The following is a 121,896-nucleotide window of genomic DNA, read 5'->3' on the forward strand; positions in this document are numbered from 1 at the left end:
GTCCAGCTTGCAGATGGCACATTGCAGCATATCTCAGCCTCCATAATTTCGTGAGCCAATTCTCACAATAAATCTTCTCTTATATGTCCATTTATCTCTATATATCCTATTGGTTCTGTTTCTCTGGAGAACCTTGACTAATACACTCCCCTTTCCCCAATTGTTGAGAGAGGCTTTAAAGAAAAAATTCTTTGTTTTAGGCAGGTGCGTTTATTTTCCCAATACATTTACAAATTCAGTGAGGTCAGAGCTGGGTCTTGTAATCCTGAAGCTCCTCTAGCATTTGGGACAATTTCATGACCATCTAGAAGGTGCTTAATAAGCACTTGGAAATGTTATGAGGCAGTGGAAAGAGTGCTGGATTAGGTGTGATGAAAGGTGGGCTCTGGTTTTGGATAGCTGTGTGAGTTTAGAAAAGTTATAAAAAGGAAGGAGTGGACAAGCTGATCTCATAAGGTTTTTCCAGACCTGACAGATGAAGATTGAACAGAGAAACTCACTTCATGTCAATGGAACAGATTTCATCCTGTTTGCTAAGAGGCTTCTAGGTCAGGGGAGAGGTAGAACATGTTGGCCTCTGTTAGATTTGTCAGCTGTTTCAATTACTTTGGAGGTTGGTGGCACCTAACCTTTCCTGACTTTCTAGACCTAGAGCAATGATCTTTGACCTTTTCTGGGGCAAGAGTGTTTTGTGAATCAGATCAAGAATATGGTCCCTCTTCCCCTAAAGCTTTGTGTATGAATATAGGGGTTTCTAGGCTCCATGAAGCTCACCATAAATCTTCTAGAGGTCCATGCATGTAATATTAAATTAAAATCCTCTGGCTAAACTCCAAATCATCAAGTACATGATTTGGCCAAAGATGTTTAAAAGCAGCTCAAGATCCAAAGTTTTGCATCTCCTCTCAGAAACCTTCAGGATCTAGAGTCATCTTCTAGCTCTTGGATACAAGTTGTTCCAAGATCTACAGAGGTCAGGAAATCGTGTCTGTTCCCTAGTTTTTTTTTTTTTTTTTTTTGCGGTACGCGGGCCTCTCACTGTTGTGGCCCTCTCCTGTTGCGGAGCACAGGCTCCGGACGCGCAGGCTCAGCGGCCATGGTTCACGGGCCCAGCTGCTCCGTGACATGTGGGATCGTCCCAGACCGGGGCACGAACCTGTGTCCCCTGCATCGGCAGGTGGACTCTCAACCACTGCGCCACCAGGGAAGCCCACCCTAGTTTTTAATATGTTAAGCTCCAGTGACTTTCAGCTAAACGCCCTAGCAGAGGTCAGAGGGTCTATTATCAATCAATTGGCTTGTTCAGCCCCAAGGGAAGTCCCAGGTTTCCTCTATTCTTTGAGAGATCTGGCTTCTGCTGCTGAACTTGGACAAGCCGCTTCCCCACTGGGGGCCTCAGGATCCTCATCTGGTCCAGTCGCTCTTTAAGTTCTCTTTAAGCTCCAGTGTCCTGTTATCTGTGAGTTCTTGATACCTGTGAGACACCCCTCTAAGAAGTCATGATTCTGGATCCTAACTTTGGTCCACTCCTGCTACTGAGGAGATTCCTGCCCAGAGAAGAATTTCTAGAGCACCCTGCCTGAGAAGCATTTGGCTTCCTGGAGGCCTGCAGGGGGAGGGCAGGAACAGGGTTTTCTTTTGGTTTTCTGTTCTGGGAAGAAACTTACTAAGAGCCATCTCAGAGAGCAGATGTCCACTGGCACGTTTGTATCCAAATGAAACCCTCACCCAAAGGACCAGAAAAAGCAGGCCAGCATCAGGGATTTAGCGATACCCTGAAGAAATAAAAATCTCTTCTCCACTCTCAGGCATTCTCCCACTTCCATGACTCACCTCCTGTCATTCCAGAAAGTCATGCACAGGAATTAATTTATAGGTCCTGTCCAGAGGTCTTTAAGTAAACAGTGGTACCAGTCCTTTCAGCTACCCAGGGGAGCTTGATTTCAGGCCCCAGGGAGGAAGCTAATGACTTGTAGTTACTTTGCTATTGTTTTCCGAAAACAATTTGACTTCCTTTCTGATAGCTTCAGAATTCCTTCTTTACAAATTAAAGCTCTGGAGCCCCGGGAAGGGCTGAGCTCACCAGCTCAGTTGCACAATGCTCCTTGCTCAGCAGCAAGATCTCCTTTCTGTGAAAAGTTCCAGAGGCTCCTGAGAAGATGGTGGGCAGGTATCTCTGGGGATGCAAGACCTGTATGAGAGTGGAAGGGACCTCTGTGTCTCTGCCTCTCTCCTGAGATCTCACCTCCAACCCAGAGCTTGCAATAGTAACAAAGGTGTATGGTGTCCAAAGAACAAATTTGTGAAGATAGTGTTATTATGACCATTTTACAGACAAGGATGTTGCAGCTCAGTAGTTTGCCCAGGATCACACAACAAGTAAGGGACAGGGTTGAGATTCCATCTCCAGCCTTCTGACTCCAACTTACGACCTCAAAGAGGCTGTGCAGTTGCACAGAGGCCAGCTGTCCAGAGCTGGCAGACTTCGGTATATCATCTGAGAACTGAGCCTTCATGTTAGACCAGAATCAACATTTGAAATCCACTGGATGTGGGATTTAAGTGATAGATGCCTGTCCATTCTCCAAAGCTGGGGCTGGGTTTGGTCTGGTGTTGAGGGAGCTATTTCCGAACCTTCCTTCTGCCAGAGAAGCTTGATGGAGGTTCTCAGCAGAGTGGCCAGTCCTTTCTTGCCATGAACTATGATCCTCACTGGCTTTCTCTGGCGGTCTGGACCCATTACAGAGATGTTTTGACTCTTTCTTATTAGGGTGCTTGTGGGGATTTTATTTATTTATTTATTTATTTATTTATTTTTATTTATTTATTTTTCGCTGCGTTTGGTCTTCGTTGCTGCACACGGGTGTTCTCTAGTTGCAGCGAGCGGGGGCTACTCTTTGTTGCAGCGCATGGGCTTCTCATTGCAGTGGCTTCTCTTGCTGCGGAACACGGGCTGTAGGTGCATGGGCTCCAGTAGTTGTGGCACATGGGCTTAGTTGCTCCACGGCATGTGGAATCCTCCCGGATCAGGGCTTGAACCTGTATCCCATGCATTGGCAGGCGGATTCTTAACCGCTGCACCACCAGGGAAGTCCTGGTACTTTTATTTTTGAAGGGAAGTAGACTTTCTCACTTTTTGCTACTGTTGATTACCACTATGCCCCCAACCCCACGACTACCACCACTTAGAAGGAAAGTTGGTAACCTTCTAACCTCTTGTACCTCTTTTGTGCATATTGCTCACTTTTGCATTCATTACACTGCGTTCAGCTTATTGGTGCACTGGGCTGTCTCCCAGCCTTGCGGAACATCAGGCCAGAACTTGCATCTCATTTATCTTTGTATGCTCTGTCCTCACATATAGTAGGTCCTCAGTATACCTTCACTGAATTAATGATTAGTGAATGAATGACTCTACAGAGCGGGTGCTGTTCCTGAGACTCTGGGAGGAGGATGCTGTGAGGGAAGTACAAGTCTGCCTGGAAAAGCAGTTGTCACGTGCTCTCGGGTACAAAGGGAAGGTAATATGTGAATGGCACTTTTGGATGCGCGCAGTGCACAACCTGCATGGCCATATCTGGTGGCCTTGCTTAAAGGCGGCCATAATAGTTATAGCTATTATAATAGTGATCACACCATGTTCCACTGTTAATCTTTTATCTCTTTACAAAGTAGTCTCCCACCTATAATTTAATTTTCATCTTCAGAACAGACACATGATTCATAGTATGCTGTATGTTTGTATGTATCTATCTGTATCTATTTATCTATCGATCTGTCTACCTCTCTCTATGTATTCTATATGTGTGAGAGAGAATATTTATTTAGCACTCACTATATGTCAAACGTGATATACATCTCATTCGATCTTCATAACCAATCTATAAGTTTGATAGTTACTAGCATTATCCTTACTTTAAAAATGAGCCAGATGTGGCTGTCAAGGAGAAAAAAAAATTGTCCTCTGTCCTTTAGGTTCAGTAATTTGGGGGCATGTGAATTAAAATCACGAAAGAGACTAAGAGCAGAAAAAGAGAATTTTTTCATATGCATAGGGGAGCTAACAAAAGTAGTTAGCTCACTAAATGGTTAAAGTTAGAGGCTTATGTATTTAATTTAGGGAAGAGAGGGGTGGAGTAAAGACTTCTACAGGAGGAATAAACAGGTTTCTTTAGAAAAGACAAATAGGTTTTTAGGAGACCAAATGGGAGATAATAAGAAAGTTTGTGATAGGGACTTCCCTGGTGGCTCAGTGGTTAAGACTCTGCGCTCCCAATTCAGGGGGCCCGGGTTCTATCCCTGGTCAGGGAACTAGATCCCACATGCCGCAACTAAGAGTTCGCATACCACAACTAAGGAGCCCACCAGCCGCAACTAAGACCCAGCGCAACCAAATAAATAAATAAATATTAAAAAAAAACAAGAAGAGGTTTAAAAAAAAAAAGAAAGTTTGTGATAATGCTTGTTTATGCAAGTAGAGTGGTCTTTCCATCTTCTTCATGGCCATGAAACTCCCCTGGAGAGGGGATTTATAGTAGCTTCATTTCCCAGAAGTTTCTGCTTCTAGTCAGATAAGGGAAGCTCCAAGAAGGCTTCTTTCTGCCTCTGATGAATCTCAAATGTCTTCAACTTAAAATAATCATATACCAACTCTGAGGTTCCAAATGGGTCCCCACATGGCAAAAGAGGTCCCACAGCTGCTGAATGGAGTCGAGATCTGAACCCAAGCGCTCTAACCACAAGCTTTTTTGCCCCAAGTTCTGTCTATTCTACCTTGAGTACTTAGCTGACTGAATGTGAGACTTACCTTTGGGAAAAACAAAACAAAACAAAACAGGGAATAGTCTTAATCTTCTAAATGCCTCTAATCCTCTTTAATAACTTGACCCCAGGAGCCAGAGCTGAATCTAGACACTAATTTGGGAGGAGATGTAAAACTTTTGCTCTTGAATTAGGTTTTGAATGTTATTGGCTAAATTATTAAGACAGGCTTGGGGTATTGTATCTCTATTTTACATGCAAGGAAATACCTCTACTTTGGAGTGATTTGTCTCAGGGCACTTGTGTTAATGGCATATTTGACGGAACGTTTCTTGACCTTGTATTTTAAGAGACTTGCCAATAGATCACCTAGCACCATATCTTGGACTTGACTGAAAACACCTTTCAAAATAAAGGTGAAGCAAACCCTTTTTAGTCCTTGTGAGGTGGGTAGGTGGGGGTAGACCAAGGATGCATCATTTGTTAGAAGAGAAAGAGGTGTGCTCCGAGTATACACTGCACATTCTAGTCACTGCTTATAATTCAACCAAAATATCATAAGACTCCCAGTCTTCTTGCTTTCAAGGACTTCCATTCAGATCTAGAGGACAAATGCCATTCTAAGATTTCCCAGAGGAAGGTCCCAATTTTTGTCATAGGATGCAATCCTTGGACCTGGGACTCACAGAGCCCCAGTGAGGCTGCATCCAGCTGTTGCCTTCATGTCCTGACTTCAGTGGGAGAGAATCAGGCTTGGCTGATACTGGATTCCCCCTCCTCCTTCTCCTCTTCCCATTTCCATGGAGGCTGCAGGCCCAAGCCCACCACAGAGTTCAATTTGTGAACCCAAAAGATCCCATCTGCTTTAAGCCCAAGAAGAGGTATGGATATGACTTAGACCTTTTCTTTGGGGCTAAAACTAGAGACGTGTGGAGAGTAGATTCATAGGTCAGAGTACCAGGGGCAAGGAAGTCTGTGTTTCTTTTGCTTTCTACTTCTTGGAACAGGGTGTTCTTTCCCATTTTAGCCACTATCCGGAAAGTAAAAGTCTTAAAGGGGACAGCTTATGCCTGTGGTGTCTGAATCTCCACTGGCAGAAAAGTGTGACCTCAGCCCACAAACCAGGGCTCCAATTACCCATTTATGCCCTCCAGTGAGGCCGGGGCGGGGGACTCATCACTCTTGCATGTAGGTGCGGGCAGAACTTATTTGCATGCGTTATCCTGTAGGCACTAAGGGAAGTGGCTCTTTAAACATCTGGACCTCACCGTCTTGGGAAGGAAACTCAAAGAGTCAGAGATTCATTGGATAGAGGAGACACTGAAAGGTTTGTTCATTTGCCCTCTTGTCTATAAGGAGACGCAACGAAGATGCACTTTTCAAAATGCCACCTTTAAAAGACTCGTAGAAAACGTGACTGTGTCTCTTCCCGGAAATCTCAGATGATGCTGGACCACCTTCATAGTCATGGTCAAAGACAATCTCTCCTGCTAGGGCTGGAGCCCATCCTTCTTGTGCCGTCTGCAGGCCTGTTTGCTCCCAGCTGGAGGGCCCCGTGCTCCCCTCTCTGACCAGATAAACGGGTTTCATGAGAATTTCCTTTACAGCCATGGGGAGAAAGTGCCTGGCCTTTAGCATCAGGCAGACATTTTCTCCACCTATTAACTGAATAATCTTGGGCAAGTTGCTAAACTTCTCTGTGTCTGAATTTTCTTTTCTGTAGAATGGAAATAATAACGTAGTATCTAACTTGCAGTGTTGTGAGGTGAGAATGCCTGGTCCATAGAAGGCCTTCAGTAAATGTGCCTTTCCCTTTCCCCTTCATTACAGCACAGCAAAGACATTGCTCTATATGAATCTGTTTTCCAAATGATTTTTCCTTACATAATTTAACAGTTTATTACATCATTATGCATTGAGGACAAATACATATAGATACTGCCATTTATACTAGTTGTTTTGTCTGAATAGCTCTTTTCTGCAACTAGAATGTCAGCTTCTTGTGGACAAGGGATGGTCTTACCTCCCACTTAGTGTAGGCTGGGCCCATAGGAGTGGCCAATGAATTCTTATCCAGGAGACCCTGATGGGTGGTTCAGGTAAGCTTTAGAAGGTCATCTTTCTGTCTTTTCCTCTCCAAGTACAACAATGTGAAGTGTGCCTAGAACAAAGCCTAGCACATGGTGAATGTAGAATGAAGTCCATTTTGCCATCCCACTTCTACAGCTTTCCTTACAGGTATTCTTTGACCAGATTTTGGCTTCCTCTCTAAATCCTCTGAGTTCTCCATATTTTTTGAGTGGAACACAGACCTTGGCACCCCTAAGACCCTTTCTTAAGCTGAACGTGAGAATGACGGGGAGGACATGACAGAACCTCCGTGCCCACCCCTGGCTCTTTGCCTACACCTCCTTTTCCGGGGCATCGGGCGTCCGCTCGTGGCATCCTTCTTAATATGTGGTGATAGCCAGATTCAGCCCCTTTAGACAATCACCTTGGATCTATAGCCCAAATGACAAAAGTTTCCTAACTTTTGTCAGGGGCCTTATGGTGAGGAATAAACCGGAGCTCTGAAGACCTTGCCAAAGCAGCTTAGCTTTGGGCCATCAAATACACTCTGTCCTAGATGCCATCTTGAGCAGAGTACCTGGCTGGAGGGCTGCTCGACTTCGTTGAGCTGGGATGATCTGAGTTCAAGAACTCAGTCTTCTCTCAGCACTTACTTGGACCTCCTGGATCACCTCTAGCAACCCATCCAGTTTCTTCACTGTCTTATTCTCTACCTGCCAAGCAGAGTGGAAGCATTTATTTTCTGTGCCCTGCACTTGCTCCAGGATCTTGGGTGTACCTACATCTCGGCAATTCTTCCCTTCTGGGCACTCAGAGGAAAATGGCATTCTCTCTTCACCTTCAGCCACGCCCTCAGCTGGACCCTCCTTTGACAGCTGATGACCTAGGAGTTAATACTCCACTAAAACTTCCCCGCTCTCAGATGATCCTTCAACTGAGACTTACGGGTTCTTTAACTGGCCATCTCCTGGCTGAAGATAATAAGGTATTCCCAGGAACCCACAGCCTTTTCGAGTGACTGAGATGTAAGGACAAAGCCATAGTGTGGAGAAAATCTCTGCTTTGGAGAGGAATCTGGATATCACCAGGGCTCCCTATGTTTCACATGTTGAATTGCATCCCAGGAGTTTGCACCAGCCATGGGAAGTACAGGCAGGAGGAGGCAGGCATTGCATTGTATTGCATTGTATTGTATTGTATTGTATTGTATTGTATTGTATTGTATTTTGCAGTCACATCCACAACACTTACCATGTACCAGACAGGTGCCTTACACATCTGCATTAGTCCTCATGATGACCTAGGAGGTAGTTATTATTATCCCTAATTTACAGTTGAGGGAACTAAGAGGCATAGAGTTTATGCTAACTTGCCCACTGTTACATAACTGGTAAGTGGTAGAGACAGGATTCAAACCCAGACAGTCTGGTCCCAGCACCTGCTCTGAAGCTACATAGGAAAAGAGGTGGGGAAACTCTGGCTAAGGAATCAAGAATCTTGAGTTTGTTTTCAGCAGGGCTGCTGTCTCCCTAGACACAGGAAATTTGGCCCCATGTTCTTTCCCCTCTTGCTGATCCTAAGCTTATTCACCCATGAAAAATATCACCCACTAAAGAAACAAAGTTTTGCAAACTGTTGGAATATTTGTGAATATATGTGAACGTGATGATGTGGAGCAAAGGAATGGATCTGGGCTCTGGTCTTGCCTCTGCCATGTACTATGTGTGACATTGACGAGTGGCCTTGAGTCTTCGGGCCTCAGTTTTCCTGGCTGTCCCAGATGATCTCTGGGGTTTTCTTCTAGCTCTCACAATCTGTGGGATCTTGGTCATTGGTTTGTCTGATTTCAGTCCACTCGTAGTCACCTCTGTCGTTGACTTTTATCACGGTCCAACTGGGTCCATGGCTAAGCATATAAGTTGAGGAGTTGAGGAAAGTAGTTGAGAATGAGGGGAGCTTGAGGGTAGAGATGCCTCACGGTTTCCAAATTTGCCCACCTGTGACATGTGATTTAATAAGAGACAGCCTTACTTCCGTCAGCTCAGTTCCAGCTGGGAGGCCTGTATGCTTTTGTGGAAAGAGCAAAGAGGTGACTTTTGGCATTGGCTAAAACTTCTAATCCGGACCCTCCCATTTACTAACTGGGTCACCATGATCGTGATTTCTCTGCTCCTCAGTTTCCTCAAATGTGAAATGTAGAACTGTCTACCTTGAGAACTGGACATCGGAATGATTAAGTGAAATAAAAATATTATATCTATATCTATATCCATATCTCTCTCACCCCTAGCCCAGTGCCTGCCACATAGAAAGCACTCTCTTTTCATTAGAGGAGAAGGAGAAAGTCCTGGCCAGTGGAGATGCCCTCTCCCTGCCCTTTAGAGCTTTCAGGTTACCTCTGGTGTCTGTTCTGGGTGTGGGTGCTCATGATTCGTGAGTCTTAGCTCACTCGTGTGGGCATAGTAGAAGTTTCCCAAAAGACCTGCTCTGGGAAAGAGCACTCTTTTTTTCTGACGACAGGAAAAGGATGGGGAAAAGGGATCTCCAGGGTAGTGCCAGCTTTCCCGCTGACGCCCCAGGAAAGTGGCCCGGCAGAGGGTGAGCAGGCAAAGACTAGGGAGGCAGCGCACCACCAGCCGGAGGGAGAGGGGGCCAGCGGGAGGACTGTGGCGACAGTGACAGGGGCAGGGCAGGGGGTGGGGGAGGAGGACTCAGTCTCCTTCTGGGGAGAACGCGGTGAGGAGAGACTGCAAGGAGGTAGACGGGAGAAAACTCTTTAAATGAGCAAAGATTCTAGGAGCACAAGAGAGAGAGGGGAGGGAGGGATCTCGAGGGGGAAGGGGGAGGAGAGAGAAATAGTAGGAAGAAGTGGGCGGAGGGAGGGTGACAGATAGCGATTAAAGAGAGGGTGGGAGAGGAACGACCGACAGGCTGGAGAGCAAGGAAGAGTGGGCAGCGGGGTAGAGGCGGCCAGAGAACCAAGAAGCCAACTGGAATTCCAGACAGGAGGAAAAGAGGAAGGTAAGGGGAAACTTGAATTTTAAGAGATAAAACTACCAGTTGATGGGAGAGAGGCAGAGAGAGAGCCTTGAATCTCCAGCTTTGTTGCTGGATCACAGCAAAACTCTCTCTCTGCACCTGTGGGTTTCCTCCCTGCCCCTCTCAGCAGTCCCTGTGATGGTGAGCTTTGGGTATATTAAAGAGAACAGCTTATGAAGCAGCAGGTAAATCACTTACTCAATTTAGAAGGAGCTGTAGAAATGCAAGCGGAGGGCCTTTGCCGTCCATCTACCTCTCACAGATGCGCTGTGCTCCAGGGGCATCTTACAAGCAGGACACCAGGTCATTTCCAGGCACTTTTGTGAAGATTGGCATTGGCCCTTTAAAAACCCCAGCCATCGCTGTTTTACCATGCTTCCTCTAGGCTTGGAATTCTTTTTGAAATGCTTTCCACAGCATCTAGGAAAGTGTTTTGATTTTTTCCCCCCTAGGGCATGTTGGATGGTTTAAAAATATTCCCTGCTTAGTTTCCTACGGAGTATCATGTCCCCGCTGTCCATTGTGAGCAATCTGGTCACTTGCTGTTGGAGGAAAGAGGCTGGTGAGATCTGGAGAGGAAGCCGGGGAGAGGTGCCCACTGCAAGGTCTCCTTTCCTCCTGGGCGCAGGGCAGGAAGGTTCCTGACAGCCCCTTGATCTCCCTTCCGAGCATGTGGTAAAGGAGCCTGGACTCAGGGCCCAAGAGACCTGGGCTCTGGTGCACTGAGGGGCTGCGTGACCTTGGGCCAGACAGTTCCCCCTTCTGGGCCTCAGTTTCCTCATCAGTAAAATGAAAGGTTTGAAGTAGCAGGATCCCTCTGGTTCCCTTCAGCAGTAACACTGTCCAAGGCTGAGATTCCTTAGCTCAAATTGCACCTCAGAACCACTACAAAAGGGGAGGCTGACACAGGAGTTTACATCCTTACTGTGCCTTTGTTCACTTTTTCCTTCTTCCCCCTTTCTCAGTATCCTGTCATAATGGAGGAGTTCTTGGTTCTGACCCGTCAGCATCTCACTGGGCTGTCTCCTGAGCACAGTTCTGGCACAGCGGGCCCGACTGGCCTAAGAGAAGGAAGGGCAGTGTGGGGAGCGCTGGGCAGGGGGTCGGGAGGCCAGGGAGGAAGCCAGTGACACTGAACAGAGAAGAGACCAAGGCCACCCCCCTCTGCCTGGGGTGGTGGCTTCACGGCTGAGGACACAAGCTGGTCTTTAGAAGCATCCTAGCTTAACTTTCACATCATCAGGCCAAGTGGTCGCCATCTCTTCCACCCACTAACCCTGGAGTCACAGCCCAGCCCAGACCCTGTTCTCGTGGGACAGCTCTCTCCACCCTCCGGCCAGGTTCCCCACGGTGGCATTGCTGTCTGGAGCCTTCTCCCCTCGCTGATCCTCCAAGACTTTTCCTCACTCAGCAGCTGTAGAGCAGCTCCAGTGACCACTGGGCATACGGCAGGCAGTACCGGGACGTGTGTTTCCTGGCTTCCAAACCAGCACCCTCAGGGCATCCCCTCCCCGAGACGCGTGAAGTTCAGAGAGCCACGGCAGTAACACAACTGTGTTGCCCAGCTTGGCCGCTGGCTTGGAACCCCAGAGATGTTCTTGCTGGGCTGTTGAGACTGGTTATTGTTCTTGTCTCCTAACTGCCTCACTCCTGTCCCCCTGCCAGGTACTGGTCTAAAGTCCTAGGCCATTAGAACCGGAAGAGGTCTCCTAGATTGCCAGTCAACTTCTTCTTTGACAAATAAGGAAAACAAGGCCTAGAAAAGGCAAGTGACTTGCTGAAGATGACACAGTGAGTCAGGGCCAGTTGAGTTGGGAGAACATCCCGCTCTGTTCACTCACACCTAGGGCTCTTCTGCCTTCCGTCCTTGGCTGTGTTTTCTGAGCCTCCATTTCTCCCCAAACCTCCCTGCTTCCTGTGTGGAAGCATCTCTGTAATCCTGCTTCCTGGTGGTGACACCACCTGCCCACCTGCTCCTGCTCATCTCCGCCGGCTGGTGGGGGGCACATGCCGTGGAGGGTCCTGGGCTCTCGCAGCCAGCCGGGCTACCGCAGGGTAGCCTGGCCTCTTGGGTCCTGACTGATCCCCGCTCTGGGCCCAGCCAGTTAACACGGGGCAGGGAGCCTGTCTGTGTGGATCGATCAGGACAGGAACTAGAAGACCTGCAGTCCTTAGGGCCAGGGAGACCCAAGGCCCAGGCTCTGCCTTCTGTCTCAGGAAAGAACTCCCCTACCGGGGAGTCCAGCAACTCTCTGTATGAACTGGCTCCACTCTGGGCTCCAGGATTGAACTGACTGAAGGGGAGAGATGCCCACTTTCCCAGGAAAGCTTCAGTTCTCCTAGGAAGGAAGGTGACTTCCTTTCTACAGTCAGAAGCTGCTGGCTCCTGGCAAATGACCGCTTGATGCCACTTCGTGAATCAATTGTTTCTGACATTTTAGCAACTCATGGGGAAGAAGAATTCAGCCTTCAGTAATCCACTCACCTTCATAAGGAAAGGGAGTCAGGAGGTCTCAGAATCAGAGGTATTGAAATAACACAGAGGGATCTTAGAGCTTATCTGATTCAGGGGTAAGGCAGAAGGAAGGGCCTAGGCATTTGGAATCACATTTGGGTTAGAATTTCAGCTGTGTAAACCTTGGGAAAATTATTTAATGTCTCTGATCCTCAGTTTCTTCATCTGTCAAAGAGGTTAATAATAAATAATTTCCTTGTGAGGTTTTATGAAGATTAAATAAAATAATGTATTTTAAATGGCTACCCCATAGTAAGTGCTCAATGAGCAACAGGACAATAGAGTGGAATCCAGGTCACCTGGTGCTCAGTCCAAGTCTCTTTGAATTGAGACTCATTTGATGCAAAGGCCTTTCCACAGTGAAGGCTCACCATGACATGAAATTCTGAGAAGGTACTGCTTGGTTTTTATGACCACAGACTTTTTTTCTGGGTTGACTTTTGCTGACCTCTAAGTTGGGAGTCAGAATATCTGGATTTGCCTCTTGGCTTTGCCACTTTGCCACTAATTTGCCATACCATTGCAATTGGGCGAGTCACAAACTCCCCAGATGTTCTAACTTAGAGCTGGAAAGGCCTTAGCAACCATCCAGCTCAACCACTTAGTTTTACCCATGAGTGAACTCAGGCTCAGGGAGGGGGAATGTCTTGACTAGAGTCACAAAGAAATAGCTGGAACCAGAAAGAGCCTCCCTTCTGAGGCTCTTTTGTCCACAGAGGACTTAGAGAATCTTAATCCAACCTGGCATCTTCATGATTCAGGACTTCAGGAGAGGGCAGGTGTGTTTAGGGGTCAGGATGCCTCTTCTCCTCAGATCACAGAGTAGACAACCTCCTATTTCTCTTTCAAGTAGAACTGAGCCAGCTTCAAACCTACACACGTGGACATGCCTTTGGATTGGTCATCAGATTCCAAAGTGCTGCAGCTCCTCAGAAGGAGGGAATTATATGAAGCACATATTTTATAATATGGACTCATGTGGAGTCCATCTCCAGGCCCCAAAGCTCTAGTTAAAGAAAAGTTCAGGGGCAGGCTCGACCAATTACGAGAACACAAGGGACCTGATTGGAGCGGGACTCTACGCCTCCCTTCCTCTCCACCTGCCTCTCTTCTTTCCACCTAGTGAAATAAATCATTTAGAGTTAAATTAATATCCTTCCCGTTGCCCATGTTTTCCCCATCTCTGATAGTCACCCTCCCCCACTTGGTGGCACATAGGGCGTCCTTGCTGTGTCCCTCTAACCGGCCTGCTGCATGTCAAATGCTGCATCAAGTTGACTAGTTGGGTCATGTTTGAGAGGAGTTTTTACTGGAAACGGCAGAAAAGAAAACAAGGAACTAACATTATTGAGTGTCTACTATGTGCCAATTACTGTTCTAGATGTTTCCACTTACTCACACATTGTTCAATCCCCATGAGTAAACATTCCCCTTTTTTCAGATGTAGAGGAAACTGAGAGGTTATGTTACTTGCCTGAGGTCACACAACTAGAGGGTGATGGAAGCAAGGTTCGATTCCCACTCTTCCTGGGAACCACGAGTCCCACCACCTAACTCTTTCTGTTCCCATTGCTCTTGTTATGATCTGACATCAATGGAACACCAGAGCCTGCTGTTCGGCCAGCCAAGAACCCGGCAGTCGACACTGCCACAGCCAAGAACACTTACTGGCTAAAAAAGGAAATAACTTTCTATATGTGAATTCTGGCCAAATGGTGGCAGATGCTCAAGAGTCTGGGAATCCTGACCACTCTGGGCTGAAGGCCTCCACGTGATCATCAATTCTAGGAACAGCATATGCAAGGGATGGCCAGTCCACAAGCCAGAGGCTAAAAGGAAAAACCTTGGGCCTCTTACGGGAAAAGATCTGCTTGGGGGGTTAAGACGCTGGAGCTCTGGTCACAGGTTTGTCACCAGCTGTCAGTCCTATCAGTCCTAGGGCCTCTTTGCTTTTCTTTCCCTTTAAGAGACACAGAGAGAAAGGCAGGAGCCAGGCAGACCAGGTTCAAGTCCCTGATGCAGCATTTGCTACTTGTGTGACTCTGTACAAGTTACTTAAATTCTGAGTCTCAGTTTTCTCGGCTGTAAAATGGAATAATACTGCTTTCCTAGCAGGGCTGAAGTAATGGTTAGAAAGTAATGTTAATGTCATGTAAGAGTTAGGAAGTATAGTTATAAAATGCTTCACACATGGAAAACACTCAACTTAGTGATATCTGTTATTATGATTACTTAACTTCCCCGGACCCTTGTCTTCATCTTGTATAGAAATAAGGGGTTGAGTTCGCTCGATCCCTAGATCCCTTTTAGCTTTACTTTACTATGAATCAATGACAAGATGTTGGAAATAATAAAGCATTTAATAAATATAATTTTCATTAATAACTGCATAGGTATTAATCAACCCCTTCTGGTAATTAATAAAGACCTCCTGATATTTCATTGTAATTGAATATCTCCATTTGCCAGCCCCTCCCATCCATTCCTTGTAAATATGTCTTCTTCTAACTTTTTAAGAAGAAAATTACTTATCCTCGCATAATTCTCTTTCTCTACTTTGCCTGCTCCCTTCTACATCCTTGGCTTTGAAACAACTGTCGGCCAGCAGGATCTCTGAGTGGACCACTCTGTCCTTGCCATAATCAAATAATTAAATTTAAAGAGGAGTTAATTATCTGCCCTTGGCTGGAGTAGCAGGAAAACTAAAGTGATAGTTAATCTCCTCCATCTGTCTCTTTTTCCCCTCTCTCTCATCTCTAGCTCCCTCTCCCCTCTCTAGTGGTCAAGGTTCAGGGGTGCAGGCCCCCTCTGGACTTCTCATTCTGAGGCCCACACTGCCCAACTCGGTAGCTGTAGGTATATCATACATCTATCTGGTTGAAGTAGCTACCCCAAACCTAAATCAGGAAAAGAGTGAGAATTCTAAATGTAAGAATTACCCTTAACCGTGCACAAATCAACTCTGTATTCTAATAGTTATCTCACACATATCCCTGTGGCAGTTATCTTGTGTAACAGAGGCCAGCCTTTGATGAGTAAGGCTTTTCAAAGAAAGGAACTTAAGGTGAGTTAGATAGAATCTAGTGCAGTTCTTAAGGCAGGGGCATCACTGTCAGAAGAGACAACAGCTGGCTTTGGTGGCAACTTACTAGCAAGTCATCCTCAAATGATTTTGCTCAAAGCACCCTCTCTGAGCCTTGTAAGAAGGGGACGGGGCCAGTCCCTAGTTCCTCCAATTACTGTGAGAATCAAATGAGAATATATATATATCAAGAAACTTGCAGAGTGTCTGGCACATAGAAGGGTCTCAATGAGTGTTAGGTTTTCTTATAATTATTGTTATTATCACCTAGATTCAAATTCTCTTTTTGTGTAACTCTGGGTAAACTAGCAAATGAAGCTGAGAATCTCGAAGGATAATAAAGATTAATGAGGTAGCTGAGGACCAAGACCACTCTCTCATGTAATCCTCCCTACATATCCATCTTAGAGAGAAACTACTGGGGTGAGGGAAGATTAGAAAAATGTACATCAATGAATAAGCTCCAAAAGAGTTCCAAGATGATGGTTATAGTTGGCATCTTCACTTTATAAAGCCACCTTTGGTGTAGCATTGGGGTGCACAAACACTTTCTGAACCGAGCTGCACTGACATGATACCATGTCTAAGGCATCCTTTGAGTGAGGCCCTTTGGGTCCTTTTACAACAGAATTCTCTTCATTGGGAAGCAAGTCAACCCTGCCCTTGCCACATTCCACTGTATGGTGAGAGGAATTAGAGCACGGGCCCAGGGGATTGTTACTATTACTGTGAATAACAATCTTTATTGAGAACCAGAGGTCTGTTAGATACTATCCAGTACATGTGTCATTGTCCAGAATCAGACTCAGCCTCTGCAGAGTGGTCTTAAAATCTAATGTTGACAAACTTGGGTGAGTTTCGCAGTGATGTGGGGGAGGCAGAGAAGGAATAATCCATGGTGACCAAGTCTCTGCTCTAGACATGTTCAGTCCTGCTCAGCCAAGCGGAGGACTCTCTCATGGGCAGAAGGACAGCTCAGTGGCTTTTCTCTCCCTGGTGTCCTGGTCACCATAGTCATTGTGCAGATGTCCCTAGGGCCAGCTTCCCAGGGAGGTGCCTCTAGTGGCATTAGGTGTTTTGAGTGACCTGAATGCTGTCATTCATCCACTGTTGTTTCTAAAAAGTACACGAGGGCTTCCCTGGTGGCACAGTGGTTGAGAGTCCGCCTGCCGATGCAGGGGACATGGGTTCGTGCCCTGGTCTGGGAAGATCCCCCCCAAAATGTACATGAATCAACCTATCAGGTGCAGGGCAAGATATTAAGCAATAAGGGGGAAGAGAGGGTAAGGTGATTCAGGGGGAGGATCCAGTGATGAGCAGTTATGGGGCTTGTCTTCAAGGACTCAGGGTTGAGTTGGAGAGATAATACACAGTCAGCAGAACAAATAATTCTCCTTAGGTGTGTGAAATCCCAATGGTTTTACAATTTAACCCAAGGCCCAGCTGCTGACTTGGGGGGGGCACAGAAATTGTTGTCAAATAGTATATCGTAAGGGCTGTTATATTTGGTTTCAGAGGACAGAACTAGAATCAACAGAAGGAAGAGAATTTTCAAGGCATCCCCATGGTAGCTTCTTGCTCACTTGCAACATGCCTTCTTGAGCAGGAGAGACGGGGGTGCAGTTTCAGCTGTGTGCTGGGTGGCGCACCTGTCACCTGCAGCCTGCCTAGCTTATGCTGCAGCCACTACTAAAGGACTGCAACGAGCGGGGTGACTACCGAGTGCAGTGCCTTATGTCCGCACCCCATTTGGGGGCTTTGTCAGAGGTAATGCAATCTTACTGCTAGACCAAACATTTTTTTTCAATTATTAAGAAAGCATTTATTATGCACCTAACGAGAAAGCCTAATGCAATAAGAATACAAAGCAGAAGACAGGCTTTTGACTTTGAGAAGTCTACTACCCATCTAAGGGAAAAAGCCGTTAAATCCTTGAGGGCAGGAATCATGCCTGATCTGTTTATTAATCTAACAGATATCACTGCGTGCCTAGTATTTGCCAGGCCTGGGACCCGTGAGGTATTATTTCAGTACCCAGCACAGTAGTAGACACATAGTAGGGACTTAGAAAAAATACTTGCGGGTCGGCTGTTAGACAAGAAGCTTTTGGAGAACAAGTGTAAGGCAGCATATAACCCAGTGTGGGAATGTATCCTGCCTGCTGCATGGTAATTTAGCATCTTCAGAGTTCAGGAGACATCAAAGAGGTATGAAAGCAATTTGCAAAGACGTCTCCATTTCCACCTAGATCTGTGGGGTCAGAAGAAGAGGTGCTGGCTATGAGTTCATGTTAATTTGGGTTGCTCTAAATTGGTTGTCTTTAAAAACATTGGCTGCCTAGGGCGGCAACAGTGCCAACATGGAGGAGCACCGGATTGGGAACGTAGACCCTGAATTTTATTTCTAGCCATATAATACATGAAGTAAAGGAACAAAATCATTCATGCTCACTATGCACAAAAACCTTCCTTTGGCCCTTTCCCTCTTCTCCAGGTGTAATGTTACTATTACCAAAGACGGTCCCTAATGACTTCTCCAAAATTTTTGCTTCGTCCCAGGACATGACACATTAAAAGAGGATGTGGAAGGTCTTGGAGTAAAGAACGTTCAGAGTTGGGATGTTCTTGTCCAGGTTCTAGGGACCATCTCTCTTTGCCTTGGGGACTTCAGGACTTGCATCGGTTGCAAAGGGCTGTAGAATTCAATTACCCAGGGCTCTATGGAGGGTCCAGGCCCCACCCTGAACCAGAGTCAACCTGCCTTACATTCCCATAGCCCCCTGTGTCTCCCTAATGTCAACACACATCGTGCTTTATTGCAATTATGTGTTTGTTCTCTCTCCTTAATTAAGGGAAATAAAGGCAGTTAAGCTCAGTAAAGGCAGGGACTCCTTGCTTGTCTTTTTAACTGTTGCATCTTCAGTGCCATCATCATTGCATGATACCTGGTAACTGGTAACCACTCAACAAACTTATTAAATGAATGAACGAAAGGGAAGGACATCGTAGGCAGAGGCAACATGGGGAGCCAAGATAAAGAGGTGAGAAACTGTGGGCCGTGAATACACGTGTGGGGAGTTGTGTAGCTTAAGTACTGAGTATGTGAGGGGAACAGCAGAAATAGAATGGATGAGGCTGTGCTGTGGAGGGTCTCAAGTGCAAGTTAAATCGTTTGGACTTTATAAGCATTAGGAAGCCAGTGAAGGTCACAGATAAAGCAGTGGGGTATACTACCATTTTTATTTGACAGAATTTATTCATGGCATGGGCAGCTGCCTTTGCCCCTCCTAACACACTTCCTGCCAAGAAATGGATAATAATCTACAAAACGTTTTATGTGCTGTACACCCAGAAAACTCAATGAGTGTTTCTTTGGCTGAGTTTGTCGGGGGCCCAAAGGGACCCAGAGGTGTTGGGAAACTGACTTCAGCCGGGGACTTTTCATATTATAAGCTGAGCAGCTGGTACACGATAGCAATGTTAAGTTTCTCTGACCTTGTTTGAGTCATCCAGGATGTTGCAAACGAGAGGTTTTTCACCCTATATACTGCTGCCAGGGCCCACGGGGTCTGCCCTAGCCCACACCTCCCCAGCTGGTTAGTTTCTCATGTTCTCGCCCGATGAGGCATCCTAAGACTGTCTTTCTGATATTCTGCGATGTTCCTTTCTTGTACCTGTGTTTTACTTCTTCCAGGTGGGACTCCTTGGACTACAAGTGAGGCAGTCAGCAGGCAAGCCTCTTGGCAGACTAGACCAAAGCATCACATTCTTTGCCTTGAACTATTTTTATATTTCCTTGGGGACTTGCAAGGAATGAGTGACAGAGTCAGAAGATCAAGGGAAAAATCTTCAGAAGTTGAGGAGAGTTTGGAAAACTTGCCCCAAATCCTGGAAGAATATAACATTTGTTTCTCTCTTTCTTTCTTTTTGATTGCCATTTCTCTTTCCTTCTGGCTTTCTCCCCTTCTTCTCTTCCATCTGTTTCTCTCTTCTTCGTAATGCACATCTCTCTACCTTCCACTTTCTCCTATTCTTGTCCTGCCCCACCACTTTCTTTGCTAGTCATGGCTGCCTTTTATTCAGTTCTTATATTCTGAGCACTGTGCTAAGTGCTTTTTACCTATCGCCTCATAATACTCTATGAGCTAAATAATAGTATATCCATTTCACAGGTGAGGAAGTTGAGACACAGATCCAGTAACTTCCCCAAGCTCAGCAGATATTCACAGGGATTTGAACTCCATTTAGCTAACCCCCAAATTAACTTCCCTTAACGGTTACAGGGTCTCTTTTTCTCCCATTTCCAACTCCCCCTTGTCTTTTCCCTCTTTTTGCTCGTCCTCTCTCCCCTTCTCTCCCTCCCTTCTCTCTGACACTCGCCACATCCTGGCCTTCACATGTGTGCTGATGACCCTGAAGGTGCTGAGCACTGTACACGTGCCCAGAAGGGATCACAGACCATTCAGACTCTTATCTAATCAGCCATTTTCCTTTTGGACTAACGCTCCACAATTTTCCACTTTTGGAGGCGATGGAGGGGGCCCTTCATCATGTGAGGAAAAGGGCAAATGTCTGATCACAAACCAGAGGAAAGGGCTCAAGACTTGGAAGGGTCTTTGATATGGAAGGGAACAGAGATAAGGCCCTTTCCGCTTACTCACGGACTCTCATTCCCAGGGACGCTGTGTACTCCCAGGGTTGGGGAGTGGAGGGCTGGGAGAAGACAGAGCCGGGAGGCTGGTCTCTGTCAAGGTATCAACTCAGAAGCCAAAGCCTGAACCGTGAAATATGGAACCTCGCCCTGTCCTTCCTCATATGCATAAGGATAGGAACCGGGATAGGATAGGAATCAGGGGCACACTGGCAGCAAACATGTGAAGGTTAAAGTTTGAACTTGACAACCTCTAAGGTCCCATCAGAATCCGAGGTTTTAAAGTTCCAAGAAAAGAATATTTACCTTCAATTTCCCCCCCCCCTTTTTTTTTGGTCATTCTGTTGATTAGGACTGGTTGATTAAAGGCTTAAGCCATAAGGACATTTATTGTTCATCAAGTAAGAATTCTGGAGGTAGAAGATTCAAGAGTTGATTCAGAAGCCTCAGGGCACTGGTTGGCATTTCTGAGATTCTCTGGGAAGCTTCAGGCATCTTGACTCACACAAACTGTCCACAGGCAGGAAGTCGTGGGGGTGAAGAGGACTTCAAGTGAGGCTCTATTTACTGGGGGATGGTAAAACATTTTCTAGAGCACTCCTTCCACATCAGACTCTCCCCACACCTCACAGACCAGAACTAACTGCAGTGGAGGCGGAGAAAGTGATAGCTGGCCTTCTCACCCTGCTTATGGGACACAGCAAGGAACAGGGGAACACCAGGTAGAAAACACCAGTGCCTGCCACGCCCTCCTTCATTCACTCAACTAAGATTTACTAAGTACCCACTCTGGGCCGGGTGATGATGGTACAGAGGACAAGAGAATTCCTGTTCTCAAGGAGCTCCTACTGGAAGAACACAGACAGGCAGAGGATCACAAAACAAGATGGCAAGTGCTAGGAGAGGACTGAGTGTCCCCAGGGCCACCACAGAGCTGAAGATGCTCAGCTTGAGGAAGCAGGGAGGGCTGGGAAAGCAATGACTGGGTTAAGTTTTGAAGGGTAAATAGGATTCAGCTAGAGGTGAGGAAGCATGTAGGAGGTGGCTGAGCGGAGAGCATTTGGGAACCTTCCAGGACTTGGCATGCTGGACACGACAAAGGCAACTGAAGGGGATAGGCAGGAAATGAGGCTGAAGAAGCATGCCAGGGCCTGATGAGGGAAGGTTCTGTGTGGGACTTAAAGGTTTGGGGCGTTTATTCTGGATGTGTGGGTGAGCAGGTCTGTGTGTGGGAACCTTCTGTCTGCAGAAAGACAAGCTGAGCTGTACGGCTGGAATGGCTGCACTGCAGTGAAGTGTAGATCAGCACTGCCAGCTGCTAACCAGCTGGGGGAACCTGTGAAACCTTTGAATGTTTTTGTTTCCCACCTCCCGATAGAGTTGGCCCATGCTGGATGGCTCTGATCGTTATTGAAATAGAAATAGAAACAGAAAATGCTTCCTAAGGGGCCAAATTTGCCTCTCCCACCCTCACCTTTTTCTCTTCCACCTAGTTCTGGCCTCTGGAGTCAGAAAAATATATATATATATTTTTTCCACCTGACAGCAGCTCAAACATATGGAACACGTGAATTATGATTTTCAGCATATCACATACCTCATCTCATTTAACCCTCCAAGTCCTCTGGTGTAGCTATTCCCATTTTACAGACAAGGAAACAGACTCAGTGAGGTAAATGTCCAGAGTCACATTTGCAGGCTCCTGTCCTGTGCTCTTTCCACTACTCCAGTGTTTGTCGGGTGAGGTCCTTTCACTGCCTACATCAAAATAACCTAGGCTGCTTGCTGCAAATCCAGATTCCTGGGGGCCATCTCAGACCTCCTGGAGTAGAACCTCTGGAGATAACAGCACAGAATCCACATTATAACACACATCTCAGGTGATTTCTAGATCCACTAAAGCGTGGGAATCATGCTCTAATCTTGCTATCATGACTACTCTGTCTTCTCTTTCATTTTTGCTGCGGGTGGGGGAGAAGGAAGAGAGCTTTTTAGGTGAATCTGACTTCTAAGCTGCGCTCTCTTAAGGGACGCATTGGTATGGGTCAGTGGAATCACAGAGCATGATTGGACCTTCCAGATGTTTGCAGAAAGCATCCCTCTGTTTTTCTCTCTGTCCCATTTGCAGGAGTCTTGGCATCTGTCTTCTGCTGAGCCAAGATGGGTGACTGGAGCTTCCTGGGAGAGTTCCTGGAGGAAGCACACAAGCATTCCACGGTGATCGGTAAGGTCTGGCTCACCGTCCTCTTCATATTCCGCATGCTGGTGCTGGGCACGGCTGCCGAGTCCTCCTGGGGGGACGAGCAGGCTGATTTCCAGTGTGATACGATTCAGCCTGGTTGCGAGAACGTCTGCTATGACCAAGCCTTCCCCATCTCGCACATTCGCTATTGGGTGCTGCAGGTCATCTTCGTCTCCACACCCTCTCTAGTGTACTTGGGCCACGCCGTGCACACGGTGCGCATGCAGGAGAAGCGGAAGCTACGGGAGGGCGCGAGGGCCAAAGAGGTTCGGGGCGCTGCCTCTTACGAGTACCCAGTGGCCGAGAAGACAGAGCTGTCCTGCTGGGAAGAAGCGAATGGAAAGATTCCGCTCCGGGGCAGCCTGCTCAACACTTACGTCTGCAGCATCCTGATCCGCACCACCGTGGAGGTGGCCTTCATCGTGGGCCAGTACCTCCTCTATGGCATCTTCCTGGACACCCTGCACGTCTGCCGCAGGAGTCCCTGCCCCCATCCTGTCAACTGTTATGTGTCCCGGCCCACGGAGAAGAATGTCTTCATTGTCTTTATGCTGGCTGTGGCCGGACTGTCCCTTTTCCTCAGCCTTGCTGAACTCTACCACCTGGGCTGGAAAAAGATCAGACAGCGATTTGTCAAGTCACAGCAGGGCATGGATGAGTGCCAGCTTCCTGGTCCCTCTGCCCGCATAGTCAAGAGCTGCACACCACCCCCTGACTTCAGTCAGTGCCTGGAGAATGGCCCTGGGGGGAAATTCTTCAATCCATTCAGTAACAAGATGGCCTCACAGCAGAACACAGATAACCTGGCCACTGAGCAAGTGCGAGGCCAGGAGCAGATTCCCGGAGAGGGTTTCATTCATATCCGTTATGCCCAGAAGCCTGAGTTACCCAATGAAGGCTCCCCAGGTCACCGCCTCCCCCATGGCTACCAGGGTGACAAGCGCCGTCTCAGCAAGGCCAGCAGCAAGGCCAGGTCAGATGACCTATCAGTGTGACCCACCGGTGTGGCGGAACCAGGACCAGGTGGGAACAAAGGAGGCTCAGAGAGGGAAGGTGTGTCCCTTCTGACCCCATCTCTCTCATTCTCATCACTGCTACTCAGTTTGGGCCCTGGATCTCAATGGCATTGCTCATTTTTTCCAGAAGCTATGACCAGGTCTTTGTGGGTGCAGTAAGAGACATGGCTACCTACCCAGGCTCCTTCACCCTCCACTCAGAATCCTCAGTGAAGCCTTTCATATTACTCAGTGAATGGGATAGAGGAAGGGACGGGGACCATGGCAAATCTGACCTGGGAGGGACAGCCAGGGGGATAGGATGACTCTCTACATACCAGCCACACACCAGATGGATTCTCTAAGCCCCTCTGGTGTCGTTGACCCGATCACCCTTCCTCCTGCAAGGAAGAGCCCAAAGTTCCCGGCCAGCAATGAGCATGAATCAAGGAACTTGCATTATATGTGCTCTTGAACATGTTGTCTCCTTGGACCATACCTTGGGGTGGTGGTCAGGTCGCCATGGGATGCCCTTGGCTGCCCCTCCCTCTACCCAGTCTTACTTAAAAAGAGTCCCTTAGAACTCGACCAGCAGCCTCAACTTTACAAGTGCCTTGGTATGTACCTCTGGCAAATGTCTCACCTTGGTGATGTTGCAGCCTTTCCTTCTGCCAGGGTGTACAACGAGCCCGGGGAGGGGGTTTGAAAAGCTCTCCTAGGGAGTCACTGTGCACACTGACTCCACTGGCATTCCTGCCACCACGTATCAACCTGCAGCTCTTTTACCGTTCAACCTGATGGTAGAAACCATCCCTTCCAGTCCTCCCTTGGCTGTCCATCCAGTGCTCCCCTAAAAACCTTATTGACCAGAATGCCCAAGAAGCCATCATCCTCTCTCACATTCTGACCAGATCACCAGCCATGGAGGCCAGTGGAATTTCCCCAGGTCTTATTAAAACAAAGAGGGCATTGTGCTTCTCAGATTCCCCTTGGGAAAAAAAATAATTCTGCTGTGAAGATAAAAATGAAAAAGGAGAGAAAATACTGGAAAACTATTTTTCCCTCCTGTTTGCTTCCCTTGCTGACTGCCAACTTAGAGTGCCAAGAGGAGGTGTGATGACAACTATGGAGGCCCCCATATCTCTCTTTCCCTGGAGGATTTAGCAGGGGCATGAAAGCAGAAAGGGAATCTCCAGCTCTCTTGGCAGGACCCTTGTTTAAGAGCACAGAGATGCCTGTGTCTCCCCAGTGCTCCTAAAGAGACTGCCAAAAAAGCAGTGGGGACTACAGAAAAGCCCTGCCTTCCCAGGAACTGGCCAGGTTTCTCTCTTCAGTCCATCTGTAATAGGTGGTTGCCATTTTGGATGAAGGTAAAGGATGCTCAGAAGTGGCTGCCGAAACTTATAGGGAGACAGTTACTTTTAAAGATGCATGTGTGTGTTTGTGTGTGTATGTATATGCTGATAAGCTGGGTGAAAGGGAGGGAAGTCCTGAAGTAAGGAAAGCATGCCTTAGAGACACTTGTGTCTTCCTGCCCTTTCCTCCAGATGCCTGGCAGAGGGGCTGAGCCTCACTGTTTTCAGTGTCATTAACCTAAATAGATAAGCATGAGAGGTTGGGACAGAGGAGGCTGAAGCCTCAGAAGGAGGCTTCAGCCTCTGCCCCACCTGCCTATCTCTGGGCCCCTCTGCTGATACTTGGTTGTTATTGGTGGGTGGAGAGAAGGATGAGGGTAGAGGGGTGGAGGAAACTGACTGGGATGCCATTTAGGGAAGAATGACTGGTCATCCCAGCTTCCTGGAGGGGACACCTTTTAATCTATTCTCTGGCACTGGCATTAAGACTCTCTCTCCAAAACAAAGCAAAAAAGACTCTCTTTCCTTCCATCTCTGAAGTGTGTTTGTTTTGTGAAACGAGTGTTCTTGGATTAGAAATTCTGTGAGATCAGTCCTGATGATGGGGCTTTCAGGAAGGAAAAAGGAAATAATATGTGTCGTTTGTCCTAATAAAGTCTGGCCCTACATTTATCTCTCCTTTGTGTCCCTTTCATGTTGTGACTACAAGAGAAGGATGGCAGACTTGGTGGGGGAGGGGAGCACTTGGAGCCAGTCACCAGTCGATCAGTATTGCAAAGAGCTTTGGAATCACACACGCCAGCGTGAAAATCCCAGCTGCTCATTTACAGCTGGACTCCAGCAAGCTACTTAATCTCTGAAGCTTGGTTTTCTCATCTGTGAACTGAACCTAGTAATATCTACCTCATATGTTGTTAAAAGAGATACTATTTATAAAGAGTACAGCAGACTGCCTGGGAAATAACAGTCTGTCATTAAATGGTTATTATTGTTATTATCTTCATTATTTTTGTTGCTATGTTGAATACATAGTATTTGAAAACCTGGGATGTTGAGGGATGGTTACAGAACTTGCCTTTATGGAGCTCACAGTCTACCTAAGATGATCAACTAAACCACATAGAGGAAACAATTAGAATAGAATGAAATAGGAATTCATTGATTATCAATTCTAGGAACTATAAGGCTCCAGGAAGTGATACATATGAAAATACTACATAGAAGAGGACAGGCCTGACCTGAGCCTTAAAGAGTGGCTAAGGTTTTAGAGAAGTGAAGACCTCAAGGATGACACTGTGAAATAGGTCTGGGTATCCCCATTTTACAGACATGGAAGCTGAGTTCCAGGAAGTTTCTCTGACAGTGGGCAGCTTCTTACTGGCTTCGTTGGGTGAAATCTCATCTCTTTGGAAGAGTAAAAATGATTCTTGCTCCAAACAAAGGGTCCAGGGACCACTCAGTCCTTCACCAGCAAATGAGTGCCATTTCCTAGAGAAAGAAACAAAGGCTGGGAAAAAAACAAATGGAAGTATTATCTGAACTACCAAGTGGTCTTGTCTATCAGGGCAGGAAAGCTCTTATAGGGACTTCCCTGGTGGTCCGGTGATTAAGAATCCATTTTGCAATGCGGGGGACTCCAGTTTGATCTCTTGTCAGGGAACTAAGATCCCACTTGCTGCAGGGCAACTAAGCCCACATGCCGCAACTACTGAGCCCACGTGCCACAAGTAGAGAGAAACCCACACACCACAATGAAGACCCAATGCAGCCAATAAATAAAAAAATATTTTTTTAAAAAAAGAAAGCTCTTTTTCTTTTTTAAAAAGAAAAAAGAAAGGTCATAGAACACATCTTGTGACACCGGTGTTGAGATTCAAGGGTGTTCCTAACATCTGGCGTCTATCCAAGGGAAAGGTGCTCAGCCCAAATGTGCCTGAGCAGTCTAACTGGAAAAAGCATCTGGGATCCATTTTTCTTCCTAGAAAAGAAGTAGAGAATCTCATGGTTTTATAAACATAGCTATTAACATTTGACAGTTTGTGTAACACCGAGACTGCAAAAGCCAAGGGACTTATTTTATAGTGAGTAAGATTTCAACCTCATGTATCTACTCTCATTTTATTTCCTTTCCCTCTCTAAATGTTCACCACTAAAGAGGTAAGCTGAGTACTAATCTAATGAACACACTTTGGGTTGTAGGCTCCTACAGGCCCCTTTCCTTAATTTCCTTCCTCCAGTGCCAGATAAGACCAGAATTTCTACCACTAGTGTTTCATTCCTATGGCTGAAGTGTTTAAGTGGTTAATGCTAATAACACTACTATGAAGAATCATATTATGAATGAGTTTTCAGATTTCTTCTTAATAGCAAATTTTGACAGCAGAGGGAAAAACGAAAGAACAAGGGCACCAGGTACTTGGCAGGTGTCTTGAAGGATTGCTTTCATGATGTAGAAATGAAGAAAACAGCAAGACTAAAGAGGGGAGCCAAAGATAAGCAGCCCACTTCCCAGTCCCCGGTAGATCCTGGAAGCGCCTGCATTTAAGTCCATGATTTGGCCCTTACTGTCCATGTATTGGACAAACAAATTTACAAATGACAGCTACGTAACTAGAACACGATCGATAGTTTATCCCCATTGGTCACCTGATGGTCAGCAGAGATGGGTATGGTCTATAGTTTTTTATTGTCATTTCAATTGGAAAAGAGAAAAACTTGCATTCAACAAACATTTATTGAGCACCTACTTTGAAGTGGCACTCTGTTGGGCTTTAGGAATACAGTTTTATAGAACAGGTACGGTTCCCTCCTTTTGGAGCTTAGAGCCTAGTGGGGAAGACTCCCTCACACAAGTAAATGAACAAAATAATTACAAATTGTGATAAGTGCCTAGAAAGAAACAGACTGGGGGGCAGGGTAGCTAACAAAGGTGGAGGGAGAGACCTTCTTCAGATAGGATGGGCGGAAAGACCTTTCTGAGGAGGTAATTTGAGGCTGAAATCTGACGGCTGAGAAGAAGCCAGCTACTGATGGGTAGGAGAAGAACCCAGGTAGGGGAACCCAAATTCCTTCCAGGAAACTGCAGAATCCAGCTGTCCCTGACCTCAATCTGGTCCAACATTTTTGAAAGACATAATTCAAGCAGCACCTAGATAGCACCTAAAACAACACTGTTGGGCACCAACTGTTGCAAAACACACCAAGCCTCAAGGGACAGAGAAGTCTTTTTGCTCAGAGAAGCAAAAGGAACATATAAAAGGTCTTAATTAAAACAACTAAATATCATATGTTAACATTCTAGAAAGCCCTATTTGATGTTGCAACTATTATTTCCATCAGTATCAATTCTTGTAACGTACTTGGGGCCTTCTAAACTAGGCCTGTTTCCTAGAGTCCAGGCTGGTAGGCAGAAGACTGTGTCCAAAGGGGCTCGGAAGGAGCCAGTAAGGCGTGGTCCAGAGGAGCCTTGGCATCAGAGGAGTCAAAACAGCAAAACATCAAGTGCACAGAGAGGGGGAAGTGAGGAGGGAGGGGGAGCACATCCGCAGGGAAGCCAGGCTACGGCAGCCGTGCAAGACGCTGGTCAGGCAGGCCCCGCTGGGGACATCTCTCCACTGGATCTGGGTTTGGAGCTAAACCCCCAGACTCAGAGGAGGCAGTTGACATGGGCAAAGCAGAGCTTCATCCTAGGGGCTGGATTACTAGGCGGACCACCAGGACAGAGTCTTGGACAGAGTACAAGGTGGGTGCCCATTACCAGCATCAGTAAGGTGCTGATAAAGTCATTGCCAGTAATATATATGATTTAATAGATGCCTTCAACACCTTAAACCACAGGAAGGACCAATTGTGAGACTTCCAGGCACCTCAGCAAGCATGGCGGTGGGCAGGGAGATGATTTTTGGCCTGGAACCTAATATTGCTCTGAAATCACCCCAAGCTAGCATCTACTTCCTTCACCTACACATAAGGCCAGCACAGCCCTGGGGAGGTCATGGCTTGGACACAAGGCTTAAGTCCCCTCTGTCCCTTCAACCTTTTCCATTACCCCCATTCAAGACCCTTGTGTGAAAGGGCACCCGTACTTGCTAACAAGGGCTTCCTCAGAGAGAAACTGAGAGCTATGTGTGAACCCATTCAGGAGAGCGCATTGCCCTGGGCACTGCAGCCTGGCCACTGCTAAATCCCCTTAGGTGGCAGCTGCTGTTCCAACAGGGGATGTTCAGGGCAGGGTGGAATTGCTTTATGCCTTCCTGGGACTCTTCTTCAAATGAGCTGGAATATAAATTGGAGGGGTTTAAGCTTACAAATGTTTGAGGTAAAATTATGCATTCGAAAACCAATGTAAAAAAATGTGTGGGGCGTGACTTGCTAGAGAAAAGTCCATTTTAAAAACCCTCATATTTTGATAATAATTATGAAGCACACTTGTAGTTGTTAAGTGCTAACTCTTTTCTAGGTTCTGTGCTGAGATTTCATGAATTACCATTTCATCCTTACAATAATCCTACAAGGTCAGCTGACCCCACTTTACAGATAAGGAAAAAGAGTCAGTAACCTGCACAGCTAGTAGGCGGTAGAGCTGGGTTCCAAACACTCATCTCTCAGTCTACAATGTGCTTCACTTAAGTGCTTGTCATATATTCTTGAGTAAAAAGGCGAGATACAAAATTGTATGTACACCATGATTACAATGAGTAAAATAGGTATTTATAAGAACAAAGACCTGAAAGGAACAAACAAAAATGAAAGCAGTTTTGCCAGTATGGTGGATCTGTGGGGGTGCTTTAATTCTCCTTATTTTCTAAACTATTTTAATATTATCATGCTATTTTTGTAATTAAAAAATTTAAATTATATTTATATTCAACCTTTGGTCTAAATTTGGTGTTCCCCTGGGGCGGCTGCCAGGAGCTGCCTCTCTTCGTTTCCGCAGTTCTCATGCCTGGGAACATTTTTCTTTCTTTGGGCTCTGACTGCCACCCTTAAATGGAATAAGATTAAGCAGGAGGCACCCACCCCAGGGTCTGGGCTACCGACTGTGTGACAGTGGATGGTCTGCCTCCGGAAATAGCTGAGCATCAGAGGGAGGGTGGAAGGCACCATGCGCACCCATGAGCTCCTGCACACCCTCAGTGTGGTGGGTGTGGACAGTGCCCGCTCCACGTCAGGTCAGGGCCATGGACCATGCACTGTTTGGGTGGTTTAGAAGGATATCAGTGGGACAGAAGCCTGCCCTCAGATGCTCAGACCTAGTAGGAGAGGAGAATGATGCCAAAGCCCAGGGGACAAGCTCAGAATGGTAAGCATGAGAAAAGCAGCAGTGTGGTTCTCAGAGCAGGGAGGGGACCTCGGGAGAGGGAAAGCTCGGGGAAAGCTGCACAGAGTAGGTGCCACTTGAACTGGGCTGTGAAAAATGAATAAGGTTTTATTGGGCTGGCCAAAAATTTCGTTCGGGTTCTTCTGTAACAGTGTATGGAAAAACCCGAACGAACATTTTGGCCAGCCCAATATTACATAGAGAAAGAAGACTTTGTAGTGAGAAGAAATAGCGTGGTATGTTCCAGGAGCTGGGAGGAGCTGAGAGGGGAACACTGGGGGAGATGAGGGCAAGAGGTGGGAGGATTCTTGAAAGTGTGCCTTTCACCTTGTAGGTGGTAAGGAGCTATTGAGTTTCTTCGGGCATCTGGGGAGTGGGGTGATCAGTTCCTGAGGTCGCCTAAGGCAGCAAGACGCTGCAGAGGGAAGACCCTGGAGGCTGATCATCCATGAGGCTCCCTTTAATCTGGGGATGAAGTGAGAGGATACAGACAGAGCCTCAACGATTGGGACTTGGTGACTGGTGAGGAATGGGGTGGGGATGGTGGTAGGAGAAGGAAGCCAGAGATAACTAAGAGGTTTCAGGTCTCTGTGAACATTTATTCATTTATTAAACAAAATTCACTCTAGGAAAGGGTAATGGGTATATTAGACCACTTTTATGTATCACTTCAGATCCTCTCAGTCTTACCTGCCTCTTATTCCAGCTGCCTGCGGGCATGGACCAGCTGCACACAGGAGCATCTGACCTCCCTCCAGGGTGCCCCTATTGACACAGTAGTAGAGATCTGCTCAGCACCTATGCCGGCACATGGACACCCAGAAGTAGGGGGTAATCAGTGCAACACAGGGCAAACCTCTGAACAGGGGGAAACAGCAGCCCTTCCTCTACCCCTGCTACCACTACCCTGGTGGTTCCAAGGCCTGGTTATTAGGGCTTCTCCAGGGTGTAGCCCTTTGGATTGAGTACCCCACTTAGCAGTGCCCAATAACACATCTTCCTATGGGCTCCGCCTCCTTCCCTGCCTCTCTCTCCTTGCTCCCGAACTGTACACCGTGATGAAGTGTAAACACATCAGTTCTGCCTCAGGCTCTGCTCCCTGGGGAATCCAGACTGAACCAATGATTCCATTTTGAAATCTAGTGGTTTTCACTCTACTCAGAATTGTAGCACATTCAGACCAAGCCTGGAGCGTCAAGGTTGGTAGCGATACTTCACTCCTAGAACAAGTAACGGTATGTAGGTCACAAATCCTGACATTTGATAGAATTCTGAAGTCCAGCATTTATAGGGATTCTCATAGTTTCTTGTGTGTTAGTCTTGTCCATCTGGATAGATCTTTACCTCCAAGACTCTGTACCTCACAGCATTTAGGACAATGTTGGGCAGGCAGAAGATGCTAGAAAACATCTGCCAAGTTGAACTGCACTTGTTCTCTTTTATTTCCCTGAATTCCGCATAGTCTTCAGCCGCCTCACTTAATCAACAAACTAGTTTCCAAAAGGGTATGTCCTTCTCTTTGTACTGCTAGCGCATGGTGAAATGGCACCGATGGAAACTTCCACTGCGTCAAAGTGTGACGTGACTGCGCTCCAACAGACACTGTGTGATTATACAGTGGTTTATCTAAAGAGCTCCCCTCCCCGTGCATCTGGAGCTTCTGCCTGGGAAATATCCAAGCTGGTTGCGGCTATCTCGCCCCTGCGTCCCTCTTTCCAGGACATCCCCCCTCCCGCCCACCACTGACACACCATGACAGCGCCCCAGTTTTGTTCGAATTTTCAGTGGGAAAGGAAGTTAAAAGTGTAGAAAGAAATTATTCTCCCCTCCTCAGTTAACCAAGGACTTCATTGCCACTAATTTTTCTCTCTTCTTCCCCATCCCTTAAATGGTCTCAAGATTTGGGGAAAATAAAAAATTACTACACACATACACACACGCGCGTGCATGCACGTGCACACACACACAACGGGGCCTCTATCTTAACATTTATAGCAGCCTTTAACCCAAAGGGCCTTCTGGGAGAGGCAGGCAGCCAAAGTGATGCTGGCCTTTCTCTGGGCCTCCTGTGTCAAGCTCAGGCAGGAGACCATGAGCATGGAGGTGTTGAGTTTGGACCGTCAGGGCACTTCAGCTGGTAGAGAGTGAAAGGCGCCCTCTGATAGCTGGGGCTGGGGGCTGTCAGGGCGTGGAGAGAGCTGCTCAGGTGGCAGCTAAGCTTTCAAAGGAAAACACCTCTGGCTTTTCAAACGCACACTCTTTCTGCTTCCTTTTCCTGGCACCCACTTAGGCCCTGCCATTCCAAGTCCCCTGCTCACTCCTTCCAACACCTTCTGTCCACCATGCTGACTTTCCCTTCCCACCCAGCAGAGCCCTGGGTCATGGGCAGATGGATTCATGTGCATATGACTCGTCTTCCGACTAAACCCCAGGACGTCAGAGTACATCTGACATTTCTTTTCTGTTGCCCACTGTCCCTAGCACAAGAATCATAGGATTTTTAAATAGGGAGAGGCCTCTAGCAATCAAACTTAACTCTTATTTTCCAGGAAACTGAGTCCTGGAGAATCAAGGGTTCTAGAACCTCACTGCTGAGCTGCCATTCAGCCCAACCTCCTGATTGCTGCTGTGACCTTCTCTCCACTGCCTGCCAGTGGTCGTCCAGCTTCTCCTGGGCACTTCCATTGGCAAAGCCTGCAAATGGTTAGGTTTAACTGGCCTGGCTTCCCAGACCCAGGGTCAGAGCCCAGATTTCTACTTACATAACCTCTTTGAGCTGTATGAAATAGTATAATAGTATTTAACTCATAAGATTGCTGTGAAGAATAAATTAAGCAAATAATACCTAGTATCAAATGATTACTTAATAAATGTAAGTTATCATTATGCCATTTTCTAAGACGGCCCAGCCTGTCTTCAGATGGATCTGTTAGAAATTTAGTTTTCTTTTAGTTAAAGTCTTTTTCATGTAGTTTCCGTCTTGTGTGAGTTGCCCAAAGTCAACCAGTGAGTTAGTGGCAGAACTGGGACCAGAACCCAGATCCCTTCACAGGCCAGGCTCTCTCTGAAGCACCTGCTGCATAAATGAAAAAGAAAACAATCTGCCATAATAAAACACTGTTATCATTATTCCCATTTTTTTTTTTTTTTGCAATATGCGGGCCTCTTACTGTGGTGGGCTCTCCCATTGCAGAGCACAGGCTCTGGACGCGCAGGCTCAGTGGCCATGGCTCACAGGCCCAGCCGCTCGGCGGCATGTGGGATCCTCCCAGACCGGGGCACGATCCCATGTCCCCTGCATCGGCAGGCGGACTCTCAACAACTGAGCCACCAGGGAAGCCCCATTATTCCCATTTTAAAAGGTGAGATAACAGAGTGATTTTTGACTAGCCTCAGAGCTAGTTAGGGACAGAACCGGTAACAATCGTCTTCTCTCTAGTCCGGTGCTCTGTCCCACTACACATGCAGCTTTAATGAGGCTCTCTCTCCCCCTACCATCTTAGCAGATCAGACAGGATGGCATTTGTAGATGTAGATATATAGCAGCCTGTCCTGAGATCACACCCATCTCCCTGCACACCCTTTCTCAGGCTGGTGAGTTGGTTAAAGAACAGGAATAGTTCTGGCCTGCAAGTATGTTGGAGAGACAAGATTAGTCCTTCAGTTCTACAGGTGGTCTTGCATCAAAACCATAAATAATATTCTGCTTACAGCTCTATTTAAGGGTTGGCCCTAAAGGACTGTAGGAGAGAAATCCTTCCACTGTGCAGAGCTTTGACTGGTTCCTTTCATGGTGCACCTTGTCTAGAAGGGGAAATGACCTGACACCTGGATCGAAGCCAATTCTAATGACTGATGATTTGGAAAAATAGGGAATTTGAAGGGATAAGACCAAAGGATGTATGACAAAGAGTTCTGGGAAAGAGGTATATGAATGGACCAGTCATAATGAGCCCAGGATGTGAAAATAGGTTTGTTCCATGAGAATGTTCTCCCAAAGGTGTCCATAGTGCAGGAGGCTCTCAAACAGTGTACAAGATATCCTGCCCTATGAATGTTAGTCAGCCTCTTTCCCAGTCACCTCAGTATTTGCTCAGTGAGGTTATGAACCTCAGCATGGTGGCAGGGTTAAGCTTATAGAAAGTCTACAACACGCAATAGGCTTCATCTAGGCTGACCTGGCCACAATCACTGCTGAGTATCCAACTTCCCAGAAGCACTGACTAACCTTGAACCCTCAATATGGTACCACGACCTAGAGGTGCCTGTCTACCACTTGCCTGGAAGGCTGACTACATTAAATCCTTTTATCATGAAGGGGGCAGAAATTTGCTTCTCATTGGAATAGATATTTATGCTTTTGCCATCTCTGCCCACCATGCTTCTGTCAGGAATATCACTTGTAGGCTTAATGAATGCTTGATTCAGTGTTGTGGAATTTTACATGAAGTTGTTTCTAGCATTATGGTAATGCTAGTTTCTGTAACAAAAAGAAATAGTGGTTTAACACAAATAAATATCTCTTTCTTGATCATGTAATTGTCCAATGTACATGTTTCTTCTTGGTGGGTTGCAGAATTCCTTCATGTAGTGTTCAGGAGCTATCTCGTGGCTCCACTCTTCCCTAGAAACTCAGAGTTCTTAACGTTCACGTGGCAGACAGGAGAAGAAAATATGGATTTCCGCCGTCAGCTCTTAAAAGTCTCAGCCTGGAAATGACATCATTACTACTCATATTCCATTGGTGATAGCTAGTTACATGGATACAAGGGATGCTGGGAAATGTAGTCTACCCCAGTGTCAATTCCATACTATATGAATACTGGGTGGACAGCTAGCCATCTAGGTCTAATGTTATCAGTCTGAAGGCAGGTAGACTGGTCATCAAATATCAGCTCATATCTTTCTTCGCATAGTTACACACTTAGTGCGTGTACACACACACACACACACACACACACACACACACACATTCAAAATCCCATCTAGTCACCTTATCCAGCTCAAAGTCCAGGATGTCTGGGTGAGGTACAGTTCTCTCTTGCAAGTCTGGATATACCTCCTTGTGGTTCAGAACTCAAAGACAAGTATCTTCCCTCCACTAACCACCATTCAAAATACAATGTGGAGGCAGAAACAGGACAAATGCAACAAAATTCCCTTTCAGAAAACAGAGGAATAGGAGCCACATGGTAATCACTTGTTCATACCAATGATGAAATCTTGCTGGGTAGACACAGTAAGGACTGTCTGCTCCAGTGCGTGGGTGAGATTCCTTGCTTAGACCTTAGTTCTGATCTCCGGAGGAATTTCCTTGTCCATTGTTCTTCCTGGTACCTGACTTCACCTTTGGAGGGCTTGTCCATGTCCATTTTCCTCCGTGGCCTCGTCAGCAGTGAGTCCTGCTGGGCTGGCCATCCTTGGGACTACACAGCATTCACAGCTTGCTTTCAGCTAGTACAAATTTGGGAGCCTAAGACCTATTTTATATTACAAGGTGGCTTTTGGTTTTTGTTATATTTTTGCTTTTGTGTTTAGGTGGTCAGGATCATGATTTCTCTGACAATGCAATTCTCTTAAAAACAGTAGTCTTGTAATCTATTTGCTTCCAGTCAATTTTATGTGCCAGTAGCCGTACCCAGAAATCTCTCCTAGACATAGGTCTCAATACTGCCTTATTTCTTTGTTTCTTCATCCTCATGCTTCTCTCAACTCATTGGAGGCTACCCTGAGGTACTCTGAAGCAATAAACTTGAGTACAGGGGTAATAACTTGATCTTTTGAATAGACTACGTCACTCTATGTAACTGAAATCTGAATGAAACCCTGTTTCACAAATATATTTCCATCTTAACTCCCATTGTTTGAGGCCCAGCTGGATTTTCCCATCCCTGCGCAACATCCCGTATCTCTTTATTATCCTTATCACCTTTAATTTCCACTTCATTAACAGATCACTAAACCGAAATCATCTCAGTGTCTGCTTGTGAGAAACTTGACCTAAGATCCTGGTGTATGTCTGTCTCCCTTTTAAGATGTAAGTTTCACCATGGCAAAGACTTAGTCTGTCATGCTCATTACTGTATCTCAGTGCCTAGACCAATATCTGGCATGTTATTTGAGGTGCTGAATAATATCTATTGATTGAAAGAATGGAATAGGCACAACTAAACATTTATTTAGTAAATGAATGAAACAAATTTAGTGTTCTCCTTGAGACATGTTCTGATAAACGTATTTTCTTTCATTTCATTACATTCAGTGATGGTTTACCACCCAGTAATGTTTTGGCAACCCTTGTAAACGGCACTTTGGAAACCTGCCTGGTTGGCCCATGACCAGCCCTCGTTGAGTGAATGAACATGGTGTGTGCCTAGGTCTAGGAAGAGAAGAGGACACACAATGGGGGGAAATGAGGTCAAGCAGGGCTTGCCTACTAGGTTCAGTCCAGTTGGGGCAGCTCCACCATTGGCAATCAGTATGGAGAGAGAGCTTTGCAAGCTGCCACCACCCTTCAATACAAGGAGCCTCACTTCCTTTTGGCCAAGCAAGGAAAAGGCAGGTTTCCTTGTAGAGATGTGGGAGAGAAGGGAATATGGCAGTTCTAGATGTTTCCCTCTGATAAGATTAAACTCTGGGGCCTGATGTCTTGTGCCTCTTTAGAACTTTGCAGAGGGTGGAGCAGGGCTGGGTGCAGTTAAAACTGACTAAAAATAAACGCTGAAACAGACATTGTCAGGAACAGGTGCTTCGGGGAAGTAGAGTTTGACTCCTGAAAACAAGTACCTCATAGGGCTTTGTGCGGGGAGGCGGGGCACCTGGCGGTGGCAGTGAAGTTTGCTTTCCTGCCCAAGACTTTCATCCCACCCTCCACCTCTAACACCACCACATACCACGGCCCCGCCACGGCTCTCCCCCCTTTGCTTCACCACCTCCTGCCCAATATAGATTCCCGAAGCCACCACCTTCTGACACAAGGATTATAGAGTTTCTCAAAATAAGTTGTACTGAACAACTGCTGTCCCCAGAAACAGACTGAGTGGAAATTCCAAGGCCCTTGGACAGGGTCTCCCACTCCCTCATGCTTAAGCCCCTGCCCCCATGCCCCTGTAGGCGCCTGACCAAGAAGCAAATGGAAAGAGCAGGTCTTTCCAACCCTGTACTTCCTTTTTACATCAAAAAGAGGTTGGTCAGGTCTCGGTCAATGCATTGAAAGCCCTTTTGTAGTGTGAAACTCTTTAAATACAATGTCCTGTAAGCTCATGTATAGAACTGGCCGAACTGAGCAGCCCTGATTGAATTGTGATGCAGAGAGAGATGTGTGGCTGAGCCTCACCCACTTTGCTCCATCTCAGTCTCTCCCTCCTGTGGGCCTGGAGGAGCTATAAGGATCCCTTCCATCGTAGCTCAGGAAGGGAGAGTGTGAGGACCAGACTGCCCCAGCAGGAAGGAAAACACCGAACAGAGCCAGGAACTGGAACTAAATTATACACAGGCCAATCTTCCTACCTTGTGTCAGGATTGTACCAAGAAAGCTGGGCTGAACTGAGCCTTCAAGCCTCTGTGTGTGTGTGTGTGTGTGTGTGTGTATGCATGTGTATGTGTGTGTATGCACGTGCGTGTGTGTATGCATGTGTATGTGTGCGTGTGTGTATGCATGTGTGTATGCGTGTGTGTATGTGTGTGTATGGTGGGGGGTGCAGATGGGGCGTCAGGTGGCCTCGGCTGAGGGGAGAGAGGCCTTCAGGGCCAGGAGCCCAGGCAGAGCCAGAGACCATGTGCGCATTGTCCCAGTCCCAAGAGAACTACAATGTTCACAGTGTCAGCACTTGCAGACAACAGTGAGGAGGCAGTCGTGAAGCAACCAGTTCATGGACAACTCTGAAGGTCAGTAAGGGAAGCCTGGATTTGATCCAATAGGCAATAGGGCACCACTGTAACTTTCTGAGCAGAGGAACATCTCATGAAAGGGCGCCCAGAAGAGCAGTGGCTGTGCTCAAGTAAAATCAGCTCTAAAGAGGCACATGTTTGGACTGGAACAAGCACTTCATGGTGTCTCTTCTTCCCTTCTACCATTTTTGCTCTCTAAGTTTAGATGCCCAAATGTGCTGCCTAGGCTTTTGCTCAGAGGTCCAGCTTCCATCACCCAATATGAGTCCATCCTCCATCCTGATGCTGTGGTGATTCTCCTGAAGCACAGACGTGGCATGACATGTGCTCCCTCCTTCAGCTCCTTCAATGGATCCTAACTGATTAAATTCCAACTCCTAAGCCTGCTCTCACCTCCTCCACAGTTACGCTACAGCCTCCCTTTCCAGTTTTCTCCTGGGCACATCTACCCACACCTGCCCGTCGACGACCCCCACTCCGGCTCTCCCCACCTTTCCGGCTGATTCATGCTGCACCCTCCACCTACTCTCCTTCCCTTCTGCAGCCTCCCTTACCATCTCTCAAGCCTGCTGTTGAAGATCTGTTCTTCTTTAAGGCCCAGTTCTAATCTCATGTCCCTTGAAAATCCTTTTAAGATCCTCTAGTCTGAAATAGTCTCTCAAGACACTGCATTTGTATCACCACTGTATCTAGTCTAGCACTTATCTGTCTGCCTAGTATCAGAGTTATTTATAAATGTCTGTTTCTCCTATTATGCTGTGCACTCTTAGCACGCAAAAACAGAGTTGAAATAGATACTTGAATGTCCTGTATTAGCTAGCAGAGTTTATAAACTTTTGGGGGGAACAGTTCTATAGATATTTGAAAACTAAGCACAGCCAATGTGAGCCCAGGACACTCTGAACTTTCAAGCCCCAAGCGCTTCCTACCCCTTGTCCTATGGTAGGTGAGGTCAGCACTAGATAAGAAATGCTGCTGAGAAGGCCAAGCATCTCCCGCACCCCTCCCAGCCCAGTGCTGTGTCCAACAGTGGATCCAGGCTGGCGATTTGGAGAAAGGCGCGACGTCAGTATCCAAACACTAGGATGTGATCCACCGCACAGCTTGAGTCCCTTGGTTCCCACCCTGGATCTATAGCCTGAGGCTGACATGCTGCTTAGTGTATGAAGACTTTGGAGGGTGGGGACACAAGCACTTAGCAACGAGGAGGCTGGTTATTTAAGAGAAACAGCAGAGGTCATTTATTGAGCATGCCTATACGCTGGGCTCTGGACCAGAGACTATGGGAGACATAACCCTGAAAGATTAAGAATGATGGTTAAAAAAAAAAAAAAGAATGACGGTTAAGTACAAGTCAGGACAGGACAGTCTGCAGCCTACAGATAGGTTGTGTTCCTGAACAACATGTGTTGAAACTTAGCATGCTTGCTTCAAATAAACTATGAACAGGAGAGTGAGGCTTCAGGTTACCCCACAAGAGCCAGTTGAACTCATAACGCAGCTAACTATAGTACCTGAACACTACAGAACTCAAGCAGCCTTTAAAATCTGATTCCAACAGAAAAAGTCATTTTGCTTTCCAATATGGGATGCCCTCTCCACCAAGCACAGCCCTAGCCTAGGCTTGGAGGTCCTCTCCTCTGCACAGGACCACTTACTGTGGCAGAAATTCTGAGTGCCTTGGACCCTCAGCAAATATAAATGGAAGGGAGGGAGAGTCTCTGAAGCTTCTAGTGTTTAAGTGGGTGCCTAAGTGTCTCTAGCAGCAAGGAGGAGAGGGGAATTCAAACGCTTCCGTCTGAGGTGGGAGTCCTTGGCTGGAATGGCCATCTGTATGGAATGGACATTCGCTGACCATGATTTGTAAGCTGAGAAGAGCCTACATACTTAATTAGATGAACTGAAGAATATTAGAACTGAAAAGGTATTTAAGATCAGCTAATCCACTGAGGATTTTATAGAGGAGGAAACGGACACTAAGGAAGTTAGATGACTTGCCTGTGGTTACACAAAATGAATGGCACAACCAGGCTGTGAACCCAGACCTTCCACAAGTGAGCAAATCATTTCACCTGAGTTCAGTTTCATCGTCTGCCGGGTGGGAATGATGATCCTTCCCCACTCCCAGGGCTGTTGGGAGGTGTGCCTGAGGGCATCCTTAAGAAATCTTTGTAAACTGTAAAATGCCATGCAGGTGGAAGCTACTTGTATTTCCTCTACTCCCAACTGCCTGTCATTCCTCTCTTCAAACTTAGTGGTGCAATGAAGTGATATAGGAGCCAGGATGTGTGGAGGCAGGATACCCAGAGGCAGCCCCAAATCCTCCTGGTCTACCAGCCTAAGAAGCTGTGTGGCCTGTTAACCTTTGTCCCCTGTTTTTCCTTTCTTTTACCCCCAAAGCTGACATTTCTCTTTGGACAGGCAGTAAAAAATATATGCTCACTCTTCTGACCCAAGCAAGAGGAGCCCAATTTCCAGGAGAAGGTTTCCAAGCTTCAAATAAGATGCGTGCTTGCAAGAGACAACACTAGAAACACCCCCAGGTGCCTATAAGAATGGCACTGGGAGCCCCTTGGTGTCTCCCAGTAGGAGGCAAGAGAAAGCAGGGAGTCCTCAGCAGAAGGCCCTTGGGAAACAAGCCGCTTTCCCCCAGGTACCCCCTTTGCCCTTTTGAACATGCTGGTTTAGGGTCTGCCTATGTTCCATCCCATTCCACTTGCAGATGTTCTTGCAATAAGTTAAACACTATTTTGTAACTGCTTGCCATTGATGGGTTGCTTTTTTTTTTTTTTTCAATTGCTCTATGCCACCTTCAGAAGTGTTTCATCCACTACCACTGTCCAGTTATGGGGTTCCGATAGCTGGTGAGAGCCCATACATCTGGGTGCATGTGGCTTGTAAGGAAATCCTTGCTGAGTTCTGATTGGTTGATTTTCCTTGTGACCCAGTTGATCCCAACATCTCTCTGAAGGCAGGTAATGTAATGTCTCAGTGAAGTCACATGGCAAATGTGTTTATCTCTTGTAAAGTATAGAACAGCTGTAAGTAAAAATCATAGTGGGAGCTAACATTTATGGTGCAGTGAATGTGCCAGGCCCTGTGATGCGCTTGTTACTTGGAAGAACTCATTTAATCTCACAATAACCCTCCGAGGTGGGTTAGCTATTATTACTCGCATTTTACAAAGGAGGAAACTGAGGCTTAAATAACTCACCCAGGGTCCCACAGCCAGTAGGTAGAGGAAGTGGGATCTGGTAATGTTCATCTAGGTCAATGGACTTGGGCTGTGAAATTCCCGGAAAGTGACTTAAAAATAAAGGTATACCTAAACTATTGGTACTTTGTTTATGAAAAGTGCTCTCGTGTGCATAAAATGGAAAAATGGTCACCCTTCACTCTTCTGAGCTCAGGTCAGGACCGAGTTTACTCTGGTCTGACATGAGTCCTGCAGTCTGGGGAGGACCTTGCATGTAGCAGGCTGTGGATGGTCACCAAGTTCTGATGACAGTAGGGTCACCTCTGTACGCCAGTCTGAAGTGCCCCCAGAGGTCTGAGCTGGATCCCTCTCCAAGGTCACATGATTCTGAACAACAAGAAATTATAGGAGAGTTCCAAGGAGCGCCCTCCTGCCCAGGGCACCCGTGCCGTTATACTTGTGGGTGCCCGTCCAGTCTCCAGGCAGGAGCTGTGTGTGCTCCTGCAGGTACCGTGTCTGAGCCACACCGGCCGTCGCAGCACGTGTGACAAAGCGGATACTAACCCTCCTCGCTCCGTCCTCCCCCTCTCCCGTGGCCTCCACCATCTCCCTTGCCTCTTTCAGGCGGCCACCCTGGGGGATCTGTTGCTGGCATGCTCACTGAGTAGGGAACAGTCAGGAGAGGGAAGTGAACGGGACTGTGGCAGTGTCCTTGTCACCACAGCACAGCTGAACCTGGGCCTTATCCAGCCACACTCTTAGCTCCGGCTGCCACGGCAACCACACCCTCGGCTCTGTTTCCAAAAGTCAAAGTGGTTGTCCCCAGTGACCCCTCGGGGACTGATAGAGCTGAAAACTCAGAGCGAAAGTGACTCAACAGAAAATAGACTGAGTCAGAGCTTAAAAACTATGCCTTTCTCAGTCCCCCACCCCAATTTTTTTTTTTTAATAAATTTTTTTATTTATTTATTTTTGGCTGCATTGGCTCTTCGTTGCTGCCCGTGGGCTTTCTCTAGTTGCGGCGAGCAGGGGCTACTCTTCGTTGCGGTGTGCGGGCTTCTCATTGTGGGGGCTTCTCTTGTTGCAGAGCATGGGCTCTAGGCACACGGGCTTCAGTAGCTGTGGCACACGGACTCAGTAGTTGTGGCTCACGGGCTCTAGAGCGCAGGCTCAGTAGTTATGGTGCACGGGCTTAGTGGCTCTGCAGCATGTGGGATCTTCCCGGACCAGGGCTCGAACCCATGTCCCCTGCACTGGCAGGCGGATTCTTAACCACTGTGCCACCAGGGAAGCCCCCGCACCCCAATTCTGCTTCTGTCTCTGTCTCTTATCCAGTAAGTGTGCAAGCTGTCTGTTCTATGCAGTGGAAGGATGCCACACGTATGAAGTGAAAATGTTATGATGGTCCTTTAGGACTTCTCTGGAAAGAATCTCAGTAAACATGTTGCAGACACACAGGGAAGCCCAGGAGGCTATAGGCCTACGTCACACAGATCATGGGGTGATCTCATGGCCTCTGCCAAGATTTGAGTCTCTGTTAAATATTAATCCACAAAAGCGCATTTCCTCTCCTTCAACAGGGAATAGCATGAAGAAAACTCCAAATATCTAAAGATATCTGGAAAGGAGGATATTGCCAAATTACCGAACAAAAACCTTTCACTTCAAGGTGAAACTGTATCCCCCTCTCGACCCTGACCAGCCCCACTCCAGCTCTCTTACAGGTGGTCATGGAGTCTGAGAGTGTCTGATGCAACCTCATCTCTAACCTCGGACGTGATCCTCCAGGCCGAAAAGGGGCAAAAGGCAGTGAGCCCACAGTTCTGTCTTCCTGTGATCTGGAGAATTCCTCACTCTTCAGGAGATGCTGAGGTCACTGCACTTCACAGACAAGTCTCCATGACGAGAACAAGGCAGGTACCAGGGAGCCACTCAGCCCACGTTTTCTTCTTCTGGTGAACACCTTCTGCATTGCGGCTTGGCCCATTTCCTGATTTGTCAGTAAAACAAGGTCAAAGTAACCAGCTCAGCCTGCACTGCCATTCTGACCAGTCCTCCAACCTAGATCTAATAAATGTACGAAATGTGAATGGAAAGGATAGATGTTAAAAACACAGGAGCAGAGGAGAAGACTAGAGAGGGGATGAAAGGGGAAACAGAGAAAAGTTTAAAAGGTCCTTGAATAAACCAGTAGTGCTGAGGAGCCATGCACTGGGGAGTGTGACCAACTCAGTTCACTGTACCTGAGATCCCATAGAAAATAAATGAATGAATGAATAAGTAAAGTGGTGTGTCTCAGAATTAAATTCTGAGAGAGTGCTCTGGATTGAGACAAAAAGATGGCACCACTCATTCACAAAATAGACAGCCCACTGGTTATTTAAAAACTCACCCATATTTGGTCTGATTTGATATATTTGAAAACGTAAAAAAAAATTCCCCTTGCAATTATAATACACTGAAAAAAAGTCCAAGTTATTGCAGAAAATTCTACAACTTTTCTTCGGTCAAACGCATAGAGATATAGTAAAAATGCCAAGAAAGGAAGAAATAACCATGTGTGTGCCTGGTACACAGCAAGTGCTTAATAAATATTTATTGCATAGTGTACTAATTCAGTAATGCATATCTCGTCTACTGTATGTACTATATACATACACTCTTGTGCATGCTTTATGTATATTTACTTGTATTTTTTTAACTGATAAAATTTCCTTTATTTTCTTCATTTATATAACTCATGCAATCTTCCCTCTTTGGGGCTTTTCTTGCTTTAGTTTTTAAACTGGCATTTGCTTTCACAAAATAACCTCAAGGAACTTCCTTATTTCCCAAGCCTCTCTTCTCAGTGTATCTCAGTTCTGTTTTCTCCCTTTCTTCCTCACACAACACACAGCACAATCTAATTGCCTTTATTTAACTTCCTATAGACAACTCAATATATACCTCTTTATCAGAATTTAACAGTTATCCATAAAACAATAATGTTTTATTTATTTACTCATATATTTTATTACAAACACAATTAATCTTGTACTTAACAAGATTAATTAAGTCCCCAGTGGGGACTTCCTTGGTGGCCCAGTGGTTAAGAGTCTGCCTGCCAATGCAGGGGACACGGGCTCGGGCCATGGTCTGGGAGGATCCCACATGCCGCGGAGCAACTAAGCCCGCGGACCACAATTACTGAGCCTGCGCTCTAGAGCCCACAGGCCACAACTACTGAGACCACGTGCCACAATTACGGAAGCCCATGTGCCTACAGCCCATGCTCCACAACAAGAGAAGCCACCGCAAATGAGAAGCCCCTGCACCGCAACGACACTTGCCACAACTAGAGAAAAGCCCGCGCGCAGCAACAAAGAGCCAACGCAGCCAAATAAATAAATTTATTTATTTAAAAAACCAAAAAAAAAACAAGCCCAGTGATAAAAGTCTTAAGAGAGCAACATACAGTTATTAATACATTAATACATATGTTTTTGATGGCATAAATTGTTTCTATAAAACGACTATTCCTTGACAGATTTGAAATATGTTCAATTTTTTAAAATACTTGTATGTACTGTATTACACAAAATGGGTGATTTATAGGAATTCTAAGATTATTTTCAAGAACACAAGGTAAAAAATGCTTCTAAATAGAACTTCTTACCTGTTAACCTGTCAATATCTAAACTATGGTTTTCATAGTTACTGAATGTCTGGCTATTCATTGGCTTGGCTAGTCACCTGAGAGCCACACCCCACTGAGTCCTGGGGGAAATATACTTAAATATTTCAAGTAAAGCAATGCCTTGTAACAGTACTTGATTCTCCTCAATATGGCCTAGCGTGCTGGTCTCAACTTCAATTTTTCACCTTTGTCCTCCCTTGAGGTCCAGCCACCTCTGACTATGAATGTTCGCAGCCTGGAATGCCCTGAGTAATTTGGCTGACACTTACTTCAGGGTCCAGCCTCGGTGCCACTTCCTCTGTAAGGCAGCCTCAATAACCACGACAGAATTAGTCACTCTCTTCTCTGTGTTGCCTGGTGCTCCCGTGGTACTTTTCACCCACGGTTGTGAAAGTCACATATTTTTCCCTATGTGACTTCTCCTTTGGCTTCAGAATTCCTTGAAGACCAGGATCAGGACTTATTTGGCATTATATTCCCCCCCAGGGCTTGGCATATGGTAGATAGGCAGTAAATATTTGTTGAATAGACTTATTAAGGCATTTCTGGCCTGCATTCAACATCTCTTTTTATACCTCTGCTAACTACGATGCCCAGCAGGTACGGTCCAAGCCGACCCCAGCCTCAAGAAGCAGAAGCTGAATGTCCTAACTCCTTTGTTGGGTCGGCTCCCTTGGCAACAGTGAGCACCCTCTAGCTCCCCCAATCTTCTTTCTCAGTTTCTCTTTCCTGCTCATCTCTCTTCTGTGTTTCCCCAGAAGTGAGAATAGGAACAAAATCTCTAATACACACTGTATAAAAAGGCTTACGTTCTAAAAAATATTTCTGTAGAAATGCAATTAAGCTACATCTTATATACCTCTGTAGCTCACCCCGCAATGCCTAGCACAGTTCTTGGCTCAAAAAATATTTCATCAGCTGATACGTGGTTTTATTAATGATTTAAAATACCAGGGAACTTCAGATATTTAAGATAGTAAAAATGATTCATTATTAGGATATCATTTTTGCGGGGTACGTAAGTGGGGTTAGGAGATTAAGTGCCTGAAAACTCTGTGCCTGCTCTATTACTGCCCCCATAAGCTACTGGGAGACTTGGCATATGCTACTGTGGTTAGCAAAACTTGTTTCATAAACTCAGTAAAGACAGACTTCAGTTCAACCCATGAGAAAGTAACACCAATTTTGAACGACAGCATCAAAATGGCTGGAGGGTGACTGTACTGTGAGCAGAGCCCCAGACAGCCCCTACAAGCCTCTTCTGGCTGGACCTCCAGCCTCCGGGCATTTCAACTCAGCAACCACACAGGGATGTCACAGGTTTAGAACATTTGTGGAATAGAAGGGACTTTAGAGATCATCTAGTCAACTTTTTCCAGCCCAGAGAACTTAGACTCAGGAATACACTAAAGGGACAATGGGAGAGCCAGAGCTATTTTCAATACTTCAAAAACTCCAGTGGAATTCATGCACTTACCAAGAATCCATGACAAAAGCTCTCTCTTTTTTAAAAACTAATTAATTAATTTATTTTTGGCTGCGTTGGGTCTTTGTTGCTGCGCGAAGGCTTTCTTTAGTTGCGGCGAGCGGGGGCTACTCTTCGTTGCGGTGCACGGGCTTCTCATTGCGGTAGCTTCTATCGTGGAGCATGGGCTCTAGGCACGCAGGCTACAAGAGCTGTGGCTCACCGGCTCTAGAGCGCAAAGTGACGCACGGGCTTAGTTGCTCCCCGGCATGTGGGATCTTCCTGGACCAGGGCTCGAAACCCGTGTCCCCTGCATTGGCAGGCGGATTCTTAACCACTGCACCACCAGGGAAGCCCGACAAAAGCTCTCTTTAAACGTCTGATTTATGTTTGCTTTTCATTAAGCTTTGTCAGTTCTGTGTTATCAATCTCTCTCTGGCTGTTTAAAGTCTCTGATTAATTACATATGGAGAAATAATTCTTTAAAACTCAGGGGTTAGGGGAGGGGGAGATCAAATCTTTCAAAACATGAAGTCCGTGCAGAGAGAAACAATAAAAGAGGTCCATAGCGGTGAGAAGTTTGCAAACTACTGACCTCATCCAACACTCTCACTTTCTGACCCAGGGAAGGAAACCGAGCTGGAGAGTTTTGCCTGGGTCACACAGCAGGCTGGTGGCAGAGCCGGGGTGAACCAGACTTCTCTTTCCTGGACCAGTGCTTTCAGGGTTCCTACACTGTAGCATTCTCAGTTCCTTGCCCCGAATCTGTCTTTGCTTCCTGATTTCCTAATATCACTGGATGGCGCAGGGAGAAAGGAGCACGCTGCACCCAGAGGGAAGGAGACCAAGAAGAGCCCCAAGAGAAGAAAAAGCTGGAGACTAGCGACCCCCACTGCTCAGAGTGTGATGAGAAGTGCAAGTGTTCTGGGCAAAGGACCTCAGGACAGGAGCTCAGGTGGACGGTGAGGAAGACAGACGGAGGTGGCTGAAGGAAAGTACACTGGACAGGAATCAAAGATAAAGATGGCTGTTTTCTGGAGGCCAGGCCTTCCTTATGAAAGGGGCATCGAGGATGCGAGACACTTACTCCACTCGCTCGTGATGGCAAATCATTGGCCCTGTGGGGTGGGATGAGTAAGAACGTGGTTTAGTAGAGACCCAGGAAAGACAAAGTGAAACAAAGGCAAAAATGCAGAATCGCCACTGATTGTGTAGGGGACACACTTGCCTATTGAGATTTCCCTGGTCTCCTCTCCCATTGTACCTATTGCCTGTCTCCATAGCTCACTTAGTAATAACAAACAGATACAGTCTATTCTAGGCAACTCACTCTAGCCTCACAACGACCCTAGAAGTAGGTATTATTATTATCCCCATTTTATTGATGAAGAAATGGAACAGAGAGAGGTTAAGAAATTTGCCCAAGTCTCACAACTAGTAAGTGGCAGAACTGGGATTTAGATCTAAGCGGTCTAGCCCGAAGTCTGCACTCTTAACCACTTGTTATATAATTAACGCCCCCTGTTGAAATGTTCCTTGGCCCTCTCAGTCTCTGACTGTGAATTCCTGAAGGTCAGGAACTTGGTTTTACTCATTATTGTATCCACACTCTCCTTAGTCAAGTGCCTGACATATGGTATATTCTTAACAAATGTTTGTTAAACTGAACCGAAATCCCCCTCTTTGTCTTCAAATCCCCCATATTTCTAAGATTCCAGTAGGTCCCCTAGCTGACATAGATTTTATTCGACCATCTCCACCCTAATCCCTACTCACCCAACAGGCTTCTTCTCATGAGCAGTGCCCCCACTTAGACTACTTTTATTTCTCCTCCCCTCACACCCCTAGATTCTACAGGGCCTCCCATTTGACAAGATTCTACACTCAGCAATCAGAAATATTAATTTGTGCTAATATTAACAGCTTATAACTTGTTGCCTCTCCTAGTGGGATTTCCTAACCCAAATGGAAAAACACAAATTCATTAATTCAGACAATTCAACAATTCTTTACAGTCTGATTCATGGAAGGTTAGGGCAAGGCAGGATTTTAAAGATCATCATGTTCAGTCTCCTCTTCCTATAAAGGAAGAATCTGGGTCCTGGAGGGAGAAGTGACTGGTTCTTCGTCATGCTGCCAGTTAGAAGCAGAGCCAACTCTCTTTACTGATGGATAGGAAATGGTCCTTCCCTTCAAGGACTTTGTGATGGAAAGATTGCTGTAGGTACTAGTAGGGGTGGTGTTGGGAGTAGAAAGACCTTGTCAAATCATTCCATGTAGGTGGCCACCTACTTGGTTGTCCCCTGCTTTGGACACCTAGTGGTGGTCCCTAGCATTCTGGTCCGGAGTTGGGGAGCCTGCAAAAGTAGGAAGCTGTGATAACAGCTAGGAGCCAAATATTGCAAGGACCTCACTTAATGTGTGCTAATAGTTTCAGTACAAGTAGCACCAACTTCGTGCAAACTCATTTTAAGATCTTTGAATCGACAGAACAGATCAAGAAGCAGGCATTTATTTGTTTCAAGTCTTGGGTTTTGGGGAACATTTCAGTTGAGTAGGTTTTTATTTTAGCTAGTCCGCTCTGTTGGCTCCCTGTAAAATCCTGTTTTTCCTCATGGCTCCATTCCCGTCTTTTCACTTATACACTTTTCCTGACTGCTCTCATCCATTCTCATGGCTTCAGCTTCTGACCTGGCCCTCAAATCCTTACCAACTGGCAGTTTTCTCCCCTGAGCCCCAATCCCTATACTGAATGCTTTCTGGACATCTTCACCTGGGTGACCCACAGTCTATTAGACTCCATAACTTTTAGGAAGGCTTCATCAGTCCTTTTCTCCAAGGCCTACCCTATACCTACTACTCCAGATTGATCAATATCTTGTGATGTACTCTCATAGCACTCTGTGCCTACAGTTTATTATTATTGATAATAGTTGTGATGGTCAATTTTATGTTTCAACTTGACTGTGCTATGATGTGCCCAGATATTTGGTCAAACATTCTGGGTGTTTCTGTGAGGGTGTTTTTGGATGAGATTAACATTTAAATCGGTAGACTGAGTATAGCAGATTGCCCTCTATAATATATGTGGGCCTCATCCAATCAGTTGAAGTTCTGAATAGACAAAAAGCTGCCCCTCTCCCAAGTAGTGGAGAATTCTCCTGCCTGATGGCCTTTAAACTGGGACATCACTTTTCCTGGTTCTACAGCAGCCTGCTGGCTTTGGGACTTGAATGGGGACATCAATGTTGCAGATTTTGGACTTGCCAGCCTCCATGGTCACCTGAGCCAATTCCTTACAATAAATTTCATATATCCTATTGATGCTGTTTCTCTGGAAAACCCTGGCTAATACAATAGTGAGAGCTATTTATTGCCTTGTTTTACTATGTGCTATAAGCACAAACACATCCTAACTGCACTTAACATTCTCTACAGCCATACGTGGCAGGTATTATCTCTATCTTACAGACGAGGAATCAGGTTCAGCATGGGATATTAAGTGTCCAATGTACTCTCATTCCAAAGTCCAGCACTAGGCTGCACTGAAGGACTCTTCAATTTTCTGGTTACCTGTGTGTCCCTTTCACTGAACTGGAGGTTTCCTTTCCTCTCTCTGCATCACTCCAATTCATTAAATCCTAGAAAAGAATATTTTACCTTTTCATCCAAGTTGCTTATGACAGATATTCCAGTCATCTGAGGAAGAGAAGTTAGCGAAAGTGGTAGAGAGCACTAGAGGCCCTAAATTTTGGGTATGCTGTAACGTGTTACCACAGAACTCTAAATATAAAGTGATGGAAATGTCCCACGACCAACATTCTCAGCACAATGCTTCATGCCTACTGATGTCTTCCTTGCCAAGATTTTCAAGTCTGTCCATTAATTAACTTTAAAATGTTAACCCTGAGAACTCTAGTTTTATGATGAAAGTCAGTGGAAAATAGAAGGAGCTTCATTCATTTATTTACTTATCCATTCATATCTATTGAGTCACTACCATTTGTAAGTATTGGGCTAGGCATTGAGGTTGACAAATATTTCTAAATTATTGATACAGGTAGATCTCTTTTAATGAGAGTATATGTTCCTATATGTTACCAGGCATACTTTATTTTCAGAAATAGAAATGAAATGAGATGTGCTATACAAACATAAGATATGTTTTTTAGGAAATTTGAAGACATCGAAGGTTTTTGAGCAGTATCTGAAGTCTGGCAGCATTCTGCAGAATGAATTAGAGAAAAGAGAGAGAGATTGACGGCAGGGACATAAATTAAGAAGTAATTGCAATAAGTTGGAGAATGTTGTAATTAGGCAACAAGTTAATAATGTTCTGGCCTCAGGTACTGAAAGCAGAAATGAAAAGGAAGTGGGGTGGGTGAAAAAGTATGCAAAGGAAGATTTGGCAAGATATGGTGACTAGCAGATGTTAAGGGAAGGAAGACAAAGTGACTCTAGGAGTTTGAGTATGGGTGACTAGAAGAATGGAATTTTGGAAGGAGGGAATGGTTTGGCGGCAAAAGCCCTGTTTCAGATACACTGAGTGTGTGGGAATGTGGTCTCTGGGAGGGGCTTCCTGGTGGCAGATTGGTGAGGTGAAATGTAGGATTACCCAAACCATGTCTTCCTCTTCCATTCAATTACCCCTTTAGTTGATTTACAAGAATACTATACGATCATTTAAAATGATGTACTTGGAAATATATTTATTTATTAACATGAAATGAAGTTTGCACATTAAGTGGAAAAAACTAAATAGAAAAGTCTGGAATGGCTTACCCCAAATGTTAACAGTGGTTGCCTTTGGGTGGTAGGATTATGGTGATTTTTTCCCCATTCTTTATGAATGGCATTTTAAAACTAAATATGCTATTTTGCCCTCATCTGAGACCAGTCCCAGATCAGGGACTGAATGAGCTCTGCTCTTCCCTTTAGTCCGTGTGGCTCACATCCTCCTGGGCTGGTGTCTGAGAGCTTCCCACAACTCTACCCCTGAAGGACGTTCCCACCCTGCTCACGGGGCAGCCAACAAAACTGCAGTGGCCACAGCTCAGCCAGCCTCGGCATCAGTCCCCTCCCTGATGGCAAAGCTCCCCACGTGCAATGTGTGGCTGGGACATCGTTGGGGCTGTCATCCTAGGAGGCGGCCTTCTCTTTGAAGAAGTCAGGCTAAGAAGCCACGTGAGAAGAAGTGATGAGGGGACCCTGTCAGAACACAGGAAGCTCAGAGCCTGTTTCTCCTGAATGAGCAACAAGACCTATCAGTGGCCTCAGGTGGCCCTGCCCAAACTCTCTTCTCTCTCCCCATTACCCCAAGAACTCTCTGAGTGTGGAAGACTTTCCCCAGGCCTTCCTGATGCAACAGAATGAGTGCGGGATTGGCACCAAAGCACGAGAATTTGCATTCTTGCTCCCCCACCTCCTAATCGAATGTGTGCCAGGCGCCGTCACTCTATGTGTATTAACTCATTGAATCCTCACACCACCCCTAAGAATCTGGTGACTATGATGTTACTGTTTCTCCTGGCCCCAGAGAACTGTTGACCTCTCCCCTCACCCTGACCTTCTCTCTGGCTGCTACCCTACAATGCTCTTCCATCTCAGCTAAGCTCCTGCCCAAACTGTCTCTAGCTTCTCGCTCAAGTTTGCTTCTCATCCCACTGCAATCCTCTTCCCTCCGACTCCCCCAGTGCTCTTCAGGCTGCCAACTCCTATGTATATTTTTCCTCACTTTACATCATCTCTCTGTGCATTTGATTAAGTTGACCAGTATCTCTTATTTGGCTTCCAAGATATTCTCTGTTTCCCCCCACTCCCTCGCCCTATATTATTAACCTTGTTGAGACTCCACGTCTCTAGGAAACCATCTCGGATTCCTGCCTACCTTCTGTCGAGCCAATGACACCCTCTTCTGTGTTACGTCTGGACCTTGCACATGTCCTTTTTGTTATACTTATCACATTACATTATAATTTGTTGACCTGTGTCCCCTATTAGGCAGAGTGCTCCTTAAGGGCAGAAATCATACTCCATTTCTCTCTTCTAAGTATTTAATACATAATAGGTCCTCAGTAATTTGCTTATTAAATAAATAACTGAGTAAATTGATGAGAACGGCCAGGCACACAAATAGCTCATTTAATAAATTTGCTAAGGAAAGCCAAAAGGTGGTTGCAAATAGGAACAAATGGTAGAGAAATGTGGTTTTGCGTGTGTGTTCGTTTTATTTGGGGGGTGGCTAAGACCTGAGAAAAAGTGGTCCCAGGAGAGAGAAGAGGTTTTTAGGATAGGGGAGAGCTAATCATGTTTGCAGACTGAGGGGGAAAGCCCGTGGTGAAGGAAGAAGCAAGGAACGGGTATGGGGAGAAGGCTGAACAAGAGCTTGTAAAGAAAATCAGGATGGGCCCCAAAGCACAGGTGGAAGGATTAGCCATGGACAGAGGAGAAGCCAGGGCTGTCTCCTCACCAGCTCGACCCTGCCCTTCTCAGCGGCCACCGGCCCCTCTACCAGCCCCCTCAGCTGGGGCTCCCACCTCCTCAGGCACCAGCTTGTCTGCTACCACCTCAGCTGCCTGCACCGCCAAGACCCAGCAGGGAGGGAACAGGTGGTGCTTCTCTGCTCGGTAATTCCTGAGCTCTAGTGGCACGGTAGCCATCAGATGCTAATAATTCCTCTCTTCGACCACAGAACAAGGCCTTGGTTCTCTTACAGCCACCCGAACCCCAGAATGCCTTCCTTTGACTTCCTCTTACTTATTATCATTCTCTCCTTAGCTCTTACCCCTGACAGAATCAGAAAACATTGTGGGTGACGCCCTATTACTATTATATATACTGGGCATGAAACGGTCAAAGAAAACTCTTAGTGTGTGTGTGTGTGTGTGTGTGTGAGAGAGAGAGAGAGAGAGAGAGAGAGAGAGAGAAAGAGAGAGAGAGAGAGAGAGGGAAAAAGAGAGAGAGATGGTGGTGTTGTTGGGGGGGTGGGTTCCAATGGTGAAGAATTTGTTTTTAGCTCAGATCTCAATCAGGAAGTTATTCACTCCAGCAAAGGCACTAAATAGATTGGGTCAGAAAACAAAGATGGGTCACTGAATGCTCAGAGAAGTGTAAAGAGCCGTCTGGATCTGCAGCCTCTTGCAATTTAAGAGTGAGAAGCTGCTCCGGAATAATAATCAGGGTAGGCAGACAGGATTTTACAGAACTTTATATCCAATCATTCATTTGACAAATATCTGAGTGCTTACTATATGCCTGGCACTGTGCTAGACACTCAGAGGTAGAACTCTCAACAAAACAGATCAAAATCACCACCCTCGAGGAACATGCATCTAGTGTGGGGAGACCAAAAATAAACACCTGAAATAGGTAAATGATACGGTGTGTTTGAAGATGACGAGTACTATGGAAATCCATAGACTCCAGCATGGCCCCTAGCGATCCCACCTCCTGGAAACACAACTTGTGTTTCCTCCCACACTAAATAGGCCTGGCCTGTGAGACTGATTGGATACTGCAGAAATGACGGCATGTGACTTCCAAGGCTAGGTTATAAAAGACATTGCAGCTTCGGCCTGGCTGTCTCTTAGATTGCTTGTTCTGGGGTAGTGGTTGCCATGTCATGAGGCACACACTCAAGCAGCCTGGGGAGAGGTCCACGTGGGAGGAAACTGAGGCTTCCTGCCAACAGCCATGTGAATAAGCCATATTAGAAATGAAGCTTCCAGCCCCAGTCAAGTCTTCAGATGACTGCACTCTGGGGCGACATGTGACTTACAACCTCATAAGAGATACCAGCCAGAACCACCTAGAACTCCCTAATTCCTGACCCACAGAAACTGTGAGAGATAAGACATTTCTATTGTTGTTTGAAGCTATTAAGTTTGGGGGTTACACAGTTACTGTGTAACTATTACTGTTACACAGTAATAGTTAATACTATTATTAACTATTAGTAATTGTTATATAATAGTAATAGTTATTACTATTATAATAGTTACTGGGTAACTACTACTGTTACACAGTAATAGTTGACTAATAAAAAAAGGAGTGACAGCAGATGGGATGGGGGTGCAGTTTTAAATAGGATGGTCAGGGTACACCTCGCTTCAAAGGAGGCACTTGAGCAGAGATTTGAAAAGCAGTCTGGGAAATAGGCAGGCAGATATCTGGGGAAGAGCATCATGGGCAGAGGAAACAGCCAGTCCAAAGCCCTGAGGAGAAAACATTCTTGGAGGATTTGAGGCACAGTAAGGACTGTGTGGCTAGAGGGGGAGAGAAGTTGGTGATAAGGTTGGAGAGGTAATGGGGGAGGGGCAGTGGCTGATCATGAGAAATGAAAAATGACTATTGGATTTAGCTCCATAGAAGCCACTGTTGACCTTGATAAAAGTAGTTTCAGTGAACTAATTGAGATGAACGCCTGCTTGGAGTGGGTTTCCAAGATAATGGGAGAAAGGAATTGGAGGCAGCAACTCTTTCAAGGAGTTTCAAGGGGAAAAGAGAAATGCCATGTAGCTGCAGAAGAAAGTGGGTCAAGAAAAGATTTATTTTTTAGATGGGAGAAATTACAGCATGTGGGCATGCTGAAGAGAATGAGCCAGTGACAGTGGATGATGGGGAGAAGTGCTGGAGTGACGTGCTTGAGTAGGTGAAAGGGGACGTGATTGAAGGCATACGTGGAGGAGCTGGACTTACAGAGAAGACGGAGGGTTCGTCTTAGGAAAAGTCGGAAGGCAGAATATGAAACAGGTACTGGAGGAGGGCAGATGTCATGGTGGGAGGCTGTACAGTTCTCGTCTGATTATTTCTCTTTGCTCATTGGAGGAAGTCAAAGATTATAGTAGCAATACAATGATAAAAACTGTGTATAAAATGAACCAGCATATAACAAAGATAGAATAAAGGCCCCAGCAGAAGAAAAACACATCTCAGTACAGCCTGTTGTTTAGAAACAAAGGCATGGAACATAGAAGAGAATCTACAGAACTGGGATAACAGAATTACGACTTCAACAAGAACACACGGGAATCTCTCAGCCAGACCTAAGGACTTTTACCAGTTCCTTAGAGAGTCTCCTTAAAACCTTCACAGTTTACATATGCACTTACATGTGAGTTAGCTATATGGTAAGACGTATGAAGTTTAATTGCAGAATGTGAGTTATATCATTCTTAATTTTCACATCTTCATCAAGACCTAAGGTTAAAAGGTTTTTTTTTAGGTCTTGCTATAGAAAGATATCTGGACTGGACGGATCTTACCTGATTTTGAAGTCAACATGTGGGTGTCCAAAGTTCTTGTCCTGAGGTTTTACCAGGAAGGTATACTATACTCTATATCATCATATAATGTTATGCTCAAAATCATCCCTCCAACTCACCCAAACAGCATCCTTGGATTGAATTGGTACCCTTGTCTGTCCCTTTCCTCCAGGTAAAATGTTTTAGTTTGGGACCTTCAAACGTATCCTTCTTACTGCCTGCAATTATTAAAATGAGGACCAGTCATTAGCTCTGACTGGTCCTGGTCCCCTCTCCCTTTAGGTTCATTAAGCCCGCATTCAAACAGAACCCATGGCCAGATGCCCTAAGTGCTCTGACATGCTTTGATATGTTTGAGCTCCCTAAACAGGCAAGCAGCTCAGCTCTTCCGTCCTGGACACTCCCACACCCTTTTGTTCCATAAACTGAGGGTAGGATAATTCTTTTTTATTAAGACCCATCTAGGATAAGTTAAATAACCTGCTGATTTCCGCCGAAATACCATGAGTTATTTTCAAGTCTCCTTAGGTAGCACTGAGGGAGGTTGGTGGAGAAAGAGGCAGGGGGAGTGTTTGACTCATGTTTGAGAATTGTTCTACAATAAAGAGATTTTTAAAAAATAATTAGATTCCTTCTGTATGTGACTTTCATTCAAACACAAAGCTTCTCTTTAAGTTAAAAAAAAAAAAAAAAACCTATTATGCTTACAACTGTGCATTACCAAAAGCCTCAAATTAAATTGCAGGAGGATTGAGAAAATAGGGCTATTAAAATATTTGAGTTATTTACTGAAGTTGAGTAAGGAGGAAAAAAGACTTCCAGCTTCTTCCTACCTTCTATCCCCCTCTCTCCCCCACACTCTCTTCCTCTGTCTCTCACATTTTGACAGGGGAAATAGCTTTGGAGCACGTTATGAGGGGACCTAGGGAACATGATCCTGCCATGGCTTTAACTGGCTGCCATATGGACCCTCAGATGGAGTGCAGAGTTTGTCCTCTATCCTGCTCTACTCCTCCTTTTCATATCATTCCAATTGGAATCATCCATTCCACATGCACTGAGTTCCTACTATGTCTAAAGCACTATGGAAAGACATAGTCTCCTCAGAAGGAAAAATTACACATGAAATAAGTAAAGCACTAGATTTTTAAAGTCTATACATTTAAAGACACCACATTATGTTACGAGCGGAAGACAGAGGAGAACTAAGATTTTTCCTTTGCCTCCTATTTTCCAGGCACAGAGCTACAGGATTTATAATCTCTCCTTTACTCTTCACATTAAAACCATGACATAGATACAGCTCACTTTTACAGTTAGTGGGAAAAAGCCTTAGGAATGATGAAGAACTCACCCAAGTCCGCACAGATGGTAAGAAAAAAGACGTCACTTTCAATGAGAATAGATGAATATGCCAGAATTTTAAGGATCGACAGGAAGGAGAGGGGAGAGCAACCTAGGTTGAGCTGAGGAATTCCTGGAGCCAGCTGTAAGCAGTGGAAGGATTCTGTCAGGGAACAAAGTCAAAAGTCCATTATTTATCCCATAATGGATCCTACCCACAGTGCGACATCCATTATGGGATAAAGTCCTGCCCTTGCTGGAAAACACAGAACCGCTAGATCCAGGACTTGTGAGGGAGAAGAGTCTCAAACTCACCACCATCCAACATCTATTAAAATCTAGACCAGCAGATCTTACTGAGCTGGTCCCCTGGAGAACTGCTTTTACTGAACTGAGCTTTGGTATGGTCACCCCAAACGAATTCCATCCCAGTGTAGACCATTAGAATTGTCGAGGAACTCCCCTGTCACATTATATAAGATCTTTATGAGCTTGAGAAAAATTTTCTTTCTGGTTTTAGGAATAAGTTGAATATAAATATATATTCCTGATATCTATAACCTATCAAGAATGGGTTGTTATGGCTTGTTTTTACCTCATGACCCCTGTGAGCTGGGCAGTTAGTTAGCTCCTCTCTTTTTGATTGATCTCCAGAAAGCTTGGACCAACGGGCAGCCTACCAGTAGCCAAGAGTTGGGGCTCTTAGGGGTCTGTATATATTTGTATCCCCCTTATTCCTCATCCTTATTTTTCCTTTCTTTTATTAATCTGCTTTTAATTTAATTTAATATTTTACATAAATTTAGTATCTTATCTTGATCAACTGTATCTCTATGAGCATCTTAAATCCTTTTTCAGAACAGGGGAGAGAAGGAGGAAAGAAGGAAGAAAGGTGGAGGTAAGGAAGGAGAGACTACTAAAAGTCCCAGGATACCATGAAAGTCTAAAAATCAGAAAGGGCAGCCAGCTCTTAACAATCACAGGGTAATGAATAGTACAGAGACAAACAAAAGTCAAGAGTAGAAACTGAATCAGATTTCTATTTCAGCATCAGAGCTGGTCCATTGCAAGAGCCATGAAGCAAGATGCACTGTTAGGAGGAGCATTGTGAGGCAAGGGGTCTGTGACCCCACCCAGACTTCCCAGTGCAGTAAGCTGGGGTGGGGGGTGGGGAATAGAAGAGATGAAATGTCATTTCTTCATTGCTGGTCATTAATAATGATTTGGAAATGCCAGATCGTTCATATTATCCTTAGATTAAACTTCTGCAAGTTTCAGTGATTTTGTTAGACCTATGGCATGGAAGTCTATATTTATATTTCCATAACCTGGAAATGCTCAAATTCTCTGGCTTTTTAACACCCCGATAACAATCGCCCAAGCCCGTCCTCTATGGCTGCAGGAAGTCTAGCCTCTTATAAGGCTCACCTTCTCAAGTATTGAGAAGTGGTCACTGAGAAAAGCTTACTTGTCCCATAAATATTCTCTGTCACATGTCATCTCAGCCAGAGCTCTTGCCCCAGAACATCAAGGTGCCAAGACCCTGCAATTCAAGACCTCTTGACCTCTTGTCATCTCAGAACTTGATCTTCCAGGAATAGCAGCTCACTCCACATACTGTGTCTTAAGTGTGGGCACAAACATGTTCTTTAACTCCCCAAACATGGCTCACACTGGACAAGGGACGTGCAACAGAGAGAGTAGCTGATACATGCCATCACCTCTCCATGCTCCGAACCTCAGCCCCACCTCCACCAGACCCAGAGCTCTTCCCCTCTTCCGTCCAGAGCCCACCTTGTTTCTCTGCCTCTCCAGATGGGAACATCCACTGTCTCCTGCCCTCCTACAGGGTACATTGTGGTTCTTCCTTGGTGACAAAAATGGCCTGTTTGGTATTAAATAAAAGCACGCAGCACACCAACCACCCAGTCCAGTTTGTTCCTGGTGTGTAGCAGGAAATCAGGCTTGTGTGGCCCAGCTGCTGTCCCCTGGTCCCCCGGTCTCAGAGTGTAAATGCTTGAGCAAAAAACCCCATCCATGCCTTGCATGCACTCACGTTGTTCACAATAGCACAGCTCAAATGCAAGAAAATGTTCAAATACTACAGGTAATAGATCACACTCCAGATCATCCACACAGCATACTTAACATGTCTGAAGCAGGCTTCCCCAGGGACAATGAATGGATACTTGTCTTACAGCTACCTGACCAAATCGATCACTAAAAGGACCCTCTCAGGACAAGAGCAGGTATTCTCATTCTCCAGCTTCCCCACCCAAGAGGCAGAAGCTGCCGAGTCCCCAGCTGGCTGTTGTCCAGCTCCATCAGGGTTAAAACCCATTCTCTACCAGGCAACATATTACCCCTTTATGACTCCTTCATTGTGTCTATTTCTGATTCTGGTTCTAACATTCTTTAAGGGGCAAAAGAGCTCACATACCAAACTAGGATATCTAAAAGTGTCCAAACCTACCGGTAAACTAAATCTTTAGTGTCACAAGCAATGCAGTGGTGCTTGTGATATGTTGTTACTTATGCTTTTTTTAAATGTAAACTTGATCATTTTAGTTTAAGGCTGTGTCTCCATATATAGTCAGTTGAATATGACAATAAGTAATTGTTTTCTAAACTTCATAATTTTTAGTGACTGAGTAATGGATCAGTCTCTGAGTGAGTCATTCCAGTTAACCTAATGACTAGAATAACTATATGAGTTTCGTTGACTTCAGTCAGGCTTCTAAAGCTTGGACGCCCCTGGGGTACTGATAAGATAGGCCCCCTGAAACTGAAGACCACCCCCAAATTCATAATGAGCTTCCCAAGTGCAGCCACGGTTTGAGGACCTTCCTGAGCCATCACTCGCCTCTCTGACACCTCTTTAACGATAGCAGCACTCAGGTGCCAGTTAAGGACACTTTTCACTGAATAACAAGGACCTTTCATCAAATGTGGTTTGACTAGATAGAACACCCACAGAACATCCTAAGGTTTATTTTCAGCTCTTGACCACTTGCTTCTGTTTGTGTTGGCTCATTTATCGAGTTGCTACGTGCCAATCTCTGTGATAAGCTATTATGTACATTATCTATAATCTTTAAGAAAATCCTGTGAAATGAACATCATTTTCCTATTTTACAGATGATAACATGCAATTCATAAAGTTTAAATGCCTTGCCTAAGGACATATAGAAGTAAGCGGCAAAACCGGGATACAAATGCAAATCTTCCTAGATCCAAAGCTTTCACTTTTTCTTATTTCTGTTCTGGGTATTTCCTGCTGGGTTATCAGAGAATAAGTATTAGTGGCCACCTGTGTAAGTCAGTGTGCGATAATGAGAGATACCACACAGTAATTTGCACAGGTGAAGTTTAATATAAAGAATTATTAACTACATCAGGGGATTGGAATAATGAGAAATTGTCTAGTAAAAAAGTAAAGCAGAACTCTTATATCTCAATGATAAGACAAACTACTTATTTCTTTTTAATGGGCAAAGAATTTGAATAGATACTTCACCACAGAAGATATATGAATGGCTGGTAAGCACATGAAAAGATGGGAATGTAAGATGGTGCGGCTACCTTGGAAAACAGGGTGGCAGCATTTCTTAAAAAGTGAAACAAAAAAAGTGTAACCCAGTGATTCCATTCCTAGGTATTTACACAAGAGAAATGAAAATGTATGTCCACACAAAGACGTGAACGTGAATGTTCAGAGCAACATGATTCATAATAGCCAAAGCCTTGAAACAAATCAAATGTCCATCAACTGGTGAATGACTAAATAAATGGGATCCACCCATACAGTAGATTATTATCCAGCCATAAAATGGAATGAAGTACTGAACAAGTTCAATGTGGATGAACTTTGAAAACATTCTGCAGAGTGAAGGAAGCAAGAGACAAAAGATCACATATTGCATGATTCCATTTATATGAAAAGTTCAGAATAGACAAATCTGTAGAGGAAAAAAAAAGTAGATTAGTGGTTGGCTGGGGTGGAGAATGGGAATTGACTAAAAGTGGGTATGAGGGATTTTTATGGGGTGATGGAAATGTTGATAAAGTTGGATTGTGATGATGGTAGTACAGCTCTGTAAATATGCTAAAAATTATTGAATTTTACACCTTAAATGAGTAATTTTTTTAAAGTAAAGAGAACTTTAAAGAATACAGGAAAAGTAGATATGAGGAGCAGCCACTACCACAAGGGCTCAGAGCACCCCCAGAGGAGCACATCCCACACCAGCCACTCCACACCCTCAGCACTCCTCCCGTCACCTGCCTTGCCTCCAACTTCAAAGAAATTTGAAGCAATCAGACATGAATTCCAACTTCCCACCTTTTTACTTGCAACCTCCTTCTCCTGTTTTCTCCAGACCCAGAGGGTGAAGGGTCCCTTTTCCCAGTCTAAGCTGGTCACGTGCTCCTCATTCCATCCTGCGCTGTCCTCCCGGGCTCTGCTCCACACCTAATCCACCACCACCACCCCCCACCCCCCTCGAAGTCAGCCTCTCCTTCCCCACTGCCCTCCGCCCCATATCAAAATGCACACACCTCCTCCATCCCAAGAAAAAGAAAACGCCCTCTCCAATTCTGCCACTCCTTCCGCTACTTCTTTGTCTTCTTCCCTTCTTAACTTCTCAAAAGAATGGTTGGCAACCATGCATTTCCATTCTTCTCCCACCTATGTGTCAATTCACAGAAATAAGGCTTCTGCCGCTTACCCTTCAACAGTTGCACTCTGAAAACAAAACAATGACCTCTTCCCAATTGCCCAATCAAATAGATTCTTTTTTCAGACCTCATTTGCTTTGCCCTCTCTGACCGCTCCCTTTGAGAAGCTCTCTTCTCCCAGAGTTTCTCCTGGTATTTGCCACTGTGCCGACTCCCCTTCTGCCTGGTGCTCCCTAGTATTCTGACTTTGGCCCCATTCTCTTCTCAGACCACATCCCTCTCCAGGGCCATCTCTTCACTTTCATGGCTTCATCAACCACCTCAGGGCTGGTGGCTTTGCAAACTCTGTCTCCACACCAGGCCTCACCACTGAGCCTGGGAGTCAGAGAACCAACTGCCTTCTACATCTCTCCATCTGGGTGGTCTCCCAAAACCCGCTTCTCCTCCAGGGCTCCCTCTACCCATGAATGTCACCACTAGCTACCTAGTTTCTCAACCAGAAACCTTGGGACGATCCTAGTCTTCTTTTGCTCCCTCACTCCCCATAATCAAATCAGTAAAGTGTATTGTTTTTATAATACAATTCGAAAATCTCTCTTTAAAACTGACCCCTCCTTTCCATCCTCAGTGCCACTGCCTGGGAAAAAAGCAATATCACTTGTAGTGTGTGTGTTGTTTTTTTTTAAACCCAGACATGGAATTATCACTGGTGCAGAACTGATCACCTCTGAGGCTGGAGCCCCTTCGGTAATGCTGATGGGGAGCCTGGTTTGGACCCTCTGCACTGGGTCAGGGTTTGTCATAGAACAAGAATCACGAACCCAGTCTAGAAGATCCAGGCAGGTCACCCTCACTGGGGTGGGGTAAAGCTGGGGAGGCATGCAGACAGCGGAGAGGTAGGGACTGAGCTGAACTGGAAAACACGTGCCATGTCTGAAGGCAACGATGTTCCTTTGCTCTAGTCAATTACAACGTGGAAATGCAGGCCTAGAGTTGCCAATTTCCCCCTCAAAGCTAGAAATTCAGATTTTTATCTAAAAATCTCCCTTTTACAATGTTGGAAATGAATTCAAAAGATTTTTTTTAAAGTATCATGTAGTCAAACAAAGTATATCTACAGGCCTGAGAGGACTTGTCTATGACTTCCACCATAGAAGGTTTTCTATCTGGGGAGGGACGTGGGAGAAGCAGTGTTTTGGGAAGACGTTTCGGTAGCAGTGTGCATGGTTTCCACCGCAAGGAAAAGGTGAAGGCAGGAAAAACTAGCTGCGAGCCCAGGTATGGAGAGCAGTGGAGCCGGACTAGGGGATGGCAGTGGAGCGCGAGCAAGCCACGGATATCTCCCACGCCACAGACCAACCGAACAAGACCCAACCAGAGATGAGGACTTCGTGGCATCGTTTTCCAAAGGAACCCGGTGCAGTCTGAGTGCCCGCCTCCATTTCGAAGTCCACTCACGTACTGACATTTGCCTGCATTTCCTCAGCCCCACCCCCATCCTTCTGAGGCGCCCGAGGGACGACCTTGGTGCTGTCCACGTGGCACTGACCAGGAAGCGTGCCCGCTGGTCCCAGAAGTGCCATCATCTCACTCCGTTACCTTATGCAAATGGCAGGCTCGCAGAGCCTGCTTCTCCATCTGGACACCCGAAGGAAGCCTTCTGGACAACCTAACCTTCCTCTCAGAGACAGTGAACGGAGCAGTGAGGAAACGTCCGCAAAGCCTCTACACCCACCTGTTTGCCGAGGGAAGGAGTTGCTATCTAAATTATTAAGGAGCCGGACCTGAGCCGAAGGGAGTCATGGAAACTTCATTATTATGCGTGCTGTGTGGCTGTCTTTTGAATATTCTGCTTTGCTTGGTTTCTAATTTCCTTTTCCTACGGAAGTCTTTTCTCGCTCATAAATCTTTGCATCTCAAAGTTCTGTTCTTTCTTCCTTTGTGTTCTGAAATGGGAGTTCTCACAACCCCTCCAGGGTTAATCTACTCCTCCCAACATTGCTGGCTCTGAGCGGCACTGGGGGCGATTAAGAAGAGTCCTGGAGGGAAGGGAGTGGAGGGGGCGTTGAGGAGAGTGAGGTGGGCAGGGAACCCTCCCATCGCACCCTCTGCCTCTCCCAGCTGGCCAGGGAAACACTCTCCAACCGTTCTCCAGAACAAACAAACCAAGTACCACAAGCGTGTTGTGAATCTGACAGCAGGCTGATCACAGAAGCGGGACTTACTATCCGCCCCGCCCCCGCCCCCGCCGAATGGCACGTCGCCCAGAATCAGCAGCAAGTGCCCTCTAGTGGGAATCAGCGGCTCCCTACCTGAGAGGCAAATTCTCACGTCCTCTCTGAAACGGGGACCCAGAGAGCCTTGGCATATGACGCTGATAAATGGAGTATTTACAAATGGAATGGAATATTTATAAATACAATATTTCCTGCCATGTCAATAAACAAAGGATGTCACAGTCACCAATGATTGCCGCTCTCCAACGTGAGCTGGTGAGCCCTGAGGAAACTCGGGGCTGAAAAAGATATCTGCCATCTAGCAGCCATCAGACTGCAGCCACTCCCTGCAGGTGAGCACGGAGGAAACTCAGGATGTGAAAATACAGGCCCCAGATAATCTAAGGTGCATATCAAGGGAATGATTTCAGTGAGCCCAGACTCTTGCCTCTTCCCCTACACAGAAAAGCACTAAATTCCTTAACTTGAGATAGCTGGTTTTCTTCATATAACAATAATCTTTTGACGTTCCCAATTACCCGCTCTTTGTTGCAAAACTCCTATATATCCTGGCTCTTCCCTTCCCCTGCTCAGAGCAGTTTCTCAGAACTATCTGAAACGCTGTCTCCCGGGCTGCAGTCCTCATTTTGCCCCAAATAAAACTTAACTCGCAACACTCACGTTGTGTGTATATTTTTTTTAAGTCAACAATACAACAAACAAACAAACCCCCCAAAACTGCTGTTTTCATCACTAAAAGCCAGAGAGAAAGGCGTCCTTTGGTATCGAGGAATCTCACGTATGAGCAAATGTGTGCCACTCTCATTAGGTCACATTCTCTGGCAGAAGCAGTACGCACGGGAGGGACCAGTGGTGACCCCTGGGTGGGGTGCCAGTGTGGGGTCACTCCACAGGCTCACTCTGGGAATCTGCTCCCCCTTTCCCCTTGCCTTTGAAATGTCTTGAAGCAGACACAGCTGTTTAAACTGGCATCCCTGTTCATCTCTGCGTGCCCAGTGCCTAAGAGTTCAATGCCTGAACGGACTTTAAATTGCTGTAAGCCTGTTAATTGCAAAATAACAGAAAAATTTCAGGGAGATCGTGGTTGCGGCTGCATTTCTACCACTCTGCTTTCTTATACAGACATCCCACTCCCCAGAGCTTTGGACAGATAATCAAAAGAAGAGGGTTGGTGTTAGGCTTAATTTTTTATGTCCTGAGGGTCAACATGGTGTAATGGGAAAATCTTGGGTTTTGGAGTTGGATGCAACTAGATTTCAATAGGAGTTCCTCCACTTACTAGTTGTGGGACCTGTAGAAGTTTTGAAAACTTTCTGCACATCAGTTTCTTCATCTTTAAAATGAAAACATTAGTACCTATTTCAGAATCTATATAGTTCATTTAGCACAATGCAAACTAAATCATGCATAGACCCATATTTAATGACATGGAAATTGTCGTGGTCGGAATGCGGGTGGGAAAAGAATTTCCAGACATAAGGCAGAATGTAAAGAAGACTGAATTTATTAGAGGGAAGGGTCACTGCCAGAATAAAAGGCCGACTTCCTAGTAGTCTGGGAGACTACTTCCAGTTTGGGCTCAGCTTTCTAGTTGAGCCCGAACATGTGGTACTGATCGGTTTTTATAGCCAGAAAACAAAGGAATGGTCAGAGGTGAAAATTTTGTTTACTGATTGGTCAAGGCACATATACCTTCCTTATATAGGGTGGAAGTGGGACAGCCCAGATGCCTTTCCTTATTTGGGACAGGTCCCGTAGCCCAGGTGGGCGTCGCCCAGGTGGGCTCAGGAATTTCATAACCATGCAACCTGGTGCGGAGGGCTGATTAAGAGTCCGGCAGTGGTGTAATGCTGACGCTTTTTCAGGCAGGGTTGTCCTTTGTCCTTGAAGCACCACTGTCCTTGGAGCACCACAGAAATTTTATGACTCGTTAAGTAAAAAAAAGAAAGTTATTTGGGAGATTGGGACTGACATATATACACTAATATGTATAAAACAGATAACTAATAAGAACCCGCTGTATAGCACAGGGAACTTACCCCACTTCGTTGTACAGTAGAAACTAACACAACATTGTAAAACAACTATACCCCAATTAAAAAAAAAAACATCATGGGCTTCCCTGGTGGCACAGTGGTTGAGAGTCCGCCTGCCGATGTAGGGGACATGGGTTCGTGCCCCGGTCCGGGAAGATCCCACATGCCGCGGAGCGCCTGGGCCCGTGAGCCATGGCCGCTGAGCCTGTTGGTCCGGAGCCTGTGCTCCACAACGGGAGAGGCCAAAACAGTGAGAGGCCCACGTACCACAAAAAAAAAAAAAAAAAAAAATTATAGAAAGTGTTACAGAATGTCACCATTTTGTAAAATGAAATAACATTTTATTTTGTGCAGTTGTCCCAAGTATTCTGCTGTGTTTGGGTCCACTGCTACCACATATATGTAGCATCATGATAGAAACAGGGGGACCCACCTAGCCCACGGGTCCCCTTCCACTGCTGCAGTCTCTGCCCAGCTGGTTCTTTTTTTTAAGCCTAATTTACTTATTTTTTATTTTATTTTTATTATTATTATTTTTTTGGCCGTGCCGCGTGACATGAAGGATTTTAGTTCCCCAACCAGAAATGGAACCCATGCCCCCTGCAGTGGAAGTGCAGAATCTTAACCACTAAACCTCCAGGGAAGTCGTTTCCCCCACCCCCACCCCCCACCTCCCCCTGCCGCTGGTTCTTTTTAAGGCCCCTCCCTTTGTGATTTATCTCTTATGATTCCCCAGGGAGGAATCTCTGCACTTTTACCATCACTACCTACTCACCTCCTTCTCCACAAAAGCATCCTCTGAAGATTGGCATTCCATGCCTGAGAGTAAAGAATACTGGTGAGCTGATGAGAAGAGCTGCTTTACACTTTTAGGTTTTATACGCATTTTGGGCTAACGAGAAATGTAATCTAAATTCACAAATTCATCTAAATTTGTGACAGAGACACTACACTGTCACAAATTACTATTTAACCAGTAATTATCTTGTCTATAAAATCATAGAGAAAATGCACTGAAATGGGAATGCCACTGCCATGTTGTACTCTGTTAATGATAGTGAAAGCTGGTTTGACCCTCTGAAAAACTATCCAACGAGAGCCTTCAGTATGGAGTACCCTTTAACCCAGTAATTCTGCGAATCTATCCTAAGAAAATAATTTAGAACACATAAAACCTTTATGCACAAAATGTTTATTATAGCATTATTTATGCTAGTGAAAAACTAGAAAAAACTGGAAACAGTAATAATCGTTTAAGAGGTAAGTAAATTATGATACACTCAAAGGTTGGAATAGTTACTTAAGATTGTTATCACCGGTCTCCAAAGGTGGTGGCCAATATGCATGATGTTTTTTTCTTTCTACATAAATATTTACCTATTCTATAAGAGTGAGAATAGTTTTGAATTTGGAAAAAATATTCTTTATTATCTAAAAAAGATAGAGTTCAGACTAAATAATCTCTAAGGTTGGGTTCTTTGGAAGCAGATGTTGAGATGGAGTTTGGTATAAGATGTTTTAGGGGTATCAGCACTGTAAAGAAAGGGAGAGGAAGAAGGATTAAGCAGAGGAAGACATTAAACTGTAGTAAAGACCTGAGAAAATCTTAGCCACCTCAGATGGAAGTTAAGAGCAAGCAATGCCCACAAGAGTGTCCCACATTGGGTCAAAATGGCCTGACCTTTACTCTCTCAACCCTCTCAATCACCAAATGCAGGCTGCATGCAGAAGGGCATGACCTCTCTGTTGATCACACTCCCTGCAGGTGGGCAGTAAGTCTTCCTGGAAGAGAGATCTAGGTGGTGTATTTCCATTTATACTACATCCCTCCTAGGTCCAAGTTACTATGCTCCATTTTTATATGCTTATTTATTGAACAAACATATTAATAACAATAATGCAATCTTACATAGCACTTTTATAATGCTTTCACATATGGCATGCTTCCCTAATTTACAGTACTGAACCAAGAAGACTCTGAGGGATGTTTTTTAAAGGCACCCCCTCACAGCTTTTTCATGACAATTGCTTTCACCATACTTCAATAAGACCATTTCATCTAATGTTAGTGCTTCCTCTTCTCAACACATCTCTCTCCCTCTACCAGGAACCCTTCTCCTTTTCCCTGTTGGAGAGCTATTGCTCTAGTACTGGCAAAAGTCCTTTCACTCATTGTGACATCCTACCCCAACCTCTTCTTCAGGTACCTTCCTCTCTTTTTTCTACAAACTGACTGCTACCGGCTAAAATTAGAAAATGACCAATACATTATGCACACATGTTCTAATGACTAATGACAAAGCACTGTTCTTCCAAATACACTCACATTTCAAACATGATCACCAGATATCACACCAAAAGCACAGGCAACAAAAGAAAAAAATTAGACTTCAAAATTTATAACTTTTGTTTATCAAAGGACACTATCAACAAAGTGAAAAAGATAACCCACAGAATGGGAAGAAATATTTGCAAAGCATATACCTGATACGGGACTGATATCCAAAATATATAAAGAACTCCTACAAGTCAACAACAAAAAACAAACAACTCAGTTCAAAAATGAGCTTTTTGTTTTTGGTTTTGCTTCTGTTAGTTTAGTTTTTATTGTTTGTTTTCCTTTTTAGGTTCATTTATTTGTTCGGTTGCTCTCTTCTTTTTTGTTTTCTAGTTTTTGTGTATGTGTGTTTCTTTGTGTGTTTTTGTCTGTTTGTCTTTGTTTTTATCCTGTGTCTTGGGGGTTTGTTTGTTCATTTTCTTTCTTTCTTCTTTTTTTCTTTTCTTCCATGCTGTGTGGCTTGCAGGGTCTTGGTGCTCTGGCCACGGGTCAGGCCTCAGCCTCTGAGGTGGGAGAGCTGAGTCCAGGACATTGGACTGCCAGAGAACTCCTAGGCCCAGGGAATATTAATCAGCAAGAGCTCTCCCAGAGGTCTCCATCTCAACACCAAGACCTGGCTCCACCCAATGGCCAGCAGGCTCCAGTGCTGGATGCCTCATGTGAAACAACTAGCAAGACAGGAACACAACCCCACCCATTAGCAGACAGCCTGCCTAAAGTCATACTAAGGTCACAGACACCCCAAAACACACCACCTGACGTAGCCCTACCCATCAGAGGGACAAGATCCAGCTCCACCCACCAGAACTCAGGCACCAGTGTCCCCTACCAGAAAGCCTACACAAGCCACTGGAACAACCACACGCACTGGGGTCAGTCACCAGAAGTAAGAGAAACTGAGACCCTGTAGCCTGCAGAAAGGAAACCTCAAACACAGTAAGTTAAACAAAATGAGAAGACAGAGAAATATGCTACAGATGAAGGAGCAAGGTAAAAACCCACAAGAGCAAACAAATGAAGAGGAAATAGGCAATCTACCTAAAAAAGAATTCAGAGTAATGATAGTAAAGATGATCCAAAATCTCAGAAACAAGCAGCCGCATAGCACCGGGAGATCAGCTTGGTGCTTTGTGACCACCTAGAGGGGTGGGATAGGGAGGGTGGGAGGGAGATGCAAGAGGGACGAGATATGGGGATATATGTATATGTATAGCTGATTCACTTTGTTATAAAGCAGAAACTAACACACCATTGTAAAGCAATTATACTCCAATAAAGATGTTAAAACAAACAAACACACAAACAAAACCTTGGAAACAGAATGGAGAAAATACAAGAAACATTTAACAAGGACCTAGAAGAACTAAAAAACAAACAAGCAGTGATGAACAACACAATAACTGAAATTAAAAATACTCTAGAAGGAATCAATAGCAGAATAACTGAGGCAGAAGAACGGATAAGTGAGCTGGAAGATAAAAGGGTGGAAATAACTGCCAGGGAGCAGAATAAAGAAAAAAGAATGAAGAGAATTCAGGACAGAATCAGAGACCTCTGGGGCAACATTAAACGCACCAACATTCGAATTATAGGGGTCCCAGAAAAAGAAGAGAAGGAGAAAGGGTCTGAGAAAATATTTGAAGAGATTATAGTTGAAAACTTCCCTCACATGGGAAAGGAAATAGTCAATCAAGTCCAAGAAATGCAGAGAGTCCCATATAGGGTAAACCCAAGGCGGAACACACCAAGACACATATTATTCAAACTATCAAAAATTAAATACAAAGAAAAAGCAGCAAGGGAAAATCAACAAATAACTTACAAGGGAATCTCCATAAGGTTATCAGCTGATTTTTCAGCAGAAACCCCGCAGGACAGAAGGGAATGGCAGGATATATTTAAAATAATGAAAGGGAAAAAGCTACAACCAAGATTACTCTACCCAGCAAGCATCTCATTCAGATTCAACGGAGAAATCAAACACTTTACAGACAAGCAAAAGCTAAGAGAATTCAGCACCACCAAACCAGCTCTACAACAAATGCTAAAGGAACTTCTCTTAGTGGGAAACACAAGAGAAGGAAAAGACCTACAAAAACAAACCCAACACAATTAAGAAAATGGTAATAGGAACATACATATCTATAATTACCTTAAATGTGAACGGATTAAATGCTCCAACCAAAAGACACAGACTGGCTGAATGGATACAAAAACAAGATCCATATATATGCTGTTTACAAGAGACCCGCTTCAGACCTAAGGACACATACAGACAAAGTGAGGGGATGGAAAAAGATATTCCATGCAAATGGAAATCAAAGGAAAGCTGGAGTAGCAATATTCATATTAGATAAAATAGACTTTAAAATAAAGACTGTTACAAGTGACAAGGAAGGACACTATATAATGATCAAGGGATCAATCCAAGAAGAAGATATAACAATTATAAATATATATGCACCCAACATAGGAGTACCTCAATACATAAGCCAAATACTAACAGCCATAAAAGGGGAAATCGACAGTAACACAATAGTGGCGGACTTTAACACCTCACTAACACCAATGGACAGATCATCCAGACAGAAAATTAATAAGGAAACACAAGCTTTAAATGACACAATAGACCAGATAGATTTAACTGATATTTATAGGACATTCCATCTGAAGCAGCAGAATACTTTCTTCCCAAGTGCACATGGAACATTCTCCAGGATAGATCACATATTGGGTCACAAATCAAGCCTTGGTAAATTTAAGAAAATTGAAATCATATCAAGCATCTTTCTCAACCACACTGTTATGAGATTAGAAATCAATTATAGGAAAAAAGGCTGTTTAAAAAAAAAAACACATGGAGGCTAAACAACATGCTACTGAATAACCAAGAGATCACTGAAGAAATCAAAGAGAAAATAAAAAAATACCTAGAGACCAAAGACAACGAAAACACGATGATCCAAAACCTATGGGACACAGCAAAAGCAGTTCTAAGAAGGAAGTTTATAGCAATTCAATCTCACTCAAGAAACAAGAAAAATCTCAAATAAACAATCTAACCTTACACCTAAAAGAACTAGAGAAAGAAAAAAAAAACACCCAAAGTTAGTAGAAGGAAAGAAATCATAATCAGAGCAGAAATAAATGAAATAGAAACAAAGAAAACAATAGCAAAGATCAATAAAACTAAAGGCTGGTCCTTTGAGAAGAGAAACAAAACTGATAAAACTTTAGCCAGACTCATCAAGAAAAAGAGGGAGAGGACTCAAATCAATAAAATTAGAAATGAAAAAGGAGAAGTTACAATGAACACTGCAGAAATACAAAGATCATAAGAGACTACTACAAGCAACTCTATGCCAATAAAATGGACAACCTGGAAGAAATGGACAAATTCTTAGAAAGGTATAACCTTCCAAGACTGAACCAGGAAGAAATAGAAAATATGAACAGACCAATCACAGGTAATGAAATTGAAACTGTGATTAAAAATCTTCCAACAAACAAAAGTCCAGGACCAGATGGCTTCACAGGTGAATTCTATCAAATATTTAGAGAAGAGTTAACACCCATCCTTCTCAAACTCTTCCAAAAAATTGCAGAGGAAGGAACACTCCCAAACTCATTTTATGAGGCCACCATCACCCTGATACCAAAACCAGACAAAGATACTACAAAAAAAGAAAATTACAGACCAATATCACTGATGAATATAGATGCAAAAATACTCAACAAAATACTAGCAAACAGAATCCAACAACACATTAAAAGGATCATACACCATTGGTCAAGTGGGATTTATCCCAGGGATGCAAGGATTCTTCAATATATGCAAATCAATCAATGTGATACACCATATTAACAAATTGAAGAATAAAAACCATATGATCATCTCAATAGATGCAACAAAAGCTTTTGACAAAATTCAGCACCGATTTATGATAAAAACTCTCCAGAAAGTGGGCATAGAGGGAACCTACTTCAACATAATAAAGGCCATATACGACAAACCCACAGCAAACATCATTCTCACTGGTGAAAAACTGAAAGCATTTCCTCTAAGATCAGGAACAAGACAAGGATGTCCACTCTCACCACTATTATTCAACATAGTTTTGGAAGTCCTAGCCACGGCAATTAGAGAAGAAAAAGAAATAAAAGGAATACAAATTGGAAAAGAAGAAGTAAAACTGTCACTTTTTGCAGATGACATGATACTATACATAGAGAATCCTAAAAATGCCACCAGAAGACTACTAGAGCTAATCAATGAATTTGGTAAAGTTGCAGGATACAAAATTAATGCACAGAAATCTCTTCCATTCTTATACACTAATGATGAAAACTCTGAAAGAGAAATTAAGGAAACATTCCCATTTACCATTGCAACAAAAAGAATAAAATACCTAGGAATAAACCTACCTAGGGAGACAAAAGACCTGTATGCAGAAAACTATAAGACACTGATGAAAGAAATTAAAGATGATACCAACAGATGGAGAGATATACCATGTTCTTGGATTGGAAGAATCAATATTGTGAAAATGACTGTACTACCCAAAGCAATCTACAGATTCAATGCAATCCCTATCAAATTACCAATGTCACTTTTTACAGAACTAGAACAAAAAATCTTAAAATGTATATGGAGACACAAAAGCCCCTGAATAGGGCTTCCCTGCTGGCGCAGTGGTTGAGAGTCTGCCTGCTGATGCAGGGGACACGGGTTTGTGCCCCGGTCCGGGAAGATCCCACATGCCGCGGAGCGGCTGGGCCCGTGAGCCATGGCCGCTGAGCTTGCGCATCTGAAGCCTGTGCTCTGCAATGGGAGAGGCCACAACAGTGAGAGGCCCACATACCGCAAAAAAAAAAAAAAAAAAAGACCCTGAATAGACAAATCAGTCTTGAGGGAAAAAAACAAAGCTGGAGGAATCAGACTCCCTGACTTCAGACTATACTACAAAGCTACAGTAATCAAGACAATATGGTACTGGCACAAAAACAGAAAGATAGACCAATGGAACAAGATAGAAAGTCCAGAGATAAACCCATGCACCTACGGTCAACTAATCTATGACAAAGGAGGCAAGGATATACAATGGAGAAAGGATAGTCTCTTCAATAAGTGGTGCTGGGAAAACTGGACAGCTACATGTAAAAGAATGCAATTAGAACACTCCCTAACACCATACAGAAAAATAAACTCAAAATGGATTCAAGACCTAAATGTAAGACCAGACACTATAAAACTCTTAGAGGAAAACATAGCAAGAACACTCTTTGACATAAATCAGAGCAAGATCTTTTTTGATAAACTTCCTAGAGTAATGGAAATAAAAATAAACAAATGGAACCTAACGAAACTTAAAAGCTTTTGCACAGCAAAGGAAACCATAAACAAGATGAAAAGACAACCCTCAGAATGGGAGAAAATATTTGCAAACGAATCAACAGACAAAGGATTAATCTCCAAAATATATAAACAGCTCATGCAGCTCAATATTAAAGAAACAAAAACCCAATCCAAAAATGGGCAGAAGACCTAAATAGACATTTCTCCAAAGAGGACATACAGATGGCCAAGAAGCACATGAAAAGCTGCTCAACATCACTAATTATTAGAGAAATGCAAATCAAAACTACAATGAGGTATCACCTCACACCAGTTAGAATGGGCATCATCAGAAAATCTACAAACAACAAATGCTGGAGAGGGTGTGGAGAAAAGAGAACCCTCCTGCACTGTTGGTGGGAATGTAAATTGATACAGCCACTATGGAGAACAGTATGAAGGTTCCTTAAAAAACTAAAAATAGAATTACCATATGATCCAGCAATCCCACTACTGGGCATATACCCAGAGAAAACCATAACTCAAAAAGACACATGAACCCCAATGTTCATTGCAGCACTATTTACAATAGCCAGGTCATGGAAGCAACCTAAATGCCCACTGACAGACGAATGGATAAAGAAGATGTGGCACATATATACAATGGAATATTACTCAGCCATAAAAAGGAATGAAATTGGGTCATTTGTTGAGACGTGGATGGATCTAGAGACTGTCATACAGAGGGAAGTAAGTCAGAAAGAGAAAAACAAATATTGTATATTAACGCATGTATGTGGAACCTAGAAAAATGGTACAGATGAACCGGTTTGCAGGGCAGAAGTTGAGACACAGATGTAGAGAACAAACGCATGGACACCAAGGGGGAGAAAGCCGCGGGGGTGTGGTGATGGTGGTGTGATGAATTGGGCGATAGGGATTGACATGTATACACTGATGTGTATAAAATTGATGACTAATAAGAACCTGCTGTATAAAAAAAAATAAAATTAAAAAATTAAAAAAAGAAAAAACAAATATCATATATAAACACATATATGTGGAATCTAGAAAAATGTTATAGATGAACCTGTTTGCAAGGCTGAAATAGAGACACAGATCTAGAGAACAAATGTATCGATACCAAAGGAGGGAAAAGTGGAATGAATTGGGAGATTGGGATTGACGTATATACACTAATATGTATAAAATAGATAGCTAATGAGAACGTGCTGTATAGCACAGGGAACTCTAGTTAGTGCTCTGTGGTGACCTAAATGCGAAGGAAATCCAAAAAAGAGGGGATGTATGTATACATACAGTTGATTCACTTCGCTGTACAGCAGAAACTAACACAACATTGTAAAACAACTGTACCTCAATAAAAGTTAAAAAAAAACAAAAGAAAAAACAAAGTGAGCCTTTTGACTTAAATACAAATTTCTCCAAAGAAGATATACAAATGGCCAACAAGCATATGAAAAGATAATCGCCATCATTGGGGAAATGCAAACCCAAACCACAGTGAGATTCCTCTTCACCTCATTAGGATGGCTATTATAAAAAAACAAAAAGAAAACAGAAAATAAGTGTTGACAAGGATTTGGAGGAATTGCTACTCTTCTGCATTCCTGGTGGGAATGTAAAATTGTGCAGCTGCGATGGGAAATATTATGGTGATTTCTCAAAATATTAAATACAGAATTACCATATGATTTAGCAATTCACTTCTGGATGTCTCCCCAAAAGAACTGAAAGAAGGGATTCAGATAGATATTTGCACACCCATGTTCATAGCAGTACTGTTCACAATAGCCCCCAAAATGGAAATAACACAAATGTCTATCAATGGATGAAGCGGTATATACATACAGTGGAATATTATTCAACCTTAAAAAGGAAGGAAATTCTGATATGTGCTACAACATGGATTAACCTTGAAGACATTATGCTAGGAGAAATAAGCCAGACGCTGAAGACCACATATTGTATGACTCCATTTATATGAAATGTCTAGAAATGGCAAATCCATAAAGACAGAAAGTAGATAAGTGGTTGCCAGGGGCTGGCGGAGGGGGAATGGAGAAAGACTGCTCAGGAGTATGAGGTTTCTTCTTTTTTTTTTTTTTTTTGTGGTACGCGGGCCTCCCACTGCCGCGGCCTCTCCCGTTGCGGAGCACAGGCTCCGGACGCACAGGCCCAGCGGCCATGGCCCACGGGCCCAGCCGCCCCGCGGCATGCCGGATCCTCCCGAACCGGGGCACGAACCCACGTCCCCTGCATCGGCAGGCGGACCCTCAACCACTGCACCACCAGGGAAGCCCATGAGGTTTCTTTTGAGGGTGATGAATGTTTTGGAATTACAAGGTGGTGATGGTTGCACAACCTTGTGAACATACTAGAAATCACTGAATTGTATACTTTAAAAGCATGAACTTCATGATAAGTAAATTATAGCTCAATTTTTAAAAAAATTCAAGTAGTTCCAACTTCATGAAGACTTCCCTGAGCATCCTGGTTAGTTAACCACTCCCTCCTATGCACAACCTTTAGATCACACCTTTATTGTAGACTTATGTAACTTTTTGTAATGTACCATCTCTTCTGCTGATTCTGAGTGCTTCTAGACAGGACTTTGTCTTGTCTGTGCCTGTATCCTCAACTGGCCACAGTGCTTAAAACTCAGGACGGTAGATAGAGGTTGAATTGGAAAGATTATCTACTTTCCAAGACTTTACCATACACAGCAATATTGAGCAATCTATTTCTTGGATATAACAAATATTATTTACATACTGTGTGTAAGACTTTAGTGATATAAAAACAAAGATGCATAGTGTCTACCTTAGAGGAACTTACAAATTTTTGGTGGAAATAATTGTACTTAAGTAAGTACAATACAAGGCAGAAAATAAGTACCATGTGAATGGCATAATGATCCACACCTAAGAGTTTGGCAAAGTAGAAAATTACTACCTTGGGGCTGATCAGTAAGATTTTGTGGAGGTAGAGGCATGAAAGTGATCTTTAGGGATGTAGCAAGATGTTAAAATAAAAGCTTCAGTTGAGGCACATTCCAGAGCTATGTGTTGGACCAAAACATAGATGGTAAAAAGGGGAGAAGGGAGAGGCATGTAACTCTCAAATGGTCACCCACATTGACGGCATAAAGGGATGCTGATAGGAAGCTTTTTGAAATGGATTTCTTTGGAAAGAACTACTGTGTATGAAGAATTCTACCCTCCTCACTAAGGGTGAATGAGGAGGAGAAGGGATATCCGCTCCTTATCTCAAACCAAAGGACAGGACTTTGAGGGAACCATCTGCGGAGCTTAATGTGTGTCTCCTACAGTTTGAGGGACACAGGTCTGCTGACTGGATCACACTGGAGAAATCAAAATGTCGAGGGCTGAGGTGTGGGGAAGTAGCTACACTCCCAGAGTCTGTCTGGGTGAATGGTGTCTCCTATGGACCAAATGAGATCCCCGAGGGAAAGGGAATTGACATGGTTATGCTTAGCCCCTGGTCGAAATGGCCTCCTGCGGGGGTGAAAGCTGGAAATGAACTGCTGCTGGACGTGTAGATGCTGCAGAAGTGGGGAAAGGGAAGGTCTCTGAGGAACCCATGAAAGTCCCTCAAGAGGGAAATTGGCTTCAAAGATCTTCAAGGTCCAGAGAGCACCAGCTAGATCACTTCCACAGCATCAATCAACCAAGAATTCTATGAATCCACGAATTCCCCTCCCCAGGCTCCAGACCCTGAAAGGGCCAAAAACAAGTTTGTAAGATGGGAGAAGAGAAGAAGGAGCATGAGAGGAGGAAAGAGAGAAGCCAAGAGCCCCTCTCCCCCGATCTTCAAATTTCAGACTTCTAGCCTGCAGCCAGCTGAAGCTGGAGGAGAGGACAAACTTCAACTGTAAGTTGAAGTTACAACAATTCTCATCTCGGACTCCCATTTAAATGCCTGGTTGACATTTTGTGCCCTAAAAAGTGACAGCACTGTCATTACCTCTGAGGGACAACCTTTGTCTTTTCTAAATGTAAGAGAGGAATAGCCCCTTGGTGCAGACTTAAAAAGATAGTGGGAGACAAAAATGAATTTGCTTTAAGATTCCATTCTACCAGTTGTGCTCGTCCCATGTGACCTTTATAGGTAAAAATTGAAGAAGGGGCCTCCAGCAAAGGAATAGAGGTGACTGGATCCAAGCTCTACTTGGAAAAGGAAACACAGATAAACATATCCATCCCCGGGATGGGGATGCAGGAGGGCGGCTGGGACTGTAGACAAGGGGCTGACAGGAAGGACCTCCAGCGCCAAGCTAAACAGTCATTTAAATACTGGATAGAATTTCAGGAGGTTTTGGTACTTATTTCACATATTAAGTACCCGAGATCAGTAAAACTAAGTATTTATTACATTTCAAATATAAAAATTCATAAGCATAAATGCAAATATACTGAAATATATTAACCATATCACTTTAATATAAAAATAAAATATTGCTTAAAGGAAATTCTACATAAAATAGTTTAATTAGGGTTTAAAATGAAGTAAAATTACAATTGTTTTTAAAGTGATATTAGTCTATCAACGATATCATCAAGCTGTGAAAAACTTTCCAGTTGCTAAAAAATTCTGAATGTATGCTGGTTAAGGGAATGATAAGGAGATAGTTATAAGACGTTCTTAAACATCAGTATTTTCTCTAGTCCCTTATCTTCAAACAACCCTATCTCTTCGTTAATAAGTTTGAGGAGATTTTTTTGGGGGGAGGCAATATTTTCTTTCTTTGCAGGGACAATATTTGTTTGTAACAAGCTGTTTTTGTTTGTTTGCTTCAAAGGAAGTATTTCTCACTTGTCTTCATCTTCCTGTCTCATCTTACATAAATGGAGATTCTAATGTGGACACCATATTAATACCAATAGCGTTCTGTTCCTATTCCATTTGGTGGAAATCTTTGTAATAGATAAGAACTACTCTTGCATTAGAAGCTTTGCTTTGGTGGTTGTTATTTTCTTCTTTTGTTTAAGGATTATGGAAGTATAGAAGATGGCTTTCTAAACAAGTGCACTTATATCTGATTCAAGATTTTAATGAAGCATGTCTCTGTGTATCAAGACATAAATGATTCAGATTTTTTAAACTCCAAAATAATCGTATCACACCAACAGAAATGCCAGTATTCCAGGACTTTAAAACAGCATGGAAGACCAGAGTGGTGGACCATTAAACACTGATATTGTAAATCATTCTTCCGTGGGCAATGTGGAGCCAATAGAGACATTTAAACAAGGAGATGACAAAGATGTATAGACACAGATGTGACCGGTAAGACTTGTAGAGAGTATTAAGCCCACCTTCTTCTGCCAAAAGGTCAGCAACTTCAGCTTGAGTCACTGACAATCACATAGGAAGGTGATTAATGAGGGGAAGAAAGCTGGGAGAGAGGCATGAAAACATCTGTTGTTTCCCCCTCATCATCCAGTCACCCTTTTCTGGTAAAAACAATTCCGAGTCTCCTTTGAAGAACTACCTGTACCCTTTTTGCTCATGTGGGTGGGTTTGACTTGCCCTTCAACTCCAGAGATGGTTGGAAATAATTTCTTATAACTTAAAAAACACGTCTCATCTTGCAAATGACCGAGGCCCAGGACTTGTTTATATGGGGGGAAATCTTTGTTTCTAGATATACTGAGTGGTAAAGAGATAGAACTGCTATAGCCATTGTGTGACCCAGGGAGGAGCTAGGAGGCACCAGATAAAGTTTCACAGAAAAGGCAAAAAAGTGAGAGATGGAGCTGGAGGCTTCAAAAGAACCAGAAACCATTATTATCTGAGCTTTTACCCAGCTAAGCCTTCTGAAGTTTTCAATTACATGGGCTAATTAATTCTTTTTCTTTTTTCATATTAAGCCAGCTTGAGTCAGTTTTCTGCCATTTGCAACAAAGTTCTAAATGATATTCAGGAAAAAAAAAAAGCCATCAATCAGGACTGAGGTGATGGTAGGAAGAAAGACTTACGGGTGAGAAGTCATGAAGGAAAAACAGTTTCAATCTCCCATGCTACCATGTTGCATGGTATCATCCATGCAAAATGTCACACAAATTACTACCCCTTCCCCAATGAGTTGAGCAGTATAATATCTGTGGCTCATAGTGTAGGCTCAGATGTCAGACAGACATGGGTCCACATTCAGACTACCTAGACTCTGCCCTTAAGATCTGGGCATCCTTGGACAAGTTACTTAGCTTCTGTTCTCTAACCTCAGTTTCTTTCTCTATGAAATGGTGATAGGACCTTCCACTTAAGTTACTAGAAGGATTAAATGACACACTGCATGAGAAAGATTTAGCATAACGCTAGGTATAATGTTATTGATTGTTTCTCTTTTCCAAGCTTGCTGGAGATTATCACTTATAATGTTATTGATAGTTTCTCTTTTCCAAGCTTGCTGGAGATTATCACTGGGGAAAAATTTTGTTGGAAGTGAAACTACCAATGTTACCTGCCTCCATGTTTATCTTTACCTCCTTTCCCATCTTAATGGAAAGAGGTGACCCTTAATGAAAGAGGATTTCAGGCTCTCTCCGCCTAAGGCTGATCTTAGTTGGAGAGGTGACACACCTCCTGTCCAAGACTGATCCTTCCTCCTTTCTTCTTTATCACAGCTCCCATTTCCTTAGCGATTTTGCCCCATCAATGATACCTTTTTGTGTTAATTGTCCCCCCTGCCCTCGCAGTGGGCAATTTTCTCCCATTTTGTAAAAAACTCTCCCAGAATAAAATAATCCCCTCCTATCAGTAGTTCTCGAAGTGTGATCTGAAGAACTCCTATAACAGAATCACCTGGGGACCAGCTAAGCCTCTGGTTACCTCGCCATCACCCTCTCTCCCATGTATGCTGTGGATACTTCACTTTCCCATGTTCCTCAAATCTTCAAGAAGTGCCAAACCTAACCCCCCACCCCACTGATTCTGCAGAAAAAAAGAAACTATCCCCCCGTAAACCCCTCTAATTCCCACACTATAAATGTAACTCCACGTATGCCTGTTCTTTCTTCTTTCCCACCTGTCAACATTGACAATACGTACCTTCTCCTTCTGAGGCTAATGACTTTTACATTTATTTCTCATCTTTTCCTACCCTCTTAAGCACTTCACTCGATTATCCTGTCTCTTGTATTTTCAGCCTCTCCCTATCTATAGCCTTCTTTCTATCAACATTTAAACATACATAGAAACTTATCCTATCTTCAAAAGACAGTTCTCCCTTAACTTCCTGAATCAAACACCTCCCGATACTGTATTTGTTCACCTCCTCTTCCCAGCTAAACTTCTTGAAGATGTCTACACTTACTTCCCACTCACTACCCACTTCTATTTAATTTTCACCCCACTATTTCATTGAAACCGCTCTCACTTTCGTGACCAAAGAATATTTTGTCAAATCCAGGAGACACTTGGTCCGTCCATCACTTGACTTCTCAGTTCCATTTGACACTGCTGTCCATTCCCTTCTTCTTCGAACCTTTCTTCTCTTGGCTTCCTTGATACCTAAGTCTTTTCTATCTCTGCCACTCCTTATCATTCTCCTTCTCAGGCCTCTCTTTCTCTGCCCCTCCCTTAAATGGTGGTGTTCCCTACATTACTGAGCAAGGGCTCGCTGCCTGATGTGCATAGAAGCCAGTACTATGGCACTGATTTTTGAGAAAAGAAAGAGCTTTATCACGAGGTCGACTGACAAAGAGACAGGAGGCAAGGTTTTCAAACCTGTCTCCTCAAGCCAGAGTCTGGGGTGAAATTTAAGGGGTTAGTGGAATTTCAAACCTGGATGGTGATTGATTGGTTTGTTTTGAATTAGTCCATATGAGCTACTCATGCTGCTGGAAGTCAGCTTTTCCTTATTGAAGAACTTCTCACTTTGTAAAGGGCTCTGGTGGCAAGATTTCTATTCTTTGAGTTCTGTAGACTGAAGATTCTTGGTTCCAAGGTCATCCTGGAGACACAGGTTCCTGTCTTGCACATGCACAGTGCTATCTCCGTAAAATAACTCCAGCTTTGATTAATCAACAACCTGTTTTAAGGAAGTTTAACCAGTTTAAGCCGGTGCTATTTCAGTTTGATTAATCAACAACCTATTTAAAGAGACAAAAACAGTTGAAGCTGGTTGATGTTTTACGTACTATTTCAATTCTCCCCTTTTTCTTTGTACATTCCTCAGTCTTTTTTTTTTTTTTGGAACGCGGGCCTCTCACTGTTGTGGCCTCTCCCGTTGTGGAGCACAGGCTCCGGACCAACAGGCTCAGCGGCCATGGCTCACGGGCCCAGCCGCTCCGCGGCATGTGGGATCTTCCCAGACCGGGGCACGAACCCGTGTCCCCTGCATCGGCAGGCGGACTCTCAACCACTGCGCCACCAGGGAAGCCCCGTTTCTCAGTCTTGAGGCAAATAGGGCAATGACCATTCTAGCTGTTCCTGCTGATTGGGGGTGTGAATTTTTATAACAGGAAGGAAATTGTTTTGCATTTAATTATAAATATTTGCAAATTCTAGCTTGAACTCTTGTCTTGAGCAATGATCATGTGAGTGGAGGAGGCCTTTTTAAATATACATGATAGACAGTAAGTACAAAATCTGATGAGTGAAAGGATTAACCCTAAGATACACAGAACTATGACTCCTAACTTTAACAGTCCTTCAAAAACAGACCTTACTCCTTTGGGAATCCATGAAAACATGTTATAGTATCTAATTCTTCTGCAATATGAGCTACTCATGCTACATGATCATTTTCAAAACTGCAGTAATACTTTGTGTTAAGGAAGGGTTTCCCATATAACATTTCACAAGGGCTCATTTGGAGCTTGCCTCTAGGGGCTACTTTTACCCTAAGCAGGGCAACTGGTAAGACCTTATCCCAAGTTAAGTTGGTTTCTTGACATATTTTGGTGATTGTCTCTTCTAAGGTAGGATTCCTCTTTTCAGTCTTTCCCGTAGACTGAGATCTCCATGAAGCATGTAACTTTCACTATATTCCGAGGGTCTGAGACACCCCTTGAGTTATCTTGGCTATGAAATCTCCTCCACCGCCACTTTGAATAGAAAGAGGCAGCCCAAAAGGAGGGATGATTTCTCTTAGTAGGCCTCTGTTACCTCAGAAGCTTTCTCTGTTCAGCATAGAAATGCTTCGACCCATCCTGTGAAGGTGTCCACAAATACGAGCAGATGTCTATTATTACCCATGGTTCTTGGCGTAACAGTAAAGTCTACTTACCAATCATCTCCTGCTTTTGTCCCTCAGGTTTGCACCCCTTTCATTATCAGGCGTGGCCTGGTTTTAGGATTGTTTCTGATGCAGATCAGGCAATTTTTTATTACTTTTTGGATGGGCCTTTGAATTTGCGAACCAACAATAAACCTTTGTAGCCAATGATAGGTTGCATCCCTCCCATAATGGGCTCCTTGATGTAGATGAGTAATAATTCTTTCCATTAAATGCTCAGGTGTAAGCACTAGTCCCTGTTCATTATAAATCCAGCCTTATTTGGTTGTTTGGTACCGAATACCATCTAAGTCTTCCGAGAGTCATCGTGAAATCCCCATTCGTCTGCTCTCTCTAGATCCATTTCCATTTCTGACTGCCTGTTTTAGAGCCCGATCAGCCAAATTATTTCCTTTAGCTATATAACTATCAGTCTTTTGGTGGCCCAGGCAATGTACTATGGCTACTTCTTTCAGCATTATAACAGAGTCTAATATGGCCAGTATCTCCTCTCCGTGTTTCTTTTCTTCCTGATATTAGTAGACCTCTCTTTCCATATGGCCCCATGGGCATGCACTACAGAGAAGGCATACTTAGAATCAGTATAAATGGTAACCTTGGGGACTTCCCTTGTGTTCCAGTGGTTAAGACTCTGTGCTTCCACTGCAGGGGGCATGGGTTCAATCCCTGGTCAGGGAACTAAGATCCCACATGCAACATGGCATGGCCAAAAAAAAAAAAAAAAAAGCAAAAACACTATTAAAAATAAATAAATAAACGGTTGCCTTTTCCTTAGCTCCAAGGTGCAGGGCTCTCATGAGGGCTATGAGCTCTGCCTTTTGGGCAGAGGTACCTGGAGGAGGGCTTCTGCTTCTGGGACTTCCTGATGAGTTACTATTGCATATCCAGCCTTTCGAAGTCCCCAGTCCATGAAGTTGCTCCCATCCATAAACATTTCCATGTCTGGCTTTTCTAAAGGCTGATCAGTCAGGTCAGGTCTGCTAGAATAGACTTCTTCAATTTTTTTATGGTATGGAATGCCTTATGGCATTCCAGAGTGCAGCTTAATGGTTCATTGTCATTTCCTCTAAGAGCCTCATATAGGAGTTTGGCCATGTGTCCAAAGTTAGGAATCCAAATATGACAAAACCCAGCCATTCCTAAGAATCCTTGCAATTGCCTTCTGGTGGTGGGTACAAGCACCCTAGCTAATGCTTCCCTTCGATCCGGCAGTCAGTTTCTTTGTCCTTTTGATAACTCAAATCCTAGATATTTTACAGTTGGTTAAGAAATTTGCACTTTTCCCTTGGACTTTATATCCCTGGTCTGCCAAAAATTTTAAGTGAGGATTGTATTTTGGTCTGAAGCTTCCTTAGTTTTACTAGCATCCACATATTGAAGTAACATTCCCTCATTTAATTGGAGGTCCCTTAAATCCTTGGCTAAGGCTTCCTTGAAGATGGTGGGAGCATTCTTAAATCCTTGCGGGAGTGCCATCCAACAATATTGTTGTCTTATATTAGTCTCTGGATCATCCCGTTCAGAGGCAAACAGTTCCTGGGACTCAGGACTTAGGGATATGCAATAAAAGGCATCTTTTACATCCAGAATTGTTTGTAAACCAGCAAAAGTCTCCAGATAAAGCTGCATAAGGATTTGGCACACTGAATGTATCCTCTACAATTTGGTTAATGGCTCCCAAATCCTGCACAAAATGATAATCTTTTGTCCCAGGTTTTCATACCGGCAGGATTGGAGTGTTATATGGGGAATGACAAGGTCAGATTAATTGGGATTTAAGACAGGTGGTTAGCAGAGGCTTTATACCTTCTTTTGCATACCTCTTTAAAGGGCACTGCTTTAAATTTAGAGTCTTGGTGCCTGGACAGAGTTCTGCTACTATTGGGTCAGCCCAAACATATGCTCTTACCTTTTGTAGAATTTCTTCAGGGACTTCTGGTTGAGGCTCGTCTCCCAGTTGTAATAGTGCAGCTTGGAGGGTGCACGCTTGTTTTTTCTGCTGAGAAAGTCATTTAATTTTGTCAGTAGACCTTGCCTCAACAAGGGAGTAGGGCATTCAGGCACATATGGAAAGCTGTGCTTTAAATATGCTTTTTTCCAATTATACAGATCAGAGATAGAAAAGGAGGAGGGCACATATACAGATCCCCTGGGTTGACCTTGGTCATTTAGACCTGTGGGAACTTGTCTCCATGGATATTGCCCTGCCTGAAGCAGAGTACCCCCTGGGTCAAACTGAGTACCCTCGCAGGTATGGGGAGGGGAGACCCTGTTGACTATCTGGTAAGGAAGGCTACAGGGCTGGGGCCAGACCTGGGGCTCTAGGAGGATTGCTGATGGAAGCCTTGGCACCACTCGGAGGGATTTCCCCCTTCATAAGGCGGGGGAAGGGCGGGAGGCACCAAAGGAGGAGACAAATGTAGTTGAGATCATCACTGGCTCTGACTCAGGGAAAACAGGTTTTTTCTGAGGGCCTTCCTCTGAACCATAACTTTACATATCTTCTGCAAATTCTTATTCTGATATAGAGACTCAGGTTTCGCTGCTGAGAACTGTTCAGCAGTTTTAACTGCTGAACAAAATAACTTAGAAAAAGTAGTCGAGGTCAGACGTCGTGAGCCCACTACCTGTGCTTGCCTACTCCTGAACTGAAGAAAGTTGGTAACCACAGTGCAAGGCAGAGCTGATGGTAGGACAGCCAATGTTCTCCATCTGGGAGTTCCTTCTCTGAAGAAAAACAAGCCCTTCCTGAAGTCTGAGTTTTGTAGCTGGCTGACCAGATTTCCTTCACTATATTGCTCAAAATAGTATGTGTGTGTGTGTGATACACGCACACACACATACACACACACTTAAAAGCAGTTCAATGCTAGCTCCTTGATAGCTTGGCTCATACAAAAGAGGGTTAAAATTCTCAATGAAGACAAACTAAAATGTGTCTAACTGTAAAAGGCTCCTCCCTTGTAAGAAACAGGGATAAAGCTGATTTTGTCCCATTTCTCCTCTCTTTTGCAAACCAAGTCTAATTGTAAAATAGTCCTACAATTAGAAGACCCATTCTTGCGCCATTTTCCCCTGACCCCAGTTAATACTGGGCCAGGCAGTGGTACAAACGAAAATCATTTTCTTCTTTTTCATAACTCCAGTATACCATATATAGTAGGAACTCAAATAGAACACCAAGAACATAATACATTAAAGATTACAGAATAAAATCACATCACTAAAAGAACCATCTTGTTATCAGAAAGGACAAGTACAAACAGAACAAAGCACAAACTTACTGATAGAGATCTATACCCAGATGACTCTGGTTATTATCTGCATTAGAAACATTATCTCCATCTTCAAAATACTTCAATCTTCTCAGGCCATTCTCTAGATGTATTTAAGAGCTATTTTCTCAAAAATGTTCTTGTCAAGTTTTGCTTGTGTTTTGGAAGATTTTTTGCTTTATTTTACAGTTGGCTAAATGTAGGCCAAGTTTGACTACTGTATTTCTTATTTAAACTGCAAGTAATTATATATTGTAAAATCACTGTCCTGTTACTACCTTAACAATCTCAACCTTCCTAAAATATCTATTTGTCTAATAACATTGCCCCACCTGTTTTTTTTCTCTTTAATCTGTCTTTCCTCAAATCACTCTAAAGACACAAAGCTTTGCTTTTTAATCCATGCTGACCTCCCATTTGGAAATTGATGATTTCTCCTAGCTCCCATTTCACTGATTTTACTCCTTATATTTCCTAATTACTTTTACTGTGCTTACTCTATTCCTTAGACTGATTGATATGATCATGTTTTTTTTTTCTTTTCCCCCCCCTGCCTGTTAAATTAGCAGGGGTACTGTTAACATTCCCCATTTTGGAAGTGTTTTCTCCTCAGGATAACCAGAGCAAAATGACAGGAAGCAGATTCAGTAAAGCCTTGCTGCAGTCATCCAATAGTTAACCCTATTGGCCAATTCCTCACAAATAAAACAGTCACGGACAAACACAGACAAGCAGAGAAATCCAAAGACCGCAGGCTCTAACCCAGGGTTTGGGACTCTAATCCTTTGAGTACGTCAGCAGCTGTAACCTTTTATATGGGCCCCCTTAGGGTGGGGCTTGAACCCACAAACCTGACTTGCCTCCGGAAATGTTGCCACCAGAGCCCTTTGCAAAGTGAGAAGTCCTTCAATAAGAAAAACCTGGCTTCCAGCAGCATGAGTAGCTCATATGGACTAATTCAAGACTAACCAATCACCATCCAGGTTTGAAATTTCTCTAACCCCTTAAACTTTGCCCCGACCATAGGTCAAGGAGACAGGTTTGAGAGCCTTGCCTCCCGCCTCCTTATCAGTCGACCTCAAGATAAAGCTCTTTTCTCAAAAGCCAGTGCCATAGTATTGGCCTCTATGCGCGTTGCACAGAGAGCCCTTGCTCCGTAACACTCAAGAGTCCTGTCCTAGCCCCCTGTTTCTCTCCTACTCGACTCACTCACCCTGGGAATCTTAACCACTCCTATTGTTTCAATTAATAACTATGCGTGGAGGAGTTTCACCTATATATTCCTACTCCAAATTTATTCTGAGTTCCAGATCCATGAAATCTAGAGGGCATTTGTACTTAAATGCCTCACAGGTAACCTCATAATGTACATATTCAAAATTAACTTGCTAATTTCTGCTCAACCTCCTTCCGGTAAAAGGCATCCTCTGCAAGTTGCCCGACCCAGGAACTAAGAAGTCATCCTTGACGCCTTCCTCCCTCTCACTCTCTATTGTTAACTCTGCCTCCTAAAGGTTTCACACCTGGAAGCCTGCAACAGCCTGGCCTTTCTCCAGTTTTGCCCCCTTCCAATCCAGGGTGATATCCTGGAGGAAAAGATCACAGTTACACTAGCTATTAGGTTCTAAATACTTGCTGTGGTTAAGTTTAAAATTAAGCTCCAAGCTTCCTATCAGCCAAGGCAAAAACGAAAGAAAAGTAATCTTCATATGTTTTAATGTTTGTTCTAATGCTAACACTAAAACAAATTTCTCCAGAGGCGATTTATATAGGGAGCAATAAGTGATGTAATGAACAATGTCCTCAACAACATTCCTACGATATATTCTATAATTTCATTCCGCAAGTATTTATGGAGTACTTATGACTCAGGCACTGTGTTCACTACTGGAGATAAAACAGTGAATGTGGTTGTTTCTTATCTCATAATTCAAACCGAGTTTTGGCATAATATTAAAGCTAACCCTCTGAGGACAATTTGGTGGGAAGAGGGTTTATTTCCCAAGCCAAACCTGCCTGATGGTAAAGCCAAGGTCACAATATCAGTTGCTCAGTCCCCCACGGCCTACCACCCCCAACCCTTGCCACTCTGCAGCCCCAGAGCATGATTTCAGGATTTCTACCCTTTCTTTTAAACTGCAATTTACTAACACTACAAGCACCACCATACATAACACACCAAATATTTACAGGGCTTCCCAAGTGTTGTCTCCCATGTGCTGACAAACAGTGCCACATGGAATCTGTCATTTTCCAACCTCACTTGCTCTGGCTTCCTGCAGAGATCTGTTGCTAAGACAGCCACAGCACTGCTCCTCAACTACACACGGGCACCCCAGCAGCACAGGCTCATCCATGTCAAAGGTGCTGCTCGTGATGCCTGACAAGTCTGTGCTGAGGCTGCCAGGGTAAGGGTGTGGACTAGGGTGGCCTGTCCATTATGCAGAAGGGAATGGCATCCAGAGGCCAACATTACATTGCCTTGAAGCTGCTCTGATGTGCTAGCACAACCAGGACTGCTGAAGCTGCTCAAGCACCAGGGCCCTTCTGCACTAAAGTTATACCACGTTTTCACTCAACTGCTGAGAACAGCTTTCCCCACTGAGGTTACACTTCATTACACAGGTTCCGAAGCTGAGTTGTCTGGTGCTCCTGATACCTTACTTCAGCTAGAAAAAACAGCTTTCAGTTTTTAATAGTATCAGGACACACAGTAAGACTCTGAGAAGTCAGTCCATGGGCTAGGCCAGGGGGAAAACTGTGACAATGTGCAGTGTTCCAAACTGACCCTTCCTGACAGTAGGACATTCAGAATTTTCTAGGTTAGTGAACTAGTTTAGACTCAGGTCAGGAGCCATACTCCATAAGTATGGTGCCCTCACATCTTGCCCAGTTTGATTCAATGACAGAATCTAGAATGATAAAAGAATTGGTTGGATGGTGTTAAAAAAGAAAACCACAGGCCCAAAGTGGCATCACTAGTGCTAAAGTCCATGATACCAAACCTAGATTTATTATCTAGGTTTAGTACCCATGTCTAATTGCAGTTTCTGCCTCCCCCAGAAATGTAATGTTAAGGGACCAGTATGGAATTTTCTGGTTAAGCACCAGTAAGGTAACCTGTCACATGGTCCCTCTCCATCAACCCCCATTCCCACCCCCAGAAGAGGCAATCTGCATGATAAAACCCTTGCGGGGGGAGGGGGGGCTTCCCAGAAAGGGAACCCATCTTTTCTTTTTTTAATACCTTCTTGCCCCACCCTCCTGCCTATTAAAAGCCTTCTATTTTGTACAACCACTCCCAGCATTCTTCTAGTTGCTAGATGGGATGCTGCCCAATTCATGAATAGTTGAATAAAGCCAATTAGATCTTCAAATTGACTGTTGAATTTGTTTTTTTTTAATGTAACATATTCAGACTCTCCTCACAACTTGACCTTTGCCTTGAGATAGACACAGATGGTTTCATTGTGCCCTGTTGCAAAGATCTGGAATAGTGGTTTGGGGCCGCTGTATATTCATGAGAAACCAGACCAGCAGGTGGTTGAGGCTTAGCTAAGGTGCTTAGTCACTGGGACATCTGCACGCAGAGCCTGGATTTTTCCACAGGAAATATTCTGGATGTAAATAAACACATCAATGAGCTTGAAGTTCTATACGTTTGCAACGATTTAAGCCTCTAAACATAGAAGGGAGACAGCAAATGAAAATTAAATATAAAGCGCCTAGTGCCGCCCTTCGCAAACGGTACTTGGCTCTTAATTCAGGAACCCCAACTTCCAGGACTTCAAGGAAGTCTTCTACACTCAGTAGACTCAAAATAAATCGGCTCCACTACCCAATTCTATCTCCCCCTGCCTTCACGTCGCCTACCCAATCAGCTTGGCAAACTCGCAGACTCACTCCTACACACGCTGACCGCCAGCTCCTGGAGACTTCCAACCTGCCGGCCTGAGGGGCTAGGCCCACTGCCGGGGGCGGGGTAATACCTCCCGGGGAGGGCCGGCGGCGCGCGGCATTGTGGGAGTTGTAGTTCTCGCAACTCAAAGCCTCCGGAGAGGAGTCACCGCGGGACTCGTTTTCCCGTGCTCCTCTGCGCGGGTCCGCTTGGGGCAGGTCCCCGGGTGGGTGAGAAAGTGGGTGGGAGCTTGCTTATAAAAAAGTGGAGCCGAGTGATCTGTGTTAATGGAGTCACTGCCGCTCAGGAACTCTGGGCAGGTTCCTGTCCCGTCAAGAGTGCTGGAGGCCGAACTTGGAATCCAAGTTTAAGGTTCCCTAGAGGACGAAGGATAAGGAGCTGAGCTCCCCGCTCCCCCTCCCAGTCTGCGGCGGGAGAGGCCAACCCCGACACTGGTTAAAACTCCCGGGGAGTCATCGCTGCTCCCACCTCCGCTTCTTCCCCCACGCTCCCACTCGGGGTCCCCTTACACAGCTGGGAGTCGCAGCGGTCGCAGCTTGGGCGGGTGGATGTGCTCGCCCACCGGTTCCCGGGAACTTGGGGGCGGCTGCTGAGCCCCGTCGATCGCGGAGTACTTGTATTCGCTTTCTGCACCCTCACCCCGGAGAGGAGCCGAGGGGTTTCCCCCATGATCTCCCGGATCTTCAGGGTGCGCATGTGGGCCCCTGTCGGCGTCCTGACCTCGCTGGCGTACTGCCTCCACCAGCGGCGGGGGGCTGACGACCAGAATTCCGTCGACCGAAGCCTGCTGGAGCTGAAAATGGTGCAAGTCGTGTTTCGACACGGGGCGCGGAGCCCTCTCAAGGCGCTTCCGCGGGAGGAGCAGGTGAGAGTTCGGCGGGGCTGGTGGGGCGAGGACTGTGTGGCCAACCAGTGGCGGGACGGGCTCTTCGCCCCAACACACACCACCTTTGGAATTTTACGCTCACGGAGCGGGGGTTCGGGCTGGGTCCAGACAAAGGGAAAACAGTTTGAGCAAAGGTGCTGGCCTGGTGCCCGCCCCTGACCCCCCAAGACCCCTCGGACTCTTGGATTGTAGGGCAGACCGGAAACTTCCAGTTACGCCCCCCGATGGCTGTGATGAAGCACTGTGATGAAGCACAGCTAGAAGTAGTAGTGTGCTTCCCATGGTGCGTATAAATCTCCTAGGATCTTGTTAAAATGCAGATTCTGATTCTGCCGACGTGAGGTAGGGCCTGAGATTCTGCATTTCTAATAAATATTTGTGGGAACTTGAGTACAAGGGTGTAGTGCATTTATGTGTGACCATTTTGGCGGTTGTCAAAGAGTTGCAGGGACCTTTGTGCCAGGAACCACCCTAACTGGGATCGCAGTGCATAACAGAGGTTAATACCTTTGGGAACAGAATTTACTGCAGCTTTCTCTCAGGGTTTGCTGGATACCATTTGAGAACCTGAAGATTTTTTTGGTAATAAGTGCTGTGTCTTGGAGCTCTCCTTTTTTATTTTGGGTTCCTAAACCTATTGTGGAAGGAATCTGAGGTAGGAAGAATAATTTTTAATTGTTCAGTCTTGTGGCTTATGTCTTAAAATCTACCTGGTTTTGGTCAGGATAATTATGATTAAAGTACAAGTAGTCAGTTTTGAAAATGATTACCCTTTCTGGATTTGATTCTTGGGGAGAGCCAGTAAAGATCTCTGGCCTTTCATAGCAGGCAGGCCTGTGATTAAAGAACTGTCTTCCTAGTGAAGATAAATAGGAAACCTGAAATCCCCAGGCACCCAGGTGTCAAACTTAACCTGTGGGGTGCTTACTATTCTTACTATTCTCCAGGTTGATGTTGGAGCAGGTTAAACAGGATGTCCAAACCTGATACTAGACATACTCATGGTGATAGCTGCTTTTAAGAAACCCTCAAGGTTGTACAACTCACATTGTACAACTGAAAACCCAGTTTTTAAAGCTGGCCACACATGAAATCAAACCTCTAAAGCACTTCCCACAGAAATGAATAAATTTTGTCAGGCATTTAATTCTATTATCAGATTTCTAGTTAGCCTTTCTATATGGCTATACCACATTCTATCTGGTGCCTGAATTCCATGCCTTTCCTTCTCTTTCTTTCTTTCCTTTTTTTGTATACTTTGACCTTTTTTTTCAGTCTCTTACTTTACCTTTTTATATTAGGTCACTAAGTTTTCCTTATAGTTTTGTACATAGCCCATCTCTTGTGTACTCTCCTTTCTTCGCCATTTATTCTCGGTACAGAAAGGCTGTATGGAAAATAACATACAAGAATAGAAGACAAAGTTGTCAGTGGTGGCAGTGAATAAAAGCCTGAATGTCTAGGCCTGGACCTCCTACAGACAGTATATGTGCTCCCTAAAGGACCCAGAAAAAGATTTAGATTCTTTTAGGGCTTTCTCCTGAGCCAGTGGATGTGTGATGGGTATCTTCTGCCTTTATGCTGGAAGCGGCAGTTGTAGCTCAGGTAGACTGCCGGCTTCATTCAATTTCTGTCTTTGTAGCCACAAAATATAGAGAATCTGAGTCCTCGGTGTTATTTTGCAATTAGATAAGGCACATTACCTCTTTTGCCTGCTTACATTCTCTAGACTTTAGGCAGATGCACTGAACGTCTTTGGTTATCTTGTATAAAGTCTTGCGCATAAAAGCGAGGGGTAGAACCAACTCTTGTCCAACTTAGGCTATGAGCAAGTATCATCAGCCTCCTGTAACTTGTTTCTGGATATTCTCTCTCAGGTTTTTTTGTTTTTCAAGCTCCAATTTAATAGAGGTTGTTATCGGGATTTTCTAATCTTTGTGGCTCTGCTATTAATTATAGTCAGAAAGGACTTTGACAACATTCTAAAACTAAAATTGCCTTTGGTAGATATTTCCAGACTTCTGACTAGTTTATAGATAAACTTATGTGACAAGTCAATCCATTCAGTTATCACACAAATCCTCAGAAAATATCATTGTTTAAAACTAGTTGTTTTACTGAGTTGTTTTCTTATGGCTTGAATGGCTGATGAATTAACCTATCTTCCTAAAAGTTGTATCTGTGCTCTGGAGATAAAACTCTGGAACTTGATTGTCCATTTCTTCTGGTTGTTAGATTAGATCCAGGTACACTTTCAAAAGATAAATTTGGCCCTACTTTTGGATTTCCCTCAGCGCCTCTCTATATGATGGCAAAATAGCCCCCAACCCAGGAAGATTCCTCAGTTTTTATAAAATAAAGTCCAACCCATTCCAGCTCCACTGTTCATGAAGACATTTGGGTCCATATTTATTTGATAGTGTATATGAGCTCGGAAGGATAATGTCAATATCAGTGTTGATTAATACTTATTCAAAACTCATCTAAGAGCAGCAGTTTTCAGGAAGCATTACACAAAGGATGTGCCAATCAATCCATTCATTCCTGTGCAGTGGTGGTTCTTAACCTTGGTGGGACCTTGGACTCAACTGGGGAGCTTTAGAAAATACTGATGCCTACGTCTGTCTCCCAGAGATTCTGATTTAATTGACCCAGAGCATCCAGATATGGTAAAAGCTCCTCTGGTGAAGCCTTAGAGTTATCTGGACTGGGTAGCATTTAAAAAACGGAGGCCCCATCCCCAGGAGATCTGGATGTCATTAGCCCAGGAGGCGGCTCAGGCATCAGTAACTTTAAAACAATTTCCCAGTGATACTACTGTGCAGTGTGCAAGGTTTCAAATCATTAGTTTATTCTAAAATCTACACCTGGAAGTTCTTGTTTACTTTTACGTAGATTTTTTTTCTTTTACCTGAATGTAGCATATCGATCCCAGTGTAGTACTGTCTTCACGGAAATGTGCTTTGGTGAGATGCTATCATTCTCTGTCGAGGGAACAATGAGAAACAATCCCACAAAACTCATTGCTGTGACTACTGAAAAGATGTTCATTATATCCTCTTTATGAGGACCCTTGGGAGGAATTTGTCTGTTAGCATGAGAAGTGGTGTGCTTCTCCTGAACAGTTGCCTTGCTTTTATCTTTAAGCTTGTCTAGCTGATCATGTTTCTCCGTGTACATAAAAGCCAGAAAGCTTAGTGCTGACTCTTTTGGCCCACCTACAGTAAGTATATGGATCTTCATGGCATGTATTTTTTTGAGAAACTCTTATTACTCTATCCATATTTTTGGTCCCTATATACTCATTTGCTTTTGTCTTTCTTGTCTACTTTGAATTGCTTATCTTACTATATTTTAGGTATTGCTACCACTTACTTTAAGTTAGTTCTTGAAAATGGAGTATAAATAAATAAAATTATAAAGTTAGTCTTTGCCACTAACTCCGAAGCTGAAAAGCAGGCACGAGAATGAGAGTGTGTATGTGGGATGGACACCATGTATGGAGCTCATGTATCATCCATCCTTGAAAATTTGAAAATGTGTACTCTAGACTTGACATCACCTAGAACTCAGGAGTCATCTCCTAGGAAAACCAGAGATCCTCTCTTGGTGAATGCACCTAACAGGAGGAGGTTTTGTAGTGTGGCTGAGCGGGCCCTGTGGACCTGGTATCAGGACCTGTGCTTAGACACTGGGCTTACAAGGATGGATAATTCAATCTCAGCTGTAAAAGAGAAAAGAGTTTACAATGTGATGAAGGAGAGAGACAAAACAGATTCCAATTATAGGAATATGCGGGGAGTGCTGGGAACTCAAAGGAGGTGTCTGAAACTTAAATCGTACAAACCTGAACTCAGTTTGTCAGCTATTCTTCTGTCTTGGCCTTAGTTTTAGTCAAGGAGTTCCTCCATTACCCTTTACCACCTTAGGAACCCAGACTCAAAATCAAAGTCATTTTCTCTTTATTCTTTCTTGTTTACCTACCAATATAGCCTCCAAATAAAGCTTTTATCTACTCACTTGCCAGGTTTGACTCAAAAGTCTTGGATCCACCCCTTCTATTCCTGCTGCCTTAGATGAGGCCTTAGGCTCTCACCAGCTCTATGGCAGACATCTTGAAATTGGCTTTTCTGCGTTGAGTCTTTCCATTTCAATTGTGATCTATACTGATGGCTTTCAAACTATTCTATGGAGCCTGCTGGCGAAGGGGATGCTGAGTGGCTAGGGTTCTGAATTCCCACTCCTACTTAAACTAGAGGAACTCCAGTTTTTGCCTTTAAATATACAAATCTAACTCAACCTGATATTTGCTAATTTAAAAGTTTGAAAACCACTCCCACATTCAGGCAAACCAAGCCACTTCTTTCCTCTATATATTCTTCCCCATCTCTGCTTTGCTCAAGCTTTCTACCTATTCTTAGAATTCTGAATACCACCCTCTCTTCTTACCTGCCTCTTACTCTCAAGTCTGGTCTCTGCTTGTCTAAATCCTATTCATTTCAAATACCATTCCTTCCATGAAACTTTTCCTGAATCCTCAGCCAGAAGAGAAGGTCTGTCTTGCCTTTGAACTACTATGGCCTTCCTCTGGTTTCTTGTAGCACATAGTTTCTATTTTAGTTCTGCTATCATTTACATACATAGCTTGCTGTCTCTACTAACCGGAAAATCCAAAAAAGGCAGGGTCATGTTATCTCAATCTTGGTATCTTCCACAGGATCTAACAAATCGTTGAAGCTATTTTTTTCCCCCCTTGGCCGCGCAGCTTGTGGGATCTTAGGTCCCCAACCTGGGATGGAACCTGTGCCCCCTGCAGTGGAAGTACAGAGTCCTAACCACTGGACTGCCAGGGAATTCCCTGTTGGAGCTGTTAATTATGCCTACTGTGTGCCAGGCCCTTTGTTGGACATCCAAAATGCAGAGGTCAATAGATGACACAGGCTCTGCTCTCAGGAGCTAAGTCTGCTGAGCAGGACAGACTAGTAAAGGGACTTGTCTAATACAGTTTGGCAAAGGCTACCAAAAAGATCCACTGAGGCTGCTGTGAGAGCACAGGCCCAAGGTCACAGCTTCTGGCAACATTTAAGCTGTTTTGTGGAATGAACAGAAGTCTTTCCAGACGAAAGGGAAAAGAAAATTCCAGGCAGAAGGAACATGAGGTTGAAAGGCCAGGAGGTGTGGGGATGGTGTTCTAGGCAACAGAGTTGTGTGGCTAGAGAAGAAGTGTGTAGGGCAGGGAAGAATTGGTGAAGAGAGAGAGGCAGGGGCCATCATGCAGCTATGAGCCCTTGAAGGGTTTTATGAAGGGAAGTTATAGTGTTAGAACTTTGAAAGGAGGAACAGTGATCAAAAGATTGTAGGAAGAAGGTCTCGGCTCTGAACACCCAATCTTCTGATATCAGTTGCTGTAGCACCAGCAGGGGAAGAGGCTCAGGTGTTTGGATACCGGGTGCAGGTGAGGCTGAGACAATGCCTTTTGGAAGAATGGACCTGGGACTCCCAGTAGCCGTCTCCTGGGATATTTCTGGGAGGCACCAAGATAAATACAATGCTGTGTGACATCGTAGGTTTTCAAAAGTTAGTTTTAAAACAAAATGAAGCAGTAAGAAATTGAGTTATATACTGTAAGTGCTGTAGGAATTCGGATAAGAAGACAACCACTGAAAGCTGGCGCAGTCACAGCTGGGGAGGTAAGGCTTGAGCTGTCATTGAACCTTGGAGAGAAGCTGGATGGACAGAGACGGACAGGAGTCCCTCCGAGCAAGGGAAGCAAGCTGAAAGAAGATGTAGAGGAAGCAGTGGGTATGGTCTGGCCTGGGTAGGGGAAGAGAGAGGCGTAGTGGCAGTACAGCTGGGGACAGAGGCTGGGCCAAAAGTCCTGAAAGGCAGACGCTTCTCTCTTGGAACATTAGGAAAAAGCTATTGATATGATGAGAGTGGCCTAGCAAGATTAATTGGGTGGTTATGTATATATGGTTTGGGGGGTGGGAGGGAGAGAGCCTGTCACAGGACTTTGCCTGAGGTAATAAGGTTTTATACTCTAAGAATAAGATAAAAGAAGGACCAGTGGGAGTAACATTTTTTCTAGCCAGTGATCCACAGGGTCTGGGGTGGGGATGGGGGAGCAGTGGGGTGAGTCAGAGGTTTGAGTCTTGGCAACTAGGAGGATTGGGGTAGCCTTGAGAATCATAGTCAGTTGGGAAGAGGGGCTGGTATATGGGATTAGAAGAAAAGACTTTTGTTTTTAAAATTTAAGGCATCACATGGGACTCAGTGCATGTAAGAATTTTATGGGCAGTTGGCAGTTGGAGCTGTGAGGCCTCTGACTACTTGTTATGTTTTGAAAATCAGTACAGTTGGGGCAGGAGCCAGACTGCAAGGAATAAAGGAAGATGGTGAAGAAGTGAAGGTTTTTTAGGGGGCAGCTACTTATTTGAGAAGTTGGATGAAAGGAAGGGAAATACGTAGTAGTTACAAGAGTCCTTAAGGAAGGGCCATAAAAGCCTGCAGGTTGATTTCTTAAAAATTCTTAAGTATACGGTCACTGAGATTATATCATATTCATTCACTTATTCCATCATTAGTTCATTCATTCATTCGCCACGGCACTCTGGCTGCTTCTCCCCTTTACTTCAGTCTGGGCTTAGTGCCAGAGCAATACCGTAACAGTGAGCACTGGTGTAGCAATAACAGGACTTGGGCTGCGGACACCTGGAATAATAAGTCGCAGTCTTTTCTTCCCTTAATTGGAGCTGGAGTTAAAGTTTCTTTCCTTCCTTCCCATTGGAAGGTTGCTTGTCTAGTGTCAGTGTGATTCTAGCTATGTGCTGCTGGATATCAATGCTCTTAAGTTTCAAGAACCTTTTTAAACAATATGTTGTTTTTTGTGGTCACAACAGGTAGAGTGGAAACCCCAGCTACTAGAGGTTCCACCCCAAACTCGGTTTGATTACACAGTCACCAATCTAGCTGGTGGCCCGAAACCACATTCTCCTTTCGACTCTCAGTACCACGAGACCACGCTGAAGGTGAGCGATGCTTCCCTGCTCTGGGAAGCCGCCTGCAGAGCTGTGATGGTCTGCTCTGGCCTGAGGTTAGCAGGCCACCAGGTGTTTTCATTCTCCTCTCCTTCCTCCCCCACCTCAGGGGGGCATGTTTGCCGGACAGCTGACCAAGGTGGGCATGCAGCAGATGTTTGCCCTGGGAGAGAGGCTGAGGAAGAACTACGTGGAGGACATCCCCTTTCTTTCGCCAACCTTCAACCCACTGGAGGTCTTGTGAGTCACTTGAAAAAGGGATGTTGCACCCAATGTAAGGTCCTGAGCGTGAGAAAACCTGCCCTGATGCCCCAGGTGGTTCCCACTCTCATCCAAGGTAGTCTGGGGGGATGTGTGGTCGATCTGGCTGTGACATCTGTCATCCCATTGATCGCCAGGGTTTGATTCTGCTGACCTGGCTGGCTAGGCGGGTGTCCCCTTCCTCTCCCACCTCTCCATGTGTGTCCCTCCCGAAGCTGCACACTCGGTCGAAGAGGACGACCTTCCCCGATAGAGGAGGACCATTCTCCCGGTCAAGGGTAGACGAGAAGCTGCTCTCCCCTGTTAGAACGTCCAAGGTAGTCTGGGAGCAGTTACCCTAGTACAGTAGGATTCAGTGAACAAGTGGTCACCGGAGGTCACATTCATTGGCCTTCAGGTCCCTTGGGCAGCCATCCCACAGAGAGATAAAGGATACTTCCCTGCCCTATAGCTCCCCTTATGTAGTCTTGAAAGCCTCCCAGCTGCTCTGTGGAATAAGGTGGAGTGTACATATGAATCTTCCTTTTATGAGTTAATCTACCTTTTTGGTTTTTTTCCCAGCATTCGTTCCACTAACATATATCGGAATCTGGAGTCTACCCGGTGTTTGCTGGCTGGGCTTTTCCAATGTCAGAAAGAAGGTTTGAGTTTGGGCTCTACGAGTCAGCCCCTGTCCCTGAGGAGCCTTTTCTTCTCACTTCCAAAGTCCCGCTCTCTCTTTCTTGGTATCTGTCCCCTTGGTCTCTCTCCTCCTGCTCAGGTAGCTTCCATGGTGTACCTACTCCTCTGGCAGGCCCCTCCCTGTCTGGCCTGCTGCTGCCCTTGTCAGCCTGACCTGCACACCTGCAGCAATGCGTCAGCTGCTCTGATGCGCCTCTGGCTCCTGACTTTTTCTCTCAAGCATCTACACAAGCTGCATGAGGCAGCCCCAGCCAGGTCTTGTGAACAGTACTGGGGCCTTTTTGTTTAGTAGAGACGCTGCTGAAAAGGAAGGAGGGCAGGAGGGACACTTTGCTGGGACCTGGGTCTGCTGCTACTGCCCTGATCTTGGTGATAATCCACAGCATGACCCAGATGGTATTAACAGTATTCCGTACCGCCTTTCCTAGTTAAGAAAATCTGTCGAGTTTGGGTTTTGACCTGTTCAGCCAGTGAATGAGCACAGCTAGCAGTTCTCAACCTTTTCACCACCAAGAACTACATTTAGTATTTTCCTTTATGGATCTCATGTGTTGAGGCCCTTTGACTATCAAATGAAGCCATATCTTGTCATTTGTAATTGGTTGAAATTTACATTTAACTGCTGGTCTGAGTTTCAGATCATCATGACCTCACCAATATTAAAATACCAAAACGATGCCATAAGGCAGAGGTTCTTGTTATTTTCTTTAGCTTCTGTAGCAGTATCTCAAATAGAGATAAAACTTCCATCAGGCTTTTAAAAAGTGTGTAAAATACAGAACCTCCAGGCCAAAGGAGGCTGGCCTTGCCCCCAGCTGGCTTGGGTACTGCTGCTAATTCTGGCTGAAGCTGGCTGAACACAAACAGCAAGCCTAAGTAACATAAAGCAAACAGGATGGGCTGCTCCTTACCTCTTGGGAGCCCCTGAGTTTAGGAATAATCCGTAGTGCCTGGCCTTCTGAAAGCTGTTCACTTGCTCAGCTTCTAAAAGGCAAATGTCCTCTCCTCAGAACCACCTAAAGTGTAACTGAGGTAGGAAAGGGGTTTCTTGGTGCAAGGAAGGAAGTGGTATCATCACCAGCCTCTGGTGTGTCTGCCTGGGTAGCCGCTCCCTGCACTGGACCCAGACATCCTCACAGTCCAGTCTGACTCCTGTCACAGCTACTTCCATGCCTTGGCCAGTATCAAGGGATTTGAATAGACCTAAGAACCCCACAAGGTGCTACCATTGGTGGAAGTGGTGCAACTTTGGGATATTGTTTCAAGAGTAAAATCCTAGAGAAGGCCCAGAAGGTTTTGAGTAAACTACAGAGAATCAGGCTGGTGGGGGGAAGCTGGAAGGTGTTGGTCTGCACCGTTTTGTCTTTCATTCATTCAATGCGTATCTGAGTGCCAACTCAAATGTGCCTTACTTATCATAAACTGTAGGTCCATTATCCAGACACTAATGTCGGGTACCAGGTAGGAATTATCATGTGTTAATTAGAGGTTTAAATCATAGTTACTATTATTCTCACATTTAAAGGACTTACTATACATCAGATATTGTTCTAAGAGCTTTGCGGATATTAACTTGTTTAATTCTTGTGATAACCCTGTGAGGTAGGTAACATTATCCCCATTTTACAGATAAGAGAACTAAGGCACAGAGAGGCTAAATGACTATCTGAGGAACAGATAGTAAGTTGGTAAATGGAGGAGCTGGGATTTAAACGCTGGTAAATGGAGGTAAATGGAGGAGCTGGGATTTAAACGCTGGCAGTCTGGCTTCACAATCCATACTCTTCGCTCTTGTGCTCTCCTGCTTCTCAGAAAACATGTATATCTGGAGAGGGCCTCTGATCATTTGGTCTATTCTTTTTTACAACGTTTCCTGTGGAACCCCAGGATTCTTCAGAGGGGTCAGAAACTACAGAAAAGGAGGGGGTTGGGGCATGCAGGTAGACTATACTTTGGACCCCTACCTTGAAGCCATCAGCACCTTTTCTTTTATTACCTTATCTAATAGTGGGAGAAAAAAGCTTCCACTGCTTTAGAAACAATTGAAAATTGCTGATACTAGTCTCATCCCTTCAATTTACACATGAGCCCCAGAGAAGGGAAGTGACTTCCCAGGGCCATCCTACTGGTTCGTTATAGATTCAGGCCTAAACTCATGACTTTCAGTCTGATTTGCTTTTTCTGTCCAGACCAACAAAGTGTGTCTGAATACTGGTATTCTACTCAAGTCACCATAGGCTACTGTTAAATACTGAGGTTTTGGCTATCAATAATTTGTTCGGAAATAATAGCTCTTTGGGGTTTAGATTCACCTAATCACTCCATGGATTGACCTCAGTGAATTCCAAAAAGCTTCTCTGCCATCAGAGAAGGTGAGGCTTGAGCTGGGTAGAACAGGGCGCTACCACAGGCCATTGCCATCTCTGGCACAGAGCAAAGCATGGGAAGGTGTTAGAGCACTTTTCTTGGGCATCGTTGGACGGGACAAGGGTACTCGTGAGCTCTGGACAGGAGCAAGCTGCTGCGAGGTCTGTAGGAAACACTGTAGTCTAGTCTTTGGTTCCTGGTAGTTCATCTGGAAGCCTGGGTTTTCTTTTGGGTAAGGCCATAGGGTCTGAGAGAATTTGTGACCCTGTGGCCACCCTTCTCAGATTGTCATGTCAGTCACCATATTGGCCTATAGGATCGGACTTTGGGAAGCAAGAATGTCACCTAGTTCTGATAAAGTGAGGGAGGACGCATTCTTTATTAGAATCCCCAGGTACTGGTGGTACCTCGAGGCGACGTTTTTTGGACTGGGCCATGGACGTGCCAGTCTGATCGGCACCTGTACCTGCTCTCGGCTATAGGTGGCCCAGCAGGAGAGGTTGTGCTGAACAAAGCAAGGCTGCTACTGCTTTCTCCATTGCTCAGACCGCAGCAGAGCTCCTGTTGGCAAGGCCAGGGCATGTTGAAGGCATTCACTGTCCTTAAGGGGATGATCTGCCTCTGGGAGCAGCTCCGTCTGTATAGACAGAGAGAAGAAGAAGGGGGTGGAGCTGCTGGGAAGAACAAGCTGAAGCCTCTTCCCACCTGTGCTTCCCACATTCCTTCCAGGACCCATCATCATCCACACTGATGAAGCAAGCTCTGAAGTCTTGTACCCCAACTACCAAAACTGCCAGAGGCTCCGGGAAAGAACCAGGTAACTGCCCCTGATTCTTGCTCACCAGGGGTGAACAGGCAGTGTTTTACCGCCTTAGCTGGCAGGCGCTCCCTGAACTGAGGGCCTGCCCAGGCTGGCCTTGCTGGTGGATAAGGAATGAAAGAGATTGCATTAAGCTCAGGTCTGCCATCAACTGTCCAGGAAGTGAGGCAGCTCTTACTCACAGTGACAGGCTAATAGTGAAGGTACAGGATGCCTGGGGAGAGCCACGTGCTGGGCTGGAAAGATGGTGTATACAGCCATGAGTGGGGCTTTGCCGTTTGCCAAGCATTATCCTCTCTTCAATCCTTCAATGCTCTCAGATGGGGCAGATGAAGAACCTTACAGAAAAGATGATTAAATAAAGATGAGTAAGTCAGTCATCAAACTGCAAATCCAGATGGACGAGCAGAAGAAGACACAGCTTCCCTTTTTCTTACCAACGTTCTGCCGTGTAGGATAGATTGGTTTGGGCTGATGGCACTTTGCAGTTTTCAGGTATTTCTGGTCTGCACTAAAACTATGTAGTATGTGTTCCCCCAGAAGAAGGAGAATGCTGTTTTCAAGCAGACCTGGCCATGCTTGCATTGTTTTTGATAATGCTAGAGTGGGATTTGGAAAATCCAGGTTATTATTCTAGTCCTGGTACATACTAACTTCCTTTTACAAGTCATTTGACCTCATAGAGTCTTAGTTTATTCATCTATACCATGGCAATAATACTAGCTAACCCCAGTGAGTCGTCGTTGAAGGTTAAATGAGATCCCAAATGAAGAATGAGATATACTTTGTCAACTGTTAATCACTATACAGTATGATGAAATATAAGGAGTAACTTTTTATTCTTTGGCAGAGGCCGGAGGCAGGCTGCTTCTTTGCAGCCAGGGATCTCAGAGGATTTGAAGAAGGTGAAGGAAGGGATGGGCATTGCCAGTAGCGATGGAGTGGACTTCCTCATCCTCCTGGACAACATGGCTGCTGAGCAGGTGGGCTGGCTGTCCTCCTCGGGCCCTGGGGGTGGGGGACCCTGGGGGAGGCTTGGTGGGCTGCCTTCTGAGTTAGAACTGGGTGGAGAGCTCCTGGCTTGGAGGCAGCTGTGATAGGACTTGCAGACAGAATGGACGTGGGAACTGAGGGATAGGGAACAATCAAGGAGGACCCCTTACTGGGTTGGGAGCCCAGACATTTAACTCTCAACCAGAGTTTCTTAAAGCACATTCACCAGAATGCTCATGATGTGAGTGTGTATTACGTGGGCAGGCAGGGGTGGGGTGGGTGATGGTAGGGAGAGATTATTGTCTAAAAATTTTGGAGTCCCTCTTTATTGTTGGAGAGTCTATACACACGTCAGCATGTTAAAGAATCTGAGAAGCCTGTAGTAAAGAAAGTTGGTTCATCCTTAAGTCTGTTTTTCTCAAACTTGTTTAGCCATAGAATCTTTCTTATCTAATAAATACTGAAGACCGCACAATAGGAAATGCTGTCCTAGATTCAAAAGTCGGAAACCCGGGCTTTCCTGGTGGCGCAGTGGTTGAGAGTCCGCCTGCCGATGCAGGGGACAGGGGTTCGTGCCCCAGTCCGGGAAGATCCCACATGCTGCGGAGCGGCTGGGCCCGTGAGCCATGGCCGCTGAGCTTGTGCGTCCGGAGCCTGTGCTCTGCAACGGGAGAGGCCGCAGCAGTGAGAGGCCCGTGTACCGCAAAAAAAAAAAAAAAAAAAGTCGGACACCCAAAGGCAGTATAGCCTGGATCTTCCTTCCTTCTCTTGTGAAGATGATGGTGTGCCCTGAAGGCAGAAATGCACCTTGTGCTTATGTGTAAAATAGGTTTAAGTTTAATAACCAAGAGTTTGCATACATAACATATTTATATGGCATACTTTTTAGAAATCATCTTGGGGAAAATGAAGGCCAAGTAGAAATTTATGAATTCCTTGCCTTGTATTCTATTCAATTTTTTGGTTTTTTTTTAGCTTAAGAAAATACAAATTTTTTTTACTTTGGGGTAGATGAGGAGTATCAGAAAAAGGAAAAACAATTTTTTTTCCTGGGCCTTTAGATCTCGAGGAATAGCTTCCGACAGGCCTTGGGGACATAGATTTTTGAGCTGTTAAGGCTCTCCCCAGGAGAAGACAGGCCCCTAGGGCTCCATGGAAGCTGACTGGCTGCCAGGCTCAGTGGATGAGAAGCATTTCCTTCAAAAACTGTACCTTGGACCTTTCAGGTGCACAGCCTCCCGAGCTGCCCCACGCTGAAGAGGTTTGCATGGATGATTGAGCAGAGAGCGGTGGACACAGCCTTGTACATCCTGCAAAGGGAAGACAGGTAAGGAGCCTCTTCAGCTGCTGGCATAAAGTCACGCTCGGTCATACCTCCCAGTGTGTGGGGAAGGGGGCTCATCAGGCCTGCTCACACTTGTTAGCTGGCGTCTCTGTGTGCAGAGGCCGAGATCACCCCATTCTCCTGGCCTTCTGAATGGACTCGGCCCTAGGTCCTTACATTTCCAGAGCTGGGACTAGTGACCTAGTGCTTCCATTCACTGTTACACAGACCCGGGAGCCACCACTCGACTGGATTTCTCTTAATCACTGACTTTTTCCTTTGCTTTAAGTTTCAAAAGATTGGGGTGGCGGGGATGCTGAAGGAAGAATCATTATTGCTACTTTATTCATCACATTACAATTTACAAAGCACCTTCCTGTTCTCGCTGTGAGGTGGGTGTCATTATCCCTGACAAGTCCCAAGTCCTCGCTTTAGAGATGGAGAAACTGGACCTGAGAGATGTGGGCTACCTTGCCCAGGCTCAGCTAGCAAGTGGCAGAGGCGGGACTTGAACCCAGATCTTCTGACCGCCAGTCCTGTGTTTTCTCTATTTTACTGGTACTTAGGGCTCTGTTTTTAGAAGACATATTTCCTGACTACCAGAATGGGGAATGCCTCTCTTACCAAATTTCAAAAAACACCTTTCTGTGATTGGTTCAAAGCATTCAGCTTGTCCTCAGAATAGGTGACTTGGTAGAGAGGGGAGATGGGAAGTAGAGGAACAGTCCTGGGGAAGATGAGTGGGAGGAAAAAGCAGCTAACATTTCAAGAATTTGCTTGGTCTTGCATAAGCATAGGAGCCTCTGCCTGCTTTTCTCCCACACAGAGTCAGTGTGTCCACTTTGCACTTGCCTCGGGCATCTGAAAGGCTCCAGTCGCGCCACTCAGCTTGCTGCCACTCCCTGTGACTTGTCTCCTTCCTTCATCTTTTCCTGAAGTGGCCCCACTGGGCCTAAATTGTCACTCACTGCCTTCCCCTCCACCAACACATACACACATATTTAGTAAATATAGCTTTGCGGCCCGTGTATTGTCCGTTGCATCCGCTCATCTCAGCCCGTGTAGCGTGAAAGCAGCCATAGATCATACGCAAACAAATGGGCACAACTGTGTTCCAATAAAACTCCATTTACAAAAACAGGCAGGTGGGTTGGATTTGGCCCATGGCCATAGTTTGCTTTCTCCTGGTGTAAAGCGTCTCACACAAGACCTGATCCATTCTCCTTTCCGTTAGCCCTGGTTTCATAAAACTGATGTTTCTTCAAGGACAAATGGTTACAACTTCACAGTGCCATCCAACTTGGCTTGGCCTGCACACATTCTTCTGGAAAGCGTATTTGCATACTCCTCAGCTATTGCTTCAACTTTCCTTGATTTATAAATGTGGCCATTTACCCAGTCACCCTGAGTAAAGATTGGTCTAAGCCAATCATGGCAACCCCGTTTCCTTTTGTCAGTGATTGGGTTCTGGGAATTCTGGAAGAGGTTTTCTTTTCCTCTTTGGTAAAAAGTGTGAGGCACCCAAACCAAGCCTTTTTGCTACTTACTAGCCCCCATCTTTCAGCTTTGTTTGCTACTGTGAGAAGAAGTGCTTTGAGTAGAGGCACCACCTTGTGATCATGAGGTTGACAGTCCTGAGAATGAAAGTGGTGGAGCCACAGTGCCAAGCCTGGGGGCACTAGTGTTGAACTTCTTGTTAAATAAATAAGAAAAGTCCTTATGGTCTAAATTCCAAAGAAGCGTAGGAAGTGTAGTTTAGGCAGTTCCTTTGGATGGCTTTTCTAAAGGCCTTCTGGAATTCCTGGAATTCATTACACCGTGTCCTTCCCAGTTTTGTTCTTTTAACCATGAAGGCCTGGTTCTCCATGACTTATCCTGTCTCAGCTGTGTTCTTACCAGGTCTATATCCTGCTGCTGTTATTGTTGGCAGTCTTTGCGCACAGAGAGCCCTCAGACTTGTGGCAGCGCTGTTTTTCTCCTTACCGCCTGTCACTGTCCCTCATGCATCCCTTGTCTTTTCTCAGCTCTGTCTCATTGGGCTCATGAGGTTCAAGGGGGCAGAACTAGCCTGCATCCCTTGTGTGCCAGGTGCCCGCTGGGTACTTAAATATTGTTTACTCGCCATAGGGAAAGCCTTCAGATGGCAGTGGGCCAATTCCTCCACATTCTGGAAAGCAACCTGCTGAAAGTCGTGGACCCTGCCACCCCGCCCGGCAAGACCAGGTACCTGGCCCAGCAGCTCAGCTTGGTGTGGCTGGGGGCAGTGGGGGTGGGGGTGGGGGCGGGGTGGCGTCTGGCTGCAGGGAGAGAACCCAGGTTCTAGGAGGGCAAGAAGGAGGCTGAAAGTAGATGTTTAAGAGGCCACGTGTCCCAGAGACATTCACAACATTTCTACCTTTCTTCCTGCCACACCTGTCCTACCATGTTCGGAAATTTTATTTTAGTAAAAAAGAACCCTAAATTTATTTTTTTTTTTTAACTAATTGAACATGTGTCCAATGGAGTAGCTAATTAGGACATCACACGGATTCGGTATTATAATAGCCCCAAACACGGATAATTGCTTAATGGATTGTTTGAACACCTTCACTGAGTATACAGGAAGGTAGGATATCTACTGGGCATTTAAAAATGTTGGAAGTGGCTTGTGAACGTCCACTGCCACTTTCGGAGTGCCCGGAACCCCAGGTTAGGGACCATGGATTTGGAATGTTATGTGTCCTGGGCACTTGCTAAGCAAAGTGTGGTCTGCAGATAAACAGCTTCACTGTCACCTGGGGTTGTTAGAGTTTCTGGCCCCAGCCTGACCCACTGAATCAGAATCTGCATTTTAACAAGACACCCAGGTGGTTTGTAAGCACCCTAATATTGGAGAAGGACTGTTGTAGACTGCCTTCTTGAGAGAAAGAATTGTACGTAGTTAGAAATGCGCGATGAGTGTGGGAAAGGTAGGGGACAGTGAGTTGAAATAGGAACATTCAGGAACTTTGGGCCTAGATTTATAATAGCAAATCATGTGAATGACCTTCCCTGTCCTTCACAGACCTGCAATGACAATATATTTCTTACTGACCTTTGCCACCTTGCCCCGCCTCGGCCTTGTGTCTGTAGAGTACTGTAGGGTCCAATGCTAGCCTTCTAGGTTGAGGGTCAACAAATAAAATCCTCAGTGTTTCCCAAGAGACAGATACAGGGTTCAGGTAGATATAGATTAAAAGGCAACTTTATTACTGATTAAAGCCCATTTAGAGAATGTATTGAGGGCCAAACAGGCATATTAATGAAATGGACTTAATTCCCCCAAACTGCAAGCTTCCCTAACAAGGAGAGCTTGCTCTGCTAAACTCATCACACAGCTGAGAGTAGGAAGAACATTTGCTGTAGGCAGGCGGGTCCCGAAGAGAAGAGAGAGGTAGAGCTGTGCCACACATGCCCAGTTTCTTCTTCAGAACTCACCGGGGGAGGAGTAGGTGGTTGGTCGGGCAGGAGGAGGCCCGGAGAGCTACTCCAGTGTGGATCCCTCCTCATGAAAAGGAGGGGCGTGCGGGATGAGGGTTCTCCCCACGACCTACTTCAAAGGAGTTTTTAGTAGGCTCAGCTGATTCGTAGACGCCACCGGTGTCCTCACTTGCGAAGGCAGCAGTGTCCTGGCCTCCAGAGCCCTAAGGTCAAGAATTAATTGTGAAGGGCTGTTTTCTTCTTGCAGAAAGCTGTACCTCTATGCAGCTCATGATGTGACCCTCATGCCTCTCTTAATGGCCCTGGGGATTTTTGACCACAGATGGCCCCCGTTTGCTGTGGACCTGACCATGGAACTCTACCAGCACCGGGAATCTAAGGAATGGTTTGTGCAGCTCTATTACCGTGGGGAGGTAAGAGCTCTGCGGTGGGGTTGGGAGGTGGCTGGGCGACCCCACCCACCTGGTTTAGCACCAAGTCTCCCTCCGCAGGCCCAGGGAGTCTCCACTGGCACCTGAGCTCTCTGAATCCTCTCAAGGCTGTGGCCCAGGGTTAAGGCAGAACTGGGCATATAGTGGCAGGCTGGGACTTGGGCCTTATCCCTTATCTTCTAAGAATAGGACCACCCTTCTCTTCTCCTGAGTGTCTCTGCCAGGATGTAACACCCTGACTGTGAGGCCTGTTTTGAAAATTAATGATGATGTCTTTGGGAGGTGATGTTTACTGTCAGTACTCTTGGTGCCTTGGCTGCTTCAGCAGGTTGCTGTCCAGGGCAGGGGCTAGAGCACTCCCCACGGCTTAGACCTTTAGCCTTCCCAGCTCAGGAGTAAACATGAGTGTGTTTTCCCAGTCAATTCAACCAACAGTTCTTGAGGGACTTTCACAAGCAGGGCATAGTGCTCTTAATCTGGAAGTTGACCAGTTAATGGGACCTTCCTGGCTGTTATATGTGTGTATACACACACCATTGGGTCAAAGCCTTTCAGAACTCCGGGCACAGCTGAAAACAGCCAGACAGGGTCCTCAGTGCCCCTGCTGAGTTCTGTCTCTTCCACAGGAGCAGGTGCCGAAAGGTTGCCCTGACCGGCTGTGTCCACTGGACAAGTTCTTGAACACCATGTCAATTTATACCTTGAGCCCAGAAAAATACCACACACTCTGCTCTGAAGCCCAAGTGATGGGACTTGGAAATAGAGAGTGAGTGATTTGTACAAGTAGGATGTGTTGATTTTTTGAATAAAATGCCTTTATACAATGCCTCCAGCTGTTGTGTTTGGGAAAGGCAGGAACAAGGGTTAAGGTACTTTAACATGAGGGAAGGGTATTTCCCTCCTGTAGGTATATTAGGGTCTCTTCTTGAAAGGAAAAGGCATGTAATGTTGAGACCGGAATGATATATCCTATTTTGTGGCTTGATTTCCATGGCCAGAAGCAGCTTCCTGTGACATAGGCTGGGGACATCATGACCCTGTAGAATTGAGTGTGGGTTTGGACTTCAGTTCTTTTTTCTTATCTTCATTTCACAAACATATATTGAGCACCTACTAAGCAGTGATCATTATAAAGGTGAAAGGTTACTGCCCTCAAGTTGTTTCAGTCCAGTAGGAGAGGCAGATAAGTAAATCAGTGATGACAATACAGTATATTTCATTCTGTGATAAGGTACATCAGGGTCTACTTGGGTACAGAGAAGACACCCCCAGCCCCAGTTGTCAGGGGCTGGGGGGAGCAGTTAAACGCTTCTTGGGAAGTTCTGTCCTGATCTGAATAGAGAAAATGAGGGAGTAGGAGTTAACCAGGTAAGCAAGAAGGAAGTGGTGTTATGTAAAAGGCAGGCTTGAAGGTCAGGGCACGTTGCTGGGCAATGAGGTGCAGCCCTGCTGTGGGGACCTGGCAGGAAGGGCACTGGCTTCTGGTGGCTGGAGCTCCAGGAGCGTGGATGAAGGCTCGCTTGGCGGGTCGGGACCACTCTTAGCATAAGTCCTCCACCTTGACCTGGGTCCCCAAGGTTACCTGGTGATCCCCCTATTTCCTTATCAATTTTCTCATTCTTCCCCAGAATCTATTTCAAACTTTCTCTGATCTCAAGCCACCAACACCTTTACTTCTCAGAGAAAATAGCAAGCACAAAAACCCCTCTGCTTCCCATCTTTATGTTGTTGACTCCCAGATCTACTTCTCTAGTTCAAGTTTTTTCTCCCGAGCTTCAGACACTTATGTCCACTTGGATGTCCCACAGACACAAAATTTTCCCTCTCTCCTCCGAGATCTGCTCTTCCTACAGCCTTCCCTATTTGAATGGAAGACGCCTCCACCATCCACTCAGATACTAAACCAGAAATCTATCCTTGTCTCCTTCCTCTCACACTTTTTTATGTCTAATCAGTTAAGTTCTATCAGTCCTACCTGTTTATTTCTTGAATATACTCATATCTTTTTTCCTCGATCTTCAATATCCCCTCACCCTACTAATTGCTCTATTTCTTATTTCACTAAGAAAGTAAAAGCAATCGGAAGAGAACTTCCATATCCATCACGCCACCCCCAACCTGCTAACCCAGCTGCATTGGTGCCTATAAGGCCCTCCTTCCTGTTACTAAGAATGAACCATCCCTACTCCTATCCAAGGCCAACCCTCCAGCTTTGCAGTAATTCCTCCAATTATTTCTTTCCTCTATTGTTAATTTTCTCTTCCTACCATTTATTCCCATTAGCTTACACATATGCTGTAAAATCTCCTGTCTTAAGTTTTCCCACATCTTTGAACTACTATGCTCTTTTCTTCTTCCCTTTGTAGCAAAACTGCTCAAAAGTGTTGTTCATACTTGCCGTCTCTGATGCTTCCCTTCCCCTTCTCTCTTGAACCAACTGTGATTTGGCATTCACCCCTCCCACTCCATGGAAACAGCTTTGTCAACATCATCAGTGACCTCTGGGTGCTAAATCCGTAGCCAGCTTTCAGTCTTTGTACTCAGCTTCTCATCGGCACTCTTGGAATATTTTCTTCATTTGGCTTCCTTGACAAATACTCTCTTGGTTTTCCTCATTTCTCAAATTCTCAGTTTTTGCTGAATCTACCTTTTAAAAATCTCTAAGTGTTGGAGTATCTCGAGGCTTAGTCCTTGGACCTTTTCTCCTACACTTACCCCCCTAGGTGATCTCAAGCAGTTCCATAATTTAAAATATTATTTACATAATGTCTCCTAAATTCATACCTTCAACCTGGACCTTTCCCCTGAATTCTGGTTCCATTTCCAACTGTCTACTCAACATCTCTGCGTGGGTATTTAAGCTATTTAATATGTATTGAACTTCCCATTGTCCATGCTAAACTCTCAGTTCTCATGCCTCTTCGACTTCTCCCACACGCTTCTCCCTTGAGGTAAATGGCACCACCATTAACCCAGCCGGTTGGGCCAAGAACTTTGGGGTTACCCTTAACTCCTCTCTTTTTCTCCTGTACTACATCTAATCCGTCAGTTAATCCTATTGCACCTCTCTTCAAACTTTATCCAGAATTGACCACTTCTCGAGACTTCCATTGCTACTATTTTCATCCCAGCATCACCTCTCACCTGGATTATTGCAAAGTCTCCTGTTTCTGCCCTTTCCCTCTCTGCTAACTTATCCTCAACACAGGTGTTGCTTTTAAAATACGAGTCAGATCATGTCACTCTTCTGCTCAAAATTCTCCCCGGGCTTCCCATCTCAAAGCGAGAGCCAGTCATAATGGTCGTCAAGGCTTTTATGTGACTTCTCTCCTACCTGTCTCTTCTTACTTCACGCCGGCTGCACTAGCCGCCTTACCGTTCTCGTCTGCCAAGGAGCCCCAAGTCGCGTCCTCACCTCAAGCTCTTTGCACAAGCTCTTCCCCTCTCTGCAATGCTCTCCTAGACATGGGCATGGCTAGCGCCCTTTCTTCATTCCGATCTCAGCTCACTGTCATCTCAGGGAGGCCCTTCCCTGTTGTCCTACATAAGATATTTCATATCCACCCCCTCACTCTACCTCCAGCCTAGTTACACTCTATCACCTTGTGTTATGGGTGGAATTACGTCCCTTCAAAATTCACATTTTGGAGTCCTAACCCCCAGTACCTCAAATGTGACTATATTTGGAATAGAGTCTTTAAAGAGGTAGTTAAGGTAAAAAGAGGTCATATGGGCTTCCCTGGTGGCGCAGTGGTTAAGAATCCGCCTGCCAATGCAGGGGACATGGGTTCCAGCCCTGGTCCAGGAAGATCCCACGTGCCGTGAAGCAGCTTAGCCCATGCACCACAACTACTGAGCCTGCACTCTAGAGCCCGTGCAGCACAACTACTGAGCCCACGCATCACAACTACTGAAGCCCGCGCACCTAGAGCCCATGCTCCGCAACAAGAGAAGCCACTGCAATGAGAAGCCCGTGCACCGCAACGAAGAGTAGCCCCCACTCACTGCAACTAGTGAAAGCCCGCGCACAGCAGCAAAGACCCAATGCAGCCAAAAATAAATAAATAAAGTAATTAATTTTTAAAAACCATATTTCTCAACTTAAAAAGAAAAAAAGAGGTCATATGAGTGGGCCCTAATCCAATATGACTGGGTAAAGAAGAGAACATTAGGACTCTGACACAGAAGGAAGACCATGTGAAGACACAGGGAGAAGATGGGCATCTGTAAGCCAAGGAGAGAGGCCTTAGCAGAAACCAACCCTGCTGACACCATGATCTTGGACTTCCAGCCTCCAGAACTGTGAGGAAATAGATTTCTGTTGTTTAAGCTACCTGATCTGTAATATTCTGTTACAGTAGCCCAAGCAAATCCAGGATCCACCTTGTCCTGTCTGTTTTCCCCTGTGGTATTTCTCAGTGCTTGATATTACACATCTGTGTATTTATTTATCTCCCTGATGAGAACGTAAACTCCACGAAGGCAGACTTTACCTTGTTCACCGATGTGTCCCCAGCACTGAGAATAATGCCTGCCATGCACTAGTGTTCACACATTTGTTGAGTGAGTGAGCACCTCTGACGCTGCTCTCCTGGGCCCATAATCATCCTCCCAGGTTACTCAGTGCCTTCCTAACGGGTCACTCCCTTTCTTGTGCTCCGTTACCCTTTGAGACGTGGCCCCTGCTTATATCTCCAGCCTCGTCCCTCACACCCCCTCATGCATCGCCCCCCGGCCAGACTGAACTCTTTCAAGAACAGTTAGTCCCGCTCCTCTGGCTCTTGTGACACACTGTTTCCTCCCCTGGCCCCCGACACACCCTCCCTTTGCCCATGTATCCCTCTCATCTTTTTTTTTTTTTTTTTTTTTTAAATTAAGCAATTTTTTTTAAGGAGAGAGAGAGAGACATTTATCTTAAGAAGTTGGCTCACACAATCCTGGGGACCAGCAAGTCTTTAGGAAGTAGGCTCAGGTAAGAGATGGTGTTGCCATCTTGAGTCTGATGGTTGGAAACTCAGGCAGGGTTTCTACATTGCTGTCTTGAGAATTCCTTCTTCTTCTTCTTCTTCTTTTTTTGGCCGTGCCTTGTGGCATGTGGGATCTTAGTTCCCTGATCAGGGATCAAACCCGTACCCCCTGCATTGGAAGTGTGGAGTCTTAACCACAGGACCACCAGGGAAGTCCCTATCCCTCTCATCTTGATGCCTCCCGTGTTTCTGTTTGTCCCTCAGTAGGGGGCTGCCTGTCTTGTCCATTATTGTGTTCCTAGAGCCAAGCACAAGACGTGGCACAAAGTGGACTTCAGCCAAGATCTACTGAATGGATTCTGACCTCTCCCTCTCCTTGTTTCCGCTTTGCACAAAGGGGCTTCTATGTACTCTTCCCCACTCACCACCAGGGGGAAGCATGGAGTAAAGAAAACACGCGGCTTCTACTGGGTTCAAATTCTGAAGCTAGTATTTGTGACCCTTGGACAGGTGTCTCTGAGCCTGTTTTTCCTCTCATGTAAAACAGAGATAATTATACCTACTAATTAGGGTTGTTGTGAGAATTGAGTAAATATAAGGGCGTTCAAACTTTCCTTTTTGCCCTTTGGCTATTTCTTCCCCACTAGATTCTTAGCTGTAACAGGTTTCCTCAACTAGTAGGAAACTGGGATTGTTCTTTCCAGCCACCCTCTCCGTAGGCAGTGCCTGCCCTTACGGAGAAGAGTGAGCCTGTGTGTGCGGGAGAACTCTGGCCCCTCGCCCACCAGTTGTGCAGCTGTGGGCAAGTCATTTAACTTCTCAGAGCTTATGCTTTCCCAACTATAAAACAGTGATGTTGCTATTTGCCTCCCTGACGATTTGTTCTGAGGATGGATGTGCAAAGCACTTCATAAACTCCTAACCAGCCCTTGCCCTTGACTCCTTTCTCTTAATGCTTTTGAAAATGAGTGTTGTTAAGGTTAAAATAATTTCCAGAGGGGATCTCATCCTTGGATGGCAAAGTAAAGGGCCTCCCAGGATAGAGGAGAGCGGTCACTCCTCTTCCCCCACATAACCGGGCTTGCTCGGGTAGGCTGATTTCATGGGGAACTCACCTGCCAAACCCTCCTGAGGGCCTCATGGCTTATCTTACTCAAGAGCTCTTGGTCTGGTACGCAGTGGGATGAAATAGCTGTTAGTAGACAGGGCCAGGCATTGCTCTGTGCTGGCACCCCTTTAATAGTTGCATGTAGACAGTTTAAAAGAACAGCAAGGACATCAAAACTCTGAAAGTTCCACCTGGAGAGAGGGAGGAAGAAAGAGTTCCCATCCCACCCCACCCCCAGGCCTCAGAGCACTGGGTCTTGGCATGGTAACCTGTTTGTATTTATTATAAGAAACTTGGGTCTTTGTAAGTGATACCTGGCACCCCTTTTCCTTAGCTGGACTCCTCTAGGGCACTGCCCATGTACCTGCGAAGGAGGCTGGGAGGGGCTAAGAGCAACTACTTTGTTTACTATATGCCAGGGACGTATCATTCTTCAGCTTTGGGGCCAAGAGCTGTGGTTCGCTGTGTACCCTGGGTCTGCTAGGGCAAGTGTGAGTCCCTTTGGCTGGCTGGAGAATTGTCTGGGGAGAGGCTGTGTGCTCTGTTCAGACCCTGACTTCTAGTGGCCAAGGGGACCAGCCATGCAGTCCTGACCCTCTCAGTCCACCCCGCCAGCCTCTAGGAACCTGGTCCCTGTCCAAGGGTGAGTGGAGAGAGGGGAGAAACACTTTCCCCAATAAAAAGCTGGTCTTCCCTGAGCGCCTTTCTCTCCACCTGGCTTTTGAAATGCACACTTCCCTGAAGGTGGGAGGTGGTGGAAGAGGGCTGGTGGCATGGAATCTCCATTTCTGAAGCAAAAATCCAAACTAATGTGTAAGGACTTGAGAGAGAACTGGTCTTGGAGTCACGAGCTGTGAGTTCAAGTCCTACCTCTGTATGTACTTCCTGTGTGACCTTGGACATTCTGTTAACTTTCCATTAACAAGCCTGCATATCCTCGTTTGTATGGTGGGACTCAAATATAGCGCCTCCCTCACAGAACTATCCCAGGGGCCACATATGTAAAGCACTTCATAATGTAAAAAGTGTTATAAAAACGTGAGGCATTGCTCAAATTATTGCCAGAAAAGCCTCTTTGTGGCTCCTTCTGAGTGTTCCTCAGGCAGCCGTGGCGGTGGGCGCCCCATCCTAGATGGCCTGCCATTGGGGGTTAAGATCCTGGTGACTGTTTTAGAGGCACTTAAGCCACTTGTGGGATGGTAAGAGAGCACCCACCTTGGAGTGAAGAACCAGGGACTTGAATTCCACCTTTACCACTTTCCCGTGCTCTGTGACCGTGGGCCACTCACGTAACATGGCCAAGTCTCTCTTTATCTGTATATTGTGACCGTGGGCCACTCACGTAATGGCCAAGCCTCTCTTTATCTGTATATTGAGGATGATGATACTCTCTGCACGTTGGAGAGGGAAAGTGGTGGAGAGTGTAAAACAAAATCACTATATAAAAGGGTCTGGAACGTGGTAGCTTCTTAAGTACAAACTTTGAATCTGCATCTTCATGTACTTGGGGCTTAGAGAAACTACAATTCAGCAGCTTGTTACATGCCCTGAAGTTTTGAGTTGCTCCTTGTGGTGTAGGGATGTTTAGAGAGTGCAGGCATGTGCTTTGAAATCAAAAGTAGGGCCTAGGTAAACCAGTAAAGGAAGTGTGCTGCGGGGTAGGTCTGTTTATATAGGTTGGAAAGCAGGGCATTTTCCCCTGAGGCAGGTTTTCCACGGAGGAAAATCTGGATTCAAGAGAGATTAAAAGTGTCAAAGGTAAAGGAAAGATGTAAGAAAATGGCCTGTACTGAATCACTGCAAAGGACAGTATTCATCAGAGAATTAATTTGGAAGGAAATAGAGTGTGAAATAGCAGCAAGGCTTTCAACTCTGGCCTTAGAAATCCAGTCAGTGCTTCAGAGGCTTGCCAAGGCCCAGCCTGGGAGCTACCTCCAGAAAAGCAGCCAGGGGATGCCCAGAGACCACAAATTGCTGAGATCGGGAGGAACTGATTGAGTGTGTAATTAAGGGGAGGGTTGTATAACACTTGGGTAAGTAGAACTTGATGGGGTCAAACCAGCAGGGCTTCTGGGAGATGAGAGAGCAGTCCCTGGAGCTGCTAGTAATGGAAGCCAGATGCATCATGTTAGACACAGCTTACCTGGGCCTGTGGGGAGAAGGATGGAAGAGATCAGGAAGGAGAAAGGTTGAAAGAGTGATTGCTCCCTAGATCAAAGTGTCCCCAGATGCTTAACACCCTAGTGGTTCAGTTCTAGGTGTAAGGTGGCATTCTGGAGCAATGGGCAAAATCCCCAGAAACTGAAGATCAGAGAGGCTGTGACTTGGCCAAGATCACATAGCACGATGCAGATGTAATGGATGCTGAATCTTGACTGTGGGTCCAGAGTGTGTCTTGGTACACACCAGTGATGGTGACAGCTAGAAGGGAACTGTCAGAATGTAAAGGGGGCATCTTTGATCACGTGTGGGGATTAGGAATGGAAATCATTCACGTAATATTTGTGGAAAAAATGATCATGTGTAGGCTGAATACTGAAGCAATTAGGCATATTTATGAACGCTTGAGTTCCTATAGCTATATCCCTAGCATTCCCCTAGTACAAGAGGCCCCTCATGATAGGCCCTCTGCCCACCTCTCCTACCTCTTGCTCTTCCCTCAGTTCTTGAGACGTTGGCTCCCTCTTGTCATTCAGACCTCAGCTTAAATGCGACTTTTTTGTATGAGAATATTTCCTTATGCGTTTATGTGTATGTTTAATTTAGTGTTTATTTTTGCAGAGACACAATAGAAACTCAGTGGTTAAACAGACAGGCTCTGGAGCCAGACAGCCTAGGCTGATGCTCCATCCGTTAGGATCTGTGTGATCTTGAGCACGTGTCTTAACTCCTCTGTGCCTCAGAACACTTAATCTATAAAATGGGAATAATGACAGTACTGTATTTACTTCATAAGATTTTGTGAAGAATAAACATGTAAAGTGTTTAGAAAAATACCTGGCACATAGGAAATGCTCGATAAATGTTAGTTATTATTAGTAGTAGTATTAGCATTATCCTGTCTCTCCCTCTATAATCAGCAGGAACCTTGTCTGGTTTGTTCACTGCTGTGTGTTTCTCCAGCACATAGATCATGACCTGGCGCATGCAGCCTCAACACATATTAATTGAGTGAATTTTCTGAATTAATAAAGTAACTAAATCAGTGGTCAATCATTCTTCAGGGAGAGGTTTCATGTTGTACAGTAGGCCTCTGCCCTTTTGGACATGTTTTTCAATAGTTTGCGTAAAAATATAACTGAATAAACATAGAGTGCAGGCTAGTCACATTTACTAAGTGCATAAAACTGGGAGGAACAGCTTATTGAATGAATGAATGAATGAGAGTGAATAAATGATAAGTATGTTAGATATGTCCATGTTGATATCTTTCTTTTGTTCCTGGGCCAAATATTACAAGATGTAACTTACTAGGGATAAATACAGAGTTCTTGATCTCACAATCAGTTGCCCACAACAGTATAGGGGTTGTAGTGAGCAATTTGTTCAGTGTGAATCAATAATATGACGTGTTCCTCAAAATTCTAAGTGTGCTGTGTCTGCACTGGTCCCTGAAATGAAGGAGGTGATGGCCCTGTTTTGTCCTGTGCAGCCCGGAGCACACCCAGAGAGCTGTGCTCAGATCTGAGAGCCAGACTTGGTAGCAGAGACAGACAAACATGTCAACTGGAAAAGGACCATCAAGGGGGAGGAATGGAGATGCTGAGGGCACATCGAAGATTTTTTTATGTGGATCCCAAGGACCACACTCAGACCGGTATGTAAGCTATAGGGACATATAGACTTTAGATCAATATAAGGATAGTCGATGAAATAATCAGAGCTGCCATGCATGAACTGGGCTGTCACTGGAGGATTTTGAGCTTACACTGGCATTTTGCCAGACTATGGAAAAGGGTCGCACACCAGCCAGGTGGTGGAATAAATGGCCTTTAAAGTCTCTACCCACCCTGAGAATCCGTGCTCCTATGATTCCACAGCATCCTTCATTCCCGGTGAACAGTCTGAGTCAGAGGCAGGCCTCGTTTTGTTTTTCATGTGGTCAAGGATGGGGTTTGGTCCTCTAATTTGATGATTCTGAACTTTAAAGAAGAGGGGAGTGCTTGAGAATCTGGTGACCTCAGTATAACCCTGTTAAAAGTGTTGCTACCATCACCTTGGGCCGGTTGGGCTTTGAGACTCCAGGGAATAGTGGCCCTTGAAATAGTACCTTCTTGCTACTGCTCCCACCATCCCATCTCAGAATTTACACTCTGGTGCTTCTTTCTCTAAGGTTTTTCTGTGCTGCCTTTCAGTGCCCAGGAGAGCAGCAAGAGGGCTCCCTGGGTCTCTCTTCTGAACAAAGAAACACAATTTCCAGCTCCAGCTAGAACCTTCCTACTGCCCAGCCAGCACACATCTTGTGAACTTTTGAATTTACTCACTAGCGCAGCCATTTCAGATCTTCTCTTTTTGCATTGTGAGCCCCGGGATGAATCTCAAAAATGCTTTGATAACTCAGCTTGTACAAGGCATATGCATGTATGTTACCTGATATCCGTCTCATAAAAACTGTGACATCCAAATGTAAAGCTGCTGGCTCCGAGGGAACAAAGCTCTGAGGGATCAAAGTCAGTGTTCCAGGGAGAGGCAGAGGCAGGACTCAGAGTCCCACCTTGGACCTTGAGTTCAGCTTGGTTTTCTCCCCATATCCCCATACCTGTCCTCTGGGATGTGGCTTTCCTTTTGCTTTGCCTCCTTCACCACATGTGGTACCTTCTTCTTTTCACTTTCCAGTATCTTCCAAAGCTTACATCCACCTGTGCTCTGGTTCCTTTTCTGCTTCTTGTGATCTTCCTGCCAAGGATGGTAGGAGTACTCTTGCATCCTCAATCCCTCCCACTCAATTGGTTCCTTCCTTTCTGTCTTAAAGTAGTAATATTTCCATTGTCTTAAACTTTATTTCTAGCTATCATCTTATTTCTCTTGCCTAGTACTGCCAAACCTACTGAGTGTATTATAACTCATTATATCTGTCTCCTTGTCTCTTTCACACTCAAACCCACCCTTTTCCCTGATACTTACCCTTGCAATCTGGCTTCCTTTTTTTTTTTTTTTTTGCTTTATCAAAACTGTACTCTGGAAGACCAAAGCATCATTTAATCAATTTTGAGGCCCATCCTTAGTGCCCTCTCATTCTTCAATTCCTCTGTACCATTTGGCCCTGTGGACCATCTCCTATTTCTTGAAAACCACTTTCCCACCCTCTCAGGACTTATACAACTCTATACATTTGTCGCTATTCCACTGACTGATTCTTTTTTATCTGGACAACCATTTCCTCATCAGTTACACGAGAGAGGTGGGCTAGATCATTTCTAAGCTTTCTTCCTATTCTATGAATTTCAGTTTCTTTGGTTGAAACTTCTCCCCGCTTCTGACTGTGCCAATCCTTCATGACTTAGTTCTTGGCCTTCCATGTGACTCTCTTTTCTCCCACTTCCATGGACAGATAATCTATACTCATCTCCATGTGGAAAAATTCACATCTCCATAACCAATCCAAACCTCTCATCCCCCTGCCTTTACTTCCAGCTGTGCACACATAGATGCCACTCACTTCACAATCACTCACTTCATACTCAGCACTTCCTCAACCCCCAACAAGCACTTGTCCCCAACTCCCCCAATTTTTATCCGTGATACCCGAGGCTTGGGTAAGGTGGGGTGAGGAGGGGAAACTAACTGCTTTTAAACTATATTCTGAGAATATAATAATAAAGTAAAATATAGGCCCAAGTATCTGGGGGAAAAGATTTAATAAAGGAGAGAGACAAAATGAAATCACTTAACTCCAAATTCTCCTCTCTTTGCTATAAAGGGAACCAATCTTCAAGCCAAAAATGGCCAAGCAAACATGGTTAGGAGGGATCAAAACCTTAAAGAGGTGAGCACATAACACCGGGTTGCTTTTAATGACTTCAGATCTTCATATCCAGTGAATAATACCCTGAGGTAGATAAAGAAGTTATAAATGTTACTTCAGAGAATTATCTATGAGAAATTAAGATATTTTCAGATTTTGAGTCTCAGAGAGCCAAAAATACAAAGGCAAATGTGGTCCTAGTTTTTTTAAACCCGTGAAATGTTAGATTCCAGAATCTGAAGACCAAGAGCTCCTTGGCCCCCGGTAGAGCCTAGAGTGGACTCTGAAACTAATAGAAGTCTGTGAGCACTTAGAGAAGAAAGCAATAATTACCATTCGGAGTCAGTAGTTAGCTAAAGTATTTTTTTGTTTGGGTTAATAGACCAATAAGTCAAAGACTCCCAAGAAATTGATAAAATCTTTTTGTTTAGTTTATGTTTCTCAGTCTTACATGTTGGCAGTTTCCTTTTCTTTCATGTCATACCTGTGCTTGTAATCACCTGTTCAGTGTCTGGCTTCTTCAATCAATAGGCTATGAGCTTGGTGAGGGCAGGGTGGGACCATTCCTGACCACTTCACTGCTGTATCCATAATTCTTAGCTTTGTAGGTACCGATTAAAAGAATAGATAAAAGGATTAATTTCTTAATGGGTAGGTGGAAAATGTAAACTGGATGATAATAGATTTATAAGTGATTGCAAAAGTATACTTAAAATATTAATGAATTACTGAATTGATGCCAATGTAAAGATTAGCTCTAACTATAAAACTCTTGGGAGAAAACAGGAGGAAGGCTTCATGACATTGGATTTGGCAATGATTTCTTGGATATGACACCAAAAGCACATGAAAGAAAAAAAGTGGATAAGTTGGACATCATCAAAATTTTAAAAGTTTGTGCTTCAAAGGACACTATCAACAGTGAAAAGGTAGCCCATGGAATGGGAGATACAAATCATGTATCTGATAAGGAATTGATACCCAGAATATATAAAGAACTCCTACAACTCAACAGACACAAACAACCCAAGTCAAAAAAGGGCAAAGGTGACCATATGTGTGTGTGTTTATCTCTTAGCTTTCTATCCTGTTCCATTGATCTATATTTTTGTTTTTGTGTCAGTACCATACTCTCTTGATTACTGTAGCTTTGTAGTATAGTCTGAAATCAGGGAGCCTGATTCCTCCAGCTCCATTTTTCTTTCTCAAGATTGCTTTGGCTATTCGGGGTCTTTTGTGTTTCCATACAAATTGTGAAACTTTTTGTTCCAGTTCTGTGAAAAATGCCATTGGTGATTTGATAGGGATTGCACTGAATCTGTAGATTGTTTTGGGTAGTATAGTCATTTTCACAATGTTGATTCTTCCAATCCAAGAACATGGTGTTTCTCTCCATCTGTTTGTATCATCTTTAATTTCTTTCATCAGTGTCTTACAGTTTTCTGTATACAGGTCTTTTGCCTCCTTAGGTAGGTTTATTCCTAGGTATTTTATTCTTTTTGTTGCAATGGTAAATCAGAGTGTTTCCTTAATTTCTCTTTCAGATTTTTCATCATTAATGTATAGGAATGCAAGAGATTTCTGTGCATTAATTTTGTATCCTGCTACTTTACCAAATTCATTGACTAGCT

The 121,896-nt window shown here is 44.8% G+C and overlaps 2 protein-coding genes, 1 long non-coding RNA gene and 1 pseudogene across 7 annotated transcripts; 2 read left to right on the forward strand and 2 right to left on the reverse strand.

Annotated features, from left to right (window-relative positions):
• The first annotated feature begins 22,021 nt into the window (after positions 1–22,021).
• Positions 22,022–26,043, forward strand: GJA5 (gap junction protein alpha 5). Its single transcript, XM_022583896.2, has one exon. The coding sequence runs from the start codon at positions 22,278–22,280 to the stop codon at positions 23,352–23,354; it is 1,077 nt and encodes a 358-aa protein (XP_022439604.1). The 5' UTR covers positions 22,022–22,277; the 3' UTR covers positions 23,355–26,043.
• Positions 22,973–90,635, reverse strand: LOC111179944 (uncharacterized; annotated as a pseudogene).
• On the reverse strand, positions 66,990–81,407 carry LOC149750663 (uncharacterized). The gene is made up of 2 exons (XR_016394175.1): positions 81,317–81,407; positions 66,990–67,346 (listed from the first exon to the last, which is right to left on the reverse strand). It is a non-coding gene; the product is annotated as an uncharacterized LOC149750663 (long non-coding RNA).
• Positions 90,217–121,660, forward strand: ACP6 (acid phosphatase 6, lysophosphatidic). 5 transcript variants are annotated; one of them, XM_089916830.1, is made up of 10 exons: positions 90,217–90,831; positions 97,752–97,880; positions 97,999–98,129; positions 98,712–98,791; positions 101,928–102,015; positions 102,869–103,001; positions 104,238–104,338; positions 106,463–106,558; positions 108,042–108,179; positions 108,852–121,660. In XM_089916830.1, exons 1-10 carry the CDS (start codon positions 90,634–90,636, stop codon positions 108,904–108,906), a joined length of 1,149 nt encoding a protein of 382 aa, XP_089772956.1. In that variant the 5' UTR covers positions 90,217–90,633; the 3' UTR covers positions 108,907–121,660. The 5 variants fall into 5 exon arrangements, with proteins under 5 accessions (XP_089772956.1, XP_089772955.1, XP_089772960.1 ...); XM_089916829.1 differs by having other exon boundaries at positions 108,117–108,207; XM_089916834.1 differs by having other exon boundaries at positions 108,117–108,179.
• The last annotated feature ends 236 nt before the right edge of the window (positions 121,661–121,896 follow it).

The sequence above is a fragment of the Delphinapterus leucas genome, chromosome 1 (assembly GCF_059928025.1).
Source record: "Delphinapterus leucas isolate spDelLeu-1000000601 "Yukka" chromosome 1, BTC_Dleu_Yukka2, whole genome shotgun sequence".
Classification (NCBI taxonomy): Eukaryota; Metazoa; Chordata; class Mammalia; order Artiodactyla; family Monodontidae; genus Delphinapterus; species Delphinapterus leucas.

Coding starts and splice junctions, on each gene's coding strand:
- ACP6 (XM_022583899.3), top strand. CDS start 90,634: ATGATCTCCCGGATCTTCAGGGTGCGCATGTGGGCCCCTGTCGGCGTC. Junction 97,881..97,998: donor ACCACGAGACCACGCTGAAG/GTGAGCGATGCT, acceptor CCCCCACCTCAG/GGGGGCATGTTTGCCGGACA. Junction 103,002..104,237: donor ACAACATGGCTGCTGAGCAG/GTGGGCTGGCTG, acceptor TGGACCTTTCAG/GTGCACAGCCTCCCGAGCTG.
- GJA5 (XM_022583896.2), top strand. CDS start 22,278: ATGGGTGACTGGAGCTTCCTGGGAGAGTTCCTGGAGGAAGCACACAAG.